Consider the following 144,179-nt stretch of genomic DNA (forward strand, 5'->3'; position numbering starts at 1 on the left):
ATTGTGTTTGTTGGTTAAAGAATTTAAATTTTAACAAACGATTGATTGATACTTTTCGCAAATCCTACGGGAACTATGTTATTTATTGTTTTTACCAGGATGAAATGTGCCCTTTTGTCTTTCTCCAGTATCTTAATTATATTTACGGACAATTTCAAGAAGATTGATTTAGTATATAACGCGTGAAAAGACAACAATCAAACAAATAAACTTACTTTCGCATTTTTAATATTAGTTGGGAAAAAGCCCAGTCAACCTCCGGCAGGAGAAGGCACATAAAAGGAATTGGAAGGTGATTACTTATGTTTTTTCTTTTCTTCTTCTCTCTTTCTCATTTTTAGGAGATCCCAGTTGCACTATCAGTCATAAATTTTTGAGCTAGTCTACTTCTTTATTCATCACTAATTATTATTTTTTTACCGTAATTATGGTTTAAACATTCCATTCCTTTTAGGGTAACTACAAATAACTGTAATTATCTTTGCAAACAATAATTTCTTAACCTTAATAAGACAGGCATCATCGTCGCTGGTTCTTCGCCGTCAATCACTTAAATAAGTAACAAATAAGTCGCAATGTATAATTGCAAGTAATTTGAACCGTCATAGAGTGACAGCCGAGCATGGTCTGTGGTCCCGGCCCGCCTCGATATGTTCCGACCTTTACTTTCAAGTGAAAAGTGACAAAGAAGGACGACACTCATGTTGGTGCCATACAGCCGTGTCTAGATTTGTATCTCGGCTGTATTGTTATGACAATAATATTAATACTTGTAGTAACTAAGATAAAAATTTATTAAGAACATCTACACGTGAACACGCCAGCTCTAACTACTCCCCAATTATAATATATGGATTCGTCAATACAATAAAAATGAAGTACCTACCTACCACAAAAAGTTCGTAACCTTGACATTCCACAGTGCCTGCTTCGAATAGTCTATAAAAATATTACCTACCATTAATGTTTATCGTAATGTCATATACATCATTCTACATACCATTAGGCATTGTAATCTCTTCCTTAACTCGCATCTAAACTTTGGGTATAATAAAACTATTATTGTATTAGCCTCGGGTTTGGTTTAAAAGTCAAGGGCGCAAATGGCAAGTGCGTATTGTTTACGGGCAGACGAAGGCGTGTCATTATTTAGGGTGTTGCATCGCATGATCGATCATTTTAAAAGTGCTAATTGGTATCTTCACAGATGTATGCATCACTAATGACTGATGCGTAGGTTTCACGTAGGCTCGAGTTCAAACGTTTATTCGAGGCCATAATTTACATCGTGATGCATAGGGCCCGGTTCTACACTTGTGAATCGTGCCTAACCTCGAGTGTACGTAAATGATGCGCAATTATATTCACGACTCAGCTAACCGGCCAATCAAATGCTATTATATTACAGATTGATAAAGTAAAACGATTTGTGGAATGTTCACAATTACGCGTCTGGCTAACGTGCATTTTGCGGAGGGCACTCGATTATGTGAAGATGGGAAGTTAAAAGTAATGGTTGTCTGTTGAAATAACAAAATTTTGTTGGTTATGAAAGTTAAACAACAACATAAATAGGTATTCAAAGAAAATTCAGCATTCAAAGTATATATGTATATGTAGGTATATTTACTTTCTTGGAAAACTAATTACAATCACAAAAATGATTTGGCGTCGAACAATAATCTCAATTATTTTAACCTTTTGTACAAAAGTTTTCTATTCTGTTATACATTTTTATCTAAGCGCCGAGGAATGAATATAAGACTTTTTCAAATTAACATTTACATAAAGATATTTCTATTATAACGGCGATTAGCCAACTGTGCCCATGGGGCAACCTGGCTCATTGTTATTCAAGCATACTGCAAAAGCTTCTTTTAAAACATGTTTTTTAACAAAAAGGTTTAATGCAAGAAACGTTTAGTCGGGGATCCTGGTAGCAATTTTATCAAATTGCGACTAGGGTGTCTAAAAAAATAGAGGTCTGGTCCAAGAAGAATAATTAAGCGGCTCAGCTTTTGTTTTATAATCAGCTATTAAACATCCTACTTGGCTTATCCAGTGACTTTTTATCGAAACTAAGAAATATTTTCTACACACGTTAAATTGTAGGAAAGCCATAAACGTTTTTTTTTTCAGTTGCAAATTATTCCTCTTCAAAATAAAAATGCATTAGATCCTTTTTGTTTCGTATCTACTTTGTTATGATTTTTCCATAAAAATAAGAATACTACCCAGTATAAGGCACTTTCACATATGACAGCTTTTTCACACATGCTATAACAGAGTGGGATCCCGGTCTTAGCAAGAGACAACTGAATGCTGAATGTTTATTTTCCTTCATTACTAGCAAAAGGAGCAGGTCCAGTACATTTCTAGATCGGAACATGTTTCTTACTGTATATTTTCCTTTGTTTGAAATTCCATTACAGTTTAAATAAAGATTTCTTGCTAAAGGAATACTTTTAAGAAAAGGATTTTAATTAAGGACAGATAGGTTGGCAGAGTAAATTAAATTCTAGATTTTTACCTAGCTACGAGAGGAAGAAACTTTGTCTTTGAACAATAAACTTAAACTAGGTAATGCTCTAAATACGAATTTTCGTGATATTATTTTATTATAATCGGTATTCAACATCATAACAGTCATAATCCTTCGCGTTTCAATTACGGTTATATAAACCGTAATTGAATCAGGATATCCTCACCTCTTCTTGAAAGGAGCTCGAGAGGCACGCCTATGACCATGATGTAGGATTAAGTCATCAGGTTTTTATAAGAAAATACTCCTGTCTGACCACCACTGCAATCTTTGTAAAGGAACGTAACTTATAAAGTGTGGAATATGTGCGAAAACTATAAATGTTTGCTGTAATTAAGGCTTCAGTGCAATCGTGGCGGTCAGATCGTTTTTCGTGACTCGTAATAGTCCAGAAATCATATAATATGAAGAACGTTACATCGACGGCTTCTGTGGCGCAGTCCTAATGTGCTTGCCTGTGACCCTGACATGACCTGTGAGTTTACGGTTTTAAATCTCGATCAGGAGATAATGAAAAACAAAATGCCCTTATTGATCTTGGATGTTAATCCATTTAAGTATTTATTACATAAATATAGTATCCCTGGGTTAGAATCGAGCTTACTTAGGGGGTTAGCTCAGTTTGTGTAAATTATCCTCTATGTGCTCAATGTGAGTTGAAATGTTATCATTAATGTTACAGTGCATTCGAGTCGGGCAGACCATCACGTTCTTGTGGCTCGTAATAGGCACCGCCATTATTCCGACGATGCGACGTTACATGAGAGCTAGGAAATTATCGCTCTTGCGGTCTGTTGCACAGGCATGAACATTTCCGACCACCCATCGCAGTTTTTGTATCCCATTTGTTAAATAGCTAAGCAAGTTTCAGTAAATCTATAGCGTAACCACAAATGATTCAATTTACGTGAAAAGTATGAAAGGCGGTAACTGATGTGCCCCAATTTGGTTACTTTTGAATGGTAACATGCGAGGATGGTTTGGACTTTACAATAATTTAATATAAGTGGTTTGATATTTCTCGGATACATATTTTTTGCATCACCTAATTAGGAGCTTATATACAGGTTTCTCATTAAATAAACAACTAGTGGAAGTTGGGAAAATAAACGTAATAAACAAATCAACAGTCGTGTTATCTGAAAGCCTGCAAACATTGCATAAAATATTACATATGTACATAATATTACTGCAACACTGTGCAGTAATATTGCCCGGTCATTAGTATCAATTTTACTAAATGAGTAAAATACATAACTGCTCGTAACACACTATTAGTAATTACATGCGAACAATAAATGCACTCGTATGTTACATCGACATTCCAGGAAACATTGTTGGTAAACTAAAATTTATTTATATGAATTAATATTTGCCATCCAAAAATATTAGCGATTTTCATTTTCTTTAATATCCATGGGATGTGTCGCCCAAATTGTTGGGTCTAGAGATTTGGGTATGTAAGTTCATGATGTGGTCTAACCTTTTTCATTTCGATTTCTACACCGTACATCTAAAATACACAATTGCATCAGTTGATATTAACAGCGGTAATTTAGGAGCATGTTCTGATCTAGACATTAGGCTGTGGATAATAATCTAGGCATTATTCGCGGACACGCGTGCATGCACGTCGTCATTATTCACGGGCACGCATGCCCGGGAGATCATGACTAGTCCTGCGGCCCTTCTCCTATCGTAATAATTTACTTTAACGACCATGTTTCTCATTATAATCAATTTAAGGTATAATAGATTAAGCTGTGTTAAATGTCGAATTTTATAATTTATGTAGGAAGATACAATAGTAACAGAGATTGTTGTGACCTCATAGTCGTAAAGGCGCATCCTAAGCTCCTCTTCAGAAAGGGGAGAATGAAATCAGGAATAAAGTCAGGAGGAACCGATAGAAATTTTTTTTGAATCCAGGTTTAGAGATGAGATAATATTTGAGTTAAAACTTGTGAAGCAAGATGTTAAGATAAAGATAAAGTTCAATATCAATGAAAATAATGCAATGAGAGTTTTAACTCGTGCCAAAAATATTCATTGCATCAATATTGGTAACAAAATCAATGAATGACTACAATCTTGTTAATTATCTCGATAATAAAAAAATCATTTTAATAATAAAATAGATAAATTGCCAAGTTCTATTTATGCAAAATGAATGGAATATAATAGCTGGTTGAAATTACCTATTAATTTTTGGCATTGCTTAGTATATGTAGTATCTTTTATGGACTATATCGATACGTGACTAAAATTAATAACAAATTGCAACTTTATTTTATAATATTACGTACTAGCGACCCTCCCCGGCTTCGCACAGGTAGCGTTTATACATACAAACCGTCCTCTTGAATCACTCTATCTATTTAAAAATTGCATCAAAATCTGTTGTGTAGTTTTAAAGATCTAAGCGTACATACGCAGACATATGGAAGGACGTAGGCAGCGAATTTGCTTCATATTATATTGTGATAGTCTCAGGACATTTATTTTAAGTGTGAAATAACAACTTTTCCACATCTAGCTGGACTGTCAAGATAGATCCTGGGCCCTTTTCAAGAAGAACACCAACGACGGAACTAACACAATGAGGCTGACATCCCATGCAGTTGTAAAGTCTATATGTATGTCTCGTAATGTTGAAGTCATCAACTAACTAATAACCAGTGGTAAGAGTTTTAAAATCTACAAGTTTTAAAATTAATTCAAATTGAACTGCCGTTATCGCATCAAAAACAACTTCTATATGACCACTGTCTTAGGTTAATAAGGTCAAAGTCTAAACCTTCTACATTTATTTCCATAACAGAAACGTGGTATATAAAAATGTTACGCTTAGGTATGGACCACATTTTATAACCAAAGCAAGGATAAGTACCTTCATAGCTTTATAAGTCTGCATGTACCATGCTTAAGGGCCCTTGTGCTTTGCAATTTGCATGCAAGCGCATCCCTCCACTTTTCCAGTGAGTTTATAAAATCTAAATCCATTTGCTTGTACGTTTATAAGAGATCGCAGGATTCAAATTTTTAAATTAATTTGTAGCAGTAAATTTAATGAACGTCTATCTCAGAGTTGGCTACCTTTCGAATATTTTTAAAAAGTTATTTTTCTGGTGTTATTTATTCGTTAAACTTTTGCATTACATTTTATTTCAATTAAAAAAACTGCTTTTTGAATTTCAAGTTTTTAATAAAAGATTCTCTGAATTTATGAACATTTACTATGAATTCAAATAGTTGGTTATAATAAGCGACATTTTGGGATCTCGGAGAAAAATCATAAAGAGTTTCGTTCTGCCATAATTTGTACAAAAAGTTTTGATTGTATTAAATAATCAAACATGAAGTAATCAGGAAACCACAGGTGATTACTTCATACATGGTGTCTGCAAGTGTAAAGTCTATTTACAACTAATTGCGTTGGGAGTTTGGGAGTCCCAGACGGCTTGCAGCATAAAGTCATGTTTACCCTGAAGACAACGTCTCGAAAATTAGCGATATGTTTTGATTGTATTTAAGTAGATTGTAGAAAATCCACAATTTGTGGTGATGGTGTGGTTCCAATATTTCTTCTTCTTCTACCTAAATTTTATAATAAGTTCAATGCTAAGTTCGTTTTTCAGGTGAGCTTTAGTTTTCTTAAGTATTTGAAATTAAGCATAAAAAAATGAGTTAGTAGAAGGATATCTGTTCTAAGCGTTAACTGGAAGTGTAAAGTCTTATGTTACAATAATTATTATAGATAGCTTTTTCAGATTAGAAACTTAAGTCCTGTTTTCACTGTGTGACTAAGATATATATAAACGCACTTTAATTAGCGAAAGGCTGTCCATATGCTACACAAAATATTAGTTTCGATGGTTTTCTAGATTCCAGATACAATTTTTCGAACGATCTCTTGTACTCGCAATAAACTGGTGACCATCTAAAGGCATAAATTGACTGTTAAAAATGTGACAATTTATACAGTACGTGCGCACAGATTTAGCATTATTGCTATTTGAATCGCTTTTATATTGTCTATTCGGACACAGACTAAAAGCAACATTCCACCAATCTAAGGAATTTTTAATGCTAGTAGTAGTTGTTAGTATTTTTGACCGCAAAACGAATTATATAGCTTTGAAACCGGTGCCTGTATTACGAGGTAAGTTAACCGCAATTTGGTTGTCTGACAATTTCAAAACACCCGCTTCCGCACCACCGTTTCCGATTGCCAACAGCCGCATTTTCATTATTTCTGACCAATTTCATGCAATATCGACTAATTGCTTGATCCTTAATCATATCATGTTACCAATTTATAAATACTTCAGTTTCTTTGTTTAATTTTTTTTGTCTAATATTATAGTCACGTATCGGACTTTTCCGAAAAGGAGATTTCCTCCAGTCTGCCAAGTATTTCATAGAACACAACAATTTTAGTCGATAAATTGAATTTTTAAACTACAGTAATTGTACGAACAACAATATTTACCAATTCAATCATTTAATTTTCACTCATCAATAATATCAATAACGTCAAAATAATAAAGTCTAAAGTTTTAAATTTCGAAATCGATCTAATTCATGGCAACAGCACAGTAGCAATGCCGATATGAGTCAGACGCAGTTCCGCAAGCTGTCAGTCATACCGACGGGCTGCCGCCGCTCCAGGCCGCAGTGATCGACGCCGATTAGCCACGTTCCGTACACCCTCACCTCACTCCGGCGCAAGGGCCACTCTGCATTAGGTATTACAAGTGATAGTTAGCGAATAAAGTGATGTTTTAGAGCATTTTCATGTTTAGAATAGAATAGATTTATTTTCAAAATTGGATACAAGGTATCACTGTCTTATTGACGTCATATAACTTAAATCTAATTATAAATACTACCGCTTCCAAATAGCGTGTGAAGAAGAAGCGGCGGAACAAACGACACTGCATTATTTTCACCGGACGTCAATTTACAAATATAGATCTCTTAAATCTAAATCGTGGAGGAGTGCACATTGTCTTCATTAAAAACATGAATGAATGTAAAACTAATTATTTCAATACGAATATTTCGTCAAATTTGAGTTTGACCAATCCACATAGGGTATTACGCACCGTAAGTGTCACATTACTTAAATTTTTATAGCAAGTTTAAGCTACAGTAAGTTTTTGTGACCTTTGCTAAATGTGTAGGTCCTCATTAATGGATGTAATTGGGAACTTGATTTAAATGACTGGAAACCACCGCTGCCTGCCTAACATTAGGTACATATAAATGAGACAAACACATGTCGTAGATAGAACTGCAAATATGTATAACATATGAATGTACAAGAATATGTTAGAACAAGAAATAATCCCGTGCTGGGAATTGATCCTAGTACCACGATGTCGACCGTTCCATTGACAAGAAACGCAACAATTTCGGTCAAAGAAGCCTTGCAAATAATAATGTGTGAAACGCGCACGACTGATATAGCCCAAATAGTCCTTTGTACCCTTTGTTGCATTCCATTGTCTCATACCGTATCGGATGCTAGTCGAACCAAGTCACTCACAGTGATTTCTGAAGAGGAATGTTCGAATTCAAAGACTGGATTTATTTCAATGAACGCACGATATGTGCTGCATTTTTGGCTTTGACTGGTACGTGCGTGCTCAAGCGGAAACAATATATCAAGTGTAGAAGGCATATCAGAATGCGTCATTTTATTTTTATGGTAGGTAATTAAGGTTTTTGAGAAAATAATTTAAATCAATTTTATTATATTTGTTTTATATTTCGTCTCCGGTGGATCTCTAAAATAAGGAACCCTTATTTGATACTCGTTCTTTTTCGTTGACAATCAAAAGATTGGTTCAGTCGTTCGTAAAAGGAGTATAAGTATATACAACCTAATCCTTGCTTGACGCTAAAACGCCGATTAGAAACTAATATATTCCACTTTAATTATTAATTCTCATATTCCATTCCTTTCATTGACTTACCTACTTACCTACGATGTGTGCGACAAAAAGCAACAGCAAATATTTTTTAACTTCATTTTAATAAGAGGAATCCTGATGCTTGTAAACTCCGCAATTTGTGAGACGAGCAGGTAATTATTAAAAACAGGAGAGTGCAATGTTGAGACGACTTTTAAAATAAAATCACGCAGGAATGCTATCTTTTTTCCTTGACATTTTTCAATCATGTTTATTTCTATCTTTATCTGTATGTTACTCGAGTATACAGCGCATATTTTTGCAGAAAATACAATGGACGACTTATCAAAGTAGTTCTTTTACAAGTAAAAAATATCTTATTCGTGTAATGTGTGGGCTGCTAAATTGCAGAGAATTTGTGCTGGTTGATGTGTTGATGAATGTACATTCTTACTTGAAATTAATTTTAATAGTGTTGTGTTTCATTCGTTTTTTTTCTCGCTTAGCGGTTGACGGGTAATAAAGATAAGCAGTATATTCTGTGGCGCATCGTTTGTACAACAAAAATATAAAAAAAAACAGAGTTTTTACTTGACGTTATCAATGAAGAAATCATTGAAGTACTTTATTACCAAATGAGCCACACACAGTTAACGATATGTAGTAAAAAAATATAAACGTATTGGAAAAACTTAAATTATCTGCTATGAAAATATTTAAATTGTAAAATAATGGATGAAGCGAAGTGCGCTAAGGTTAAACTTGATATTTCAAATAAGGATGTTGAATGAACGAGTAATACAACTCTCAATACACATGACCGACAATGATCTTGGCAAAATGACACTCGACGGATGATTTAATTTCTCTTGTCACTTTCGCTGTCATTATAACTTTCATTACGTATCAACAAATGAACACTTAACAATAATTAGCGAGTCAATTCGCGGATATGTTATTTAGTATCAATTATATCTAAGTCAGTCTGAATTACTTTACTTAATTTTGCTTTGACTTCCGTAACTCGAACTTTGAAAGTCACAATTGTCTACTGCTTAACCTAATGGTAGACTGTAAGATAATGCTCTTAGCATTAAGTTTGTCTATTTGTAGTATAATAATTGTACATGTTTCAATAAATAATAAATAAATAAAAAATAATAATTTAGAGATGACTATCGCAATATAACTAAAATAGCAACGTTATTTATGTAAGAATTGAAACAAAGGGTCGAACTCGAAGCGTGTCAGACTGTCATGTCGAGGATGATGAAAAATTGATTGATTTAGTTTCAAAGCGGCACAATGTTACCATTCGGGATACTTCGTGATGTCGCGATGAGTTCCGAGTGTTTTCCAATTGAGTTTTGATTGTGTTTCGATGGCGTATCGGAATGTAGGCCGTAGATCGTCCGTAGTGTTGTAATCATATCGATAGTATCTGTACCATCGATAGTTTTTATCTCATGATATTGATAATATCTGTCTCAATACATAAAGAACACTGGTTGCATGATTGACTTATAAATGCACAGTCGAAACCGATAGGGCCAGTTACTTGAAATTCCTTGTATAGTTTAGGGATGCACTAAGGAAGGATTTCTCTGAATTCTTGCGGGACGAGAAACTAATGATATTTTTCGCTACACCCGGGCGAAGCTGCAGGCGTACTGTAGTATCTTATGTTGAAGAACAATACTTTCTGATACGTATATTTTTGTACAATTGATAGTATCATTACTATGTGGCTTAATATTTATCGATAGTGGACTATCGGCAACACTAATCGTCGTTATTCATTCGACACACGCCATTGGCAGCCCTTTGCGTTCATCGTCACGTCAGAAATCATCCACTTACCCTTTACAAGGATTAGGATTCGATACGACGACCAAAAATACTTGCTTTTTTTGTAGAAGCCGCGTCGGAATATGGAAAAATTCTATTAGGTGTATTGTGAGCGAGTGTAATAGTTAAGCATATGGTAAAAATAGTTTACTTATAAAGGTTACCTTTATAACCACCGAATCAATGTATTTCAATATGGCGCTTGGTAATACGTGTGATATATTACATGTTCTATTTTAAGACATAATATGATACGCTGACTAAACAGTTCTGCTAAAATGATAGACTAAAATAAAAAATGTATTTTTCACCATTGCAAATACAAATTGTGACATTTCAATGTAAAAATATTAAATAAAGATTTGAGACCACTTAACAAATATAGGTTTATAAAACAACGCTGATAACTTAATTACTTACAGCATTTATAATTAATCGATATAATCGATTAATTTGCTGCAAAATCACTGTAAGAATTTCTTTGACATTACGCTACCGAACACCCGAATAAGCTGGGAAGTTTAACCAAATTTTAGCTAGTTTGACCATGTGCGCATTTGAAATATAACCACGCGGCGAATAAATTCCCATTAAAATCCTATTGCAAACTAGATATAATAGATAAATGATTACTAGGCGAGAGAATAATCACAATGTGGTGGCTCGGTACACTTACGGAAATTGAGGTAATAAACTAATGCAAACACGATTATCATTTCAGCGTGTGTCTGCTTCAAATAGGTCACATCATAGAATTAGGAATAGGTAATGTAAGATCATAGAAATGATTTTACCAAGGTCCAAAAAGGCATTAGACGACGCTGTAGATTGGATGAAGTGGAGAGGGTAAAGTCTGAAAGCCGACATTAGACGCTACTGGGAACACGCAGATAAGAGAGAGTGAGATGATTTTTGGCTCTGCTACTCTTAAGGAGGAAGACGTGATATGCATTCTGTGTTAGAGAGGGGATAAGTTCTGAAGAATGTATCATCGCACATATATATGAACACGTTTCTTGCGGGGTAGTCAGAGCCGACAGTCTTGAAAATATTGAAAGGTCGCATTCATGGCATAATGATGAGATTGAGACTCAAATCATACCAAGTGCCAGCCCATTGCCTACAAGAAGAATCTTAAGTGTATTAGCTTTTCCCTTAGTTGCCTTTTACAACATCCGCGGGAGTGTCTTGTTCTAAAGTGAACGGGAACCGCACGAAACTTATATACTTTTAAGTTTAAAACGGCATTTCTATCGTCTTATGTTATTCCGATTGCTATGGGTTGCATTGATGGGATGCGTTCTACGTGAACGTCATTTTGGGACGTGATTTTCGTTGACGCTTTATCGCGCGCTATTTTAATTGTTCGCCACTAGATTGAAACGTGATTAGAATATTCAAATAATTAAAAACCAGTGAAGTTTGTAGTGAGATTACCATCTCGATAACTACCGTAAGAAACATGTTTCTACCACGTTATTTTTTTTAGATTAGGAAAGACCTTTAACATTAAGTGTTGCATAGACTAAGGGTTGACATATGGGTTTTTGTAAGTTATTTTCAATAAGTCGTCTTAAAATTTTCGTTATTTTTATTATGTTTAATAAAATCTGAGGAACTTAGTACTTTAAATAATTACTTTAATATGCAACACATTGTGTATAAACAAATTATGTATAAACAATTAATTGCAGAATGTTATGACGTGTTTATTACCGCATTGAATTACAGATGATCATAATTGAAGGCGGGAAGTGGGCGCCCAATTCAATGTCAATTACTTATTCTGCATCACGAAGATACTGTATATTTTTTGTTTGTGTGCCAAGCTAAAGCGGTTTGTTTTGTTAATTAATTTTCAAAGTTTGGATTGCATTAATGAGTGAAAAGGCAGTATGCGATAAAAGATAAGATAAGATAAAAAATAAAATAAACTCTATGCAAAACTGACTACCTGACTAAAGGATTAAGGCAATCTATAATGTAAGAGAGTGAAGTCTTATAATGTGGACTAAAAACCTTGTTTGAGGACAAAAAAAAATTTTATATGATCGAAGATATGAAGTCCAAAGATAAGAGAAAGAGAAAAACCTGAGTCAATATAATGTTTATATAAAAGGAAGGAAAAGCTATTTGTTAATAATAATATTTCACCTGAGTTAATAATAATAATTCACCTGGGTAGGATGATTGTCTAAGTCTTTTATTGAAACTTAAGTTTTGTAGATTTAGTTGTGTATTCTTTTATATTAAAAATTCTGTGAAGAATTATTTGATTAAGCGGAAATGTACAAATAATTGGCATACCCGAAATCTTCAATTAATGTTTAACTGCCGCTGTAGGATTTGGGATATTGCTACACAATGCTCTGAGGATTAGTTTCTGGTTAGATTAAAGCACAGCGGATTATATCACTAAGATAATAATTGATGAATATTTATGAATTAATTTTAATTTGATTGTAGTGAAAATGGGTATGAAATTATTACATAAATCGAAAGCACGCTTTATTAAAAATGTGTTTACACATAGTCACGTCTTATCCTTCGCGAGGTAGAAAGAGCCAACAATCTTGAAAAGACAGACCACGTTTAGCTGTTTGACTTAATGATAGAATTGAGATTCACTATATACCCAGTAATGTGTTTTAATGAAGTTAATTTCTACGGTGGCATTCAGGATTAAATAACGGCCACGGTTTAGATTTTAAGAGAACTTATAAAATATTTAATCGATTTTTAGATTTCTAGAACTATTTATGAACATCGATGTAGACAAACACAACTGTGAGTTAGCGATATCGAATTACTGGGTATATAGTGATATTTGTTTAGATTTACAACACTGTAAACGAAGCCACCGAACTTTACCATCCCTGGCTATAGCCATTTTGGCCTCTACACTATTCGTATTGCCAGTTATAAATCCTACCACGCCCCGATCTCGGCCGATAATTGTAAAAACCCATAAAGATACGGTCTAAATACTCACTAAAGCTAGCAACTGCTTTATTTTGTAGTTCCATATACGTGACTCAATTTCGGTTGCGCATTTCCGAAACTGCTTTAGGGGTGCCATTTGAGTCATAGAAGATGTATGTACTAGCACTTATAAACGTTGGTTGGAAATACATGGCTTTTATTCATCATTCGTTTTAAGCGAGTTTATTGTTTACTTTGGCGGATCTTAACTTACATGTAAAATTACTAGAATACACCCACTTCTGCCCACTTATAGTATAAATTTGGTATTATTTCAGTAAATCCTCCCTAAGTTCAGACGTAGATTACATAAGGAATCTACATTAATGCCAAATCCAAATTACGGTTTGGGATGTGCGTTAATTTATATAAATATATTTATAACTTTTTACGTACATTCATATAGCCACGTCTATATCTCTTGTGGGGTAGACAGAGCCAACAGTCTTGAAAAGACTGAAATGCCATGTTCAGCTGTATGGCTTTATGATGGAATTTAGATTTAAATAGTGTCAGGTTGCTAGCCTATCGCCTACACGGGACTCCCATGTTTAAAGGTCTATTCCTTAGTTAGTTTTTTAACCTGCTTTATTTCTTGATAGGTTTAAAGAACACCAGATTGTGCCGTGTGGTTCTCGGTATACAAAAAAGAATAAGAGCACTCCATCTCTTTCCCATGGATGTCGTAAAAGGCGACTAAGGGATAGGCTTTCAAACTTGGGATTCTTCTTTAGGCGATGGGCTAGCAATCTGTCACTATTTGAATCTCCATTCTATCATTAAGCCAAATAGCTGAACGTGGCCATTCAGTCTTTTCAAGACTGTTGGCTCTGTCTTCCCCGCAAGGGGATATAGACGTGACCATATGTAGGTATGTAGATTGTACATATGTTTATTATATTCCCTTGTAGGTATTTTGAGTGCATTATGCAACAAAATAATAGATCTCCACGTCCTACTAGCCTCCAACCTTAGCAACAGGTAGCTAGCCCATTGTCTATAAGAAAAATGTTTATAAGCATATGCGTTAATCGCATTTTACGACATCCATGAGGAAGATATGAAGTGAAGTAGAATAGGACCTATTCTAAAGTGACGAAAACCACGCGGCATAAAAGTAAAGTTAGAATTCTCTAAAAAAGGCGTAAACAGCTTAGAATATACTGCATCTCTGCTAAACGAGCCGAGAGTCACTCAAAAGGCCGTGAAAGGTCATCGTAAGCGGCGGGCGAGCAGACGCCCTCTGCATTGTTATTTCATAAAGGGTAAGTACTTTATGGCTAGATGGAGTATGAAGGTACGATGCGTTTTGAAAGGATGGGTGGGAGCGAAAGGTCTTCATATTCTTAATGATACTTTCATTTTATTTTCTATGAATATTTTTTGTGTGTTAAGTATTGACTGTAAGAACGCTTAAAAGAGTTATCAAATTTCTATTTTGTATGAATGTGGAATATAAAATATAAGTGGTTTTGTCGGCATATTATCATCATCAACACAATTGATGGCTTGTTTAAATGCTGGTTTATTCACGTATTTAGAAAATCTTATACTCGGACGTGGTCCTAAATAGCCTTCCGCCTTAACGTAAACATTATCAACGTCAATTTGTCAAAAATATCCGAGCAAGACAATAGCAATACGCCAAACAATTGGAAATGCAAGGAAATCCAATAACTGATTATGGCATTCCGCAGTTTCACTGGATAATACTCGTTTTTGCCAGAATCTGGTTACACATGCAAATCAGTGGCTTTGAGGGACTCAAACTCGATTGTTAACCGCGTTAGTGCGCGCGCCGCTTAATTCGGTTTATTTTTTAAATTAAAATAAAGATACGTAGTTTTTTTAAAAAATTTAATGTTCTGTAGTAGAGGTGCAGGTTTTTTTACTTATTATATACTGGTAATAAATGATCTAGCTAAACGTTGCCTTTGGAATTTTGTGACTCTTGGCTCATGCAAATCAGTGGCTTTGAGGGACTCAAACTCGATTGTTAACCGCGTTAGTGCGCGCGCCGCTTAATTCGGTTTATTTTTAAAATTAAAATATAGATACGTAGTTTTTTTAAAAAATTTAATGTTCTGTAGTAGAGGTGCAGGTTTTTTACTTATTATATACTGGTAATAAATGATCTAGCTAAACGTTGCCTTTGGAATTTTGTGACTCTTGGCTCTGTCTACCCCTTCATCATAGTTTCTACAATTGGTTCATTACTTGGTGGTGTTTAAAAACAAGTAACTAATCTAGAGTCTCTTAAAATAAAGTTCCCGATTAAAAACAGCTTAATGCACAGGATCAAATCCTTTTCTGAGTTATGTAGGTATAGTTTAATAATTGCTAACCGGTTTCAGCGAGGAAAAATGTTCTAAGGAAATCTGGACAGTGAGGAAACTGATTGTGTTACTATAATCCAATATGGATTATGTTCCTTTGTAAAGACAGGTTCCTTTTTAGAGTTTAGGGCCAGGAGGATTATGGATAGTCTATTTGTAAAAACCTTTATAAAATATATATTAAACACTCGATATGTTGATCGCATAAGCTTTTATTCAATTAAAATCTATCATTAGAAGTCCAGTTAGGATAATAACTGCATACTTCAAGCTGTCAATCAGGCTAGTCATCGATCAATTAGCGTATAAATTAAGTGTAAATTTACGAATGTATAAATAAACATGTTTATTGAGGATTTCACAGACGTGATATGCAAATAACATGTCAATATTCTGTTTCATACAAATAGTCCATTACATAAACATGAATGACTTGAATATCCGATTCAGAATACCGTATGAGTAACAGTATGTTTAAGTATAATTAATATAATGAATTGCTTACATAATTAACATTATAAAACAACAGTAATGGGTCTACTTTTATTTTTGTGGAACAGTTTTAGAAAATGGACCGTTAGGTTGATTATGTAATTAGTGACAATAATCGAAAACTGACGTATGATTCGTATTAATAAACTTACGAAATGTAGCATGTTTTGGTCAATAATTGCCTAAGAAGAAAAAAGGAAAGACCAATACAAGTTAAACTTCTTCAAACTAATTGTAGCTTATGAATACTATATTATGTCATAAATATGAAAATATATTTGTGTGTTTGTTTGTCAGCCTTTCACGTCAAAACCACTTAACCGACATTCACGAAGTTTTGCATGCATATAGTGTGGAGTACAGAGAAAGACATAAGGTCTCTTCGACGAGGGCGGGGCCGCGGGGGAAAGCTAGTCTGTATATAAAATATATTTTCAATCGAACGACAGATCGTGGTAAGTGGAAATAAGTAGTCTTTGTCTACCCCTTCGGGAAATAACACAGAATTTGGAATAAAATTAAATCTTACTTACTTAAATTATATCGATTTTATACCTGATGTTTGTTTGAATAATTTTAAATACCTATGTGCATTTATCCATGTTCCGTCATGTCAATCAAAGAAATCAAGTCTTGTTGAATTTAATGAATCATGTCGTACACATATTCCAATTGAATTAATTCAGAATTCATCCGTGCGTTGTGACTGTCAGGGTCGAGGTTATTTGGTTAAATAATTTGAATTTTATTGTATTGAACACAATAGTTATAAATAAATAGTCGAAGATTAAGCGATAAAATTTGATTATTCGATAGCAGCATTTGTTGGCGGGTTTATTTAATTAAATTTAAACATGGAGTTTGAAAGATAGGAAAGACTAAAAAGAATAAATCATCGTATTCTAATTATACAAAAGTAAATTTTTTTATCATAACATCTAATAATACTGACGGCGAATCATTTGGAAGCGAATTGATCATCAGTCCACAAAAAAAACAGTTATCGGAGAAAGCTGGTAGATTTAATTTATAGGTACCTACAGTTGTTTGAATGGTTTTAAATAAGTGGAACTGACATTAATAAATTAAGGATAATATTTTAAATGCAACTAGGTAAATATAAATTTACTTACCAAAAGCAGGCGACCCTTATTTGTTGTTTGTTGTTAAACTGTGAATGAAATAAAAATTCACATTAGCAAATGATTTCTTTTATTAGTTCCGTCATATGAAAAGCGGAACTATGTGAAATTAACCAATCACAGAGGAATACTTATTGCGAATGTTGCCTGATTGGCCAATTTCCGCGTTAATACTAAACTACATACATATAATCGTCGTCGACGTCTATATCCCTTACGGAGAAGACAGAGCCAATAGTCTTCAAAAGACTGACAGGCCACGTTCAGCTGTTTGGGTTAATGATAGAATATAGATTCAAATAGTGATAGGTTTCTAGCCCATTGCCTATAAGAAAAATTGCACGTTTAGAAGCCTATAAGTATATTAATAAACAAATACCTCTAAAAAGCAAAACACACTCTATAGTTTGTTGTGCTATATTTGCATATAGCAAAGGGATAAGCTTTTTTTTAATTGTTTTTTTTTGTCTTTTTCACTAATTTTATTATTATGAAAGATGTTCCTATTCATGTTAGTGTGCATACAGCAGTACATATTAATACTTACAGACGTGCAAACAATACAAACACAATGGTAAGATAGAATTAATAACCAAGTTTATTGATCATCATATTTTTTGTTAATCATATACGATTAAAAACAGATGTTATTTAATTTAAAAAAACCGCAGACCTACAGGAAGTAGTTATAGCTACTATTTTTTAAATACTTGATTTTAATTAATTTCTTGATTTATAAAGATTAGTGTTTGGAACGCCTTAAAACAAAAGTTCACAGTAAAACTATATTACGCTTATATGTAACCATATCATTGAATCAATCGTATCGCACTAGATTACAGAGCAGATGAAGCCAAAGAATTTACTTTGCCAGTTAGCACCAGTTGATTGCTTTCGGAGCTAGCCCGGCTTCAAAGGACGTTGTTGGCCCACGATGCAGTTTCGTTGCGTCTCTCTGAACGTGACTGGATAAGCATGTTGCAAAATAAAGTGAGGACAGACAGATAGGTCGATAAAGTAAAAGATTTTGTACAATATTAGGTCTGGAACTTGCCATTAACTTTGTAGTCCCTTTTCAAGAATTATCATATTTCAATCCTGAACAGTCACAAATGTATGCGAAATTTTAAGTTTACATAAAGAAGATTAAGTGTGAAGATATACTCTTTTTGCATTTTAATTATAAGTTTGCATTGAATTTAAGCAGCTAAGCCATGACAATTGTAAACTTTGATATTAAAGTTGATAATTTTCACAGCGTCAAATACTCTGTCAAAGGTTTTTCGAATTACGATCATCTGAAACTGGTATCAAACGGTGAACGTATCATTCGTAATTAGGGAAATTAACAGAATTATCCGTGACAATAACATCGGGGAAAAACCAGGAATTAGAATAAAAAAGCAAGTATAAATGTTCCTAATATTTATGTCTGTAACTCTAAGTTTCAGCGTAGTTGGTCGGTAGTCTGAATTCCGCTTCATATTCTTCTTCCTGGCTTTAGTCTCGGTTGTATCCTCACCGCTTCGGAGAGGAGCCCGGGGTAAGCTCTTGACCATGGATCCTGGATTGGGTGAGTAAGGTGTTTACACGAAGCGACTCCCATCTGACCACCGTTGTTTTGAATTAGTGTCTGAATTCATAACTACCAAAAATAAAAAATGAAAGACCTGGAAACGCTCTGTAGCTGAAGCATCAAGTTTGCAGAGGATAGAATACCTTAATTTATTAAATAATTAGTTGATAATTATAATTTTATGTATGCCAACTTTAATTTGTGCTCAAATTTACCAAATTGTATGGAATTCTAGGTTTGGCACACAAGGTAAAATCATTGAAAGGTTTGGAATTTTCAACTGAATGAAATGAATAGAGAAGATAAATTACGCTTTAATAACTATATGGTCTGAAAAGGAAACTTCTTCTTAGCTGCAAAATCACGCGTCCAAAAAAGCGTAACCCGGCCTGTTCTTCAGGGAGGTCAGGAATCAACTGGGACTAAGGCCAGGAGAAACAAGGAGACAAATGGTACAAGTGTTTTTAAATAACGTTAATATTTTTTCTTACAAATTAGCACGAAATAATAATAAAAAAACAAAAGGAACAACAGTTTATTGAAAAAAGAAGCAAATTTTTCTTAATAAACACAGTACAATTTTTGCGAAGTATCTTAAAAATAATAATATGAGACTATAATTACAAGCTTTGTTGGACAGGATGGAACAAAACAACGACGTAATTAAAATTCATCAAAGCCCGTTTACGAGATAATTAGCTGTGGATTACAGAATAATCCATCTGGCAATCAGTGGCTGTTGTTGATGGATGCTGTTATTGTGTAAAGGTCAGTACACACTGTTTGCTGCGACAAACATGCGGCAAAAAGTAGTGTAGGCACAGATTGTGTAAAACTATGCAGTTCAAGTGAAGTAAAAGTTTTCTTCAAAGCATGTTTTTATTTTAACGTAGAAAATATATAGCTAAAATTTGATTTTTTTTTATTATTAAATAAATTAATAGCGATATAGTGTGATCGAGATATGTCAAGATAGTTTTTAAAGTTTGAGCTTTGCAAGAACAAGGCCGATGTCATATCAAGGCCAATAATGTCATCACTGAAAATGCAGGACTGCTCTTAGGGCTGTATTTGAAAAACTAATTGAAATAAATTTGGTAAAGATGGAAATTCGCCGTGTGCACAGACCTTTACTCTTTATCAGCGTTATCATTGTCCATAGCGCAGTGCAAATACGGAACTCGTATCAAAACGCACCAGTATTCAAATGTGATTAATTAAAACTAGCTTAGTACGTGCTATCCAATATCATACTAACGGAATTACGTAATCAACGGTTCATTCATAAACTTGAAATGTCAACAGCGAGACATGTTCGTGGGCAAAATGGGACGAATTTAATATGGAAAAATGCATCCCTGAACCTTTACAGCGCCCAATGGACACGTTCGGCTATAAAATAAACACTAAAACTACGCTAGGTTACAGATTCCGCTCATCCAGAGCACATACAGTCGCATTATACAGCACATTTTCTAAACAAATTGTTTTATCGCTACTTCTAAAGTGGATCCGCTCCGCAGCGCACGTAATTCTTCTCAGTCCGCATACAAACAGCCCCTAAGGAGGCGACAATCCTCACCGCAAACAATAAAAATATACATAAAAATAAATTTGATACTTCGAAAACGCGCCCGTAGAAATATGCGATATCTACTTCATTTGTTATGACACTTGTCGTAGATGTCCCTTTTCAGACAAAATTTTTTCTTCGTCGAAGAACGATTATATACTCGTACTAGAATACTCGTAGATTAGCTTGATAACAGTTTTGAAGATATTCTGACTAAAATTTATTCATGTTTATTCCTAAAAAGCTTTGAAGTTTAAAGAAACGTGTTCAACGGCATTCATATCATAGTTATTTGCACCAGTGTCGAAGATAATCCGTCAAACGCAATGAACATGATTGTAAACGGTACAATCCTCATACTGTGCGAGTTTCGCATCGCCTGCTTGTCAGTTGAAGACGAATACGTCAATTGTGCTGTCGATAGATGGTCGATAGTCATCCGATCATCGACAGATAGCGGCATTGTCGCGCGAAGATGAAAACGGGGTGGGGAAATACCCGTGTTGAAACGTCGAATAGCAAATTGCATTGTGTGCCGACGCAGGCCACGGTGAGATGAAAACATGAAATTGGATTGCGCACTATCTAATATTCTGATCGTGAGGTTTGGAGATGGTGTTCGTGACAGGTCGACGTGGTAATGACGAGCAATCGATGGATTATGTTTTGGTAATACAAAGTGCTGGTGTACAAAACTTATCCATGATTTGTTTAGAATGGTTTCGATTGTATATATTGAAGCTGTTAGTACGATCGAAGCCATGATTGACGAAAAATCTGTTAACGTCTATTTACCCTATTATTCTCTTATAATAATGGCTTCAGCTAAAAGCATACAACATGAGTGTAGCTCGACATTTTTTTTCCTTTTATCCTGATGTTCAAAACTTTCATAAAAGACATTGTTAGCAAGGTCGTATAATATCCTTGGAACAGACATGTTGCTTTATGTGGTTATGTGCAAGGAGATAAATATTTATAAGGATACCCAACCTCCTAAATGCACACCTCTGATTTGAATAAGATTAGCATTTGGTAAGCAGAACAATGAGCAATCATACCACGCACATGTTAGTTGTAACTGATAGGCGAATTGTTGACAAATTGAGACACAACTGTTGTAAGTGGATAACAAGTGAAGTCCGCTACGATTTATCGTCTTGCTGATATTTTGGAGCATTCTCTATAATGCATCAGCATTTATCTTCTACTTAGTGTATTATTTGACTTAACTTACGATTTTACATGTCCCTACAATAAAATTATATGAAATTCTTAAGATAGCAGGATTACCTGCTGTGACTAGTATAAAAAATAATCAGGACCAGTTAATTAATATTCTACATCATTATGGAAATAATTTTAGAAGCCAAGTTATGGGCAAAGACTAGAGTTTGGGAATGCAATTAATAAGAATATCTTGAAGAAGAGGGGAAATAAACGAAATGGCTTAGTAATTAAAAAACATTAGGGCTTTCAAATTGCGCAATAAAACTCTAGTCACGATTGTTTTAAACAATAATGTCGCAGGTCACAAACTGTTGGTTAACAACTAATTATTACACGTGGGAAGGGTCCCACGGCTGGCGCTGATGCTCGCTCTACTGCGCGATAACGCACTCACTCTTTATGCAACAGACAATGAAACGCATTGTTCCAACTCCTCCACTGTTACAATTCTACACTCCTCTTGATTAAACACTGCACAAACTGTAATGTACCTACATCAAACGCGGCTGGTGCTCGTTTGTTTTTGAATTACCACATATTGAGCAAACTCCTGCGAAAATAGAAATCTCAAGGCGATTTCGGTTACAGCTCTATGAGCACTGATTTTTAATCTGATTAATGTTACGATTAAACTCGATTATCTAGTTAATTTCTTGAGAGGTTGTTTTAAGATCTGAGTCATGGTTACAACGTAAAATTCAATTAAATCGGGGAAATATATAAATTTGACGATTGTTGCTGATTTCGAGGCGTGTTGTCTATTAATTTGTTACACGAGATATTTAATTAGTTGTACAATTTAGATCGCACCGTCAGGCGCAAATTGGCGCGTTTATAAAGTTGTTTCTGTTTCATGTTAATACAAAACATTTTCTAAATTCTATGCCTGTATTATGCAAACTTTCGATTTTCAAGGCTTAAATTTAAATATGAAGGCACAGTGTGAATAATTTAAAAACAAAGATTCACTACACGTACGGTAATGCATAGTGAATTGATAATAATTGTAAACGTTTTTATTGAGGTATAAAATAAACAAAGTAATAACCAATTTATGTCTTCACGTCATTTATATGTCAATGTTGTTTTAGTATTTATAAGAAAAATAAAAATTATATATTAAAATATTTTTGATAAAAAAATATGAATGTAAAGTCAAACAAGATTTTCAAATAAACCTGGAGGTCATGACAAGAGTAGCATGCAGAGATTGATAAGTGTGGATAAAGTGAAAGAGTATATAGGAATCGTAGCAAGTGGAAAGATATCTATGTATATTCCACCAAGAAAGAGGCGGGATTTAATGTAATTATTACAAATAAATTTAAAATTTGTTGTTAAATTAGTGGTTGGAGATTCAGACTTCAGGTAAATTTGGATTCTATCGGCTCTTCCCAATATGCGGTTAAGCATAACGAAGAATGCGAGAAAAAATAGCAGTTTCTAAAATCGGATATCGCCTTCTTGCGATCGCGATTACAATCAGCTGGTTAACTGGGATAAGGGTTTGTATGTTATATCTTTATGGCACAGAAAAATTAATTACAGGGCAGATTGGGGGGAAAAGTTTTCTCCATTTTGTTTTCCAATAGGTTTCTTTATTATACAAACAACAATAATAATTATAGGATAGAAATAGTTGGAATATCACTATAATTCATTTCAGTGCCCTAAATGATAGGACAAAGAAATTCAGGTCAGTGAACATTTTTCACTTGAATATTTATTCTGTGCGTTGATCAAGTTAGGCAGTCAGTTTCCTTTTTTGATACTAGTTTTTCGCCGGGAACGTAGATCTCGTGAACTTTTTAATTTTTTAAAAATTGTCAATAATACACACAAACAAATTACTTTTGCCTCAAGCGCTTATAAAGTACTTGATTTGTCTGTGAAGTGATTTGAAATTTAAGTTCCGTTTTGACATTGAGAATAGTTAACAAGACACATTTGCACATATCTGCTATTTATATTGTCACAGTCATGTTTCACACATTAAATGTACTTAGAATACGGATGCTTGCCTAGACACTTTGGATTGTTATCTTGGTGCGAATAATTGTGTTCACTTCCGAATTATACTTCCGTAAAGGTCTTTTTGGAGTATTCGGAAAGCGACTTCAATGAGCAAAAGGCTCTGGTCGTAAACTTTACAAATTTTTATTATTAAGTAAGAGAATATTACGGAAAAGATACGGAAGATATCTATAGTATGTGGTAAGTCTTCAAACGACAAACCTTATATTTTGAAAATCTATTTAATGAGAAATCCTCTATCGTACAGTATCGGAGATTAATTAATACATATTTTTTTTCTTGGTCTCATGTTATTGTTTGTTTCAACACCTAAGTAAAACACCAGCTTGTAGAATAATTTTGTCTACTACATATTTTTTTGCGAAATCTTAAACTTTACCTATTTTATTAAATAAAGTACGACTGTGATTCTACAATTGCCAATCGATATGTTAGCAATAAACAATGGAATTGTTACGAAGCTGCGATTTAGTTAAGTGCATTTAAATAACTTTCAACTGACTTTTCATTTAAGACATTGATTAATACACAAATTTCAACAATATAAAAGTTCAAACTTTTATTCATTATTATGGGACACTTCATATCACTTAATAATTGTCATATCTACATATACATAATGGACATTACGTAATTAAAAATATTTTAGTATCCACTTTAATCAGAATGACACAACATGATTGTTTTGATTTTCATTATTACTACATCCTACAAAAAGTTTGTGTTTGTTGATATTTTACGAATATAACATACATTCAATGGGTCCATTATATTCGTATATACCATCAACAAAGCCTCAAGTCAAATCTTTCATCCATAGGACAAGAGGAAATGAAAAAAAAATATTAAGGAAAGGTGAACTACAGTTAGCTCTTAAATTTAAGAAGAAGAAGAACTACTTGTAAAATGAAGTTTACTCGTTACAGTCTGTAAAATATAGCTGTATGTGACAGATATCAAATTCATACACTTACGTGGAAGACGGACATAAAACGCACAAACACACTTTTACATTTATAATATTAAGTATGAATTATTTCGCCCTGCTGTTACAGAGATCATGTTTTATTTAATAAACTACATTTCATACCTGTAGTAGTCAATAAATGAATTCTGCGTGCCATTTTAACTAACTGCCAACCAACCCTACTCTTATTTATGATATCTAAAACTCTGTTGTTGAATTTTCATAAAGCAATTTTGTTAATTTAAAACAAAGGAAGCATTCTAGTGTTAAATGCGTAAAGTTGTGCAACCGCTGCCGCCGTCGGATTAGAATCTTCGCAGTCAAGGCTGCAATTTGTTTAATTAACATTATAATACTTGGCACTATTATATTCTGGAATAGATGTTACGCACTTTTGTAACCTTAGTCAATTTCCGACTGTGAAGCTATTTCCCTTGTTGCTAAATCGTTTGTCGTATCAAGCATATATAATATACCAACGGCTATATATCATAAGGCCGTTTTTTTATGGGTCAACGATTTGCAAGTACATCGTGAGTATTAGTCGTAGCTACAGAAATTTGAATAATTTAGATTTCTGTGATAGTAAGTACCTACTGCTTGCTATTTCTGCGGCGCACGATTCTAGGTGGATCTTGCCAGTTAACCATTATTGCGAATTATATGGTTTCCTTACTTTTTTCAAGTTTTAATCCACGTATCCGCTTAACGTATTATTCTTTCATAATGCGGTTGCATTTTAAACACCTATGAAATCCGCCTAGAAAATAAAACAAAAGGATTAATTTTATTTTTACTATTCTTACGTACAGTGAGATCTGTACTAGTGATATGAGTTAGAATAATATGGACCGCTGTATTTCTTAGTTAAATAAAAAATTAAAACGAACTAGTGACCCCTAAATTATAGCAAAACCAAAAGTATAAAATCAATAAATTTGAAGTTTACATAATCCAAAATCACGCCGAGTCATCACACACATAATGAGCACTGCAGTGATTGTAACTCGTCTGTCCAGAGCATACCCATCTAATCAGCATACCCGCATGTACCAGACGGCTATACAAAGGTTCAGCAGACTATTGTTTGTGTATGGGAATGTAGGATCGATCCAATGAGCTTGTTTTATGTCAAAGTTTCCAAATTAATTATGTTTTACGAATAAGGACAAGATTTTTAGAATAGGTAGAAATTCATTAGAATTTCATGTTAGGAGATTGGTGGTAAAATTAAAATGTCATATAATTATTCATAGCTTGCCTTCAAACTGTAGCACTTCGTCTTCATTTTCGTTAGTTATATAAGTATGGCAAATTATTTTACACAGCATCTATGTATATACTTAGCTAAAACTATGCATCAGGTGTAAAAAGCTGATTTGTCACTTGTATTTTCATATTTATAAAAAAAACTATAAAGTCTTGGGCCCGAACTAGTATATTATGTAACACATGCTTAAGCATTTTGCAAAGAAAATCTGCCAACGGATTTAATAATACATTTCCAATTACGGATTACTCGGCATCGTATCGGTATTGCGCTCATGTTTAATTTATTGACTGCAGTGTCTTCGAAATTTTCTATTTGCATTCGATTGAGTGGGATTGACAGAGTGATTTGGATCGCTGGGAGACGGTTCATTTATTATTCGATTTTGGATCTTACATCTCGTATCTGTCGTTTGTTTACTCAATCGATTAATTTTACTTAATTTTGTTTTATTTGAAGTCAGGTTTAGGACCATCATTGCTATTCGTAAATATATAGTAAGTATTTAATTAATAGTTGGCTAAACAATAGGTAGTTAGTGGAAACTCAAATTGACAAACAAGTCATTGAGGAAGTATTGATCTCAAAATAGCTAAAATTTAATATTTGTTTGTTTTCCTCTATTTCTATTGTTAAATAAACAATAGAAATAGAGGAAAACAAACCGTGCCAATAGAAGAATAATGATTAAGGCGTCGTTATAAAGCTATTATATCTATGTTTAATTTTCTATAAAGTTCGGTTAGGAGGCATCTTCGACAGCCGTTACGAATATAATTAATGGGTTAGGTTCTGGAATCATGGATTTATACCTAGCGATTTCGAACTTTAAATTCCTTTGATATTTTTATGAGACTTTAGTGAATAGAAACTTTAAACATTACAACTATATAAATGCTATATTTTATTACGGCCTGATAATCATTGAGAATAATTGCAATATCTAAATACGCTTTAGTTTTCGTACTACTGTACTTTTAAGCTATGCTTTGCAGTGTTGATGAAATACAGGTAGGTATTTGTCACAAATTCGCAATTAATTGAGTTCAATTTCAAGTCTTTGGCAAGATTTCTTGAACATCTATACGTATTTAATCACGCTTCATGCCTGCTGGGGTAGGCAGAAACTACTTACATCTTTCCACTTGTTCTGGTCTCCAGTCACAGCCTTATTTTATTGCTTCATTCTCATTCATAACTTTTTTCATGCAAGCTCGTCATTAAAAGGTACTTTTAACCTGTTCTTTCGCCAATACGTCCCTCATTCAAGGTTCACTTATTCAGGCCCTTCCAACGTTCCCATTTTCACTCCTCTTGTATGTTTTTTACTTATTTTTAATTAATCCTCACCGCATGGCCACATAATCTACCAAAGCATTATCTTTTAAATTCGTGAAAACTATTAAGATATATTAATCGCACAGTATAAACGACCCTTGTCTATATCAGTGGCAGACGGCAACGATCGTGCGTGTCACGGCGAGCCTGAATAATGACGTTGGTGACATTTAATTTCGGATACAAAAGCCTCTTAATGCTGTTTACCCTAATCCATTTAGTCGGAACCTCTGAACCCGCCTCGCCCCGCGCAGCGTTGATATTGACAGTAGGTTCATAGTTAATCTTTAAACTTTAATTTAATTACGCTAGCTGTATAGTTTCGCTAGGATTTGGGTTCTGCATTGTGTCACTGTTAATTAGAAATAGTGTGCATATATAGGCAAATATTAAAATTTAATATCCATCCTTTGAACACAAAACGTTTACATTGAAAAATATCACTAGCTGAATAAGATCTAATCTGGTAAGGTTCCTTTGCTTACAATTTCACGGAGATCGGACGGCTTTCACGGATCGTGGTCAAAGATGAAGCCGGATCTTGTGTACTTAAAATCTTGCAGTTTCTGTGCATATTTATGTATTAAAAATCACGCCTCTTACCTAGAGGGGCAAGTAGAGAAAGACATCTTTCCACAAATCACGATCTTTGCATACTCCTTTTTATTCGTCCACATTTATAACTTTCTCCTTGCAAGCTCGTCGGCTACCGGTATACTATTGACCTTACCTTTCGCCAGCACATCCCTGATTTGAACAAGGTACGTTCGTCTAAGCCTTCCAACTTTTCACACGCACCTTATATATTTGCTTAGTGAACTTGCTTTCATTCGTCCTCTCGACATGCCCAACGATCTTTCACATCACAGCGTTCCATTATCACGTTGTTCTACTTTTTGATAAATCACAGTGAAAGAGCAATTCGTGTTCAGTTACATTATACAATAAAACTAGAAATCTTGACAGAACTATATTGATCACATAAACCATAACTTTATGAAGTTATCACTACATTTATAGAACAAAAACGTGTCGGATTTTACCAGCTTCATTTATTACCGTTGTTTGGTAACAGTTTACTATGATCCATGAGATAGATAAGTTTATTTCATTTTAGCAAGCCGCTCTCGAAACATTACATTATTACTGCGGCCTTTAATATAATGGTATTGTTATCTTAATAAGTCTGCAGATTTTAATGTTGTAGAAAGACTAAATTAATTAACTTTTTAGGGGTGAATGGCTCAAAATGTTAATCGCTTACGTCATTAAAACTCTCTACAACGTACAGAAGAAAAAGTACAGCTTATTCTCAATTGCATTCTCAGCTGTTTGCTTCTGTCTTGAGATCAGCCAAAGAATTTATATACCTATTCTATAAAAAATAAGTAGTGCCGTTGGCTTAAGAAGTTTGGCTAGTATGTAACCTATTATGTAGCTTTTGCAAACAATTCTTAGTGAGTATATTCTGAAATTCTAATGGGAAAGGGATAATATTTATTTTATTGTTATTTAATTATCTCACCTTTGAATAAAATGCTGTATGAGTGGTGAATCTGTACAACTGTCGAGATCTGGAAAAACAAAAATTTCATTTAATATTGACAATCAGCTTTTTATACTACCGGATCGTAAAGGCAAGTCAAGGAAACGATTGCGGATTCCTAGATCTAAAGCTATTCATCTCGTTCAACATGTGAACATGAGAGTCTTATCTACGTGGAATACAAATCTGAATACGTATGTACATACATTTGTAACTATTAATTAGCATATAATCATACCTTTGCCGCAAATATATCCGTTCCGGTTTTGTTTTAGTGTATCAATCAATATAATGGTTTTGTTTTATTTCCGATCTTTGTAACCGGAACAAATAACTTAGTGGCACCTAATATATGGAGCACTTGCTGTTGGCTGAACATATAAATCAAAACTATTTGCGATACTGAGTTTCACTACCGTCTGTTGCTATATTTAGCAATGTACATACATACATACATATAATTACGTCTATATCCCTTGCGGGGTATACAAAGCCAATAGTCTTGAAAATACTGATAGGCCACTATCAGCTGTTTGACTTACTGATAGAATTGAGATTCATATAGAGCGACAGGTTGCAAGCCCGTCGCCTTAAATGTAATAAATAAAAATTTGTTACAATAAACTAAAAAGTAAGAAATTTCTTTAAAAATAAGAAAAACTTTTTGTAGATAGTATATTCAGGAGACCGCAGAGGTTCTATGCGTGTCAGCCACGCTAAATCACGCTTATGATCTAAATATGTATTAACACAAATTATTAGGGAATAATGATATTACAAATACCATTAAACAATGAACATTTTATTCAAATCTTTCTAATTCGTTTTGTACTTTATACACTCCTTTTGACAAAAACTTTATAAATTGAAAATGATATTACATGCTGGATTGATGGAAATGTTCACAATCTCTTTGAAATTGTAAATGAAATACTTTAAGAATATTTAATTTAGATCTGCAGACAGCTGCTATATCGCAGGAAATTAATTTTATGATTGGATACGGTGAAGCGAGGATCGTACGATATGGGAGAAGAATATCCTTGATTGGGACGTTTTTACACAATTCACTTATGATTTATTTCAATAAAATTTGCATACGGAAAGAGGAAACGGTATGGCGTAGATTTGTTCATCGTATATGTATGTATTATGCTGATCAGAGAGCGAATAACGTTACACAATATATGTATGTTCAAACTGATAACTATGAATCATTGTATCAGCCATGAAGATTGGAACAAAATATTATTAAGATTTCTGTTTCTTAGCGAATAATTTAGATATCGTCGGTAACTAACAAAATAGGGAAGTTTAGAGTTTTGGTGAACATATCGGTAAGGTTGAAATCAGTGAAATAAAAAAAAATTAAATCGCGTTATTTTAGGAAATGTTTAAATAAATCTAAACACAATCCAGCAACAGGTGATTCATTTTATTTTAATAACATTTTGTTTTTGTTAAAAAAAAATACACTTCAAAACATAACCCTCTTTTTCGCCGTCGGCTAAAAAGGGAATACAAATGATAAACGGTTTTATTGTAACGTATCACGTGGCAATTGGCAGGGGCGGGTGTGGTGACACAACGCGGAATAATTCATGAGTTGGGGCGGAGACGGTGGTTCTTTCGTTTTGTAACTCCGATCCCGGACCATTGTGCCATTATTATGCAAAACATCGCCGAATGTTCGAACTAAAAGGTTATTAGAACGTCAGTCCGTGTAAACGATAAACGCGCCAAGGCTCTTTTTAAAATTGATCGCTCCTGTTCGAAAAGTTATTTTATGCCCGCGTCCTATTGGAAACAATGCGTTTCGGCTATAATCAGTCATTGTTCTTAAATGTTCTCATATCAAGGTTGGTTTTCAATCAATGTTTATATTTGAATCGGTATCGTTGTACGAGTAATATAATTTTCATACTCGCTTTAATAAATGTGTCCGTATACACCGCGTACAAAAGTCATGTAATAAATAAGACTTGTTCTATTCGTGAGCGATAACAGCCACACCCACATGCAATCTACACATATTTTTGTATCTTTTAATTTCCAGTAAAAAAGGAAATGTACATATATTATGCCTAAGAAAATATTTCAAAAGTACAATAACACACAGAAGTGGTAGACACAAAACACACGCAACCCGGCGGCGGTCGCGTACGGCAGCTGACAAAAGATGATCGATGGCGTCGTTCAAACTCGATTGCCAGCGACATCTACCGGGATTGATCAATTTGTCTGAAAAATCGACGCATTATTTTACATAGAAAAACCGGACTCGACCGCGATGAATAACTTGGAATTGATTGAAATCAATCTTTTTGCCGCTCATTTACCGCCTTTTATTAGATACGTTTCTCTTGTCTCGGTAATTGGAAATCGGGGACAAGTTAAATAAATGCATTGATGAAGATGGTGCACCTTTTAAATTTATTATAAAGGTAACATAGACTTGTTTTAAGTGCTTTTGTATTTTATCCTATTCAGTAATTATTAAGAAATAAATATTTAAGGTTAAAATTATTAACTGAATATAATAAAAGTTAGACTCCGTATTATATTAAGTATGTTACTTTAATGTCTTCGTTTCTTTTCAAACTAACCTCGCATAAAGCCATTTATATGTACAAGAAAGTATAATCGTGCACGAAAGCGATCATAAAATTGTTTAATTACCCTAACTAAGTTGCCCAATGTGACATTGAGACAATCCCATTACATATTTCACAAACCATGCGTAAAGCTGATTGTCTACTTATTGTCTCTTCTATAAGTAATACTCTATTTTGAATACCAGTGTCGTAATTAGTGAAATAATAAATTCAAAGAAGATTTAATTTTGTTCCCGAGAAATTACGATAAACTAGATTGTTCTTTTATTTCTTCAATATTTTAAAGGAGTTATGTCAACCCTGTGATGTCATACTAGATTATAAACTAATATTTATTTATAAAACCATTTGTACATACACACATATAGTTACGTTTATATCACTTGCGGGGTAGTCAGAGCCAACAGTCAGTCCGAAAGATTAATATACCACTTTCAGCTATTTGGCTTGATAATAGAATTGAGACTTAAATAGTGACAGGTCGCTAGTCCATCGCCTAAAAGAAGAATGCCAAGTTTAAAAGCACATCCCTTAGGCGCCTTTTACGACATCCATAGGCGAGAGAAGGTATGGGCCTATTCTTTTTTTTGCATAATAGTCGACGATTTAGGTACCTTAATTTTATTTGACAAATTGAAATAAATTATTGAACAGATCCTAGTTTAATATATACGAGTACATCCTAATTACGGCCCTGTGATATGAATTTAATAATTTCTAACCTAAGTCGCTCTATTTCAATGTATCATGACGTTGCGTGTTATTTGGTAGGTTGATTGATTAAATTACATGAATTATAATAATGTCAGGCGCCATGACAACTAATTCACATTTCTGTTACAATTATCTAAATGATCGCGGTCTTACTATACGGAGTTTGTGTGAATTAAGTCGGTTTAACCTTAGTGTATTAAGCAGTGTAATTTGTAGGAATAATATGATAAAAACTGTTCAAAAATAAATTCAAAATTTTTATACTTAATAATTGTCATAGAATAAAATAGAATAGAATAGATTTATTTTCAAAATTGGATACAAGGTATCACTTAGTTTGCAAATAAATTAATATGAATAATTTAAAGTTTTAACCGGTTTAAAGGATCAAAAGCAACTATTCAAAGAATTCCCGTGGTGACATTCAGATTAGTACAATTGTATTTTATTTTATTTTTTTTATAATTTTTTTCTTTTTTATAATTATTTATAATGTTGTGGCATTATAATTATAACAAACAATCGACTTTATCGCTGTGTAAACGAATATTTAGTAAGGTTTTAGCCCCATTTGTTTGGTAGTTCAAGATAAACTTAGAATGTCTATTGAAGTACGATTATTTAGTTAAGGATAATTGCAATTTGACAAGAAAGATAAGTCTGAAACGATTCAAGTTTGACAACCTACCTAATTGCTAACACTCAGTACATTTTATCCAATAGAGCGTCCGTTTCCTTAGAATTTTTAACAATAGGTCCCAACTTATAGAATAAAATTTACCACTAGATTAAAATACTTCACTGTCCTCTGAAGATAATGGGTAAAATACTATACCTTGATGAAGACACTCATGACTAAAAGCATGGCATTGACGTTTATACAATAATAATCAAGTATTATGTTTATGTGCCGTGTGGTTCCCGGGACAATAAAAAAAAGAATATTTTCCTTCCTTCCTTCCTTCCTTCTCTTTTCCATTAATGTCTTAATAGGCGACTACGGGATATGCTTATAAACTTAAGATTCCTCTTTTGGGCGATGGGCGAGCAACCTGTTACTATTCGAATCTCAATTCTTTCATCAAGCCAAAAAAGTTGAACGTGGTGTCTCAATCTTTTCAAGACTGTTGACTCTGTCTACCCCGCAAGGGATATATACGTGACTATATGTATGTATGTATTATGTGCAAACAGCAAGTTTGTCATAATCACATAAAAAAAAAACTAAATAAAAATTATGCGGGTATAATTTTATGGATGTTCAGCATAGTATAAATATAATGAACGCTGAAAATGGCAAACTTATAACAACTTACAAATGTCGTTCGGGTGAATGACCCTTGTCTCTCTAAATATCCAGGCTGTGATTAAGTTTCTATAGTAAATTCAAACTAGTCATTTGGTAAAGGCCCTGTCATTGAATGTATAGGCATATTGAAGATAAACACTTGGCATAATAACCACGCCCTGCTAATCACAAGCTGGCCAAACACTATATTATAAAGCTACCTCTACATCAAAAGCTGAGCTAAGCTACGCTTTCCAATTACTTTTTTCAAGGTTGAGTTAAAAAAAGTGAGGCAAAACTAAAGCAAAATTAATGTAGCAAAATTATTATGCGACTCAACATAATATGGAAACATTTTGCGACGTTTGACAACATTGGTATGTTATTTAAGACCCAACTAGCTTTTATCCGCGGCTCCGCCTGCGCGAGTTTAGCGCCATCTACAAAAGGGCTTTCGCAGATGCCGCATGAATAAGGGATAAAAGGTACGCTATGTCCTTCTCGAGACTCTTAATTAAATAAATGCAAAATTTCAGGAAGAACCAATCATTAGATAAACAATATTTCTTTTGCATTTACAATATTTAAGAACTTTTTTTTTTTTAGCTTTTAGAACTACTAGACTAGTTCTGTAGGATTCGAGACTCCTAAAGAGAGTAGTAAATTTTACTGCAACTTTATAAATATTAACATTTATAATATTTTGGCTCACGATTTATTTCACAATGAAGCTATAATATAAGCTATTAACGCTAGTACGTAGTGTGGTCAGCACTTAGGTATATCGATATAGGCGTAGATATTAGATACTGAAATGGCCACCCTGTATAATATTAGGGTCGATCCACATGACTGAATCAGCTCATTAACGATAATACGTTTCCCTAATTAGAAATCATAGTCGGATGGAATATAACCTTTACCTTTCATATTAATTTAATTACACGGGTGATTGAACGTGGTCTTAATTATAATATGTAATGTGTAAAGTGCCTTTTACACATGAAAAACACGAAAAGAATAATTTAGGGCTAGTTAACAGAAGGTCTAGACCGCACGTATGTTGTTGAATCACTCTAATATTTAACTTGTGGTCATAACAGACTAGCGTACAGCGGGGTTTCAATGTTGTTTTCAAAGGCTTTGTTACAGAGTCAACGGGCAAAAAAACAGATTACGAGAAGCATGTGCTAAAGACTTTATTATTTCAAAGTCTTTAATTTTTTTTTGTCTTTTTAATAACCCAATTCAGGAGAGAGGAGAGGACTCCACGCAGATACGGTCGTAACAGGAGCTAACGCCAGAAGATAATTGTTTAACATCCTTCGTGCCCTGTCCTGCCTGGAAAGAATAGTTACAGATACAGAAAAGAAGATACAAAAGTACGTAAATCACGTTATTTATCAACATGGAATTCTGTGACAGAATAATCTAAATCAGTATAGATCATGGTTCTTGCGCTAGATGAAAATGGTTTGTATATTCGTAGATATATCAAATTGGTTTTACGAGTATCCTTTAATTAATCTTTCTGTCTCATATTTGCATGTTCCCAGTTGTACCCTACGTTTAAGGCACGGGGCTCGTTTTCGAATATTTCTCTTTTCAGTTTCTGACATACTATTTATAAATAAATTATACATCTTATCTGTAATGCTCTGCAATGACGAATTATTAAATCAGCTTCGTTTGAAGTTTGATTTGTCAAGTCGCTACTAAAGTTATCTTCAAGTATGATTGATTCAATTTGATTGCAATTGTTATAAGTACGGCATGATTGATTCGATTCGGTTCTATTATTTCACAAATGAATTGTAACTATAATGGTTTTATCTAATCTGAGTCCATTTACAAATCTATGTATAGTAGCGATTTTGGTATACATATTTTTAATTTTAATTATGATGTATTAAAATTAAATTGTAAATAAAGTACCTATATAAATATATATACAATAAAGGTAAAAATCTATTTTTTTTTGTCGAATTATTTCGTCACATGCAGGTATTCTAGTAAGTATTTAAATTTGCAACGTTGTGTAATAGGTACATATATAAATGTACACTTTTAAAAGCTCTTTTATTTTAGCAAAAAATCAACAAAACCAAATCAACTCTTCACAAAATCGAATGTCAAAATTTAAATTTCCAACTCCTGCCTGCGTTCGAATTGTAAAAGACGAAAGTATAATTAAATCAAATCCACGCGAAGCCTGGCGGCTAAATATCGGGGACGGCGGGGCTCAGGGCGCCAATCATCCGTCCAGTTGATACTGATTGATGTGCCGGCGAACGTTGTAGGGCCTAGAGCTGTGTGTATACAGGGCGCGTGAAATGGTGAGTATTTAGGACAAGTTCAGCAGGGCTAGCGTGAAACGCGCGACGCCGTTTTTATCGCGCGATAAACTATGCTATCGCTATCCCGTTTCACGACATAATAAAGAGCGGAACAGCGATAGTTTATCGCGCGATAAAAACGGCGGCGCGTGTGTCACGCTAGCCCTACTGAACTAGGTAAAAATACCTATCAGTTTAAAAAGATAAATAATAAAATCTGTATTACACTTCATTATACTTTGTAAGGTAGGTATATATTATGTGATTGTTCTATAAAACTTGCAGGCAATAAAATAAATTTACTAAATATAAAAAGATTACTAACTTCGTATAAAATGCAGGTAAACTTTATCGATCCCTTGAAGACTGGTATGCTTATCCCATAGGATTAGATGTTAACTTTAAATTTCTCCTCCATAAAGCTTTTTATATAAATCATCGCGCAACATTGAAATTAGTGTTACATTTATAGGTACAGTTCTTTTTATACTATTGTTAATTATATTATTTACTGTATTTTATTATAATTTTAATTATTCTTTGCACATGCTATCGTATACATATACATATATACGGAACAAATTTTTATAGTTTTTACGATTGTGAGCGTCATCCTAATAAGCAATTGATAAATATACATATTATTATACAATCAAAGATAAATATGCAACCTCTATTAGCTGTCGAACAATGTGAACAAATGTGCCTGCTTTCCCATTTTTTAATTCATTCACTGCTGATTTATAACGCGTGTTTTCTGTCAATAAATTCGACTTTTAAATCGGGTTTGCAAATCAACATGTCGTTAACTGACCTTTCAATCGATTGGTAAAATTTGATATCATTTGCTTTCTTAGTATTTACCTTGATGCAATAACATATTAAATTGAATTAATTATTACATGATATTATGAATTTTGGTAATTCTTTTGTGACGTGAATCGTCAAAAATCTTGCATGGATTGTGTATGATGAACCCATATAGAATACTACCTTATACATTAGAAGAGTAAATTCTGTACTTTAACTGTAAATGTCCAATGTATATACAGTCAGTGACTCATTAATTACTAAAACAATAATATCTCTAAGCAATAAAAGCAATGTAATCGTGTGCTATAAATTTTGTCCAGTCCAATAAAAATAATCAAATTAATCTAAGAGACCCTTGAAATGGTAATTAAATGTTGAAATTGGACCGCCTCATTTCATTACGAAGAGTCATTGTGAACTAGTGCACTTAAAATATAATGGTCGATGTAATTAATTCTATTGCAATGGTAACAATACTAGCAATGGCGACCACTAACCAAACTTTGAAGCCTTCACAGTCAAGGTAATGTCAAATGTCACGACATGAATTCAATTGTTGTCGATGTTGTAGGTACAATTATACATAGAATACTATTATTAGTACATAATTTGTGTGTAGTAAATAAAATAAAGGCAAGAAACGAATCTTTCTATCATCTCAATTCTATCTTCAAGCCAAATTGCTTGACGTGGCCTATCAGTATTTTGGACTGACTGTTGGCTGGGTCTGTCCCGTAAAGGATACAAACGCGACTATATGTATGTATGTAACGAATTTTTCCAGATCTTAAAAACTATAATCTATCAAACGATTTCATTTTAAAATAGATCTAAGTATTGAAAACATAATATCTACAAGGTATTCAAGTTAAAGTTATTGGATCACAATTAACTTTTTTCTTAAAAATGAAAGAAAAGTTTCACATTTCAGGACGATAATATTTCAATAAAATGTATGGTTATTACTGACCTTAAAATAACTTACATAACATTTAATTTCCTTCATTAATTGAGCAATCAATTTCTTTCAAAAATTCATTTTTGACGAACAAAATCAAATGCGATCGAAACGGTTTCAAATATATATCAAAGTATTGGTCATAACTTTGCAACCTTTGCTTGAAATAAATCACTATGACGTTATCAGTCTTCCATCGCGAGAAGTTGTCGAGCCGAAACTATCTAGGCTATACCGAGGTGCTAATAGTCTGACTATTGTTGTTCTGATGTTGTTCGATCAGATACAATCTTAGTTTTTGTCCAACTACAAAAGTATTTTGACAGTTAATCTTTATCTGTATTCAATGTACTTAGTTAAGAAGATGAACTCTGAAGTCATAATAAAATAAATAAGTTTATAATTTATAGATAGCGCCCGCTGCTTCGCCGGCGTAATTCGATAACACCCGTTCACTTCTGTTCCCGTGAGAATTTCGGGAACCTCACTTAGGAACAATTCCACCAAATTTAAATTTTCTACTCTTAGTAGTTTCGGCTGTGCGTTGTCCATCAGTCACTCAAGTAAGGGAAGAGTTTTATATTACTGATTTAGGGTCTTCACTTTACATGAGGATAAAAATTACATTAGTATGATGACAAAGTGTCTGCGTCTAAGAAAAATTGAATATTTTCTGATTGGTCTGGGATGTTTATCTTTTTATATTTTGTATCGTCAGTTACCTTGTATCTTATAACAAGTGGCGGCTTGACTGTTTTATATAAACTTATTTATTAGTAGATAAACACACACATTTTTTACTTTTAGGGAGGAAACGCACATTTCAATTATCTCAAACATAGTAAAGCATGTTACGACCCTAACTACATTCACGAATCAATTATTGTCTCTCTGACAGGTCATTTGCTAATTTCTCGTGTTGTTTGTTTTACTCTTATCAATTGCATTAATAAACCTGACCCAAATACTTTCAAGCTCACTCACAAGGGTCAAGCATTGACAATGAACTCAAAACGTCTAATCATTCCTTGATTGAATTATATAGATTGTCATTCAGATACCAATTTAAATAAGGACTATTGTTTTGCGAACCATATCGAGATTGATAGTCTTTTGTGTCGATGAAAAGGCAATTTAGACAAAGGTTAGGAAAACAAGTCTTGGTATTTGCCCAAGGATGCGCCGTGATATTTGAGCACTACAAAATAAAGAGATCACGAAATTTATCGATAAGCCATCAGCGTCAAATCCGGAATGATTTTTAAATAAGTGCAAGTTTTATCTGAGAACGATGTGGTTTTCTTTGTTGATAGTATCTATAAAGACTACAGGTATTAAACGCGCACGTGACGTACCTTTATTTTATCGACGTTTTGAATCATGTTACAAAGCTCCGTGGTCACCGAGCGACTTGGCCGAGATAAAATAAGTAATGAAAGTACGAGTAGGAATTGATTGCAATAGATCAAGGAATATTAAATTTTTACGAGTACAGCTAAGAGAGTGCAGTTCGAACAAGTTTAGACAAAGAGCATTATTTTTGTACATCTTAAAATACTTACATAGTTTTCGCTTAGAAGTAGACAAAGTTAAAAGTAACAAGACATTCGAGTATATGTATGTTTTTCAAATAGTAACAATGGAATTCAGATTCAGAGATTTAGCACATCGCCAGGAAGACCAAATGCTCGTTAATATTTTTCCTTGATTGATAAATCTGCGAAAATTGAAGCAGCTATGGCACATTGAATGATTTTAGCAATTCATTGATGGATGCAAGAGATGATAAATCGTCACTATTGCGCATTACAGTAATGGATTGGCACCTTAATTCGGAATTCAGCTATAAACTACATGAGTCATAGTGGCGAAGTAGAGTGGACACAGTGTGATCGACATGACCAGTAGTTATGCGCTGCCATTAATTAGTAATGGATTTATTGCACAATTAATTCACAAATCATTTGTTTGACCGGTTGAAAATTAGCATGCCCGCATGTATCAATGACAGTATATTACAACATTGAGAATTTAAAATTTATTTTATTTGAGAATATTATTTATGCTGTATTGTAACTCTTTCATATTGACAAAATATACTAAATTTTTCCGTAATGCATTGATGTTATCAAAAACATAAAATACTCGTATATATAAAAATGAAGTAGATTCAAGTTGTCGAAACAACTTACTAATATTGTATTTCAAACAAAACTAGTTTCCTTCATTGATGGAGAAATTCTCGATTCAATGGACTCTTTTTATGACTGGTTCTTTATTGTGAGACTCACGCTATCGATCAAAAGTTGTCGAAAGAATCGAACAATGCGTGTGTATCGATTACTAGAGAAATATTGAAAGAGTTATGTAAGAAGAGACCTTGGCTCTTGACCCTAATCGTGAGTGTCAGATATTTGACCGCGAGCAGCGCAATGTATAAACTGAAGCGATTTTGGATACGCACAAACTAAAGTATGTAAGAAGCGTGCAGTCGTTAACCCTTTCACCGCCATGGACAGGACACCCATTCATTCTTATTATACATATATACATATGGTCACGTCTATATCCCTTGCGGGGTAGACAGAGCCAACAGTCTTGAAAAGACTAAATGGCCACGTTCAGCTATTTGGCTTAATGATAGAATTGAGATTCAAATATTGACAGGTTGCTAACCCGTCGCCTAAAAAAGAATCCCAAGTTTGTAAGCCTATCCCTTAGTCGCCTTTTACGACATCCATGACAAAGAGATGGAGTGGTCCTATTCTTTTTTGTATTGGTGTCGGGAACCACACGGCAGTCTTATTATAAACTGCCGTTTTATATACCTACTACTTTTTTCATGCATTATTATAATTACGTTTATATTCCTTGCGGGGTAGACAGAGCCAGCAGTCTTGAAAGTCTGATAGGCCACGTTCAGATGTTAGGCTTAGTGATAGAATTGTGATTCAAATAGTGACAGCCCATTTACTACCTATCATTCAATAAATTAAATTTCACTGTTCGCTTGGTATAAAGTTAGATTCGATTGTGAAAAATAACTACAAGCATGCGGATCAAGTCAGTTTATTTTTGTGAGCAGTAACGTTATTTCATATTTCGGCAGTCGTTATATTATATTTTAAGGATGGTACTCTTTGCATTTTGTATTATTGAAGATATCAACAGCTTCATTTTAACAGATAAGAATTTCAAATATTACAAAGAAAACACATGCAATAAATAGATACATATATATGGTCACGTCTATATCCCTTGCGGGGTAGACAGAGCCAACAGTCTTGAAAGACTGAATGGCCACGTTCAGCTATTTGGCTTAATGATAGAATTGAGATTCAACTAGTGACAGGTTGCTGGCCCATCGCCTAAAAAAGAATCCCAAGTTTGTAAGCCTATCCCTTATAATAATATATAATCATTTAATAATAAATTCAATTATATATCTACACTGCATATGTCTATTTATCTTAAGCATAATATATTATTCTCATTGCGGAAACTGTAACATATCGCCTTGAACTATTGTTGAGACTAACAGAGACAAATGGTCCAAAATTACTATGAATTAAAACATTGAATGTTTCAATAATTTGACACAGGATAATGGTTTTTGCTCGAAGTAATTATGCGTTTCCGTATGATTTAAAAGGATATGTAAATACTGTGAGCATTAATCAATAACAGTATAAAAGCTTCAGTAGCTAAACGTGGCCCTCGAGTGTAACTATTGTCTCTGTCTACCGCGTAAAGAATGTACATATGTGATATGTGTGTACGTGGCTAAGGTATCACATTTGCAGGCGAAATGTTCTAAGTTTGCTTCGAATTTTGCTGCCGATAGATAGATAAACTCTTTATTGCACTGAAAAAAAGAAAATCAGAAAAAAAAACACAGATTATGAGGTACCTATAAAGGCGGACTTATCGCTTAAGAAATCTCTTCCAGTCAACTTTAGATACGAATAATACCTTTTAGGATACGTAAGCACCAATTTCTATTTTAAGATTTACGCGAATCAGGTGAGAGTATGAATAAAAATCATCAAAAGAAAATCTGTACAAAAGGCAAAGAATGTATTATCTTGATTGGATCATGTTCGGAACAGCATAAGGTTCTAACGCGGTATCAGACTTATCGCTTTTCATTAAATTAACAAAACTAACAAAAAATGTAGTTACCGGAAATCCACTAATTCAATTATAACTAGCAAAAAATAAACATTTTACTAGGTATTTGAAATTCGATTACCGATACAAATTTCTATTAAATGTTAGATTAGTAAAAAGTATCAAGTAATGCACCTTTGTCATTTACCAATATCTGGCGGAAACTCAGTACCTACATTTTTACCATGCATTCGTAAGAAAATGCTGAAATATTTTTTTTTTGGTTATACAGTATAACTTATACTGGAAAATCGACTATTGTTAGTACGTCAATATCACAGTTTAAAATAATCATGACATAACATAACCGCGGCAGATTTGAAGGTCGTTTCCACGACCGATGCTCCTGATCATCTGATTCTTGAAAATAATGTTAACGAGACACTCGAAGAGATTGGTAGAGAATATCTGATTTATTTGTACACGGGCATTAATCATAATCTTGTAGAGTCAACATAATGGTACAAATTTACACGATTAGTGTAATTACAAGGTAGCGAGTTAAACCATATTAATTAATGTTGCAACTACTTTGTTTAACAAACGCATTTCACGGGCTGCCATTCGTGTGAACAATCGACATTGCGCTAAATAAATGGAGATTACTTTTTAAATCCTATTAATATATATACATTACATTATGCAGAGACTACATCTTACCACTTACCTCTTAAAGAAGGATCTTCTTAAAAATGAATATGAATATCACTTATGCGCGTAGATTTGGACTTAATCTAAGCGAACTTTCTTTTTCTTACTAAGGGCAGGGTAAAAATATTCATTTAGCTTCCCAAAAATAAGTATTTTCTGATATATTCGAATTAATAACACCCGGTAAAGCATTTCTAAGTACCTATATAAGATTAAATTAACGTTAAATATTAGTTGTGTTATACTTCCATGTTTGTTGCTCATGCACATTGCACCCGATGCGACCGCAACAAGATTGCAGTTAAGACTTATGACCCACAATGCGCGATGCAGCGAAACGCATCAGCTTGTAAATTAATAACAGTACAATTATAATTAGGTTAACATTACAATCCTTATTTTGTTTGTAATAATATTTTAATTACAGTCAAAGTAAGTTTACACATTTCATTTGTTGTTATTTCATTATTCTTACTCTAATAGTATACTTCTTTCTCTTTCAACCTTTCTTTTTACTTTTTGTAAGTACTTTAATAATTCCGTGTGAATTGTAATAAACAACTACTACCTACTTTATGTGAGCGAAGTCGCGTGATGGAGTTACGAACTATATTTATCTTTCTTTAATCATAAATGGTAACGATGACTAACATACAACCAAAAATATCATGCAGTAATTATTAAAACATAAATTATGTAAAATATAGATCTAAAAATATTAGACAAAGAGCCCAAAAGCCTAGCGGCGATTCCGCTATGAATAGATCAACGAATAGCAATTTTATATGTTAATAAATGAAAAAAAAAATAGGTGTTGCCCAATGCAAAACTAATCCGATGTACTCGACTTCCGAAGTATTTGAAACGTGTAATTATTATTGAATGTGGGTATATTATACAACAATGAATGCAAGGGCGTTCTGTCTGTACTCGATTGTCGTACGGATATTAGAATAATCATTCCTGCATACCCTTTTACTGATATATTTGAATTTCTATTACCTACGTCTCTAATTTTAATTAAAGGTGATCGTTATCAAGTTGTCCCATGAATCTCTAAATTTGAGGATCCCAAATATCTAACAAAGCGGGAAGAGAATGGCACGCAAGTGTGAAAGAAAGGAAACTAGATGATGTTAGCCTAAAAAGATGAGATGGGATCTCCAAGTTGACCTAGACAATAGTCTAATATTAAGGCAATAGCAATATTAAGGTAATATCGAACAGCAAGGCAGCCTTTATTCTTCTGTGCTCTGTGATGTTAAGGTACATAACATCTGGAGACTCTTTATTAGCACGTATCCGCAATCGCTGGAGAAAGCGTATTGCTGTATTCAATTTTAGTTTTCTAATTCAAAATGAGCAATGAACATAGCAATTTGAATAGAATTAACATCTGTATAATGATCGTAAATATAGGCCTCTAAGATATGGCGAAGAAAGTGCTTGGACCATTTAATATACTTTTGTTTCTATATTGTTTGTTTACATATGTGTTCTAAGCGGATCTAAATCGTGTTCTTTTACTACTAACATTTAATAATTCAGGCGTTTTCTGCTATTGGAAAGGGGCCTCAAACTTTGTTTTTAGGTATGGTCTGTAGGTATACCTAAAATCTTAGTTTCTAGGTTCAGATAAATATATTGGAGTGACCACCATCTAACGACTCAGTTCTCAGGATACCAGAACAGATAGAATTCCGAATAAACATTTTGTATTTTGCTTGAATGTGCATGTTTTACGTTTACTTACCTTACGATGTTTTTCCTCACCAAATGCACCTTGATAGATATATAAAGAACTTATGAACGTAGAGAGCGGAAGAACTAATAATATGCCCATTTCGACCATGGCGACCTCCACCGCATTAAATTATATCGTAAAACCAAACAAGTGCATATTTAATTTCTTTTCCATACATTAAACATTAAAAAAAAACAAGCAATAGACATCAATGCAATAATGACATTGGCCTTAGAAGTTTATCACACAGAGCGAGTCATAGTCAAGTACAATTTCGTAACACAATTCACAATGTATACCAGGGTCGCCTTAAAAGGAAATAAATATTAAAATAGCATAAAATTACCCGCCAAAACTCAACAATGATCCTCTATTATTTCGTTTACACCTTAAGCGTGTTTAAATTGCAAGTGATTATACTGATTATAGCTCGAATAATCGTCGGATCTGAATAAAACAACAACAATTAATTCGTTACCGGATTTACGTATACGAAATTAAGCTTAAATGATGGCATTCAGTAACTACAGAATCTTCTTCATAAGAATTTTCTTTTTTGAAGGAGATAAATAGGAAAGTATGTTGTACAGTACCTATTTGTTTATGAACTACTCAAAGATGATATGTGAAATTTCCATTTATTTACTTATTTATATATTTATCTCTTGATAATGTCCAGTCCAGAGGTCCAGCTAAAAAGTTAATATAGTGATTAATAAAATAACAAAATATTTGCTCCACTAATCTGAAGTTCAGTTTCATTTGCTTGAAACTTATTCGTAACTCATAACATAACCCATTTTACTTAATTTAAAAAAAACAGAACAGAGTCACATGGATGATATAATGCAAAACAACACAAGATAAAGGTATAAACCTATCTCTTACCAATCTAAAGTTAGCGCACCACTTTAAAAACAGTTTTAGCGAAAGTTGTTTTACCAAAGATTTGAAGAAAGCGAAATTTCTTATCTAGATCGCAAGAATCGCGTTTTTATTATCAATTAACATGTTACGTTTTACGTTCGTTGATCTCGGTATTGGCCATGACTTGGAATGCATCGGAAAGTTATTGACTTTTGATAATGAAACCAGTTTGCGGCGAACTGACCGAGAGCCCGCGGCCTCGTTCAATACCAGCTATCTCCACCAAGATATAGTTTCCAAAAACTACAATTTATATAAATTAATTATCCATTGCCGATTCACTTAAGCGCTGTCTCATAATTTTAGTTGTAAACCAGCAGTGTATAATGTATTATGCGTTATTGAAGTGCTCTCTTTTTGTTATGGCGTATAAATTGGTAGGGGATCAGCTTATAGCCCCGACAGCTCTTAAGTTTACCGGCTTTATCTCACCTTTTTGCGGCATCTTAAAATTGATAAAAAATGAAAATTGAGTTTGCCAAGCGATAGTCTTTCGGTGTAATTATAGACTTGAGAAAAAATTTATGACCTTCTCTACTTTAGTTATTCGAAGATTTTATGGAAATATTTATTGTTAAGTGACTTAGTTTGTTTTAATTTATTTAAAATCAACTCTTTTATGTATAAAATATTGGGAGCAAAGAAAAGAAAATCAGTCAAGTTAAAGTTCTCAACAAGTACAATTTCAAAGATTCTCAATGACCATATCGTTTTCATCTCGGGTTAAGCATCGCGTACCAATGTACCTAGCATATAAAGGCATATTTGAAGTAGCAGATAAGTGTAATATTACGGTAAATCAGCTCACGAATGGTTTCGCAAAATAGCTCAGTTCTTAGTTGTGAAACTAAAACGTTTACCAAATGTTTTATTTTAGATAATTTCTCTTGTCCTCGACCAGCAGGTCATAGTCATAGACTTAAGTAATTTAGCCGCTCCTATGCCATTGAGTCTAGTCATTATATTTATTACCCACAGCTATGGCTGCACAAACAAAATATTAAGAGAATATTGTTTGTGGTTATACCCGTAAACATGTATTTTTTGTTTCTTAGAAATTGTTTTGTAACGGTTTCGTATCTTAAACAGGTTTTGTATACATACAGCATTAGGTAGTTATTTAGGTAGGTACGTGTCGGGCCAATTAGTTTTATGAAATTGAATGACATGTTTTGAAAACCTTTCCTCATTCGATATCGACCTTATTCATATTGCATTTTAACCATTGGTTTCATGGCTCTGTGTGAACTCAGATACTTTGAAATACTTAATCATTCATAAAGTAGACAGAGCCAGCAGGCTTCAAAAACCTATATAAGTTTTTGATCATATGATGAAAGGCGACGTTTAGCTGTTAGGCTTAAGGATAGAATTGAGATTCAAAATAGTGACAACTTGATTGCCCATCGCCTAAAAGAAGAATCTTAAGTTTATAAGCCTATCTCTTATTCGCCTTTTATGACATCTATGGAAAAGAGATGGCCCTATTCTGTTTTAAATTGATGCCGGGGACCACACGGCAAATATTTTTGCGTTTTTAATATTGCTTTATTAGTTGGTTTGTAGATAGACTTTTTTACGGACATGCCACAAATATTGAGGTAACTTCGAAATACTCCACAATGCTGGATTGTTAGAATTTAATCAGAATTCGAGTAATCAGAATCAATCTGTAATATCTAACTATTACTTTTTTATCTAACCACACAGCCATAGGAATCAATACACTTTGCAGGAAATCACATTAACTTGCCTTAATTCAATTACCTACTTATACGAATTTAGTTTCTTGTCATGCCTATATAATTAAAATCCGTAACGTTGCACGTGCGTAGCGAATTATTTCTTAAATCTAAGTTTATCTGGCTATAGTGATAGCAAAGCAGCTCCATTTTTTTTTAAATCCAAGAATCAAACTAATAAAAAGAGTCTTAGACTTATTTCCGCGAGACATAGTTACCTATCAAGGAAAGCTTGAAAACAACAAACAATTTTAAAGTAATTTCACCAAATCAAAATTTTATGTTGAACCTAAAGAACCTAAAACCGTAGAGGGCGAACATAGTTCACTTATTCTAATATTGCATGAAATAAGATGTATCTGTTTTTTTTGAGAAATGAATTCTTCAAATTTGACTGAAACTGAGAATTAAAGATATAATTTATTTCCAAAGTAAGGTAGCATTTTTTTACAAAGCATCGATCACATTCATAAGAGGCATTAGTTAGATGATGTTCCGAGATAGTATTATTTATGTTTGACGGAAAGATGGACAACGCCTCTCCCCACGTTTCAGGAAGAGCCATTGTTCTGTCTACGCCGGTTACTGTTGCCAACTGTCTTTGACTAGACGGCGCTAAAATAATTCCAAAAACCGTCAAAGTGGCATAAAAAGGCGCGTAAGATCTTTCGAACAATTCTAATGAGAAAAAAAATCGTCTTTCTACTTTTGTATCAAAATATAGTTATATTAAAGAGTTAAGCTATCTTTGAACGTTTTTTTGTTGATTTCGCTCATTTAGACTATTATTAGATCTAATATTTGAAAAACTGCGTGAAATATATATATTTGAATACTTAAAAAGTAGCGCCAGAGAATTAAGAAAGGGTAATAGGCGCTAAGACCTGAACTTTGGGCACAGGCATTGTCAAAAAGCGCCAGATTTAGCGCCTAATGCGCTATGTTGGTAAGATTGACGACAGTCCTCCGCCGGACTTAGCCATACATCGTCACACAAAACATCATTTACATACACAATTTTCGTTAACGATCATCGTAAATCTCACTACTTATTCTAATTTATGTCGCCTTAGTACGATAAACTATGGCGGTGGTACGGTGAGGTCTACTTAATTTAACAACAAAACATACCTGGTTAGTTGTCAGTTGAAGAGGTTTTGTAAGTTTGATAATAATAATCAATTTATTATATTAATTATATTATATTATTAATTATTAATAATAATTTATTATTATTAGTTGAACCAAACACTAATCCATTTTTTAGGTTAATGCGTAATCGTGCATATTCATATAGGGAAAGTTCTTGTGATAAAAAAGTGAATTTAAAATTGGTCATTCGACCTTTGTCGAGACGTTAATTGCATGTAAAATGTTCTAGTATCTCATTTCCGAAGTAGAACAAAATTATGATGGTACGCAGACCACATAATCTCCACGCAGTAACGATGCAACAACCGTCAGAAATTCCCTAGTAAAATGCTCGAATATAGTCGCCTAGTTAAAGTCGAGTACAGTCATATATACGAGACCCTGAAACCGTATTTTGTAAATGACAGTTCGCGATCTCCCTTGCAATTTACTCGGAAATAAGTAGAAAGAGAATTTTCTCTCAGGATTTTCCGGCTAGCAATAAACAGTTACTTGTTTAACGCGAAGGAAATGAGAGTAGATACTGAAAGCGGCGAAAGACTGGAGTTTTCTTAAAGTTAGTTAGGTTTCAGGAGTGCATTAATGAACCCAGGGTCCCGGCAATATAGACGTGCCCCGAGGCGCCCCTAATGCTTCCCGGGGATCTAAATTGCATACGCGGCTCCTTCATTATAACTCCTGAGTTGGCGTGAGAATTAAAAATATTTCAGAAATACGTATGCTGGCCATTACATATAATCACGTCTATATCTCTTGTGAGATAGACAGAGGCAACAGTCGTGAAAAGACTGGAAGGCCACGTTTAGCTGTATGACTTAATGATGGATTTGAAATGAATTGTTGCTAGACCATATAAAGATTCATACGTCTATTCAGTGATTCACACTAATTTTACCTTGACCTGAAATTCAACGTTTTTGTTATTCAGAAAAAAGATACTTTGTCTATTTAAATGCGTCGCCAGTATTGCAAAGTTTGCGGTCGTTACATTGTAGATATGGTTTGCAACAAAAGGTGCAGTGCAGTGCAGTTAAGTACTCTGGAGCCAATGTTGCCTGGGCAGACTTAACGAGTGTTCATGACACCATTGCAACTGCACTCACAAACTTGGTCAAAATGGATTCTGTACTTGAACAAATGTCTGTGTTTGTACTAGTTTTTCCATGGATGCTTTTCAGCGAAGATATGCTGTTTCTACATATTGAGTGTAAGTGTTAAATAATTATCACACTAATCCACATAAAGAGGAAAATCTTCATTTTTCTCTGTGTGTTGTGCTTAAACAAAATTGAGATGATAATAGACAATGAAATCGTGCAAGGCTCTGATAAGGCAGAGCCGTCAAAGGTAAGTTAAGGAGAATAAAATCTACGCAATCACAAAATTTCCCATGAATCATATTGACGTAAGAATTAGCCGTATCTTACTTTATTCACTAGTCATTCATTCTTTAGTTTATGTTAATTTAACCGTCCGTACTTACTACTGTTATAACTAAAAACGGCGTAACAAAAGTTAATTGGTGTATCTGCGTAAAGCAAGTGCAAAGTTTTGCAAGCGCGCTATGCTCGATGACTATCGATACAATGTGTTGCAATGTGTTAGGAAAACCACCATGATTATGTATGTACCTATTAGTAACGATATAAAGTGCCCCATTTTTTATTAGAATTTGTCTAGTGTCGCTTGTATGGCTATACCTTCGATTTCAATGCAATTTTTCCAACTTGTTTGCACATAAGTGAAGGTTTTGCGTTGATAACTATATTAACGATTCACAATAGTGAAATAATAGAGGGTCTGTATAAATTAAAAAAGCGTACAATAATTTTAAATCAGATTGCTAAGCGAATGAAGTATAGCGTCACTTGCTAATACTCATTTTGGAAATGTTACATTCATTTATTCATTTTACATATTTCTATTTTTGTATGTTGTAGTATATTGGAAATTAGATAAAATTTTAATATAAGTGCTATATAAGAAATTTTGCGTTAAAAGCGTCATTACAAAAATTTACGTGACAAAAATTCATATAAAAGTGACAGTCCCTTTGTTTGATCCATTATGAAGCTAAGGCAATTTCTCTCAAACGGCGACCTCTGAAATCCCAATCATGAACTCACCTGTTAAACGAACTTCATCTTGCGATAGATATTGACTTTCCATAAAAAATTTGGAGCTCCAGTCAGCCGTGAAAGACCATTTTTAATATTCACCTCGTCTTCGATTAAAAGTGCCTTCATTTCAGTCCATAATATATTTTTGAAGTCCCTGATTGGAGAGGCGGAAGAAAATGCTTTACTTCCTGAATGGATCCAGGCTAAAAGGAAATTGAACGGTCGTTATGTACCAGCCTTTGATGGCCTAATAAATGTACGAGTGGGTATATGATTGGTATTTATACAAAGCGTTGGATCCTCGGACACAGATTCAGACAGTTCTAGGAGTTCTTTTCGTCGTCTCAATTAGTGCAGTAAAATGACGGAAATTGGAAAGTCCGTGAAAATCGGAATAATATTTTTATTGAAGAGACGTATATAATAAATTGGATGGGACATCTCTCCAATTGATTTTATAAGAATTACAAAGAAACGAAACGACCTAAATATCATTATGGTACCACCAAATACCTTAAACGATATTATTTAGAAAGCATAAGCATTTTTTGACTTTATTGTGATTTATGAGAAATTTTAGTTTGAATAATATACCCGTGCGTAACTTGAGCGGGGTATAAGTTGAAATAAAACACACCTTATTCCAACGAAAGCAATATCTAAGACATGACATTGCTAAATTCCGAAAAAGAAAACTAGTGTAGTGTGGAAACAGTTTGTGAAACACTTGAATAGGTGTCGATTGGCTTTCCCATTGGGTGGCATTGAATTTTCGTTATCTTTTGCAACTTTATAGCTCAATTTAAGGTGGGCAATTTAATCGGGGCAGTCACGGAAGCATGAAAATATATGGGGGCGCGTGCTCAGGTAACAATGTCGAAACATTCGATAGTTGTGTGATAAAACAACACTGGCTCACCTAAGTTCATATTTTAAGAGAAACGGCGACACTAATTGCTTACATTTAAAAACATATTCACGGCATTACCTTTTCCAGTCAAGCTTATTTGATACCGGAGAATGAATGATTGAATGACCGGAGAATGGTACGAGTAGACTTAGCGCTACTTTTAAGAAAGAAGAAGTTATGTAAATTTTAACAAATTTTTAGGCAAATATAATAAAAAATTGGTATTGGTTTTTAGTGGTAATTCAGTAACATACATCTGCTTTACATAACTAAAAAAAAGAATCAACTGGGAATAGGAACAAAGATGACACGCAAGTCCTGGGTCCACAATTTTCACCAAGTATGCGTTCATTTGGGTCTAGTAAAAATGATATAAGAGTAGGTCCTGAGGCTTTACTTTTTCATAAAAAATATTCGTATTGTATATTCCTTTTTAAGAAGTCTTAATAAATAATCCTTCTTAATGATAAGATTATTAAGTACATGATTGTGACTTTATCTGATTCTGAACTATATATCTCATGACAAAAACAGTTTGTCTAATTAGTGTGGATAACTAACTCAAAGTTTTTCTACGTGATATCATATTAAGATAAAATATTTCATTCACTCATAGAATTGGTATTTAACACAATTTTATGTATGTTGGAATGCTCGCGCAATGCTGATAATTGGCAAAATATGTACGAGTAGTTCAATTAAAACAACAGAATTTTGCCACCTTGAGTGCACTAGATTTGGCTACTTCCCCTATATAATTACATAATTAGTAAGGTAATAATGAGATTAATGCGCATTCATAATGTATAAACAATCAGATAATGAAGATACGAATAGGATTTTATCTATGTATATTTTCGTAATAATTCTTTTTAACTCGATGGCGCCAACACAGAGTGAAACTATTTTTCATGCTTTGGATAATAAGTTGATCTCAAAGTGTTATCTAATATTTCGGACAGTCTTGGCTAGACATAATCACATAATTCTGTATTCTGTGATTATGTCTATAGCCAACGTCATGATCATCACATTGGTATGCCTAGACTAGATATGCCAGGTATAGACGACGTATCAAACTAAGACAATAGAAATGGCGAAGGTCGAATGAGAGAAATTTCCTGAGAATTGTTGAACCCTAAATATTCACGATAAAAATAAACAGGCATATTTTCTGTGTTAAGCTTCTTACCTGAAACAAACAAAAAATAACTTTTGTAAATAAAATCGGTTACAAACAATATGATCGTGTTAAAAATATCATAAAAAGATTATAGGTACTTCAGATTAGTAACGTTAGGTAAGAAAGAAAAAAGCTTCTCTTATAAGTACCTAATATATGTATACTGTTCTACATTTGCTGACTTTTCTAGTTTCGTGTCTAAAATTATTCCCACGTTCGACATTTCCATTTACTTTTGAGGGCTCAATGCCATCTGTCCAATTTTTCATCCATGTTCTTTGTCCAAGATTTTATCAAGTTTTGACAGGTACCAATGTCACTGCGTCAAAAGTATAGGTACATACTTACGTTTGCTTTGGGGAATATTAAGAGTTATTTGAGAAATTTTAATAGCTGATCGTGGCGTTTTATGACTACTTGCTCTGTGTACCGCGTAAGGGAAAAAATTGTTATAATGTGTGGGTGTGCGTGTGTCAAATCAAACATTTGATGGAGAAACCTTTTATCAAACTACAAATATCTAATAACTACTTATCATGATTGAATTTTAGCGATTCTCCATAAAAGTGGGCCCAGTCAAAACTGATAATGTTCTTAAAGGTACCTTATAAAGAGTAACGACAGTGATGTGCGCGCATCATGAGCATTGACCCAGTACTCTCTTTGAATATTAATGAGTTTTGCAAGGAAAGGGCCGGCCTATCAAAGTAACTAGAGTGCAAAGAACAAACGTGCGTAGTTTATACCTAGTCTCTTCTAAAATACTCGTACTGTTTAGAAGAGATTAAGCGAAATGGACAATAACACATAGTAGTATTCTCATATCCCCCCAGCTTACTTGTTTTAGACATGATGCAAAAAGTGGAATACTACCATAGATAGGTAGGTCTAATAAGATTTTTCTCAAAAGTTCGTAAGTATAAATTCCCCCTTTTTTTTCAGTCTTTATGTAAGCGCTAATCTGTTGTGGATGGATTTTGTTTCTGTTTGAAATGTTGGAGAAGTTTTATATCTTTAATTTATTATAAATGCTACCCGTGCTAAGCCGGGTTGGGTCGCTAGAAAAATATATAAAAAAAAGTAAATTATTGTGTTAAGTTAATTACTTCAATTGAACTACTTTATGATATGCAATAAAGAATTTGAAATTGAAATTAAAATAAAACTTAATTCTACCTACTGCAAGTTTTTAAGTTTGGACACGCCTCACTTCTATCTTTTCGTTATTTGATATAAGTCGGGTCTGACAAAATTAATCTTTTATACGCAATTATGATTAATGGACGCGGTGATAGCAACTAATTAAAAGATTGGGTGGCATTAGTTAATGTAGTCCGTGATAACGTGACATGATTTGACATTTCGTCAAGAAGTTCATGAAATCATATTACTGTCCGGGGTAGATAGGGTCAACAGCGTTAAGAAGACTGGAAATCCACAGAGATGAGATTCAGACGTGTTTATTTATGATAGGATCTAGCACATCGCTCCAAAGGAACAGTCAGCACACACTATGTTACTTCTACGATTCCAGACCAGCATGAACACTAATGTTAATACTCATAAGATGCTTTCTAGTGTAATTCATTGTAACATGATTCGAAATGATAAAATAAAGGTACGTTACGTGCGCATTTCATGTGTAATATTTTTTAATACTAAAAACAATTCTCCATCTGCTTCTGTTAAGAGCAAAGTACAAAAGTCAGGGGAGAAATATCCTTTTTAACTTTCTTCTATTACACCATGGATTTACAACCTGTCTCTTTCTTTTTAAAAGAAATCTGATCGGGATCTTGTTGGTCAGGAGTTCTAAAGGTAATGAAGGTAATAAAACAAATAAAACTATCTAATAACGCAAGTCATAATGATTCTCACAGAAATATATTTAATTCATTCATGATCTTACTAATGATCTTAGACAAAAACGGCGTTTGTTTCATAATAACTTTTACTTTTTATGCCCGCTTCGAATGTCCGCAGTGAAAGTGGCGTTTTGTCTCGTCACATTTCACTAAGCGTTGGTGACAATTTAGATAATAATTGCTTACACTGTTACAATTTTACTATTTAAATTTGAACTACTACTAACCACACATGTACCTACATGTCTCACACGCAAGGTAGACAAGGTGTTACAAACCTTTATAATGAGTGAATTGAGATCCAGAGAGTGACAGGTTGCTAGCCCTCCGCTTAAAAGAATCCCAAGTTCATTAGCCTTTCCCTTTAATGACATTTACAATTTGTTTGTATGAATTTACAACAAATATTTGTATTTTTTAACAGACATACCAACACACATCATTAAAACCTGTGTTTCTTTTGCAGGTGGCGCTAAATTCGACAATTGTTTGTAATATCTTTATTGCATAGAAATTTACACAGTAACAAGAAAATAGTACAATTTTTGAAGGTGGCGTTCAATTCGTTGGCTTTTTTAGATGCCGCTAAATTCACGTGGACGAAGCTGCGGCTAAAAGCTAGTCATGTTATAATTACCTCCGCGAGCTCGTCTACTTTGCTCTGTGCTAACACACTAACCTCGATAGCATTGTGCGAATATTTCTTCGTGCCTCAAAAGAATGTATTGTCAAAGTGTGCAGAATTGCACTCAATTGAGCAATTTTTTCAAAGAACTTCCATAAATGGATTAAAGATTAATAGCGGTTAGGGTACGACCACATATTGGAGAGCATTAGTGTCTTAAGTGACAAAAGTTGGTAGGTTTGAACAAAACATAGGTTAAAAATGCGGCCGGTGCTAAGCCAATGATACAATGAGTCACTAGGCGTTTCCATTTCGTAAGCATACCAGGCAATCAAGATCAAATTTATTTACGTATAATTTTTTTTTATTTAGTTTATGATTATGATTTTATTCACTATCAATTAATAACAAAATTATTTCTTTAGGTATTATAAAATATTTTAATATGGGTTTGGTATCTATACAGATTAAATGTAAGTACGAGTATAATAATTAAAATTGTATATGCGGCAATTTTTTTTATTTTTTAACTAAAGTGTGTTACTTGTACTTAATTATGATCAAGTTAGTCTGGGAGTAAATAATAATGAAAGGATACATAAAAGTAGGTCAACGAAGCTAATTATACAGAAAGAGGGTGAATATAAACCTTGGGAAGGTGGCATTATCTTATGCCAATACAATTTGACCATGTGAATATATCCTTACGTTTTCCAAATTGAAGCGTGCTGGTGAAATAAGGTAACATATGGTATAAAAAATAGGTAAAAAATAAATCTTATGCCCCATTGCCTTGGGGCATTGATTTATACGGCGGCGATCCGGTGTAATAGTTTGGAATGGTAAATATATGAGTTGACCTGTAACTGAATTAGGCGATCATATATATTTTAAGATTTTTGGAACTCTTTATTGGTACGAAAAATAAATCTATCAATATTTATATTGCATGAAACAATCCATTATAAGTATAATAGAATAGAATAGATTTTTCAAAATCTTCAGCATATTAATTATACCATAAGAATCCTAAGTTAAGTCTATCCCTTAGTCGCCTTTTACGAAATCCATCGGAAAGAGATGAAGTGGTACTATTCTTTTTACAATTGGTGCCGGGAACCACACGGCATTCAACTTGACGGAGAAAAATAGATAAAACAATAGTTTTATCAAAGTTCGTGAATAAATAGTACCGTGGTATTTATAAAGCTGCATGGCGTTAATTCGTTAATATTGTTTTGCTCTAAATAGACAGTAGTATTTTTATATTTATCTTTTTAGATGTGAACACACGATTTTTAACCACAAACGATATAAGAGAACTAATTTACGTGTCAGTATTATAACATACGTGACCACATACATAGATCTAGGTAGATACTGCTAGTTCACCCAACGGTGTGAAATTTAATTGACATTTTTTTTTCTACTTACCGTAAAATCCGCTGAACTAAATAAGAGAAGAATTTCTATATTAAGGGTTTCTTTTTTGGTAAATTTTACTGATACAGCTTAATAAGGGTACCCCGATATTAGATTTTCATTCTTTGACGGTCGCAACAAATATTAGTAAGCTTAACGTGTCATGCGAGTCTTGTGACGATAAGCCTTGTTAATAATATACGTATATGCAATAGATATGGCGATGGGCTAGGAAGCTGTCACAATTTAAATCTCAGTTTCATCACTAAGCCATTTCATTGAATGTGACCTTTTAGGTTTTTTGAGACCGAATACTCCGTCTTCCTGCAAGGGATAAATATATAATTTTATGTCATATGCAACAAATATGATATGAAACAGTTTGGAAGAGAGATTTATTAGACGAGATTAAATTTCCACTCGCTAAGCGCTCGCGAGGTCTAGTGATCACTATGTCTATGTACGGAACTGTCGATGCTAACATGCGCTTTTGAGGGCCTTGATTTTGCTGATAGATAGCTGTCGGTGTTTTTAATTGAAACGTAATTAAACGTCGATAATTTGACAGCTTCGATGTACTGTTACAAATGTTCTATATGCGATTTTTTTAAGTACATGTTACCGTTGTAATTTTATGTACGTAAGAGTAAAATAGGTTTTTAGTAAATTATTAGATACTAGCGGTTTCCTGCAGCTTTGCTTTTTCCGTTACCGCGGGAATTTCCAGGAAAAAGATAGACATGTAATTTTGAAACACTACGTTAAATTCGATGCTGTTGTTGTTAACAAGATTTGTAATACAAATCTTTCCTCTTATTACTAGCATCGTTTCGGTTTAAGAGCAATCGAGTAATAGTTACAATCTATAATTAAGTATTACATGAGAGAATCCGATAGTATGAATAATCGTTTTTCACTTAGTCACAGTCTAGTTGTGTAGGAAAATGCGGCAGATTGCACTTTTCGCATAATTGGCCGTTGAATGACCACCCGTTACAGATTAATTCAATATGAAACGCTATTTCTCTGATAAACTTACATACGTACAAACACATGATCACGTCTATATCCCTTGCGGGGGAGACAGAGCCAACACTACGGAATTGAAATTCAAATATTTGGTTGCTAGCACGTCTATAAGAAGAATCTAAAGTTTATTAGTCTTTCCCTTAGTTGCCATTTACGACCGTCCAAGATATGGAGTGGTTCTATTCTAAAGTGCTGGGAACCACCATCACAAACTTAGGATTTTTCTTTTCTGCGATGAGTTAGGAACTTATTTTCTATCAAATTAATCTTAAAGTCATACAGCTGAACGTGGCCTTTTCGTATTTTTAAGACTGTTATCTCTGTCTTAGCCTTTGATTATATAATATGTATGTAATCCATAAAACTCTAAATTATAAAGGTAAATATCGTACAATCATTTTTATTTGCGGCCCTGTTCCGTATTATTCTAGGAAAAACATTAAATAAATGTACCAAGAAACTGAGATTTTCAGCGAAACATCAGTTTTGAGCGTTACAAAAGCGCTTGACTAAAAAAGGAACAAAAAGCTTTGGCTTCAAGCACAACTTTGGTCGCAACGTTGAAAAAGTTGCAGCAACAACCATAAAAGCTGGACCATTATGATGACGTGCCGCAAAGAGGCCTTAAGCCATAGGGACGTTGGTAAACTCTGTTTGGTGTGGCTGCCGTTGCAAAAATAGTTTTATTATTGGCATTTTCATTTTTAGTTATCGCCCGCGGATCCACCCGCGTGAAAAGTACCCTAATATCTTTCTCAGTGCTCCACACTACATGTATACATTCAGTGATTCATTGACATGAATGACGGACAAACAAACACACTATTATATTTATTATAATATTAGTATGGATTTGTTATATGTCAAACGTATGTCTTAAATTTATTCAAATAATGATCTTTTTTATTATTGGACTGTTAAAAAAAACTTAAAATGTTTTTCTGTCTGAATAAAATACGATTGGTGAAAGAACCTTAATCGTTTCAGAGATAAAGATATTACAGACAAACGAATAATAATAGATTTTTTGTTTTCCATTATTCTTTTTGATTGTTCCTGCAGTCACCCGAGCTAATACTCGTATCCCTTGGTCCTTTTCCAGACATCCATAATTAAAAATTATATATTCGCAAAATTTCAAGAAGATCGGTTCAGTATATTGTAGATCTGTTGCGTGATATAAAAGAAATCTTAGAAACAGAAAGAGGCGAATTTGTGTTGTATATCATGTAGTGATTCTAATCTATTCTAGATTAAAAGAGTATAAAAATATTTTCACTCTTCCACCTTATAATAATATATTCCATTGGTAATAACGTGTCCCGTAAGTTTATTTGTAAGTTGTTTGTAAGAGCAAGATATGAAATACCTACTTGCGTTTTCCTTTCATCATTTTCCTTATTACGAACTTAATTCAGAGGACGATTGTAAGTGACTATGAGTGATTGCAACATAATAACGATGATTACTTTTTGTGATTCAGACATGTCGTCTCACATTATGTTTCTTCGGCATTTTCGTAATTAATTGTAGATGTAATTAATAGCGGATGTCAGTTTAGTAGGCTGTGTGATTTCGGGAAGGGTGACCTTGAAAAAAAAATCATTTTTTTTCCTCTAGAAAGAGACCCAAGGTGCATCAATAACCATGATTTTCCTTTCCGATTTCTTTTGAGGTACGAAACTTTAAAAAAGGATTACGTTCATGGACTATACCAGTTGAAGTGACAAAGTCATCTACATAATTGAATATTTCAATTCAACCTCAGCATAGGGTGGCCAAATTCTACGCGTAGAAAAATAAAAATTGCTTCCAATTGTGAATAAAAAGAAATAAAATGGTCGAGTATTAGATGAACATTGTTTGAAATTAAAAATATTTATTTATTTTGGCATATCAAGCTAGAGTGACATTTTGAACTACAGAGTATTTTTTTCTTATAGCAAGCACATTTAAAATTATGGCATTGATTTTTTGACGGCTTACACAAGCATTTGTTAAATGCTTCATCACCAAATAACGTTTGCTTAGTTACAGCTTCTTTTAATGTTAATAAATTTTGTGGTACATCCTCTTTAAATTCAACAGATGATGCTAACTGCAACCGATCACGTGGGAACCAGTTCTTAATTATTCCTGATTTGGTGCCCACTTGATACACTCCATTATTGATATCAGTAATTATTCCGAAAATACACTTCGTGTTTAAAGGTCCACGATCGGTCTTGGGAACGCTAACATTAACTGTATCTCCAACTACTATTGCTGAGGTCTTTTTTTTTATTATTTCATCATTCGTTTTCTCAGCAGCTCGTTTTAATCTATTGTTTGTTCCTTCATTTTCTTCCTCATTTTTTATGTCAAGTTCAACAGATTTTTTTTCAGTTATACACGGATTGTATCCAAATACTGCATTATATGGCGACTTTTCTTCACTTGAATGCGTTGATGTATTAATTTTATATTGAATAAAATGACAGCCAAGAGACCAGTTAGTTGAATTGTTATTAATCCATGTTTGAAGCATACTTGTTATATCTGTATTGTTTATCTCCAGATTATCTAGATCTCGGCATGAATGTATGGGATTCTCATGCTTTATGTTACAATCGGGCCATATTATTTTTACTTCATTTAGAATTTGCTCGTTTGTACTTATTAATATACCAGGCGAGCCAGAAGTTAAAAATATTTTTACCAATTCTGAAGCAATTTCAGTTATTTCATTTGTTCGCAGCGGACGTAGATAAAGAAATTTTGTAGTACAATCTTGGTATTTTAATAACCAGTGGTATTCTCCATCAGGCATAGACTGCAAATCAATAAGCTCGAGTTGACCACTATTGTTGAAACTAGCTGCTCTTAATTTTGCATTGTTTTTCTGATTGCTTCGTTTCAGTTCACAAACCGGGCATAAAGCAATATAAATTTCAATTGCCTTTTTCTGTACATAATATTTATTCTTAATAACCTGGCAAATTTTATCTCGGCCACAATGATTAAGTTCAATGTGAAATTGATTTATCAAATCAAAATACTGTTCAATTGGTATCACTCGAACTATAGGATCATCAGAATCTTTTTTCTTCATTATTAAGTATTCAGCGTCGTCACTATTAGAAACATCATATTTTGAACCCCAATAATACTGCATCGATGTCCGCCGCTTACCCAACTGAATGGCTGCCTTATTATCTTTGACATGTTGAATAACCTCTAATATACGTTCCATAGTCCACGGCTTTTTCGGTGTCACAGTTTGAGATTCATAAAAACTAATTAATTGTTCATTAAACTTCGCTTTAAATTCACTATCTTTGCACTCAATTTCTTCATTTTCAGTTTTTATCCAGTATATATTGTCACTAAGTTGCGTCGACTCTGTCGCTGTGCCGGCCGCCATCTTGGTACTACGGCGCCACAGCGGTGACGGCGGAACTAGGTACTAACGACAACAAAGCGCCGAGGGGCGCTGCGCGGGCCTGCTGTCGCGTTATCAAATGGCAGCGCGTGAATCAGCCGAATCAGAGAATGTTAAAAATAATACGAGATTCGCCGACTTGTTTTTGTTTGGTTAGGATACTAACTGTATTGAAAATTCGAAATGCATGTAAAAATGTTATGTAGATAAAGACTAACTTTTATCAATGAGGTAGTGTCATCTAACATGTTGTTTAAATAAAAATACATAAACATTGGTGTATTGTAAAGAGTTCTTATACGAAACTATGTTCGGTAACAAGTCATTCGTCAACAACACATTTAATGAAATAAAAAGGTTACCTACTTAAAACAGTATAAGTATACTTCAAGTTGTTTTAAATGTTATTTCTAAAAGGCTAATATCAGCACAGTGTAGTGAAATCCACACGTGAGCGAATTTTCAGACAAAAATTTACCTTTAAATATTTTGATGGTTCATTTGCCGATTAATACGGGTACATAATGGTTTAAGTAGTTAGTCAGTATCGTTAATGGAGCGCGTTTAAAATGCAGTGCATAATGCATATCCCGATGGATTGCATGCATGACAGCCATTTAGCTGGCTTAATATCAATTAAAATCAAGCCTTTATTAACTACTCTTGTTCGAGGTGGATTTTAAAACAGCGCTTAAAATTGTTTACTCGGTAGATTAAAGCGCATATTACACTTAATAGGGATGATAGGATACTTTTCTACTAAAATTGCCACGGGGGCGAATCACTGCGTAAAAGCTACTCTTTATGCATAAAATGGGATGATTAACTATGACCACTTGTGCGAGATATTTCAAATTAGGCATGAAGATTTTCCTTAATTCACGCGGAAACGGAAATAGTGAAATTTTTCATTTCCGTTTATAATACTCTCTCAAACTTATAATACTAACCTTTTTTTGGTGGGGCGTAATTAAAATTACAACTTTTATAAGGAACATTACAAGAGTCTTGAAACATCCCCCTCTCACCTCAGCTTTTGCAATTAACAAAGATTAAAATTGTTATTTTTTCATCAGGGATTCGTTTATAACCTCAAATTGCGTTGGAGTGCTCTATTTGCGTTTGTCATTTTACGCTTCAAAGGATTTAATATTCGTGATCATTTGGATGAGGTAAATTAAACAGAAAAATCCTCTGGGAGTAAGTCGGAATTCTGAAGCCAAAACAGATGACTGATTTTCATTCGACGACATGTTGGTCTATTTATGAACGTCGACAAGGTTTTCTTCTCTCTCTTTTTAATATTTTTGGTTACTATTATATCCGTGTGGTTTCGTGTACAACCACTAGTTCGTGGCACTAATTAAAAAAATAATAGAACCACTCCATCTCCTTTCCATGGATTTCCCATCTACTATTATTACTTCATTGTAGCCTCTTTAAGTCTCTGGAGAAGAGTCGACGATTCTTGATTGTATACCTAAGTTTTATTTACTATATTTTTGTCAAATAAATTAAAAATAAGTAGGAAATAGTAGGAGGAAATGGGAAGTACAAAATTTTTTCTTACTCATAAATAATAATTTGCCATAACTCCAAGACAAATCAACGAGACGTATAAATCATAAGGGACTAAGATTCAATTCCTGACCGTCGAGTAGGCTCATGTAATGTTCTGAAATAGATTTCAACACATGGAACAATCTGTGATGATAAGGCCGCAACTACATTGCTTTGGAAGATGTATGCCAATATCCGTCCTTATTAATGTAATAAATATATAATATTAATGTAGTAAATACTTTTTTCTAGGTATAATAATAATATAGGTATGCATTGATGCATATCATAAAGATAAGCAGGCAGTATGCTTTGCTTGCGACTTATTAACGTCAATGGACGTAAATATGGCTCTAACAATTGAATTTTGCCATGTTGACATTAATCGGGCTGATTATGTGAGCGTCTATGAAATTTCCTTATACAAGTTAAACCGATTCCTCTTTCTTTATATTCCTACTCTGAGACAATTTTTACAACATACATTAAAGTTATAATTATGCTTTTCGCATGTTTGAAGACAAATATTTGAGTTTTAATAATTGTTTATTTTTACAATAATGAACTCGCCCGATTGATCAAATTTAACTTTTAATAATATTTCTTAAAACTATTATGGAAGACACGACCAACATTCTATACACTTAAAATATACTCGCTTAGTAAATTTTTGCGTTGCAATGGATGAGATGCCTTATGTCAAGTCGCGACGTGGTCAGTGGTCCCTTTTTCAGTAATTTCCCGAGGGTAGGCGACCGGCGGCAAATCGAACCACACATGTCATATACCCGGCCATGCTTGGGTTCGTGTGTAAACAACATCATAGTTGGATACCGCGACTATTGTTATATATTTTTTTTGTATGCCAGTGTTTTAATTTAATAATTTTATAAACATTACTTTACCTCACCTATATATATGGGCAGAATGTTCGACTTGTATTTGTAATCACAAGAACCGAATCGAGTCGTCACACAATGTGGAGTTCGGATCACAGTGCTTTATTTCGTGTTACAAAGAAAAGGTTGACAGGTAACAGCTGCTTTTGTAACGACAAAAACATTTATATTACTTCATGACCTCTTCTTTTTCTTCCTGGCGTTAGTCCCGGTTACATCCTCACCACTCTGGAGAGGAAACCGGGGTGCATATTTTGACAATGGTCCTGGATTGGGTGAGTCTAACTTACGATAAAAACAAGAATCTTGAACAAGTCATAATATTATTGAAAACATCACATGATGTGGTCATACCACATTGCGAAATAATTTTACAGCGAGTGTGAAAAAACTCAATTTGCATCAAGAATTTTACCTTACGCCAGTATTCTTTGAACATGAAAGCGAAATATTTCTTTATAGTGGAAGAAATTTCTTTGTAATGTTATACTTTAGGGTTCACTGGAGCTTAACCCTATTAGCGTAACTGTTTGAGTCTGCGCAATTTCAGTTTCAAACGCAAGCGCTAAAATAACTTTAAGAACGTCCAGTTTTTGCCTATGTTCAAACCCATGTTTGATTTTCGTAAGATTTTGATGACAAAGTTTCGAAAATAGACAGTTATATCTAAATGAGAACATTAATTGGTCTTTACTAGAGTTCTCACAAATTGCTTTTCAGTGCATAAGCTTATAACAAAATTACAGTTTCATCCTTTATCGTCTTTTTTTTAATAAACATGTAACGTCAGAAAGGTAAGTAAAGAGAAAACTTGTAAACGTAATGAATTTTGAGGAGCCTGTTCTTATTCTTTATTATTTTTAACATCCTTATTTAGATGAAAATGTTTCAGAAAGTTTGACATTTAGAATTGTTAACAGCGCGCGCCAAGGGATTTTGCTCCGGGCTACGTAAATAAGTATCATATTTTGTTTTATATTACATGTTTATCTTGAGGTTCTAAAAATAAAAGTAAGTATAAAAAAATACGGATGTATTGTGCACTTGTATAGAAAAACAATGTTTTTTTCTAATACTATCTTTGTTAGTGTATTTTCAATTGAGTTTGCAACAAGGCGATTGATTTCGGTGATCTTGGGATTCTTCCTTTGACAACAACGTGTCAGTACTTGAATCTCAATTGGATCACTTGGTCAACGTGGCCTACGTCCGCACTGCGAGCCTAACGCGGTTGCAGTGAGGTGAAAAATCTAAATTAGGTACCCAATCCAGGATCGTAATCATATACGGGTCCCGGGCTCCACGCCCGTACAGAACCAATGAACCGATATCTATGAAATTTTGCATATATATGTATAGTATGGAAGTAAAGAAAAAGGACATACGGTACATTTCACGAGGACGGAGCCGCAGGCGAATGCTATTGATAAAATAAACGTGAAAGTATCGTTGGGAACAGAGAGCAAGGTGTAATTTATTCCCATCTCATCCTCTTAGACGAGGTTGTAAATTAATACGAAGCCGCGGCCTCGGGCGGGATTCAATCTCGTTGCATCTGTGAGAGTTTACCATTTTCACAGACATCTTACAAATATTGAGATGGAGATTTTAATTTGAATTAATTTGTATTAATTTCGCGAAGGTAGGCGGCGCGCTTCTTCGTGGTGTGAATTTTTAATATTTTGATTTCACGACGGCAAAAATATTTTTTAATAATCAAATAATCATGACATACAAACAGGTAAACTACTAAAAAGTGAGCAATAAATTTACTAAGCATGAAATACCTTTTCGAGAATGAATATTTTAGAAGTTGGCGTCAAATTAATATGGTTTAACAAGTCATTGAAACATGATAGGATTTGAATCATCATTGCTCTTTATTTATCGGGCACTTTGCCTCTTCGACTACCCTTGAAAAAAAATCATTGTAATTTTTAATAGTGGGATAAAGTATAAAATTGTTTGTTGTCTGCAATATACAAAACAAAGTCTCATTAAATCCCTTTCGTCCTGAAATTCGGAAATTATCGACCCGTTGCCGCCGGCTGACGAAAATCAAGCTGTGTAACATATACGTATGTAGTTGTCACCGCAAAGTCATTGATACGTGGTCACGGTAAGAATTGAATCTGTGCATCCCTCTTTCTTCATCGGGCCATGGAATAGAGTCGGATTAACTAGCATGTCTTATTAAATCCGTTTCGTCCCGAAAATCGGAAACTATCGACCCGCCGCCGCCGGCCGCCGGAAATCAAACTAATCGATTTTCATTTCGCCGACAGGAAATTAAATCCTTTGAGAATCGTTCCGATAACGGATTTGAGCTAAGCACGACACGTGTTATGTCGCTTAAGCTTCGGATTATGGCGTGAAAATTGTTAATGTCTTCGTTTTAATCAAATAAAGATTGGTTGAAATAGAATGTTAAAAACTTGGTAATGATTTAAACACAGTTTATCAATTGGAATTAATCTATTACATTTTTAATTTCAATTTTGATGGGGAGAAAAAAGGAAATTGTTTATTCCGGTTTTAAATCTAATATTGAAGAAGTTACAGATTGATTGAAATATCATCCTAAACCGATGGTATGCCTTATATAATATCCATTTGATTCTTATAAAAAACGGGATTTATCGATTTACGCGGAGGGAGCTGCGAGCGTATTCTGGTTAGTCAATAATAGAGTGTTATAAGAGAACAACCAAATGCAAGAGCTAGTATTACATTTGCTTACTTACCGAAAAAGTAACAGCTCCTTTCTGAAACAAACAAACGGGTAACTTTTAATTAAAATCCTTCATTTCAAACTTTATGATTGTTCTTAATAATGAATTAGAATGGACGAATTCACCCTCATTCCCAGATTGTGGTTTTCGGGGCGTTAAGTTTGGGCGAAGTTATTTTGTAATACATATTTTAGTACGTGCGTGTTGTGCGTTATTGTTTAGAAGATTTAATAAGTATAGAACAAGTAAGTATGCTGTGGTAGAGTGGTTAACGCGATTATTTCGGAGCTTTTGGGCTCAAACTTGTGGTCATAATGTTTTGATTAAGAAACTCTGACATTAGGTTACGCAGTATCTGTTTATCTCGATACTGGATAAAAGAAATAATATTTTCATAACTTAATGGGTTAAATACTCAAAAAGAGACCTGTCTCTATTAATACAAAATAATAATGAATATTTATCGATATGAATAAATTATAACCATCCACTCTTCGCTTTTCGAATATAAGGAAGTCTCTTTAATCTTAAAAAGCTGCTAAAAGTCCGATTTGATCATTTATAAAACCCTTTAATCTCCCAGAACCCAAACCGTTATTATTGATTTATCAAGTAATCACGGAAAAACCGATTTATTTTGGCGATTATAAAAGATGGAGAAAATTAACAAGGGATTTTTTGATTAGAGCTTTTTCTGATCGCAAATTCTTAAGTAAGTTGTAGTTAAGTATGTGTATGTAGGTAACGCTGATACCTTTAGTTAATCGCCGTGTGGTTCCAGACACTTGGAAATCCTCACATTTAAGAGATGAAATCGTCTGATTACCATATCTTCTTAAATTTGTGGAAGCGACTAAGAGCATAAGGTCTTTTTCTACGATCTAGGCAAGGTTTAGCTTCTCTCTAGTTAGGCTATTTTTTTTTTTACGAAAATTGATATGAAAGTGAGCGAAATTGATTGTATACCTATATTTATACATATATTCACGTTTATGTTCCTTGCAGGGTAGATAGAGTCAATAATCTTAAAAAGACTGAAACGCCATGTTCCGCTGTATGCCTAAATGATGGAATTGACATTCAAAAAATGAAAATTAGCTAGCCCATCGCTTTCAAGAAGAAGTATAAAAGCCTTCCCTTCAGTCGCCTTTCTGACATCTATGGAAAAGATATGGAGTGTTCCCATCTAAACAGCTGAGAACTACACGGCTAGACGTTTATTTCAAAACATATTCGACGCAGGTCACACAGATTAACTGTGTCATTTTTAGTAATACTAAACTCAGATTTCCTTTCGCATAGCTGAAACTATTAAGCTGTCGCCTACAAGCATAGTTACTCTCAATTTTGCAGTAAAGCAATTTAAGGTTTCAATAAGATATTCTGACGTCTAGTTAACGTGTCAGGGAAATCATTTTCCTTTACAATATCTATGATAAAGACATCTAATCTTGGCTTGTTAAGTTAATAGTAAGTTATTTGGCACTAATATACCTGTCGCCGGCGGGAGAGCGTGTCCAACACTAACACTTTATATTTATGTGTTGCGAACCGATTATATATGATTATTTTATATATGTTTGCTAATATTTTTAATGTCAGTTTTGTCGATAATTCTGGCTGTCGCGTGAAACATATTGAGAAAGTAAAATAGGTAAGTAGGTAGATATGTATTTTTTATTATAGTTTTTCATTACAAGTTTCTATTATTAAAACTCGATATAAATAATATCTAAACTATACGTATTAGCTTTATCAAAATTGTTAAATTATTATATTAGGTAGTTGGAATGGGATAGTAAAACTGATTGAATAAAATAAAAAATAAAACCACAGTTAATGTGCAAATAATGTTATACACATTCAACATAGTAATGAATATATTCCTTTGAATCAATTAAACGAATAATTTCCGCCAAGTTTATGCAGACCACGTAATACACATAACCGTTACACAACATAGACTACGGGTGTTAAAGGTCGCGGAGAGAGTGAGGCCTAACATCGCGATTATACCGTGTACAGCCGGCAGGACAAGTGATAAGATAAAAAAAAATATACGATTCTTTGTAGCATCGCAATAAATAACAGAGAATTTACATGTATGTAAAAATATTGCACCAAAAGTCTACCTTAAAACGATCTAAATATTTTAACGATATGACAAATAAATATTGGGAAAGGAAAATGTACTCCAGTGGATGTAGATATGTTATGAAGAATTTCAAATTAATGCTCGTTTGTTACATATTTTTACATAACTTTCTCTAGAAAAAAAATTACTATGCAGAGTATAGTTGTAAATATTTTATTGTTGATATATTGCAGTGTAGCAGCATTTCTCTTGTTATATGGAAAAGGCTTTAATTTAAACTATAATGTTAAATTTTTATTAAAAATACTTTCTTATTATAGCCTGATCTTCGCATAATTGACTAAAATCATAGTAACAGCACCTATGAGATTAAATTTTTACGTCGTCTGTACTCGTTCGAGATACGCGACAAAGATGCTTTGTCATCTAATACAGATCGTAAGCACAATTGTATATTTAGAAGTGGGTGAAAGTATCTTTTGAATGGACTTAAATTCGTTATGACTATTTAGTTGAGTGTATTTAAGACGTCTAGATTGTTGCAAAAACCATAAATAAAAAAAAACCGGAATCTATTTCTAAAATCTGATATATCTTTAATAGCCGATATTATGAACGAAAAATATTGGCATTTAAGTTCCTTGGAGGAAGTAGGGTTGGGAAGTTATGTGATCAAGAAATGCGTGATTTTGGACGTACGAAGACTCTAGATAAATCTATGTAGTGATCGTCCAAGAATATTTAGTTCGTACATTTATATTGTTATTAGTTACAGTTATATTAAGGTCGTAGTTACATAGGTAGGTTTCTTCCTTGCAACGAACCGTTTCAATTTTCCGACCCGAATGTTTATTATTTTCTGATTTATTTGCCGTATGAAAAAGTTAATGAATCTGAACGAAACATACAGGCAAGTGAAAATGTACTGTCTCTGCCTACCGACTTTTACGACATCCATGTAAACGAGATGAAATGGTCCATTTAAAGTTCCGGGAACCACACGGCACAACGGGAAAGATAGATACATAACCTATTATAACTATAAATATCTATGTATTTATAGAAATGCAAATAATTCACTTTTTGCCCTCGGTCATCAGTTATCACAAATACGGTACGATGTTCTATAATTGTAACCAGTTGAACTTGGATGAAGAACTTAAAGAATTATGCCAGTAGGTGGCTACTAGATAATTCCTTTAAATGGATTGACGTATTCTAGATCAACGCAATTACATCTCAATAAATTAGTTTCTTATTACAATTATTGTGTAATGAGAGAGTTAAATAACATGCGCAGTGATTTGATTTGTAATTGATAAATTAATTGTAAGTTTATTGAATTTCATTCTAGTACCTATGCGTTTAGAGGTCTTTTGTTTACAATGAAGCGCTGTATGCCATGCATTGTTTCAAAATGAAGGTTATTTTTCACTCTCTGTTAAAATTATGTGATTGTATGGTCAACTAGAGAAAAATTACCCCTTATTCATACAAACAATCGTATCCATTATCGTATGAAGATAAAGTCTGAAACATTTGGGCACTATGTGAAGGCATATAACATTTTGTGTCAAACAATAATCAAACTGTTTTACAATATAATATCAAGTTTTAACAAAATTCGTAAAATACCAGCACGAATCTGAGCCCCATTTAAATTTCGATGTCTCATTTCAGAGAACTTAATAATTAAACTTGTTTCATTCTATGTAACTGAGAATGAGTTACAAAATTAATCAGCAAGTACCTTTTTGAATAAGTCAAGAAAAAGAAAGTTCCAAACGAGGGATTGAAGGAGAAATTTAAATTTGTTTCACTTGAAATAGATGTGTATTAGAATAATACGTTTGGAAACTGGAGTAAAAGATTCACCTGATAAATATTATCCATATCCATTAAATTTAACTGCTTATTACATGTAATCTAATTTTTATCTCTTATATCCGTTGCATACAAATATTTTTTACAGTTTTAAAAGAATAGGTTCTCAAACAATATCATGATCTCTTTATTATATTGTTAATTTTATCTCACTTTTCACTTAGAAAACTTCTACGAAGTTTGATTCATACCTTTTAATTGAAAGCGACTTTGAACTTCTACACTTAATTCTACCTTATTGTGAAAGTAATTCGTGAAAACTTGTGATTTAGTTCAAAAGGCGGAATTGAATGGAGAACCGGGATTCCGACTTCCACTCTAGAAATTTTAATGAGAATTTCGTATCTTGCTTCAGAAACAGTGAGCGGACGATCCTCTGTCAATTTATTCTGTCGCACCCAAACTTTGAGTTCAAATGATATTTTGTTTATATGGAATCATAGATGAAGTAGAGCACACTTTGTTATTAAAGAGTTATTAACGTTTTATTTTGTACATGAGAGCCTTGGAGTGCTTATATTCATGTGCACAAAATTAACTATTCTCACTTTCTTCTCACTTCAATAATTAATTTTGTGCGTAGGTCACCTTTGGACTTTTTTATGGAAAAAAGTGTTTTGAAAAAGACCAGGACCTGTTCGTTTGCTTCGAATCGCATTGTATATAAAAAAAACTATTTTAAAGAAAGCCTCGGACTGCGGGAGCAGGTCCCCAGCCAGACTAGTACTACTAGACTAGTAGTATTAAACTAGTAACGGGAAAAGGCGAGGACCAAGAAAAATAAAAAAAAATACACAAAATTAATTTAAAATAATCAAGGTTGATGTGCTTGATTTTCTAAAAAGCGTTTTCTATTTCTGAACGTAAATTCCCAAATAGTTTTTAATTGTCAAAAAGTGAGGAAGTTTAGACATTACAGAGTTTGAAGGCACAGGCACCTGGCCATTAGAGGCAGGCTGGACCAGCTAATGTTGAAACTCCGCGATTTATACCCACGGCCAGATGTAACAATTACTCTGACAAATTACTTTCTGCGTCAATATAAAATTTTAATACTTTTTATGCGCTGATCTGTGTGGGTCTGGTCACTCACAAGTAAGAATCACTCAATCTCTTTCCCGTGGATATCTTCTATATTATACCACTAAGGAAATAAGAACTTTCAACTAGGTTGATTGGCAGAGATAGCTTTATCGATAAGTCCGCCTTTGTACGTCATAATCTGTGTCTTTTTTCAGATTTTCTTTTAAAGAGTTTATCTATCTAATTTTTTATCTTATGCTACAATAATGATCCAAGATGGTTCGGTTCTCCTGTTGCCAAGATATAGATGTGAGTTGCTTCGTGTTACTACGTAGTAAGTACCTGACTTACCCTCTACTGGATCGTGGTCAATAGCGGTCCTTGGCCTCAGAAAGTAGGCAACAATAATAAGTTCGTGACATTAAGCACGTATTTTTAAAATCATAATCTGAGGCTCCCACAACCTGATGTAATGTGAGTGAATTAATTTGATTAACATTTTTTTATAGGTTTATTGTACCCCAGTTCGAAGAAGTGCAATTATTGATTTTGAAATATTCCAGATCTTAAGGTTTTGTTTGAAAACGAGGGAACGAACACAAAGTTTTATCGTTATTAAATTAAACGGGCCTGTTCAAAACAAATATTTTTGTTCAAACAAATAATATTGCTCATATTGGAAATTGAAACACAAGCCAACATTTTAATTTTTAATTAATGTTCATTTGTTTATTTATTTGGAAACGACTGTGTATTATGATATTTTAAAGCAATGGAATAAATATTTTTATTTTGCATTCGATAAATTTCATACATACATATGATCACGTCTATACCCCTAGCGGGGTAGACAGAGCCACCAGTCTTGGAAAGACTGATAGACCACGCTCAGCTGTTTGGCTTAGTGATAGAATTGAGATTCAAATAGTGTCGGGTTGCTAGCCCATCGCCTAAAAGAGGAATTCCAAGTTTATAAGCATATCCCTTAGTCGCCTTTTACGACATCCGTGTGAAACAGATGAAGTGGTCTTATTCTTTTTTCTAATGGTGCCGGGAACCACAGGGCACACATAAATTTCACTTGAATTATAAATAAATATAAATATATATGGGACAAACACAGATTGAGTTACCCTCGAAGTAAGTTCGAAACTTGTGTTACGAAATACTAACTCAACGATACCATATTTTATAAAAAATACTTATATAGAGCAACATCCAAGACCCAGACCAATCAGAGAAAGTGAGACCGGGATTCGAACCCGGGACCTCCGGTGTCACAGACAACCGTATTTACCGCTGCGCCACAGAAGCCGTCAATTATTTGCAGTGTAGTATGTAGTTAATCAATGCATCCAAGATTTTTAGATGAGTTTAAAAGCTTCAAAGATTACTAGAGTAAAACAAAATATAAAGCGTCATTATTCATTAACATCACTAAGCGGATATTGTGACCATGTATTCCTTGTGTCTGTTTCCTAATAACAACATGAGAGGTGTCATGCATTATTCTCGTCAAAACTAAAATTAAAAAAAAAAAACAACCATGACGTCATGTTTACTAATTGGTAGTATAGGAAGCAAGCTAAAACAAAACCACTATCCAACGTTAGCGCGTGACGTGATCGCACGCATACCTCAAAAATTGTTTTCCTACCTGTACCTGAACTAGACACGAATTGTCTAATGCACATATTATTATGAACATTCCTCTATAATATAAGTTACTTGCAAAAGTTCCGTATCTTTATGTCTCACAAATTATATTAAAATGTCAAAATGGCCCGCTTTTTGTCACCTTTTCTATTGGAAAAAGAACTATCGCTGTCCCTTTTCACTTTATAATAAAAAGCGAAACAGCGATAGTTTATCGCGCGATAAAAACGGCGTCGCTGGTGATATGCTAGCCCCGCAGGTCCCGTGTGATTTGTAATAAACGAGCGGAACCACGGAGAGAACCGAGTATGTATCATTAATTTAAGTTAAGAGTTAAGAGAAGCTTTAGCAGCTAATTATTGAACTTTTTTGGCTGATATTTTGCATAAATGGATATTCTTATACCCTGAAGATGGACATATTTGTATATGGCCCTTATTTACATCGATTCAACTTACCGGTTAAAAACTAGACTCCAATATCTTAAGTGGCATTAAAATGGTTCAGTCAGAAAGTCGTAGAAAGCTATAATTAAAATGAAGGTAATTATAGGTGATGCAGACTTTGGCTCAATATAAATTGACATACCTTAAAAATGATTTTAATTATTTGCTTAGTGCTTTTATTTATTCAAACGAAACTTTCATATAAACGTTTACATGCATTTTGACATATCATTAATATGCATGACATTATATCTATCAGCAAATCAATTAATATCATTTATCACACAGTCGGTACGGGTAATAACGTAATATGTTGCAGGCCTATATCATGTGTGAGATTTCCTGCTTCACAAGTCAATAAATTCTATAATGAGTCCCAATAGTTCATATTAGTTTAGTCGACTATACCAAAAGTAGGTATAATAAATAAATGATTTTGAAACAAAAATAAGATGTTTCCAGAAAGGGCCCAACTTAATTCAATCTGTTAAGAGACGTCGCTGATTTTCCGTCCAACCTATACCTACGAAGCCACCCAATTTTGTTACGAAAATAATTCGTTAGGATAATAAACTTTAATAATCTTCTTGCAAATCTTTTAAATGCTCGATCTTTATTTCTAGTTTTTCGTTAAACTTAAAAAAAGAACTCTTCGTTTTTTCAGGCTTTATTGCACATATACATATGATCTGTATAAATCAAGTGCGTAAGTATGTCTCTTAAAATAAGTACTTAACTAAAGTATAATTATGCGTCTTATCGGTAGTCCATCTTACTCGTCCAATGTGAACCTTATCGGTAATGATAGAAGAAAGTACCGGAATCGTGGGCTTGTAGTGGTTGTGAGAGCGACTCGACTACAGACCAGTGATGTAAGAATTACACTTGAGGATGATAGTTTATATAGTATAGTTTATATAGCAGATTGGTCATGGTAATCTAAACAAAAAATATATTATATTATACAATAGACAATTCCAGAGTTGAATGACTAGTCATTTGACCGTATGGTTTGTGTAATTATTGGTACTTAATACTTTAAAACCTTTTTGTTTTACAACAAAACACATATCGTGTTAAAAATAGAAGAATTTGCATCATTCCAATTATTTTTTAGCACCAAATAATTTGATTTTAAAATTTGTAATTAAACATACATATAATATATATGGCTAAATGTCTATTAGAAAATAGGGCTATCTTCAATTTACATTTATCGAAATACTTGTCTAGACATAAAAGCGACAAAAACTCAATCTTTTTTTCATAGAAGATGTAAAAATTTTCAGATCTGTTGGAAGTAGCGTCCGTGCGTATCAAGATCAATAGAGCGAGAGGTTTGGACTGATTTCCACCGATTAAACAAATAGTCACAGTATAAAAAAGTATTGCAGTGATGCAAGTGACATTGCCGTAGCCGCTATTTGCATCACTAAATAATTATCAGTGTTATATAACTCTAGAAGTTTTAAGTTTCCGTTCGGTTTTTTTTTTATATGATTTTAATGGTAATTATAGTTAAGTATATTTTTGGAATTAATTAAATTATTTTCTTTCTATTAATTCGGTTTGTTCATGTGTATGTGATATTGGTGATTGGTTGCCATAAGTTTGTATCATTTATTGATTGTGAAATTGAACTGAGACCAACTTTAATCAATGTTTTTATAACATTTATGGAAGAGGAACTTGAAATAAAAATAATGGAAAATTAATTAAGTTTTCCTGATAATATGGTTTAGTTTAATTGACTGTAGTACACCACGGTCAAATTGACCTACAATTCATATTCGTTTTCACGTGTTTTTCTTCAAAAATATGAAGGAACTTATTCGGTGGGCTTTTGTTTAGCATTATTGAGGTCTTTAGCCTTCATAGTTCAACTTTTAACGACACCATTTATATTAAAATGCAATAGCATTGTCAATAATGAGCCTAATTATCATTAAAAATAATAACCATACATAGTCATTAACAGTGTCAAACACTGTTTGGTTCGAGAGGTATAAAGCCGAAATGTTTATGGTTTAGGTCAAGGAGCATTTAAGAATAGTTATTTATAATAATTGGCAGCAAAATCATTGAATAATTAAATTTAATGTGCGAAAATTGAGTAGTATCTTCGTGATCATAAATTAACATAGTATGTAGGTGTTAAGTTTATGTTTATTACTTAATTAGCAGGGAGATCCTACTTTTAAAGTAACATTAAAAAATAATTTGTTTTTTTTTTAAACCGTTTCTATAAAACTCTGTTGTTTACAGAACAAGCAACTTGTGCACTCAATATGGCTGAACGGTTAATACCGTAAATTTGATTAATATAAACTTTTAACTAAATGAAACAGGTTGTTTTTATCTATAATTATCTCTTTATTCTACTCCCACATACTCATATCACATTTTTCCCTTTCGAGGTAGACCGAACCAACAGTCTCGAAAAGACTGAAAAACCACGTTAGTTTGAAAGGAACGTGCTGGCGAGGGGCCAGATCAAGTACCCCAAGTTCCTTTTGGTACCGGGAACCACAAGGCACCAAAAGAAAAAAGGAAAGATAACTTATCATTATTTTTTATTGCACTAGATGAAAGTTCTATTACCTAAGTCGTCTCTTACGGTGAAAGAGTTGAAGTGGTTTAGCACGGACTAAAAGTCACTTAACTAGAGGGACACATTTAGTTTGACAGTTTAATAATTATTTCCGTATAATAATATAAATTATACATATCATTTAAAGTGCCCGGAATCAAAGAGCAATATTCGCAAATATTTTGACTAGATAAATACACCGATAGATTTAATTCATTGCCGCTCAACAAATTCCCCTTGAGTCTACATTATATTGTTATTGCATCAATAATCGTTTCGGAAACTATTACCCAGTGAAAACGATCTAGTCTCTATTACACCTAGGGCTGACAGTTATGGGATTTCATTTGAAAGACGATGTCATTTTTATAGAGAATGTATAAACTAAACAACAAAGGTGTTCGTAATTTAGTATATCTGTGTTCGTTCAACAAATACAAAATGTCTTTCTTCGTGATGTGACGTACGTGTTATGATTTGAATCTTATTTTTAGATAGGATATTGTTATTTTCTATATTCGAGTAAGGATTTGATGATTGAAACTTGATGAAAGCAAGGGAAATCTTTAAAAATACATGACTATTTTTATACTATACTTATGTGTATTATATATATACACATAGTTTTTTCAAGGCTGTCTTCCCCTCAGTTGATATAAACGTGATGTATGTATGTATTTTTTTAAAGTCCCGGAGACAGTTAAGCTTCCCTATTTTATGTAATTAGCGGTAATTTGGAAGTAACTGAACAAAAGTGAAACGGGACAGAGATAGTTCATCATGCTAGCTCCGCTGAGGTGAGAATATCAGGAAACGCTATGTTGAGAGAAGGAGACAGCACAATTCACAAGAAAAGAAGTTCTTATATATATTCATTAAAGTTCTAAGAAATCTGTCCTTGCCAACCCTAAGTCACAGAGTAGCAAGACGATAGTAATTACCCTGCTTGCTGACCAACTGGCACCAACTAACGCGGGATTCAACTTGAGTAATTATAAACCTTTGGGACTCCCACGACGCTTTCAACCGAAATGTATTGGCGCTCAGAAAGCTATAGCAATCTAAGCTACAGATACAAAATGTCAGAACAACCAAATTGTTTTGTTGGATGAAATTAAATGCAATGTTGTCTTTTTTGTTAACAGTAAAAAAATATTTCATGCATAAAAATTTTTTTTTGTCTATTATCATATACATAACATAAATATACTATAATTATATCTCACAGATGATATAGAAACGTAGATTTCCACATGCTCTACCTGGTCCTTATTCCTTGGTTTGTTAATTACCTATTTAACATAATAAACAATCTTATTTATATACTAAAGTATATACAATAAATTGTAAAAGAGAGTAATAATAATTCAAATCACATAGTTTATTCCCAACAAATGACTCCGCTAATTACATAAACATTATTTATTTCTGCATTATCACAAATTGGTAATGTAACATCACTAGTAAGTAGGTTAACGAAATTCCCTTACAACTGCCAAGCAAGGCCGTTCTGCGCAGGCGCTTTCATTGGAAAGTGAGCAAGAGCCGCTGGCCGTGCGTCCACGCCGGATCTGTCGCATCATGTAGATAAACGTTTTGTGTGTCTGTATATCCAGTGAGATAAGGTCGGTAGTGTAAATTTTTGTTTTATTTCAGAATTTTTTTTTGCAACGTCCGCGTGATGCCAACATTTCGTTGCTTTCCTTTTCCGCGGATATTCGGAAAATCCTTCCAAATTCCATCCCATATTTATAAATTAGAGTGAAAAATTAAGAAAACTAACAATTAGAAGTAGAAACAAAGACTGCCAGTGATAAACTCCTCATCTGTTTTGAAAAAACAAAATTCATAATTTCTTTGAAAAGGGTGATGTGTCCTGTTTATTAATTTCGAATTATCGAGGATGCCGTTCTCAGTTATTGTCTACATCGTAATAAAATTTGCCAAGGAGTCTATCATCGCAAGGATTTGAACAATAATAGTAGTCGCTCTTTATTACCAGTTAAATGTCTATTTATGTCGCCTATAATTTCTTTAGAAACTCCTTATAAGATGCACGATCTTGGCTTGAATTGTAAATTAATGCCATATTGAAAACGGAGAGCTAATCATTTTAATCTCGTAAAACCATATTTTTCTTATCATCATATGATTATCATTTCCATGATAGTATATAGAGCCAATGGTGTTGGAAATACTCGAAGGTAACAGTCAGTTGTATGATGGCTTAATGAAAGAATGAAGACTGGGATAGTGATACCCATGACGTACGACATACGTGATAGTGATACGGATACAGCTGAACGTGGCCTTCTAGTCATTTCAAGACTGTTGGCTCTGTCTATCCCGTAAAGGATAAAGACGCGATCATGTATGTATAGTGATAGGTAAATGACTCATGGCCTAAAAGAGGATTTTGTTTACAACCATCTCCCTTATAATATTAAAACCTTTTTACATTAACAATGTTTGAAGTTTTATTAATATGAAACCATCAAATGTATTATTGAACACATATTTTCATCGACCTTTTAGAAGTAATTGAACAAAAATAAAATCCAACAAAAGAAGGAATAAAACAATCGAGTATTTACATGTAATACCATTCAGAGAATTTACCTCGAAATCCAATTTGGAATGGAGTAAAAGCAATGCGAGTATAAGTTGTAATACTCAGAATTATGAGAATAATATTTTGCTTTTCACAGTATTCTGAGAAAATAATAGAAGCCTTTCTCAAATATATACATATAATCACGTCTTTGCCCCTTACGAGGTAGACAAGGCTAACAGCCGCGAAAAGACTGAAAGATCACGTTCATAAATTTCAATGTTGCATCGGATCGTTAACTTAGTTGTAGATTGTGGATGGAGTCTAAGATTTCTCTGAAATTTATGTGGAGATCTTAACTACGTACGATTGCATCTGGCTGCGTCATAAAATTGGACATTTCGCACATGCACGTAAAAAATGTGAGTCGTCAAAACGTTTAGAACAGAATCGAATAGATTTATTTTTAAATTGGATACTTCTTTGAATTTGAAGGTATCAATTATTGGCGTCACATCACTTAAATATAATTATAAGTACTACCGCTCCCAAAGCGCATGTGAAGAAGAAGCGGCGGAACAAACTACACTGCAGCAGTTTGTAGATATAGATCGCTGTTTAAATTTTCATTCAGGGGTTCGGTCTTTAAAAGAAACCTTTTTTTCTGTTAACATAAGTCATACGTTACTTAAATTCAAAATATACCAAATTGATTGTGATGAAAATTTACATAACTATATACAATAATAACGTCTTTAACCCTTACGGGGTTGTATTAAGGGGGGTAAAATAAGAGGACTTAACAATATGTAGTGTACGTAAATTGTAGTAATTACATTCATTATACATATATACATATGGTCACGTCTATATCCCTTGCGGGGTAGACAGAGCCAACAGTCTTGAAAAGACTGAATGGCCACGTTCAGCTATTTGGCTTAATGATAGAATTGAGATTCAACTAGTGACAGGTTGCTAGCCCATCGCCTAAAAAAGAATCCCAACTTTGTCAGCCTATCCCTTAGTCGCCTTTTACGACATCCATGGGAAAGAGATGGAGTGATCCTATTCTTTTTTGTATTGGTGCCGGGAACCACACGGCACTACATTCATTATGATGCATCGAATAGTCAGGTCATGGAAACCAGATGGTAAATTAACTGCACCGAACCAACTGTTGGTCGGAACTCTGACTAGACTAATGAAACGAGACGAAGTAAAGACTAGAGTCATTCCAACTAGGATTAAGCCTCAAACTTTGTCATGGGGTCCAAACATTAGCCGGAGATTTCATAGCCGCGTAGGATGTTATACTCTACATACATATAGTCACGTAATTATCTCTTACGGGGAAGACGCAGCCAAAAGTCATGTAAAGACATTCAGTTTTATGGAATGGAATTGATTTTGCTTCCCATCGCCTAAAAGAAGAATCCCCAACCTTTTCCTTAACTCGCTTAATTATATTATATCTTTAACATTTCCGAATTCCTTTTAACAATATCAAGGTATTTATGTGTATTTATTATATTGGCTAGCGAATGTACTTTGAAGAAAATATAATCTTTGGTGTCTGTAGCAGCCGTAAAATACATTATTCTGGTCAGGTTCATTGTAGACAAGAACCCAATCGTAAAGATTTGAAAAATCATTTCATAGCATAAATGTATTCACAGCCTCTCGAGTTATTTAAGCCTTTCTCTAGCGGTCTTTAAAAAATAAACGGTAATACGCAACGACAAGAGTGATAAAAATAGTCCCTGGCTCACCAGTTCGCAGCAATGAAGCTGCACCTTAATGTTGTGCTCCGTACTACGAGCTAACTTTAAAGTTATTTTCGTATTAGCAAAAGAAAGCGGAGATTTAGAAAATTCCGTTATTGTTACGGTTTTCCGAAGTTTAGATGAGCTTGCAAAGATAATTTTAGCTGTTTTTGTTTGTGTCAGTGTTCTAAGGAGTTTCAATCGAATTTCTTCTTAAGCTCTGCAAATAGGCTTATGTACGGACGAACATGTTGCGAACTAAAGTAAATAAATGTTAAGTGGATTCTATTTACGAGGAATCGATTTTATTTAAAACAATTTTAAGGAATATATTGCAAAAATTAAGAGATATTATAACAAAGCTCACGCAAAATTATGGGGAGTTGCAAGGTGAAATTTGACATATATAAAAAAAAAATCCAAAATAAGAGAACAGTAAAATAGAAATACACGAGAAATCTTGACCAATTTTTATATATTTTACAAAGAATAGAAGTAAACTTATAATTAAAATGTATTTAAATATTACGAAAAGCAATGCGGCTTTTTGTTAACAGTCTGCGTTAAATACAAAAATCTGTATTAGACACAAAAAGTAGGTATTAACAAATTTAAGCTGGCGGAAACTACTAAAACATAGTTGACTAACAAAATCTGCTCATCTTTGTATAGTTACGTAATTTATGACTGGTTTTAACTGCGCAAAACATACTTATTATGAACCACAAAAAGCTATATTTTTTCGTCGTTGAGATGATGAGATAGAAGTTGAGGTCATGTAATACTTGGCAACAGATGAATTCTCTTCTTACTTATGGTTTTGTTATATTGTAATAATATCTTTGGTAATGTAGCTTCAGCCCGCGACATCGCTTAAGAAAATTTACTTCTTAATCAAATTTCTTCTTAATTGTTCAAATCGCAAGGGATGTACTTTTCTCCTAGATAATACTTGGTCTATTTTCGTTTATAATTAAATACTTTACTGCAAAATTGGTAATGTGATACGACGCATCAGAAAGTAAGGACTAATTCATTTTTGCATTTCGGTTTAATTCACTACTGTACACAAACAGTTACATAATATTTTATTACCTGCTTACAAAAAAGAATAACTGAGTACTTGACACTTGCTGGAATGACTAACAAACGTGTTAGGCTCCTTGATCATGACACAGATACCGCCGAGTTAATCCCTCAGTACAAACCAGTTGGCGCACAACCTATCTATAAATCGGTTTACACTATAGAAATCTGAATAATTTAAGACAATAGAAATGCCATATTACGGCGAGTGAAAACATCGTGAGGAAACCTGCATAATCAGGTAACGATATGTGTAGCTATAATCCAGTGTAGGTAAAATGGGAGTCGTTTTGTGTAAAAACCTTTATTGTCTAATCCAGGATCATGCTCAAAAGACCCCAAGCTATCCTTCCGAGTTGTCAAGATTTAACGACTTAATACTATAGTAATGATTTGTCGTCATCTTGCAACGCACGTAGTTTTCTGTTGCAAAACTATAGTCACCAGTAGGTATTTGCCGCTTCTACAATCTTATATTATTCCGATTTCTGTGTTTTAAACAGATGCTAACGACATCTTTCATTATGCATATTTTATGCGAGCCTTTTTAGAAAACATATGTTTTCTCGGAGGATTTCTATAGGCTTTCGTATTTTAATCTACTTCGGGGAGGCCTTCGACAAAATACGACCCCTTTATCTCTTGTGGATCTCGTAGAAGGTGACTAGGATATGAACACTTAAAACTTATTCTTCCTCCAGGCTTATAAGGCTTATAGATCTGGTTACATCCTTATCACTATGGAGAGGAGCCCGAGGTTAGCCTTAGGCCATGGTTCCTGGATTGGATGAGTCAGGTTTTTGCGACTCCCATCTGACCTCCGCAACCTCAGCAGGGGAACCAAACCCATCAATTCCCTGAATTCCTCACGGTGTTTTCCCTCACCGTAAGAGCGAAGGTTAGTATTCAAACTAATGTTTACTAATAATTACCTTGTGCCTTTATGTGCATCATGCATTTTACGCGGGCGGCGGGCACCTTACCGATCCGAACACCGACGCTAAACATTAAGAACTTCTGCATGTGAAATTCAAATAAAATAACTATAATGCAGGATAATATTCCCCTGTTAGGATGCAGAGTTCAGACGGGAGTCGTTCGTGTGTTTGTGTTAGTTTGACTTACCAAATATAGAATCCTTCTCACAGGCAGCCCCGGCTTACTCTGTGACAACTTAATCCAGAAGGAATATAACTCACGCATAATTTTTTTCAAGAATTGGCAAAACCAACTTAAAATAGATACATACAACTTAAAATAGATGACAGAGTTGAGAGGAATGAATTGTGGTCAGCACTTTCTATGCATGGGGTGAGCAGTCTCTTAATACGAGCACTGAAATCCTTATATGAGGATTCGAGTGCTTGTGTCAGGATAAACGGAGCGCACACTGAGTGGTTTAAGATTGAGAAAGGCGTTAGGCAAGGATGTGTTGCGTCACCGTGGCTGTTCAACCTATTTATGGATAGCTGTTTGACAGATTTGAAAGAGTCTAAAAGTGGATTAAGGATGAATGAGTTACTCGTCAAATGTCTGCTCTATGCCGACGATCAGGTTATACTGGCGTCATCAGCGGAGGAGTTACAGGAGATGGTAAACTGTATGCATGAAGCTTTAAAAGAGAAAGGAATGAAAGTGAACGTAAGTAAAACTAAAACACTGGTTTTTGAAATGGAGAAAGAAATGACAGCATGTAATATTTTGATTGGAGGAGAAAAAGTGGAGCAAGTGAAAGAGTTTGTATATCTAGGATCAAAGTTTACATCAGATGGCAAGTATGATAGTGATATTGAAAGGAGAGTGAACGCGGGGAACATGGTGAATGGAGCTTTGCATGCCTTTATGAGCAGTCAGAAACTATCCAAAAAGGCTCGACTGGCTGTGCACAGGGGCGTGTTGGTCCCGACATTAATGTATGGGAGTGAAAGTTGGGTATGGCAAAAGAAGCATGAAAGCAGAATAAATGCAGTGGAAATGAGAGCGTTAAGGAGTATGATGGGTGTGAAATTGAGTGACAGGATAAGGAACAGCGTGATAAGGGAATGTTGTGATGTGAAAGAAGATGTAGTTACAGGAATAGAAAAGGGTATGTTAAGATGGTTCGGTCATGTGGAGAGGATGAATGAAGGCAGGTTGACTAAGCAGATATACAAGGAGAGTGTGGAGGGAAAGGTCGGAGTGGGAAGACCTAGACGAACGTATCTTGATCAAATTAAGGACGTCCTGGTAAAGGGTCAGGTCAAAAGTACCCGAAACCGCCGAGCTTGTATGAAGAGAGTTATGAATGTGGACGAAGCGAAAGAAGTATGCAGAGATCGTGGCAAGTGGAAAGAGGTAGTCTCTGCCTACCCCTCCGGGAAAGAGGCGTGATTTTATGTATGTATGTATGTATGTAAATAGATACGCTCTGCTGATGATCCGAGTACGCAGTCATATTTTCTTACAGTATTAGTATTATTATGATCTCAATACGACAGGTTTATGTTATCACTTCTTTAAAGACAAATTAATTACTTTGCAACATGTAGCATGACATTTTAATAACTTAATCTTACCTTGATCAGATTAAAGCTGTATATACACAAATAAGAACCCTTATTGTAATCTTTGGTCAAGTATATTAAAAAAATACCTATTTTCATAAAACCTTTTTACACATAATATGTCTTTATCCTCTACGGGGTAGACAGTCGGTAGTTTTTAGCCGGAGGAGCTAGTGAAGGAATTGATCACCTAAAAGAGTAATATTCGTTTTTAACATAAAATGTTTATTGTATGACAAACACAAATGACGTCAAAATATATGTATAATTAAATCTACTACAGCTTTCTAACCTTCCAAATCTGCACGGAAAGAGAACCAACTGGCACAAGCTTAGTTTTTTTTTCTTCATTATCAGACCTGTTTGAAATCATATTTACAAAAATAATATAAAAAGGTGCGATGTTTCCTTTGTGCTAACTCCAGGGACCACTCGAATTCAGTCGAACTTTGAACGATGATGTCATAAAATTCTTCGCATGAAACGGTTGAATGCATTTCTTTAAATTTATCAGACCCGGTTTTAAAGGGTTTGGTAACTGGAATAATCGTGTTAGGTATATATATTTATGTATATAGATATAGGTATTGGAAAAAACATACAGCTACATTGTAAACTAGTTTCATTTTAAAGCTATCTATCTTCTATGTTTTCGAAATAAATATGAAAATTAGAAAAGCTTTGTTACAAGTTTTTTTTTATCGGTTGAAAATTCAAGTTGGTTCAAAAGTTTAAACAGAAGATAAAGTCTTCTGTTTAAACTCTTAAACAAACTTTAACTTGTAGATTTCCAAAAAAATTGAATTAAGTTTAAAAATAGTATTTAACTAATGTATATTTAATTCGGTATAGTGAGTTGTTGCTAGCCTAAAAGAAGAATAGGTACGAAGTTAGTGAGCCTTTTTCTTCATGCATAATTAATCCCTTTTTTTCGTAGGAGACATCATTTGGAATCATCTACACATTACACAGCAGTCTTTGAAAGATTCTAAATCTGCGGGAAAAAGTACTATGTTTAGAAAAACATAGTCGAAAACCGCATGCCACATAGAAATGTGACGTGCGGTTTTTGGCACTTTAAAATAGAATTACTCCCTATCATTCCTAAAGATGTCGTAAAAGGCGACTAAGTGATATGCTTATAAACTTGTAATTGGATGGGCTAGCAACCCGCCATTTTTTTAATTTAAATATTTCATCATATCATACAGCTGAACGTGGCCTTCCAGATTTTTCGCGAATTTTGGCTCTTTCTACCCCGCAAGGGTAGAAAGACAATATATGACTATTTATATTCCTTGTTTACGGCCTCTGTGGCGCAGCGGCAGTACGCTTGTCTGTGACATTGGAGGTCCCGGGTTCGAATCCTGGCCAGGGAATGATGATGGGAAAATAACTTTTTCTGATTGGCCTGGGTCTTGGATGTTTATCTATACATGTAAGTATTTATTATAAAATAAAGTTGAGTTAGTATCTCGTAACACAAGTCTCGAACTTACTTCGAGGCTAACTTAATCAGGTAATTTGTGCCGTATATATTTATTTATTTTTTATTTATTTTTCATAAATACTAGAACAGCATGAAATTTGTTAAATACCCAGTTTAATAGCTTTGGATTACTAAGAGTGTGCCCCTGGATTCGTTTCACTTAATCGTTTCGAAGAATGGAAAATTACTGCAATTGAAATAACATGAGCTTAACGAGGAATGTCAAGAGCAAAACAAATGCATCCGCTGCTGTAGCCGACTTCGTGGCTAGTTTCTTCTACGCATGTACCTACTGACTTATTATGTTGTGCTATTTGTAAGAGTCATAACTTAGACGATGTTGTGTAGGTCAAGATTGCAGAGACTATTTATGATGCTAATTTAAGATAAAACAATAATATGAAGACGTTTTGTCGAGCGTTGGTGATCAAGATTAGGCGTAAAAAAGTGTGATCGTGAGGGACAACAGATGCACATATAATGCCGAATATTATATGAGATTAACCCTAAAAGTTTATGGTTGTAAAAAACCGTGATTTCCAACATACACATTCGACATTGGATGGACGAGGAAGGATTATCGCAGTTTTTCAAGATATGTAAATGTAGACAATTTTGTCACTTTAATATTTCTTCTACTAACCGTGGCTTTTATAAGTAATGTATTTGAGAATAGCAACTAAGCGGACGATCTTGAGAACAACAATTACCTACATTTACGGAGCCACTTCGTCTAGAAGACTTGTTATGGTTTCTCAGATGACGTACATAAAATCATAACATGAATATTACTCGTGAAGAAAAATTTCTTTGAAAATACGCTTTTTTTTTAAATAATTCTAATTATATTAAATGAATAAATGTGCAGAAGTTTGAGTACAATTTACTCATGAATTGAGTAAATCTATGAAGCTCATAAATATGAAAGGAAAATAAAGTAAAAAGGATTTATTCGAAAAACACCACCCGCAATAAAATAAAACAGGAATACAAGTTAACAAGAATAAAAATTTAAAGAACAAGAAATTAAAGGACACACAATTACAAAACGAATTGACCTTTATCAAATTCGTCGTGAAAAATTTCTCCGTCGTCATTAACAGCAACTTTCATATTTTTGCACATCATTGGAATATGAAATCCGTAAAAGAATGCTTTTCGTAAGAATTTCCGATTCTATACCATTCCGGAGATGTACCGTAAAACCTCACTGTCACATACATTTATCCGATATGTAAGTACCGGGCACGTGTGTTGAATGTCTCACAAGATCACTGAACTTGGTGGGTGCAACGCCCCTAACTCCGGGGACATTATACAATTTATATCAACGATAAAGAACCCGACGGAACCTTCGTACTTTCATGCGATGTGAGACTTGAATTTTTTTACATACGTACATAATCATCCCGTGCGGGGTAGACAGAGCCAACAGTATTGAAAAGACTGAAAGGTCACGTTTAGCTGTTTGTGCCGTGTGGTTCCCGGCACCAATAGGAAAAAGAATATGATCACTCCATCACTTTCTCATGGTCGTCGTAAAGGACGACTCAGGGTTTGTAAACTTGGGATGCTTCTTTAAGGCGAATCTCAGAACTTCAGATACAGTTATGCCACCGAATACAGAGTAAAAAAAATACTTATACGCCGGCCCCCGCAGATCTTGTTTATTTACATAACAAGAATGCATTGCATGTTGATCCAAAACTGAACCAAGATTTAAATTGAAACGACAGATTTGATTTACAAACCCTTCAAATGAATAATAATTATGTAGATAAGTAATTGAACTGCATTAGATAGGTTTCGATTCATTTCTGGGAACGGCATCTGACTATGTAATGCGTCGTTACATAAATAACATTATAAGTTATGGGTTCGGTTATATTTCAAATCACTATATATTTGAACTAATGTGTATTGTAATGTTATGTATTTTTGAGGATTTGTTCTCGAATGTTGAATTTATAATTCAATTTTCATAAATTGTTTGGATCTTTAAATGAAATCAGAAGTGCTTATTGCCATATCACTACTTTACTCGGGCTATAGTAAAGATAACATATAATAATTAATTCCTTAAAGCTGCAAAATGTGTGAACTTAGAAAAAAATAATATTTGTGTTAAACTATTCGTTTATACAGTAATATATAAAACCTTCCATATCAAAATGTAGAAATGGTATATAAATATTCGAGTTACAAGTACGCCTAAGATGTCATAAGGTGACACTTTCATCACTTACGGTGAACTCAAATCCGCCTAACCTATGATCCGCAACCGTTGATTTATCTCATTCATAAATTACACTCTTAAAAATAGTGCAGCCTTTAGGCGTTTCGTTACGTCTTACTTTCGCTTGCTCTTCGTCGACCTGTTGATTCGTCTATTGAACGTTATGTATAATTAGTTGCGTCAGAATACCGCTACGTGTGCCGTGTGCCGTGTGCCGTGTGCCTTACCGCGCTCCATAGATTCAGTCGCGTGTGTTGAATACGTTATGTCGACCAGCCACTTTCACAAGCGCGACGCAAATCTTCAAATATTTAACATTTCGATCCAGTTTTGCCACTATCATTTTGTAAACATCTAGTTTATGCTCAAATGTCTATTGAAAAATTTGAAAAGATATTATTACATGCCCCATCAGATACAGCAAAAAATAATTAAAACTGACGAGAACTATATTTACCACTCATTCTGTGGTGTTTTTCCGAGGTCAATTGAGTGAGCTATATTAGTTTTCTATTCATGATATCCTTACAACTTAGAGCAAACATTTTGATTAAATTTGATGTAATTATCTAGAACAATAATATTTAATTTAATTAAATATTTAACATCGAAACATAAACTACTCGTTTCAAGTAAAAAACAAGCACGGTTTTGTTTAGAATAGAAGTATAAAAAATGTTCCCAAGCAAATTGTGAATCATCATCTACTCTAAGTTACAAAAAAAAAATTATAACCTTGAGGATAATGTTATAGGAAAATTCTGATCATAATAAATTCAGAAGTCAGTTAAAAGGTTTGATACAAAAAAATATCCATAGCTTCAAAATATCGTAACGCAATCTGTTAAGTGACATTCTATGTGGTTTTATTACATAAAAAATTTAATACAATTTTTAATATTTGATCACAGAATACCATTTGTGTATATTAATAAAAAGACTTTCAATGGAAAGATGTCAAACCCGAAATACATATTTTTGCACTTAACCAAGAAAAGCTGTCTTTAGTGATTTTACGCCACGCTGCACTTAGAGTATTTCTCATTTTGCTTCTCTTGAGTATATTATTACATTAAATTTAATGCAATGTTGCAATAAAATTTTACTATCATATAGTAAGTGCGTGTGAAAAATGGTACTACAATTGGGCCAATACGCTTCACTTTAATGTTTTAGAATTCAATAAAAGTTTCAAATAATTACAATTTTTACCTTCATGGTTGGCCTTTGTAGTAACTCACGCATGAAATATTCATACAAAGTAATAAAATAATTTGCGATGCTATTCTTATTGTAAAAATGTTGGTTTATTAAATTTGCTTTTTAGTTTTACCTATCCATAAGCTCAGTAAATTGAACCTTTATTTTTCTACTTCCAGCATTTATTTCGAAAAAGTTGAATACAACCTACAAGCAATAAGCTTGTGGTACTTAGTTGGAAAAAATCTTATAATCCGTCTTTAAACAGGAGTCGTACTGTGTAAAAACCTAACTGGCGAATCAGGATCGTCATCGTCGCTGATCATGACCAGGAGGATGACGAAGTGTAAATAAAAGTAAATAAAATATTTGAACAGAAATATTTCAAAAAAGCTTTAGGACTTCAGTTATACTATTAAATAACTAACAACGAATATTTTTGAGCGCTTCATTTTTATATAATAAAAAATGTGAAGAAAGCCCGTTGCCAATGGGAAGTCACCGCCATGGAGAATAGAATTCGGCAAAGATATTTGTTAGTTAAATTTGGTAATTGGTCACACTTGCATAACGCCATCCTCGTTTTGCGTCCAGTGACAGTGAGAGTACCCGTCAGTAGGTCGCGATGATCGCACCTTTACAAGGTATTTGCGCCAAGAGAAAACTGAGAAATGTATTTTTAATGTTGTGGAATTTAGTACTATAAATGCGATGTTTAACGTTACTACAATAATGATTTCGTTTTGTATGTTATTTGCTATCTTGCGCTGTTATTTTGTCATTACAATTAAACATGATATTATGTATGCAAGTAAAAATTTTTATAATATATTCATAAACCAAATGTCAAAATATTTTAGCAGATATTTTTATTAAATTTATTAATTTATTTATATACACAAAATTATACATATAAAGGAGCATTTATTACAGTAATTGCAGTAGGTACAAACGTGCAAATTGTAATGGCTCATTAAAATGTCTAACAAAATACAAACGTAAATAAATACATCACTATTCACGTAAGTGTTTTTGTAAAATTTTACGCTGTTTAATATTAACCGTTATGAAAAACTGTACCAAAAAATTGAGAAATAGTAGCACTTCTTTCCTAGCTTAAACAATCTACAAATATTTTGAATATATTTGAAAACTTTAGTAAGTTTTTCTTAAAAAAAAATAATTTTGAACTCAAACGTCACTCAAATTTATGCGCAATGATTCGAACTTTATTGCATTAGGTACTAGGCGTACATATGTAGGTACGTATATTTTATTATTTTGTAAGTAAATATTAAATCATCGATTTTTGAATCGATTTTCGCCGGTTATGGCTCAACAATGTTACACATTTCGCACTGACCGTATCGATGTTACAAAACGATAGAAAAAACCGCTGATCGTTACAGGTACATGCTAATTTTAATCGTAGTCTGTTACAACAGATAATTACCATTTCCCAGAAATTTTCATAACCCCTCAGCAGTTATTTTTGATTCCTAACGCCTATTTTTTTTTTAAATTAGGCGAAGTTACGAAACTTAAGAACTTTTCAAGATATGTTTTTTGTATGTACAATCTTTTTATAATTTCAATTTAAATTGTATTATTGTATTGATCAGGATGGAAAATTATACAAAATTAAAAAAAGATCATACTTATAATCGAAATATTTTATCTCTGCAATTTAGACATTTTTAAGTTTCTATAGTAATAAGCTTTCAATTAACAATTAGATGTAAATAATTGTATTAAATATTTATTGATTACTTGTTAACTTTAACGTTATTTTATTTTGTTCTTTAATTTATACCAAATGTTTTATTCACTTAATTTTATTCACTGGAAGCACAAAAAGTTAATTTTATTACTCATTTAATTTTTGTAAAAGTTAATTTTAGTTAAAAAATTTATATTTAACTAAGCATTGGATTTTGTAAAGTTGATGCACAAAAATCAATTATTTTTCTTATAAATCTAAAACAATAAAAATAGCTAAATTGACCAGTTTTAAACGCGTATATGATTAAATTTTATAATAATTATATATTTTTGAGGAAAGTAATTTTTTTGCACATTAAATGTTTTCCTTTATTAAAAGGTTAAAACTTCGATTTGAAGGCTATAATATCCATGACTTTAACGCATCATTACAATGATCGAGCTTTCTAATATAACAACCTATTGAGGAGTCGAAACAACATCTAGTAGATTTTGACAGCCTATTTAATTTCTTTTGTCCATCCATTAATCATTTTAAACATTTCATTCATAAAATTAAACGGTTTAAAATAATAAACAAACCATCCATCATAGTAACAAGAATGACTTTCTTCGATTAAAGAGTGAAAATTTTACATTACTTTATGACGTACTTACCGAAAATATATATTTAAAGAAAACACAATCACAGATTACTATGCACAGAGTTCGTAAGTTCACAGTTCACTGTCGGAGTCGCGGATCCGCGAGGTCTCGAGTTCGTTCTCTGCTAGTGCCGCTGTTGCACTGAGCGATTGGGAAGAAAAGTGCGTCGCTGACTGCGCCGGCGCACGCTCACCTGGTATCCAGCGACGGCCGCTTAATTCAAAAACACCACAACGTATGCTAAAAATTAAGGTTAAGGATAAAAAAACAGTAACGGTAGCCATAGATTTAAATTAATTGCTTTAATATGTTGCGTGATCTAAAGAACAATTAGAGCGGCTTTTTATAGTCGAAGATGATTTAATTTCTATCAGATGATTGCGTCTTGAAAACTTCATTCGGTTTTAATTAATTTAATCTTTTAGTATAGTTATAATAGTGGCCAGTGCTTCCAATTAGCCAGTTATTGAAAATTGTAATGATGACGGAAACCTTCCCACTCTTTAATTAAATATAGATAATATCTGGGAAGTAATAGTTGTCTACCTTCCGTGTTAACATTCTAAGTTAGGTTAAATACCTTGACGTTAGAACCATCATATTTACGTTACTTACCTTTATCAGACAGTATTACATAGGAACCTACATTATTCTTTTCGCTAATGTTGAAAATTTTAAAGCATATTTCAAACGTTCGAAATGAACATGTTCCTTGAAGTGTTTTTCACAAAATCAAAAATTCGTTGTTTTTTTTCTTAAAATTTAAAACAATCATTCAAGAACACTTATTTTTGAATTTGAATTTTAAAATACGTTTATGGCTCTAAAATAACGTGTAATTTAGGATCACATAATGACGATCTTCTAGCACAGAACCTGGATTGAGAGTGCGCGAGATCGATATACGCTTGCATGTTGGTTGTCGTTACGATAGACTGAGCATAGTGCTAGAAATCACTTGCTGTGTTTGTGTATAGTTAAAGACATCTTCTAGCTTTGTTTAGCATAGTCACGACGTTTTTCTGAATTATTTACTAACGGGTCGTGAGTTCAGCTATGTCAATGTTACGTTATGTCGTATTGTATACGTGACTTTACATATTGTAGTAAGTTTTATTAAATCCTTTTTTGTTATTTGTGTCAATCATGGGAAAGGCTAATAAACTTGGTATTCTTTTTTTAGATAGTGGACTCTTGAGTCCTATTTAAATTATTACCTAAGATATCCAATTTATTCTGATTGTTTTATTTAATGGTTCAGTTTATTTCGTTATAAACAAATGTGTTAAAAATACTCGTAAATAAATAAATAAATGTTTTACGAGACTTCCATTTCCTGAACCAGTGACTGCGACAATAAATCAATCATTATGATAAATCGGTCAAATTTTATTGAGCAAAATACTATTGTCACGATAGCAATTTCGATGAACAAATGGTATATATTTTGCAACCTAAACGTTTCTTACAAGTATATTTAATCGAAAACATTAAGTGTTATGAACATTACCTATTGTAATTCACGCGAAAGTCTTTGCCAATCGGGGCAAATACTTTTATCAATTTTTGTCTCTTTTGTTACTTATATGCTTAAAATACAAGAACAAAATTTGTCTTTTTAGTAAAGAGAAGTTTAGTAAAATAATAAATGATTTATTTGAAACACGTTAAAAGCTGAAATTGAGCTACCCTTCGTTGACGTCAATTTATCTTTGTTTAACTGTTATTTTTTGAACTTCAAATTTATTTTAATTTTTGAAATTGGCTACAAATGTCAGATTTCAATGACAAAATATTAACATCTGCGTGTGAATACATTATATAATTCACAGTTATTTGTGCATTATAATGTTCATTAGGTATTAACTATTAAATCTCCATTATGGATTTACGAGGTAAAGACTTTTTTTCTACACCAATGTGATCATTACTTACCTTGAATTATTGAACTTCGTTGAATACCTCAATTCCTGGTAGCTTAACTCAATATAAGGCGTTTTTTTTCAAACCAACAGGTGTCACATATTGAATTGTTTAAGTTTGTTGTTTAATATAAAATTAAATATTAAATTCTGCAAGAATTGCACTGATAAGTATATTGTGGTTATCGGTAGAGAAAATATTTTTTTTACAATTTATTTAGTAAATTTGTAATTTAGTAAAAAAAAACGCAGTTAACCAGCATTCATCTTCTAACCGTTCTATAAAGAAAATAGATATAATGACAGTATTGGCCAGTGATCATTGCAAGTTGCATTTTGTATGCACGGCACGATCGGCGCCCTCTAGCGGCTACGCTTTTGTAACTGACGAATCATGCCGTGACTGACAATTCAGACGGCATTTAAGGTGACCTCTGTTGAAGATCCTGATTGATAGTATTGTGATAAGATTATGTAGAAGCATCAAGGAGGTATAATAATTTTGCCATATGTTATAACTTTTCCTTAAATTTACTCCCATGAGAGAAGTTTTATTTGATTATTTTATATACAAAATTACAATATTTATATTGTTTGTAGTATGCATGGGATAAGGATAAAATTTTTGCTCAAACCACATAAAGGACCATGATATTAATTTTACTATGACTAACTTACTAAAATTTAAAAGAAACGATGACATCTTAATGACATCATAACATTATTTAGATATTCTGCCATTTCTTTACACATTTTAAAATTCCACAGTTAGGTACATAAATAAATTCAGTTATTGATGAAACTACACCAAAATTATTTTCACACAATAATCAATGTAATACATTGAATACAAAACGTTAATAAAACAAAAGTCAACGTCAAATTATTAATGTGACTCGTAACTGATAAAATACTTCCAACACGAAACTCAAAAGAGACTAGACTAGCGTGCATCTAACAATAATCTCTTATCTTTCGAGGGCTCCATTTAACACTGAAAGTGCTAATTGCCAAATTTGACATTTCCCAAGGCGTTGACAGCACGCACAAACGGTCACGAATGGCAACGCAATCCCATAACTTCATTTGTTGAGGCAAGGAAAAGTTTTGAAACCACTGTCGAGGTTTGTCTAGTAAAGAATAATGAGTTATGAATAATGTAATATTTTGTTGCTGTTGAACTCTTTTCGTAAATAATTAGATGATGCTTCCCACAGACAAGCGACCCACAGTATCCAATAATGCCGATTAAAGGAGATCAGTAATCTATAATTTAAATAATTTGTACTTACATAGGTTATCAAAAGATTACTAATTAATTGGCGCAGGTAGCAGGTATTAAAAAAATTATAATTATAACTTTGTTTTATTATATTTTGTGTTTTTTTTAAAGCTATATTGAGATTCTTCGATTTATAAAAAAACGATTTATAATGCATATTCTAGTATTTCCTCCTCTTTTCATCTGACTCTCAAGTATAAGAATTCATAATAAATGAAATTTTATATAAACTGTTGCTGAAAATTTATCGTCTGTCTTCAATAATTATAGTCGTCTTTTGAAATAGAACATTTTGATTAAAATAATAAATGTGAATGCAAATTTTCCCATGGTTGTTTAATCATGGTGTTAAAGTATATAATTATTTCAATAGCCGAGTACCCATTTACCCATTTTGTGTGAAAAAGTTGCCATTGTCATAATTTCTCATTATGTAAAGAATAATTAAAAAGTATACAACTATTACACACCTACGAGTTGATTAATGACTAGAAGTTAGTATTAAAAAGAAAATTTTTAAAAGAATTAAAGGCAATTTTTTTTTCTATTAGCTTCACCTCGTTATCCTGCGGTTTCAACACAATAATTAATTATATTTTCCAGCCACTGAAATCAAAAGTTTGACGTGCAGTTACGATAATATCACCAATACGAACACTGAATAAGAGCGCTGGGACAGTGCCGCTTACTCTAGATGAATACGACAGCAACGCAAAAAAAAGTAAAGCAATTTTTGTACAGTTTAGCAAAGAGAAGTCACTATGCACTCTTTCAGGACGACATTAGTTGACATCCCCCTTGCCAATTAAAACAATTCGGTACAATAGACACAGTTCTATTTCCGTGTATGTGATAGTTGGAGTCTGTTTGACTAGGGATTCTCAAAGTGTGTTCAATGATTTATCTCAAGTTCATGTAACTGTGTTAATTTCTGTGCAAATAGAGATTAAACAAAAAAACTAACGAACTTGAGATAAATCATTGAACATCCTTTGAGAATCCCTAGTCAAAAGGACTCCAACTGTAACATACACGGAAAGTTACAAAAGAAACAAATCCCTTGCAATGGCGGACTTATCCCATTACTGTTACTGAAGATTTAATTTCTAATATTTTGCCATGTAAAATTATGTTTTATTATTCACATTGTTTTCATTCAGTGTTACTAATTTAAAGTTGGTTATATTTAACTTTCCGTCACCGTTATGAAATATAACGGAAAATATGTCTCATCAGATTTTTTTAGTTCCTAGTATAAATGTTAAGTTTGAATGTGCTCAAGTATATTCTGAAATGTATAAATATATATATATATATCTATATGTCCCCTTTATCCCCTACGAGGTTGATAGAGCCAACGGTCTCGAAAATACCTGGAGACCCCGTTACGGTAATATATTAACTAGCTATGCCCGCAAGTTTGCTCATTGCACATTGCTATATATTTATTGAATTTTAATAATTCTTCCAATAATTAATCAGTCTTTGTACTTTGTCTATTTTAAAATTTTCTTTTAATCTGAGTAAATCTGAGTTGTTGATCTTCTTATTTTTGAAATTGAAACAGGAAAAGTTTGGGATTCTTTGTTCTAAATGATCACGTACTTGATACGGTGTTTATTTTCGACTTTGATGTTCTACTTGCTATTTCTATTTCAGACTTTTCGTTGTTCCTTTTTGTTACACTTTAAAAATCTATTCCAAATTGAATTAACAAATTTTATTTTTAACAAACAAGGGAACTTGGTAAAGGTTAATATTTAAAAAAATGCTCTTATGACAGACATTGAAACGAGTATCGGAAAGTGAAGTTTGAGTGACATTTAACTGAATATGTGACGTTTCCATTCTTTACATCTTTATACGCAATTCAAAGGTTTATTCCACTAGGTTCTAGGTGCATATGAAGGAATAAATGTGGATGAAAAATACAACTAGCTGATTAAAAAATGTTTTCTCTGTTCACCGGTGAACTCATTCAAAGTTTAGTGAAGTCCTTCATTTATGTATCTAGCTTTCACGGATATTTTTAAACAAAATAATATTATTCTGACTTACTGAAGGAGTTCTATTAGTCGGTCAAGTGTTTTTTGAGTTTATTCATTACAAACAAAAATACAAATAATTTATTTTTATGATAATTATTAGCATGGATAATTAATTGTACCTGAGAGATATATAATCCATGTGCTTCTCGGTACTCGGTACGGAAGAATAATACCAGTCCATTTCTTTCCCATGGATGCCGTAAAAGGCTATTAAGAGATATGCTAATAAACTTGGGATTCTTCTTGTAGGCGCTGGGCTAGGAATCCTGTTGGTCTATTTGAATCTCAATTCCTTTATAAAGCAAACGTCGCCTGTCCGTCTTTTCTACTCTGCAAAGAATATGGACGTAATAATATGCATGTTTGTACTTTGTTCACCCTAGTGGTATCACCTGAATGTACATAGTGGAATAAATCCTCTATACGCACTTTCAATTCCAATTTATTCTTAGGAACCACCTTTTCCTTGTCTTGCTCAAATCACAATCCTTTATCCCTTTCAAAATTTCCGTCTAATATACGCGGAGGTCGCTCAAAACTAAGTTAACCCTTTATTGAGATTCACTCTGAGGCCAATTTCGTCGCGTCTCCTTTATTACTTTTTTACTATAGGAAATTGTTCATCGACTTTGAAGTTGCGAGTAGTAAAAACGACAAAGGATTCGACTTTAACTTCTTCTCAGTTCATGAGGCATTCAAACGTTTGAATTGACGCATTATTGTATAAATTGTTTTCAGGGTTCTTTTTTTTGGTTTAGTTTATTTTCTTTTTCTTTAATGAGATACGAAATTAAATTTGTAGAGTTGCAACATACCTCGAAATTAACGTGGATCACCAAAATGGACATAAAATGTCATGATAGGAAAATTGGTTATGAAATAACTTTTTTTTAAATCAACCGAGCGCAGCTGCCCCAGCAGATAGTGCTATAATAAAGTTTGAAAATAAAGAGATCAAACAAATATTTGCGGGGAGGTTACTTTGATTTCATAATGTACTTTTATAGATGATAGTTTCCTTACAAATAAGTAAATTAAAAACATCATATAAAAAGACCTTTGACCCACCATAGACGTAAAATATTCGAAAATATTCGAAAATATTTTACGTCTATGGTGTGTGTGTATGGGCCTGGGCCAATAAACACCTAACATACAATTTTCTCATAGCACCCGGTACCGACTACCTACCTATTATACAGTCGAACCAGTGATCAAGTAGGTAGTGATTTGTTTGAACCATACATTATTTGAATAACAAAAATATTCTAATCAAAAGAGCGGTTGCTAACAACGACCACTGATTATCGTTTGTGAAACTACTGTTACAGAGAAATAAGCCTGTACAGAATATAATGTCATCTTATCTAGGAAAATCCAATAATATAAAATCATGGAGGTCAGATGAAACTCTAATGAATTATCTAAACCATGACAAAATTTGTGCAAATTTTGAATTTTAATTCAATAGAAATAATGAAAAACAAAAGTTTTCTGTTTCAAAAACATACTTTATTGCCAAAATGTACTTTACCAAATGTAAAGAAGTCATCTTTGATGTAATCTTTATGGTGACTGAGGCTTCTGACAGTGACCACGTACGTTATATGAATTCAAATCGGCTTTTAAGAATTGTGTTAGCAAATAAGATATTAGAAACGTTAATTTTAAAACGAAGCATTTAATACTAATTGTTTTGCTCCTTGCAATCTCTTACAACTGATAGTCTTATATGTGACTATTGGCACAGTCTATACCACAAGTTATACAAATATGGTATATTGATATGTGTCTGAAATATTAAAATCTCTCAAAATCTGTGTCGTTAGAAGTTTATCGTGAAATTCACGTTTTACTGAACAAAACAAGTTTCCTTGCTCTGTGACTTAACAATGTAGTTTTATAAAGCCACATACACACTACACGTATAATCCCCAGGTTTCACATGACGTCGTCGAACTTGTTTTAAAGTTATATTATTTTCTGGCGCAACTCAAGTTGTTTATTCCAAGTTTTGAGTGCTAAGATAACACAGGTAGGGACCAGCCGTTTTGAATAATGCAAATAGTTTGTATGGATAGTGTCAAAGGTGAAGTTAGCGGAGCTCTTGTATTCATAGCTTTATGATAATTTTCGAGAATGAATATCACATTCTTCATATAATGACATCTATAGCCTTTGTGGGGTAGGCAGAGGCAGTCTTGAAAGAATGATAGGCCAAGTTCAGCAGGCTCAATGATCGAATTGAGATTTAAATAGTGCCAGGTTGCTAGCCCATCGCCTAAAAGAAGAATCCCAATTAATTAGCCTAACCCTTGTTAAATAACATGTTACTTGTAATCGATTGTATCCATATTTACGAATAACTCAATTCGTGATTGTATTAAACCTTAGTCTTGGAATAAAATATCTACATACACGAAATTATTAAGGCAGACTTTGAAGGCACTAATTGGAAGTTACTTCATGCGAGCACAGAAGTTTCGGGGAAAATTGGGACATATTTCATAGCTAACAAGGGAATATCGATAACCCGACCAATCTTGTTATACGGCGAATGAAAAAATCCGTGTTATATTTTCATTGTAGGAAAACCAATTAATTCGCCAAAGGCAAGGCTAAACAAAGAACCAGCTTTTAGTTTCCGGGACTTCGGTAAATTCAAAAATAAAAGAAACTAATTGTTAGTATTGAAGTAACTCGACTGCTTAGGTTACCTAGTGACATCCATCCTTTAAAGACTTTGATACTTCCGGTATTGGTGCGTTACTCGCCTCCTACAACAACCATAGGAAGAAAGGGTCCTATTTTATCTTAACAGAAAGTACACGTCATGTACGTACATACCTGTTTGATAACTTTATACTCGTAGTAAGACAAAATACTACGAACTTGGTAAGTAACAAATTAACTTAATAATAGATTCTTGGAAGGGCCTATCCTTCCATCCATCCGGCACCTTTTCCAAGAAGGTTATGGACATGAAATAGAAACTGGGCTTTTTAAATAATGATAGGATCGATTTCAAGGTAACCCATCAATATAATTGTTGTAAATTGATAGTTGAAGGCGTACTCTTAGTTGACCGATTCCAATGGATTTTTCATGGTTAAAATGCCTAATGCCGACAAGTATTAATTTGAAAATGAAATACATGACTGATTACGATACAGTCAATTTAGCAGGTAGGTATACTGATAATTTCGTAAGTTACTAAGCAAAATACTAGATATTCAGAATTTACAACATAAAAAGCAATGGTAGAATCATTCATAAAAGTTCGCCATACCTGTGCCGTAAGTATATAAAATACTAAATACTAATATGTGGACTAATGGGCCAAGAAAGAGGATACAAATTATTAAATCGGGGTGATTTGATAATTTGTATGCGTTTGCGCTTCGCATCTTACTTCACGACACAACAAATATAGCTTATGGGTTTATCATAGAAAGGATGTAAGAACAAGCCAAATTCCATACGAAAGAGGTGTGTTTTAATTACAACATCAAATACTCAAACCCTTCAATAAATTTAATACGGATATCGGATGTAACATGAAATTGAAAAAGACTAAGACGTTAATAGCCGTAATGAAAAAGTTCTGCAGTGGTTTCAAATTGTATTTGATTGCCACAGGTGCAGATTCCCGCCATTCGCGAACTTAATTTGTGCAAACTTCGGTTTCGATTGTACAAAACGCAATCAATTTTAATATGCGTCCGCCAACGCTGTGACACACTGACGCCTAGTTTCTTTAACATCTATGTATGTATTATAATAGTGAATCAAATGGTGCTTAGTGCATTATGGTCTTGTCCCAATCCCTCACGAACTGATTTGTTCATCTTTGTGTGTATTTGCAGTATACCCTGCGTCTGTGCTTGCATCGGCTTTCCGACATTCATCTCTCTACTTATCCGGTATTTAGCATACTCAGTTTTGAAAAAAATCGGAGGTGGTTTGAGATCCAATTCTAGGAAGCACCACAAATAAAGATTTTATGGTATGGTATTTTACTCCATGAATAGATAGGAAATAAGGGTCGAAAAACCAACCTTACAAAATTTGATTTGTTTTTTTTTGAATTATTGAGGTTCAAATCCCCAGCATGAAAATATGACAATGAATTATTGCAAGATAAATGTTTGAGGTTTAAATGTTTTCACCAATATTCAAAAGTTATACTACATGACGGGATTACTAAAATAGCAAACTCGGAGATACATACATACATAAAATCACGCCTCTTTCCCGGAGGGGTAGGCAGAGACTACCTCTTTCCACTCGGAGATACATAACGGATTTTTTTAATTATAAATTATTTACCGTGCCGTGTGGTTCCCGGCACCAATACAAAAAAGAATAGGACCACTCGATCTCTTTCCCATGGATGTCGTAAAAGGCGACCAAGGGACTATTGAATTGACGATTATTATGGTCATTTGACAATAATAATTGTCAATAATAATTGTGAACAATACTGATTGCCGATTCATTCAGTACGTGTGTCTCCCCACGCTACAAATAGCGGATATTGGTAAGAGTAAAGTTTTAATGCGAGGAATGGCTCCATGTAAGCCAGGGCATTATTCCGATTGTTATATCCGCTGGATATCGATGTTTATTGCACCAATACAGCCGAGTCCGCACTGAACTCAAATTTAGTAGACTACATTTTTCTCTTTTATCGATTCGCATTCTAACAATCAGTGGATTAAAGTTTGTCGTTCAGTTTTTATGGAGTTGTTTAATTTTTTTTGCCACGCTGCAATTATTTCAAATCAAGTAATAAAATAAGTATTATAAATATTGAGGATATTAATTCTCAAACCATAAATGAAAATGTGATCGGGAAAGTTAAAGAATTACTTTACGGGTTGCCAGAGTATGGTCCTATTTCATTCAAAAGTGGGCTGTCTATTTTGATCTGAGCTTGTTGAGGGTTCACTTAGAAAATATTTTAAATTCAAGGGATTTCAACAATATTCAAGCGAGTAAAGTACGTCGTTAGAAAATATATAAAAAAACGCACAATAAGTTCCGTAAATCAAGTTGAAAATAATCAATACTAAGACAATGAGTAAAGTTTCAATAGCAATTTCTTACTCAATACGTGTTTTTTTTCGTTCTCACCTTCGTTTTCATTGTTATGTGAGAAGTAACTTATCTATGTGTTATATGTTACTTAACCTTCGGTAAGTAACGAAAAGTGTCAAATTTCAGTGAGGTAAATTATCTTAGAATATAAAAGTGCCTTCTTAATGGATTTAATGATATTCATAACAGTTTTTTGTATCAATTACGAGGTAAGTTGTTCAAGACAGATTCTCTTGCGGAGGGAGAAAACTTGGGATATTTTTTTATCATCGCAAGAGATATAGTGAGTAAGACAAAGACAGAGTAAGAAAAGTTAGGTAAATTGCATGTTCCCTTGAAGGGTCGCTGAGTTCACGCAGACAGACAGAAGTGTAATTTACTTTATTTACCCTTCCGGGGTAAGTGAGGCCAAGTCTTCAAACGTTCAATACCTGGTTTCTGACTCCAGAGTCGAAATCCCAGGATTTTGAACTTGGGATAGTGGTAAAATCACCCTGATTGCTTCCCAAAACGGGGCGCAACTAGGTCAAACTATTTTAGGTTTTGTAATTACGCATCTCCGAAGCAAAAGTACAGGAGATACAACATCATATGCTTCACGACTCCTACATGACAATCGCAAGAAAAACTTTATTGGAATAGGTCGTTCGTTTACTTGACTACGAAATTGAATACAAATACCAGTGGTGACAATAGCCACCTGCTCCATTTGAGTGACCTTATCATTTGATTGATGGTGACGGCCCGACCCTGCGGGGAACGTTTTTTCACTAGAAGATCAGAATTTAGATAAACATAATTAATTACATAACGTGTAGTGAAATAAATTACCAGTTTATTGCTAGCGTATAGGAAATTAAAGCGATTATAATTAGTTTTTTGTTAATGTTTAGCAAAAAAACGGTGTTTTTCCTTCCCTTTTTCTTTTCAGATCATGTTTCCAATTGCACTGATTCTATAAATGATATGTTAATAAAGTTGACACTGTTTTAAATATGTATTATAAGATAAATAAAAGTATGATGCTGATAATGAGTTGACATTTATCTATTATTTGAAATATCCTCGTCGTTTTAATTAACGTATTAACGTATGAAATTTAATCACTCTGTAAACGGTAAAAAAAAAAAAACTTAGAAGAGTACCAAAGAAAGTCTATCAATGAGTGCAATTTTTTTTTAAATGCTTCTACTAAAATATCAGTCGAACACTTCAGAAAAGTCTATTTTTACTTAAAGTTTGTTAATCACGATGTACATTTTAATGCGGCTTTCAGCGTTTTTAATTTACCTACTCGTCGAATTTATTGAACCGAAATATTAAACATCATGAAATTCATGCATTATGTTAATTTATTAAAGTAGTTGAAGTAATAATATTGATATTGGTTGTTAAATGTTTACATGGGTTATACTCTGTATTTGTATTCCATTGCCAAATATTTTCAGCTAGCATTTTTTTCAATTGATTATATTTTATGGTTTTTGTGTGATATGTTGTTTATCTATGAAGTTCAATTTTATGGTTTAAATCCATTCATACTTGCGACTCCCTAAAATTTAATATAAGTAGTTAAGATTTATTTGCCTGTTTAGCAGTAAGTTAAAAGCCGATTTGAAAATCCAAATCCATCCAAATATTGTTAGGCTTTTTGTACCTGGGTTGAGTTTATTTTTCTCATATATGGTCTCATGTATGTATATCTGCCTCAGGCAGAGAGATTTTGTTGAATCTTGTTTTGTCTGAATTGATCAAAAACCAATCAATAGGCATAGTACATTCATACATATAGTCACGTCAATATTATTTGCGCAGTAGACAGAGCCTTGAAAAGATTAATAGGCCACGTTCAGCTGTTTGGCTTAATAAAGAATTGAGATTCAAACAGTGGAAAGATGTTATCCCATCGCCTAAAAAATTTCTTAATGTGCGCTGAAAATTTTTTTGAGAACGATACACAACAAACCGTGTAACTAGACGAGCGAAATTAAATCTTCCAACGAGTCGGTGCTAAACGAAGTTAATGAATGACATTGTGAATGTCTGCACGTATGAAGTTCTGTGAAACTTGACGAGTCTGACTTAATCTCATTGTCTGACTTGAAAAATGTTTTGTGTCAATTAAGTATGTTGTTATTGAGATAATTTAACTGTTTTTATTCTTATAACCTATTTTAAAGGCGGAGTCTTATAGTTTCATTGGCTGTTTATGCTGGCCAGGAACCAAACCGTATGTGTGAAATTATGAAAATCAATAGTGTATGAAACAAACATACTAGAAGAATGTATTACTGTCAATCACTTACACATGCCGTAGTATAATATAATATTTAAATACATAAATTAATATCTTACTTATACTTAAGATTTTAAGTCAGTTATTATAATTTTGTATTTGTGGTTTAGGTTCTAAAAAAGACAGCAAAAAAGAGACCATTTTGTTTGGTCTTACTTCGAGTGGTGAAATTAGCGTTAATTGATGAAACGCATATCATTTTGTTTGTCACCATCTCCAGATTCCAGTGATATTATTTGCAAATTTTCTCAATAGTCGCTATACCAACCACGGTCAGCGGCAAAAAGTTCTCTTTTCTAAAAAACTACAATTCCATAATCTGTACTTACGCTAACAAAAAGTTATAACACATTGATCATATAACTTTTCCCTGCCACTGTTACTCTAAAGATAGGTACTAATAGAGCGGGGTGATTCCCGGGACAAAGTTCCTCGTAAGTCGGAATTATCTGAGTATTCGCTTGGTTATCAGAACTTCGGAAAATATCACACGCCGAAGTTCAACCTCCTCTCTGCTCCTTTGTTGCGAGTCCTGGGTCTTCAGGTGACGTTTGCTACAAGGCATAAGATAAAATAACTTAAGTTATTCAAAGACTAGACTTTTCTCCGGGAACTCTTTATAGGTGCGCTACTCTGAAGCTTTTAAGAAATAAAAGCCAACTTTAGATATTCGGATCCATTTTCATCAAAATCGTTTAAGTCTTTTTGTAATTATTAACAAGTAAAAAACAAAAAAAAAAAACAATATTTTTGTCATATTAAATATGGAAGCAAAATTAAACAATATACATTGAATTGAATAAGTTAAGAAAATTTAAATATATTTTTTAAATAGAACGTCAAATTTAAATCAATTGAAGTACAGAGTGTAGTACCAAACGTTAACGTGAGGATCTCACTTCTAAGATCCCAATAGAAGTCAACCTTTTTGCCAATTTAACAACGATTTTGTTTAAGAAACTTGGAAAATAAATATTGTGGTTTAATATTAATTTATACAATAATAAACACATACATAGTTTATAAGCCGTTTATGTTGTTTATTTAAAAAAATTCAAACAAAACCACTTTAATAAGATTTTATGTTTTTTTTTCTTTTAATGTATTTTCTCTCTCATGCCTTAGACCACCGCCACAGATACAAAGGTCTGATAGCAGATGTACCCTTTGAACTTTATCCCACGGCTGTACAGGGAATGCAGTCGTGACGCGCCAACAATTACACTTTTCGAATGTTGCACGTACTGGCTAAATCGCCGCCTATTATAGTAAAACGAAAAGCAACTATATTTGCAAAGGTTTATTATGTTTTTGAATAACATGGAAAATGATTGCTGAGAATTTCATCATGTTGTTTATAAACTTGTAGGATATATGATGATAAAGGCACTTTTGGTAATGAAAGCTAGAAAATGTGAATGCGTTACCTTTTTTGTGTGTATAGGCTCAATGGTATATTTATTAATTTGATATTGAAAAAAAAAACATTAATTGAGGATCGTAAATCATCATAAATCTGACATAACGCTCTTTAATTTTATAAGTATTTTAATTATTATAAAGGAATTAAAGAATATAATTTTAGAAGATTTTAAATTTAAGGTAGCACGATCCATACTAACTCTACACAGAAAATCTAATCGGCGAGTTAGTTCAACGGCGACTTTTGCATACAAACTTTGTCTTTGGTTGTTCGTGTGATGTCAAACTGATTCAAACAATTGAACCAATTAATCGGCTCCGGCGTTCTAGTTTGTGGCCGAAGTATTATATGATAGAGGCATTAAAAGAAACTGTATGATCACAAAATTTAGATTTTGACTTTTGGCGGAAATTTTCAATTTCAATTATGACACAGGAACTAATTTGTTATTTGAATTTCCAATTCTCGACTGGATTTTTTTTATTACTTTCAGGTTACGAACCACGTTAAAATGACGCGCATTATTTATGATCAGGTCATGTCACTTTTCCAGAGGCGTGGTCAGAGAGCCTAACACTAGTCATGACGCCGCATACTTTTTTTTATCTTCTATTTATAGGTAAATCTTTTCATATGCTCATCAATATACTTAATATTTTAACAAAACGTCCCCAACTTGGTCGAAAAACTCGGACCTTCCCTCGTAAGACGCCATTAACATTATATTCGAATATATATATATACTTACTACAATATACTTGTATATTCGCCTTTATAATGCTAACATCGATGCTCCTGACACGACTAAACTCCATAATAAAAAAAAATAAGATAGTTATTACATAATATATGGTCATAATTATATAATGTGAGACTACGTAAACCGATGTAAATGAAATGGTAACACGTGTTAGAGTCCTGTCGTCAAACAGAAAGTCAACATTTATTTAGTACCGGTTTTACTAATTCTATCTGTTTTTTGCTCTCAAAGGGCCCACTACACATTAGTCCCTCGCAGGATGAACAAACAGGTTGAATAAATATTACTAGATACCCAAGCACTTAATGTTTTAATGTAAAGTCAAATTAAATTATTGCGTTGTTTATTTACTGCGAAGAATAAATATGTACGTCTTTCCCACATAAAGTTACACTTTAGACTTAGTGAAGTGTGAGTTAGTACCGATATTAATACCTTAAGAAATACCGGTATTAATTGTGAGACACGTATGGTATCGGAGCTTTGTGAAATTGAATATCAGTATAATTTTAATGAACTTAACAGGTATTATCAGTACAGGTACTGGTATCATACTAAGGCAAATATATATATAATACATGTTATCGTGTCTATATCCCTTGCGGGGTGGACAGAGCCAATAGTCATGAAAGACTTAAAGGGCATATTCAAGTAGGGACGGTTGTTAGCCCATCGCCTACACAAGAAGGGAAATACATTATTATTTTTATTTAAATACCGTATATAAATCTAAGGTACCAATTTATTAAACCTGTTTATTTATCATCCGTGATAAACATATTTATATGACTATTATACATATGTATGTTACAACAACTAAAATTTAATATCTTGTTATTTACCGTATTTTAATTCAAATATGAGTAACTGCTTATTTTCTGTAAGCATTTGATAATTTATTAGTAAGTAATTTATTAATGGAATAATTGGTCAGAGTTCAAGATTAATTTGAATAATATTTCAATTAATATCAGTTATTTACTATTTTTAGACCGAGTTTCATGTAAAATTAAGCTATTTTTACCGTTGCACAAATTTTTATCAAAATTCGTTTAGTAGCTTTACGCAAAGAGAGGAAAGAGAAAGAAGTTACAAACGCACACACATGTATGGTGAAAACAATTTGAATTTAATACCAGTGCAGCTGCTAAAGCTAGTTTTAATATAATGAAAACCAGTGTTGTATAATTATGACACTGTTACAAAACCTTACTAATTATTTTGTTTCTGCGATGATATATTCTTTAAATATACCTACCTAGTATCATAAGCGACTTTTCCTCAGAAAACTTTACGTTAATAGCAAAATAAAAAAAACAAGTTTATACTGTTCATACAAAAACATTATAATATCTATTTCTCAAGATTATCTAAATACATGTCGTCGAGGAAACAGCAAGTAATACCAGTTTTCAAGCTACGGGCTTGCACATTGAGTAAAACCTTACTGGAGAATGAAAATTGTTGTTTTTTTTAATGTAATAAATGTGCATTCGTCCACGATTTAAAAAGATCTATATTTGTAAATTGACGTCCGGTGATAATGCTGCAGGCTGCAGTGTAGTTTGTTCCACCGCTTCTTCTACACATGCGCTTTGGAAGCGGTAGTGGATATAGTTAGATTTTAGTGATGTGACATCAATAAGTGATACCCCGTATCAAATTTTGAAAATAAATGTATTCTATTCTTATGCATAGCATTTTACTCGACTACGAGCGAAGGAGGGTTTTTTTTTTTTTAAATAAAAACTAAGTACTTTTAATTCCGACTAATATTATAAATGCGAAAGTAAATGATGATAGTATTAGAGAATTATATCATTACACAAATCTCAAACTCATTTTGGAGCTAGCTCAATCTGTGTATACATACATACATATAGTCACGTCTATATCCCTTACGGGGCAGAAAGAGCAAATAGTCCCGAAAAGAAATCTGTGTCATTTGTACCGTATATCTATTTTCAGAGTATATTTATGAACATTTGCTCTCCAATGTGTTATTTCTCCGTGTTCTTGAACGACTTGATATCTTGAGGTTTACGGTCGTGCTTGCAATGACTTTGTCGCGAACCGCTCTAGCTTTTGAAATTGCTGTAATTTTACTGTTAGATTTCTATGCCAAAGCCAGCGTTGCATTACCTGATTTCTGTCATTCAAGTAATTCGAGCAAAGTGAATTCTGCTTAAGTGAACTATCCTATACGAGTTAACGTATAGGATAGTTCACTTAAGCAGAAATCAGCATGTTAATGCATTGCATGAATAAAAGAATCTAAAATTTTGTGTACAAACATTATAAATAGACCCATTATAGAAGAAAAGAAGTGATCTATAAGAGTGATAAAATTAATCACGAAATCGTTAACAGTAAAAAAATATTTTGACTCTTTCAATAACTTAGGTAAATTTCTGTGATATGAAGTATAGTATTTAAAAAATAAAAGAGAACCTTTAAATAGTTCTCAATCTAGTTCAGTAAGTTATTAATTAGGTTGTTCTAGTTTTGATTGAAGCTAAGAAGATAAGCTGTGTTAGGCACGTTAAGTCGTCTGTCACGCTTATTGTCTAAGGTGGTCAACGAAATTAGAATCACTTAGTCGTGGTCACCTTGTTTCACCATAGTTGATCAACAGTCGATTTTATCGAACTTGCAAAGCTTGGTATTATTCATAGAAGACGAATTCTATTTCTCTTCTTAGTATTTAAGTTGCTAGATACGCACCTAAACATAATGTCCCGTATCCTTACCTGCACTTAAGAATAAAGGAAAGGATAATAAACTGGTGATTCTTCTTGTAGACGACTATTTCTATAATCGGAACTTGGTCATTCAGTCCTTTCAAAACTGTTGGCTCTGTCTCCTTGCAAGGGATATATATGTGAAAATACCTATAAAATTATAAACTACCGGCACATGCATTATTTTTCTTTTTCGAGAGAGAGGTTTGAAAAGTATGTCATACTAGCGAAAGTAGGCCAAATTTTCATAACACATTCGCAAAATACAAAAACCCGGACAAAGTGAGGGGTCGCGCAAAACGTCAAGTGCACTCGCAAGTTAACACGCATGTATTGATTGATGAGGACTGGTTCGGAGATACCGGGACACTTCGCCGTAATGGATCGACACGTCCTTTTGTTTGCAAACATATATATTGTGTAGCTAATTATACATAAATACATACATATCATCACGTCTATCTCCCTTGCGGGGTAAGACAAAAGACTGAAAGGTCTTATTCAGATTTGTGGCTCAATGATGAAATTGAGATTCAAATAGTGTCAGGTTTCTAGCCCATGGCCCAAAAGAAGAAGCCTAAATTTATAAGCCTATCCTTTAGTCGCCTTTTACGACATCCATAAGAAAGAGATGGATTAATTACATTCTATTTTATATTGGTGCCGGGAATCACATTGCATGTACGTAAATTAATATAATAAAAACTACAAAAATCCCAATTGTAGTTTCTACTGTATATAGTGATATTACTCGTAAAATGTATATCAAACAAAGCGGTCTTTTAAAAATGCTTAAAATATAAAGAACAGAAACAGTAAAAATTTTGCGATTTCTTAGAAATAATAATTGCTCATAGGCGAATAAAATATTTGGCATAAAACAGACCATTAATCTTGATTTATCTTCTAAAATACTTAGTCAAACGCAACAGCCACTTTTTACAGAATGATCTGTTTTATACCAAGAAAACGAACAATCATATTCTTGGTCGAAATTTTATAAAATAAATCTATTTAAATTGACATTACAGTTACTCTTCGTTTCTTTCAGTTTAACATGGACCTTGGAAAATGCAATAAAAATAAATAAATAAACTACTTATATACCCCGGACCCATTTGCTTCAAAGCTCAGGCTTGTCATTCCATTCTTTTTCCTAATCGGCTCACGATATACCAAAACTAAATTTGTTAAGACATTTTGCTGCATAATATAACCATAAATTCAAGGCCATTGAGTTCCCATTTACTACAAGACATTTGTGCATCACGATGTCAAATGATGTCATCAAATTTAATATCTCCAGCGCATCTGTGCACTGTAACCGAAGCAATCTAAACTGTATTTAGTCCTATCCCGCAGACTTGGCTCACTTTGATTGTGTTGAGGCAAATTACCTGCGCTGACGAAGATTGCCACGAGTTTGCTGGTGCTGACGTAAGTTATTATATTACTAGCTACCTCAACCTATTACTAGATACCTACAAAAGACCCAAACCGAAGACCAGTGCAAGATGTATTTGTTGAGATTGTAAGAGTGAGACTAGATTGAGGATAGTCGTGATAGAAGAGATGGATTCATTATTATCAAGTATAAATAGCTACAGAGTTATATACTCAATTCTATAATTAAGTCCCACAGCTGAACGTGGCCTATCAGTCTTTCAAGACTGCTGGCTCTGTCTATCTCGGAAAAGATATATACGTGATAATATGAAAACGCAAAAAAATATACTCACAATTAAATATACTATGAAAGGTTTTTTTATAAGTATAAACTTTTTAGTATAGACGGACCTTATGGAAATAGTCTTATCGAATAGATAAGTTTTATGCAAACAACTATGTGGGTAGAATACACAATGGACAATTACCATTAAATATTACATCCTATCCTTCAAACCTATTGTTTGTCTCAGTTAAGAACTTTTTCCAGTCATCAGCTAATAATTGAGATGATCGCATGTAAACCGACGAGGTTGCATGAAGAGAGTTATGAATGTGGATGAAGCGAAAGAATTATGCAGGGATAAGCGTAATGCGTGGTAAGTGGAAAGATGTGGTAGTTTGATGTGGTTTCCCCTCAGGGAAAGAGGCATGATTTATGTATGTATTTATCGCATTTAAAGGTAGACAAATTGTGTATATGAAGCTTTTCGGAAGTACGTAGCATCATTGTAATAAATTACGTTTATCTATCCAATTTTAAACAATAATTTTGCCTTTAAACGCCAAAGAAAAATACCTAACATCAAGCAGGGTAATTAATTAATTCCCGTATGAGCGATTATGGCTCACGCTCGGAAAATTAAACTCCTAACAAAAACAAAACTGTGAAGCATCGGATACTAGATTAATATTAAAGAAAACATTTGCCTGCAGCTTGTAAAAGCTGCCAAGTAAACAACGGATTTATTAACAGTTTTAATGAAAGTTAATATTTTAATAACTCTTGCGCCCAGAGTAAACTACAAAAATATAAATGTTTTTACTGTATTTTTAATTAAAAAAAATTATTCTGCCCTTCTTTTATCTACCATTGAAGTGAACTGAAAATTTTGTAAGCTTCACTTACATTTTACATATAACATTTTTTTTATGGTAAAGCCTTAAAGTACATACAAGAAACAAGAGAAATAAGTTAAAATATAAAATAGGAACATAGTTCCATATGAGACCTGCTAGGCACCTAATTTCAACAAGACACACTAAAAACAGCCTTATCGGGAACAAGACCACGACAGTTTAATATTTAACAGTTTGAAATTCGAACTAAACAGTATCGAGTGTCAATTTTTTGCCAAACTATTAATTTTATTAGCGCTGTGAACGAATCTAACTTTAATTTATGACGAACACCGTATAACTGTTTATAAATAAAACTGCAAAATATGTTTTTGGTCTAACGTTGACATAAAATGAATTATTTATTCGGGTTTATTCTATTTGGAGACCATATCAAGTACTTGTTTTGTATAAGACCTGTAATACAGCTGCTATTGTGATAAACGTTGAATATACAACGTTACAGTTAAATGATTTATGTTGATAAATTGTGATTAGAATGTTCTTAAGTTGATAAATGTTCTTAGGTTTTTATTAAAGAGGAAGGAGCTTCATGGAGATTAAAAAAAAATGTAATATTTAAAAATAAATACCTACATATATGTAGTCACTTCTACATTCCTTGCGGGGAAGGCAGAGCCAAAAGTCTTGAAAATACTGAAAGGCTACATTTAGCTGTATGGTTACGTGATCGAATTGAGATTCAACTAGTAACAAGTTCCTAGCCTATCTACAAGAGGAATCTCATGTTTATAAGCCTATCACATAGTTACTTATTACGATATCCATAGGGAGGGATTCTATTCTGAAGTGCCAGAAAAAGTTTCGATTATATTATCGATTATCAATCAATACAAATTACACTTTAAAAACGCCCTTTAGACTTTTGACATCATATCAACAAAATAACGAGCAAGCGGAGTTTCAAAAACCATTCAATATTACTCTCACGCCTCGCATTAAAACTTGCATACTCGCTGTAGTAGTATGAGATTTGACTGTAACTTTGTTACAAACCAGGTATAACAACTCTCCAAGTTACCTAGGCAATCTAAACAAGCACAATCTCCAGCTGACTTAGATTGTGTTCTCGCAAATTGCCGACTATCACTGATTAACTAATGTTTACATGTATTGTTTTTGAATTTGAATAGCTGAAATTATATGTGTAGAATAGAAACGTTATCCATTCATACTTATACCTATATTATTAATGCGAAATTCTGTTTGTCTATATCTCTGTCTGGAAATTTTAATGGAATATAAATAAACTTCGCTCCAACAAGCTCCGTGAAATCATTGTTTGCGCGATTTAGATTCTTCGCTGCTATTGGCTGAGTGCGTCATTTTCTTCGCTTTGACAGTTGGTGTGTGACATTAGTGATGTCGCCACAGGATTAAGAGTAAAATACACATAAAATTGTCTTAACGTTGAATCACTAAAAAGTTGTAATGAGGTCAAATAATTTTGATTTATGAGTCAGAATGTTAGAATATTTATGAATCTACGAATGGGTACACTACATATTTGTTTAAAAAAACAAAATATTTCAGTATGAAACATACAATATATAAAGCAATTTTCCTTTTAATGTTTATTTTGTTGAAGTCATCATGTTGAAAGTGACATTAAGTTACGCCTTAGTTATAAGCGTAGCTGTAATAAGTAATGCTTTTTGTTATGTACTATTTTTTTGTTAACAGAGAACTTGTAGTGAAAGTGAATATTGGGTTGTACCATGGTGGGATAAGTGAGAGGATTAGCTTCCGTTTCCGGAAGTCAGACGGGAGTCATTTTGTGTAAAACCTGACCTCATAAATAGTGTATGACTGATGACAATCATAAATTATACTGAGTTTACGAATTACACAAGTGACTTTGAATGTGAATAAAACGAAAGATGTAGGGCCCGTGTCTTAATGTATGTTTGTATTTCGCTTTACATGAAGTTTTCTTATGTCAACTTTCACTTACAGAAACTATTGGATATAGACTCGAAAATCATCTTAATATTACATCTTTGGATTGGCAAGATTATCTCGGTGATGCAAATGAAATTGTGGGAGGAGACGTAGTAGATATAAAACAATATCCATACCTAGTCAGCGTTTATCATATATATATGAAGGGGTTAATTTGTGGTGGATCTATTTTGAGTGAAAGATATGTGTTGTCTGCCGGCCATTGTCATATGTTTTGGTGAGTATAGCCTGCAAACCGACAGAGCCTCAATGTATCAGAATTTACAGAATAACTAATTTTAACAATACATCCTGCATTTTTTTCAATTTTTATACTCGTTTAAATAAATAAATAAATGATCCTATATGAGTATAACTTTATTGTATAACTTTAGTGCTGACGAATATTATTAAATTAGTTTTGTTAATTAAATAAGTTTAATAAGATCTCATTAATATTATTTGAATCTCAATTCTAATTAATTAAGCTTAACAGCTGATCTAAATATGACTGACCGTTTTCCACTTTCAGTATTGGTTGCTATCAATTAAGAGTAGGCAGTTCTTACTATGCAGAAGAAGGTTACACGTATTCAGTTTCAAATGTAACCATGCATCCTCAATTTAACAAAAATACTCTAGATTATGATATTTCTATTTGGACACCGACAGAAAAAATTGCATTGAATGGAGTTACAATAAAAACTGTAAAGTTGCCAGATATAGGAAGTGTCTTACATTCTGGAGCAAATATTATTGTTATTGGATGGGGAAGAACATCAGTAAGTATAATTATTCACAAGAATATTGCGCTCGCGGCTCCGGTAGAAAGAAAAGTCCCGTTAATTTTCGTTCCCGCGGGAATTTCGGGATATTCTCTCAGTGCACCCTCAGATCACAAAATGCAAAATTTCTAATATCTAGCCAGTGTTTGGGTTGTGCATTGATGTCAGTCAGTCAGGATCTTTTATAACTAATTCTAGCTTTCAAATTAATTGACACGTTAGTTAATGACCAGATTCTTTTAAAAAATCTACAGGGTTAGGGAAAGACCCGACCGAGATCGAAGCGCCATCAAATCATAATTTTAAGAGGACTTATTCATTATGTTAAAGAATGTATCTCTCTTATATTGACGTGTTCCCAGTTGCACTCTCTGCCATTAAGCTTCGGGACCGGGGTCAGGTGATTCATTAAATATATTTAGGTATTTATATTGTAAAAAAGTGGGCACAATAAAAAAAGAAAACAAACGCTTCATCTCGTTCCCATGGATGTCGTAAAAGGCGACTAAAGGATAGGCTTTTAAACTTTGGATTCTTCTTTCAGGCGATGGGCTAGTAAGCTGTCACTATTTGAATCTCAATTTTATCATTAAGCCGAACAGCTGAACGTGACCTATCAGTCTTTACAAGCCTGTTCGATATGTCTACCCCGCAAGGGCTATACACGTGATTATGTCGTATTTCAGGAGAGCGGGAATGTTTCCGAAGTTCTCAGAGCTGTTACAGTGCCGGTGACCACAGAGGAGTATTGTAGTAGTGCGTTCAACGATACTATTACGGAACGTATGTTCTGTGCCGGATTTGTTGAAGGTGGCAAGGACGCCTGTTATGTGGGTGAAATTTTATATATTATTTATAATTTATAATCACATCTTCATCCCTTAAGGGGTAGACTGATGCAGCATCTTACATAACAAAAATCGTTCAGCCAGGCGAACGAAATTGTGGCCATCAGCTATTAAAAAATGTTTAATTTTTATTTTGCGAGATGAATTTGCTTTCGGAAAGAACATTACAATGGGAAAAAATATTTTTTTTGGGTTTCTTAATTTTCTACTAAATATTAACAAAATATTTGAGGTACAACAAGGATTAAATGAATTGCAAGCAACTATCCAAAATAAACCTCATGTATCAATTTGCAGGGATATTCGGGCAGTCCAGCTGTTTCTGCGAAAAATTTGGTACAATATGGAATCGTATCTTTTGGTAATGGTTGTGCAAGACCAGGCAAACCAGGGGGCTATACTAATATAACTGTATTAAGGGACTGGATACAAAATATCACAGGAATTTAAGTATAAAATAAACTACTATTGTATATAGAAGCTTTGCATTATATGCGTTGTTAAAAAACTAAACTTTCAGTTTTTCGAGATGTTGGCTTTTATCTCCATCGCTTACAGGCTCATGTGGCTATAGAACTTTTAAAATAATCTTATAATAACCACACCAACTGATTTATTAAATGTTTTCAATGTACTTACAGAATTTTTCATTTCCATCAAATTATTAAACAAATGAAAGGATGTCGATTATATAAAGTACTAGAGGTATTTTTGAAAGTATGTACAGGGGCAATAATGTTTGTAATAAGTATGTAAATGATAACATACCTTTAATTATTTGCGATCCCAAATAACTTTACATACTTACAATAACAAAATATTTCAGTAACTTGTTGAGTTATGAATATAAAGCAGTATTTCATGAATTTACAACTATTCAGTGTAAAAATGTTGCAACAAACATTTTTTGTTACAGTGTTAATTATAGTTATACATGGTAATTTTAATATTTCTAATTTGTCCGACTTAGACCAGATATATTTAAATCGCAATTACTTGGACCACGAACATAATATAATTTTTTATGAACTGAAATTACCTTAGCAAGTTTTTTTTACATATACAGCAAGGTTGATTACAAAAAGGATTCCAGAGCTTCCTATTTTCGTTATTTTTCAGCTACAATTGCTCCGTTTTCTTAATTTTTCAATAGTGTCTTTTTTTGGTCGGCTTGGTGGGATTTTTTTATGTATTTAAATGAGACTCGCAGATCCGAATTATTGATACTTTTTAAATTTTACTAAATAAGTTATTTCGTAAATTACATCCTTTTGTTGTCCCACGAACTGAAAAAATCTTTTGATAGATCCCACCTATAAATTTCCTCAAAATCAGACCAACAGTTCAAATGCTACCGCGTTACATGCAAAATTTACAGTAAGATTAAAGTAAAAGTAAAGATTTTGTACATTTCATTACTTGTTTGTTAGAACATTTATTTATCTCTCTAATTATTGCTTTGTTATCTACAGGAGCTATTGGTAAAACGTTGGGTTTTAACAGAGCAGATTCTTTTGACCAAGAACTTGAATTTAAAGATAGCGATGAAATCGTGGGTGGTGAAGTGGTTGATATAACACAGTTTCCATTTCAAGCGAGTTTGACATTGATAGACATGCCCTGGTGTGGAGGGTCAATTATCAGTGAAGACTATATATTGACTGCTGCACATTGCTGCCTAAATAAAAAGTATTACTTACATACATATATTCACGTCTTTATCCCTTACGGGGTAGACAGAGCCAACAATCTCAATGAGATCAGAAGACCACGCTGAGCTGAATGGATCATAGAATTGAGATTTAAAAATTGTGATAGGTTGCTAGCCTTAAAAAAGAATTCCATAAGAATGAAACTTCAATAATTGAGATTCTTAAAATTAGTTAACATAAGATATATATTAAAAAATCTCGTCAATTGCCGTTCTCGTGGACATTCGAGAAATCCTCTCTTAGTGCATGCACCCTTAAACCACTTAAGGAACTTCGCATCCACGTAAGGATGCCAAATTTCAAATTCCCAGACAAAGCGGTTTGGGCTGTAGCAGCAGAGTTTTAATATAGATTGATGTTTTTTAAGTAACGACATGGTTTTGAAAAAAAAAAAACCAGTATTAATTGTAACCGATTCTTTAAAGTACATTTTCATATTCTTTTTGTTAATTTTCAGGACCACATTGTATAAAGTGAGAGTTGGTAGTTCAAATCAGTCCAAAGGTGGACAAGTTCATAATATCGCAAAAATTATACGTCATCCGCATTATAATGTATCACAATTTGATAATGACGTAGCAATATTGAAATTGACTGAAAAAATTGCACTCAATGGTGTTACAGCAAAACCTGTGCAGTTGGCGAGTTCTGACAGTGTATTAAAACCGGGCGATAATATAATAGTCACTGGATGGGGAACTACTGTAAGAGAATAATTTTCTATATACGTGATAGTATGCCATTCAATCTTTAATGTTCTTATTTAAATCGCGGCTGCAAATTCCGTTTATATAGGGTGTAAACACACACATGAGATAGAAGGATAACGTCATAAAGGTGGCGGGCAGCAAATGGAACTGTCTAAAATAGCACAGTTGAAGGAGGTCTACATTAAATATTTAATTAATGAGGGCTAGAAGAAGATGGAGTATAAAAATAATTACAGCACATTGTCTACAATAATTACGAAAACCTTGTCCGACGTTCAAATTGGGAACTGTTATATTTATTGATTTCTTTACAGATAGAAAGTATTAAAATTAAAAAAATGTAATATTACGAGGAAATACTCCAAATATGGATATATAGTTCTATTTCAGTGGAAACGACACGACTCAAATTAAAACTGAGAGTAAAATAAGAAGATGGCCATTGACGATTGACAGTAGTTTCGTTTATCTTTAATAATGTACTATGTTTCGTTGAAACTGATACATGATTTAAATATTAAAATGAAACATATTTCTTTAGGAAAATAACACGTCGTCGGAGTTGCTTAGAGCGGTCACCGTGCCAGTAACTACAAGAGAATCTTGTGCAAAAGCATATAGAGATACAACACCTATTACTGATCGTATGGTATGCGCAGGACTAAATCAAGGTGGCAAGGATGCCTGTCAAGTACGAAATTGTTTTAAATCGTTAGATTAAACATTCGTTATATGTATATCGTTTAGAGCTTAGGTGGTTGAATGAATAAGGTACCCGACAAAAAATTACTTCACTGATTTATGTACATTGGTTTGAGTGCTAACCGATGCTGTTCTACGGTGAGGGAAATCATTGCAAAAAAAAAACTACATTTAAGCAACTGAATGTGTAACCATGGTAGGTTGCGGAGATACTGAGTGCGTTTGACCTCAATCTGCTTGAAATACATAAGCTCAAATGTCTATTCACTATTGCCTAAGCTAAGATAAGTAACAAGAATCATAAACGGGAAACATAGTGGGAGACATAGTGAAACAAAAATTAACCAAATTACTTTGCAGGGCGATTCAGGTGGGCCAGCTGTAGATGAAAAGAGTCTAACACAATATGGTATTGTCTCATTTGGCGAAGGATGTGCGTTGCCAGACTACCCAGGAGTATACGCTTACATTCCTCCTCTGAGAGACTGGATTAAAGAAGTTACTGGAATTTAACAATTGTTTAAATGAATTAGATCCTTTATTCAAATATAATTTGTATGAAATAAATATATTGAATTTGAATATTTTGATTTGTTTTGTTCTTCGGAGCTATTTGAAAAATGTTCGAAATTTTCTGTTGAGTAAATATCAATTTATGAATCCCTTTTCTATTGCCTTTAGGATTGAAAATGTTTTACTTCACGCCAAATGGATATTATACATAAAACTTTGGCATCATTGCACCAAGTATTTAGTTTAAAATAAAGAAAAACACTGGGAATAGATTTTGTTAATTTTTAACCGACTTCGAAAACGAGTAGATAGGTTATCCATTCGTCTGAATCTTTTTGAATATTACATTTGGTTATTTATTGATCTAAAAAACCAATAGGGGGTCTCATTCCCACCATGTCAAGATTAAACCTAAAGTCGTTTAGTTTAGGAAAGTAATGGTCGATGTGGTCCTAAAATTAATCAATTGAAAACAAAAAAATGGATCTTCTACAGATTTTCATATCTTTATGTATGTACCGAACTTGTTTTCAAAAAATCACCAAAATCAGTTGAGTAATGCGTCCTCGAGAGTGTGAAAATGATTGATTCATTTTAGATTTACGTTAGAATCACTCAACGACCTAAATTAAGATTCAGCTTATGTTAAGTATCCATCACAGGAAAAAAACAAGAACTATAAGTTTTAATGTTGCTCCTGTTTTGAAATTAGTTAAGCCCATAATGAGCGACAAAGAAACTACCACTGTCAAAATCGACCAATCCGAGAGCTGTGTGTGTGTATTTTAAAGAAGCTTAAAATTATAAGCTCATCTGTAATTGATCGAACTGTTTAGAATCTTACGAATGGATATCCGAAAGTTTATAAATTTACCACGTCATATCGCTAATTGATAAATAAGTGAAAATCTGGACGTAAGATTCACGCGTGAAGATGGCGTTTAATTCTTTGATTTTTGAAGATGACGCTCAATTCGTCGCTTATTGTAAGGTGGCACTTAACTTGCGCGGGCGCAGCTGCGGCTAAAAGCTAGTAGGTACATTAATATCACATCCAGTTACACGTTTCCTTACCTACTGGGTAGACAGAGCCGTTCCACCAGGGCCACGTTCCGCTGGTTCGAATTAGAGCTCATCACCTTAAATAAGAATTCCAGTTTTATTAGCCCCTTCATTTGACATTTATAATCTTCGAAATTGCGAAGAGAGTCAACGCGTATTCGCCGTTTTTATTGCCGTTGCGCTTTTTATTATGACGTAAAACGGGACAGCGACAGATTTTCGCGCGTGCCATGCTACGGCACACGCATTTTCTTGTTATTCTATCAAGACCAGCATAAAAGTTTACACTAGATGAATGTACCCAGCCCGTTAGTTCCCTTAGCTTCAGGTAGCTTCAAAAATTCGCACATCGGTAGCATAAGATTCGGATCGGCTTCGAGAGAGGCAACGAAAGAAATCTTTTAAACCAGATGGTGTTTAGTATTTTTATTTTTAAACAAGAAAATTCGGTCTTCAGTTTAACAGATCATTCGACGATGGCATGGCTACGCGAGGCGTAACGTGTATCATCAATCCCCCTAGATAAGGGAGTGAGTAAGACACAACTAAATCACACTTTTAAGATTTGGTAGGGAGTCAAGAAAGGGAGCGCTGTTAGAGACGCGAGGGCAGCGCACTCCTGCGCTCGCTCGTATAACCGGAATGTTGTTGAGCCATGGGTGGTGATGGGACAGTTCCCTTAATGTAATCCATGGATAGAGATAAAGGGTGGCCGTTTTCTAAAGTGTCGTACTATTGAAACCACATTACACTGCCTATTCAATGTTATTTTATTTATAAGATACTATTTAATTTGGACTTTTCTTTTTGACAATTCTATCATTAAGCAAAGAGCTGAACGTGGCCTATCAGTCTTTTCAAAACTGTTATGTCTTTGTCTACCCCGCAATTGATATTGACGTGATTATACATATGTACGTATGTTAATTTGGACTTTTAGTGGAAGCCCAAAGTCATGTTGTTTGTGCTGCAATATTTATCCAAAATGAATGTTGGAGAGTATAAAAATAACGGATTTAGTGTCTTTGTTTTCTCAATAAGTCCCGACAAAGGGCGAAGTAATGCATTCACAGCTATTACTTTACTATAATGGAAATATTTTCTTACAAGGACTGACAGTATAAAACAACACTGGTAAAAATAAGCTCATGAAGAAGCTTGTTTGTCACCTTGGGTCACAAAGAAGAATAGACAAAGTACCTATTTATCGCGAAAGTATATCCATCCATATTTTATATATATGTAAGTTGGTATGTAAATGTTGAGATTCCATCATTATTGGTATTTCAAGAAAATGTTCTAATAAATTTGTTAGTATATAAAGGCACGCAGGCATGGCATATTCACGTGAAGTTTCCAAGTTTACATTGTGACAATGGTTCAAGTAACATTTTGTTTTGTCGTCGTGCTGGGTTTATTGTTCGATGGTGAGTCTATGTTATCTGTTTTCAATTTTCATATTGTAAATTATTTTAATGTTTATATTATACTAGCGACCCGCCCCGGCTTCGCACGGATGCACAGCCGATCCTAAATATATCTCTATTAGAATTAACTAAAGGACCGCCCGCAAAGCGGCTAACTAAGTCTTGCTCCTGGCAAAAGTGTCACTTCTGCCTGCAGTCCCGGGCCGTGCAGCAGAAATCGTAATATTTTTATTTCACCACAACTTCAAAACCAAACGTCCAATTTTAATCATTTAAAGACCAAATATTATCTACATAAACTGTACTTATTGATGAAATTATTTATTTTGATAAGGATTAATAGCATGAGTAATAAAAACGCGTTTAAATGTAGACCAAAAAAAATCAAGATTTTTACAGTAGTTTAGAAGTGAACGTTTACAGATAGATACATTTTTCTGCTTATAGTATTAGTATGTAAAATATTATTAATTTATTAAAAACTTTATAATTGCATCGACAGTTAGTAATGGCTTCTTTAATAGAGGAAGAAACACATTACCTTGGATACCTCTGATGCATGAAACTGAGGACAGCGCTGAAATAATTGGAGGCGATGAGGTCGACATAAAGCAGTATCCATTTCAGGCGGGTGTATTTTATTCAGATGATTTCTATTGTGGAGGATCCATCATCAGCGAAGAATATATCATCACCTGCGGTTATTGTGTAGCATCGAATGAGTATGATTTCATTTTGCAATTTCTAATTTGTAGTTTTCTTTTTGCAATTTCTAATAGTATTGATTGAAACAAGTAGATCTGAAACTTGTAAAGCATATACGAACTAAGATAAAAAAAGAACATGCCAAAGTAGTGATTCGTAAACAATTTACAATTTGAACGGAGCCTGGGCTCAGAAGCATAGCAGGGTGCAATTGGGAACACGCAAGGATGAGAGAGAACGAGAAGTAGATAATACACAATTTAAGTTTGAATATAAAGAAGAAATTTACAAAGTGAAGAGAGAAAAGTTTATAGTAAATTGTGTATGAAAATTTAATTGAGTATAAACATAAGGCTCTTTGTGTAAATCACGTGCATGCAGTCAGCAGTTACACTCTTTCTCTTGTCACTACTAAGAGTAATGTTCTGTATCGAGAGCATCAGTCAAAAAATTTTACATAATTATTGTCTGCAATAGAGAATAACCTATAGACATAGTACAGAATAGTAATAAAATAAAAATTCTTGGTAGATAACACAATGATCTGCAAACAAATAAATAGGTTCGATAGGTATTTTTCGTTAACGCTGTCTTTATCTCAATGTGTTTAAATTGTATCCCTTATTTTACTGTGATTAAATATACTTTTTAAACGGTTTTATTTAGCTCACCCCGTTTGTTTTATTACTTATATTATTCTTTTTAGTACCAAAGATTATCAAATAAAAGTCGGCACTACACATTTGTCAGAAGGTGGAACAGTTTACAATGTCTCAGCACTTATTTATCATCCCTATTTTGTTTTGGAAGAACTTGACTATAATGTAGCACTCGTTAGAACGACTGGAAAAATGAAAATTGACGGTACGACAGTAAAACCTGTGCAACTGGCGAATTCCGACAGCGTGCTGAAACCCGGTGACAACATTGTAGTGACTGGATGGGGAGCAATGGTAAAAAAAAACATTGACACATACAATCAACTGCATATCAAGTTAACCTGCATGGAACTCTATAATGCAGTAATAGAGCAGAATTTGTAGTAAATTCGTTTTGATATGCTGTTGACCGTATACGTTTGTCACTTATTTTGATACCGATCATGCTCCGAGCTTTTATTTAGGTATGATAGGTATATACGTAATTATCGTTAATATTATTTTACATGTGGCAAAATCAGTAATGTTCATGTCAGATTACCGACGAGTTTGTGTGAAAAGATCGATGAAGGTTGATAAAGTTAATTAGCCTGTTGCCCGAAACAGGCGATGCTCCGGCAGGTATTTTGCAACCAATTGAACAGACCCTAACTAACTATATTGCCCAGATTTGAGTTGTTTATTATGACCAACGAGATTCATCAAACTCCGTCCAGTAGTTCCAGGAGACCGGGAGTCCGTCCAAGAGCTGCGCAAGCGCTTGAGATAATATCTTTACTCATCATGCGTTTGACGTAAGGTTTCCCTTACATCTTTCAGGTTATTGTAAATTATCCTTGAATTCTGGGCTAAGTAAGTTAATATTTTTCCTACTCAGTTGACGACCGAAATAGGTGAAATTGAAAAACGCTAACTTGAGAGCAAATACAATATTGCCCGCACCAGGTGACAATACAACACTGACAAATCTTAATTTTACACGTATTTTTTAGCAAAATGGATCTTTGTCGAACTCGCTAAGAGCATTAGCAATGCCTGTTACTACACAAGAATATTGCACTGAATCATATAAACATCTAGTGAATATTACGGATCGCATGTTTTGCGCTGGATTCGAGAAAGGTGGCAAAGGTGTCTGTGCCGTAAGTAGGAGTCTTTTGTATTGACTTAAATCGAAATCATTGTCAAAATCTCTTCAGAATGTATGTTTTCGTGAGATTTTTAACAGCAAACTGTAATATACAAATTTCTACACAGGGTGATGGGGGCGGTCCAGCTGTAGAAGAAAAAAGTAATGTACAATATGGGCTCATTACATTTAGCAATGGTTGTGCAGAAGCAGGCTTTCCTGGAGGATTCATTAACATTTCTGCATTAAGAGACTGGATAAAAGAAGTTGCCGGCGTTTAAAAATACAGTTTCTAGTTAAATATTTTGATTCCAGATCATCGTTATGGCACTAGTAACGAGGACCTGTAAATTACATTTTGCTTTCTTCTGGATTTAATTTACTTGTTGTTGGTCTTCCGTATAACTAAATAAATAATAATATAATTCAATATAAACCATTCTTTCGATTTGAAAACAATGTTTTATTGATTTTTTGCTCTTATAGATATAGTTAACATATTTGAAGATTTTTATATTCATAATAACGGTTGCCGGTGCCGTGTGGTTCCCGGCACCAATACAAAAAAGAATAGGACCACTCCATCTTTTTCCCATAGATGTCGTAAAAGACGACTAAGGGATAGGCTTACAAACTTGGGATTCTTTTCTAGGCGATGGGCTAGCAACCTGTCACTATTTGAAACTCAATTCTATCATTAAGCCAAATAGCTGAACGTGGCCATTCAGCCTTTTTTTAAGACTGTTGGCTTTGTCTACCCTGCACGGGATATAGACGTGACCATATGTATGTATGTATGTATAACGGTTGCCAGGCACTGCGTCCACTACTACTTAAATCTTAATAAAATTATTAGGATTTATAAAAAGGTTTCTTCTAGTTTGACGTTTACGATACACGATTTGTTTGTAATTTCATCCATAAGTTGCATTTAAACAAATTCAGTGGAAGATATAAAACACAGAACAATTTTGCACACAGAAATTTAGTATACGCGTAGTAAGGACGGGCACATAGAAATAGAAAGAATATAAGCCAAAAGAAATGCCATACCGGTGGCGTGTGGTTCCCAAAACTTTAGAAAAGGACCACTCCATATCTTTTCCATGGATGACGTAATAGGCGACTAAGGAAAATGCTAATAAATGGCGATAGGCTAATAACTATTTGAATCTCAATATAGTGTAATGCCATATTGTACTTAAAACTATAGCAAATGATGTGTCTTCGTCTTAAATTCTACCCGGTTATCGGAATTGAGACGCAATATTGAAATGTTATGGACTTATGACATAACATACATATATATTGATATACATCGTGGTTTACCACTTCTCCTGTATTATTTTATCCGATTTCTATGGGCGGACGGATGTTATTATTATTTGACATTGATAATTACCCTGAAGAGTGTCAACTATAATTGCTATAAGGATTATTTATAATAAGAGTGTTATCGCCCCTATTTCCAGTAATTACGAATAATGAGAGAAAAAGCATAAATACTTAGATATATATGTTGCTATTTAAAGTTATTTTTGCGGAAAAAAGAAATACTTTGTTCTCGATTTTTGAAGTAATATGTTCAAAATATTGTGTTTGTTAGTGCTTCTTGGAGGGGCTGTAAACGGTATGTAATTATTTTTATTTTAATAAACTACACAGATTTTATAGAATATGGAAAATAGGATTTGATTTTTATGAAAAAAAAAAAAACTTATATTACATCATATATTGATAAAAACTGTTTATAAAAACACACAAGAAACATTTACTGGCACCAAGAACCTAACCTAGGGCCGCCCAGTGGCTTGGTATAGAAAGTAACCGAAAATAAATTTAATACGTTCAAATTCAATTTTAGAATACTAAAAAACATTTGCATGGTTAAAATCAGAAGCAATTAGATAAATCATAAATTATGTTCCTTTGTTTTTTAGGTAGAAGTCGTGGTCGGCACGTCAAGTCTCACGATGATGGAAAAATAGTGGGAGGTCAAGAAGTGACCATAAACGAATATCCTTATCAAGTGTACTTATTGATACAGATTGGTATTAATTACTATGCATGTGGAGGCTCAATTATAAGTGCTAATTATGTCCTCACTGCAGCCCATTGTCTTGTTGGGTAAGTTTGTCTTATTTTCAAACTGGTGTAAAACATTTGATATAATTGTATTTGTATACCTATACACAAAGGTGTCTGATTTACTTATTTCCAAAATAGAATTTACATAAACCCTAAGAGTTTTTAACTTTCAAAAACATGGTTGACAAAAATATCTTAAAAGTTAAGATATCTGCAAAAGTGACTATTCCTTATAGAAAAGACCGGACGAAATGTCATCTTTTAATAATGTGTAATGATAGCTAAAAGTTTTCCTTAACATGTATCCATATACTTACAGAGCAACGAGAGTACATGTTCGAGCAGGTAGCACGGACTCCGACAGTGGTGGGAAAATGTACAGCTCATCCATATATACCATCCATCCGAAATACAACCGCCAGACCAGCGATTATGACATTGGTGTGATAAAATTACTGCGGAAGATGACGCTAGATGGCACCACAACCAAAGCGGTGCAATTGCCAAGTTCCGATACGATGGTGGTGCCGGGAGATAATGTTATCGTCACCGGATGGGGTGCCACTTCTGTAAGACATACATACATACATATAATCACGTCTATATCCCTTGCGGGGTAGACAGAGCCAACAGTCTTGTATAGACTGATAGGCCACGTTCAGCTATTTGGTTTTTAGATAGAATTGAGATTCAAATAGTGACAGGTTGCTAGCCCATCGCCTAAAAGAGGAATCCCAAGTTTATAAGCCTATCTCTTAGTCGCCTTTAACGACATCCGTGGAAAAGAGATGGAGTGGTCCTATTCTTTTTTGTAATGGTGCCGGGAACCACACGGCACAACTTCTGTAAGACACTTTTAGATAATTGTGACATTCAAAAAATCCCGCCTATTTAGAAGGTGATAAGTAACACATCATTTAACCGGTGTTAGTTTTGACAGTGCTCTCCATGGAATTAATTGTAATTATCATCCAAACCAAAAATGGTAAGATCAGTTAATAGATAAATTAATGTCTGCAATCGATTAAACTATTAGCAAAAAATAGAATTAATAAATACATAGATTTGAAATAACAGATGACTGAATAAAATATGTTACATAATTTTCAGGAAGGTGGTGATACAACAAATATTCTGAATGCAGTAACGGTTCCAATAACGACTCCAGAGTTCTGCAATCAGTCATATTCAGGAGGCATTACTGATCGGATGATCTGCGCAGGAACAGAAGAAGGAGGGAAAGATTCGTGCCAGGTGAGAGTTGTATAGTAAAATTTTATTAAAGTTCCAAGAGCAATTTACAGATTTTAAGTCTAATAGAGCAGTATTATAAAGAAATTTTTCACTTTTTCACAGGATTAATGTACAGAGTATGATGTATTGAAATTTGTAGGCTTCACCTATAATTGCAAAGGTTATATTATATGAAATACCATGCTGGAAAGTGGTTACTGGCCAGTCAGGGTAGATATTACAATTATATGTCGTGTGCTGACTGGAAATTGAACACCGATTCAAAGAAGTTGCCTAAAAATTAGTTACTGTGATGACGTAGCTATAATAAATCTTAGAGTATTATGGTAGTTATTAACAATATAGTTTACTTTAAATTTTACTTTTTGACAGGGAGACTCAGGTGGTCCAGCAGTAAACGAAACTAGTTTGGTACAATACGGAGTGGTATCTTTCGGGATAGGTTGTGCCAGACCCAACGTTCCCGGAGTATACACCAGCGTCCCTGCCCTAAGGGACTGGATAAAGAAAACTACCGGAGTCTAAAGTCAATAATGCCAATGATGACGTGATTATTGTCTCCTAAATGCGAAAAAATTTGTGTTAAACTGGTTACTGTATATTATTTATTTAATCTGATGACACTGGACCTGTTATTGTTATTAAATATTTGTACACTTTAGTGATCAAGGTTTTAATTGATATTCTTACCTAAAAGACAAATTTTAAAGAGATAGATCATCAAACAGGTGGAGTATATCCAAGTTTAGAGTGTAGATGAAAAACACAACTTCTTTTAATCAAAATTTTAATTAAAGAATCCAAAGTCGAATGGATCACAAAGTGACTATAAATGACGAAACTCACAATGAATCCAAAAGTAGAATCCCTTATCATTTAAATGAACGAGACCTGCAAACTTCTCGTGTTACGAAACTTTTTTAATTTCGTTGAAAAGCCAGCCAGGTGCTCCACTCACGTCACTGCCAATTCGACAGACAATCCCTCCTCGGATTCTAAGATAAGGTACACTTCTTGAGATATAACTTTCGGAGACTGAACTTCTTTAAAAAATTGTGAGTGAAGCTTGACGTTGACAAAACTGATGAAATGCTATGTTATTTAGTTCAGATGAAGGGGACATGAAAACAATAGTTACCTACTTAATACAACATTGTGTGGTTACAGGAACTACGTAGGTATTAGAATTACTTTGTGTCTCAACTTTAGTTATTGTAAGAGGCTTATAAATATCGCATAATGCAATAACAAAGCTGAGTTTCCGTTTAGATAAAACGATGATCACCTAGGAGTCTCTTCATCAAATTACCTGGTTGCTCAAAGACCATATTCATTCAAAGGAGCTTCCAGCTCTTCTAATAGAGAAGAAAAAACTGGGCAAATGTGAGGAAATTGACGAAAAAATAATTATTCGCCAACGGGCTTCTGCTTTAGTAGTAGAAAGAGTTCACATTTAAGAGTTTATTTAAACACTCGTGTTGAATTTCGTATTAACCAGCAAAGTGTTAAAAAACTTCTAAAATATATGATAAAGTTACAAAATTATTTTGCGAAAACTGTACTTGAAGTAGAAATGAAATCCTTGTTTTTAATTGAGATCGCACTGATTACCAGCGCCCGTGTTTTGTAGAATACAGTTTAAGAAGTTATTTTATGATCACTTCGGAGTTTAGTCTGGAAAAGGTTTTAGTTTTATTTCTTTTCACATGTTTATGCATGATATTTTTTTTTTGGTTCAAGAAGATTTATTACTGATATCTTATTAACTATGATTTTCCTACACATCTCTCTACTTAATTCTAAATCAACTTATTTCCAAAAAAGTATTGTAGGTGTCTTTTTTTAATTGCAAATAAAAATTCAAAAACTACCGCGACAATTACGTTTTTATTTGGCGCGACTATTACGAACAATACCTGATTTTTTTAATTTTCTCAGCCCGGCCATAATCTAGTAGGCAACGCGCATCTTCCTTTTCACTATTTGTAATCAATTATAATCAAATATATCAATTAAATAAAATTTAAAATATAATACTTTTGTCATTTTTGATGATTTATTTTATTTAACAGATAACAATTAAGAATACAATAGGAGTTTGTTATGCGTATTCCCCGAATTGCTACAATTAAAGCAGACAGGACGGCTGAACGAAAAGATAAATGAAAACGTAATTAAGCACAAGGAAAAGTTTAAAAAGAGCGTTAAAAAGTTTCTTAGCTCCAACATTATTTATTTCTTTTTAGGGTAATCTTGTTATTTCTTTGTTTTATTTTTGTAATTTGAATCATAACGTGCAGACGGTGGAACGGAACAATTGTTGTAACTTTTGGTTTCTGAAGCTGAATATTATAATGACGTTTTTACGATTTCTTGGGGATTTCATATTTTTTTGAGATTGTTCGTCTTTTGGAACTGAAATTTGTTTTGAAAATATATTTCACAGGGTATGGTCTCTCCCATTGTATTCTCTCATAGATCTCACAAAAATATTTTATCTCAGAGTGCGCCAAAAACCCTTACATACTCGTACATACATATAGTCTCGTCTATAACCCTTGCAGGGTAGACAGGGCCAACAGTCCTAAAGAGACTGACAGGCCACGTTCAGCTGTTTGCCAAATTAAAAAAAAACCCATCTCTGAAACTATTTAGCAAAATCAAAGCAGCAACTTCAACACACCAAACCGTTTACATTTTTATACACTTATTGTATGTAAATAATACTAGTGTTTTTATTTTTCAATGATATCGATACGAAAATAACAAGTGGCCTCTAATCTTTTAGAAGGCTAAAGATTGAGATATTTTAGCAACCCTAGTCTGAATTACATGATTTCTAAGTAACAAAATGACAATTTGAAAGTAGATCACAGATAATATCTGAGAAAGCAAGAGTACAAGAAAAAGGTGGGACTAAACTGCAAATTTTAATGTTAGTTGACGGCAACATAATATTGAAGACAATCTTTGCGCAATAACTGTTAAAGATAAATTTAAATATACACGGTAAAATCACACGGATTGCGCTAGTCCAAAGTAAAATGCTATGTTTTGGGTACTATATTCCCTACTATATTTCAAATGGTGATTTGGGTACTATATGTTTGGTTTGGTAGCCAAAAACAAAAAAATAAAATTTGCGCCAGCTGCTCTCTTCCCGCGCAAATTGAGAAATTTGGCTTATAAACTTAAAATTATTAGGCGATGGGTAAGCAGTCCCATCACTATCTTTGAAACTTAATGCCATCTGACTTATCGTGGTCCAAAAACCAGTAGTTACTCCGTACGGTATATAGAAGTGATATTGGTATGGGTGTGTGTAAAAAGATTTTTTATAAGAAGAACAACAATCATTGTATTAACATGAAACCAAGTTGAATAGCTAGTGAGTGGTTAATTATGAAACATCTCGAAATCCTACTTTAAATACCGCTATAAAAATGGTGATGGACTTTTTTATCTTGAAGATTTAATTTCCTCTCCAACGAAATGGACGACGCATAAAATGACTGGCGTCTTATCAAATGATATGGATGAACACCTTTTGTCGATTATTATGTTGAAGGTAGAGAAATATACATGATTTTTATATACTTAAGTACGTATCATCACATCTTTATCACTTACAGGATAAGCAAAGCAACAAAATTTTAAAACTGCAAGGTCATGTTTAGCGTTAAATTGAGATTCAAATAGTGACATGCTGCTTTACACCACCTAAAGATAATTACAACTTTATAAACAATTCAATTAGGCAAGGATGTGTTGCGTCACCGTGGCTGTTCAACCTATTTATGGATAGCTGTTTGACAGATTTGAAAGAGTCTAAAAGTGGATTAAGGATGAATGAGTTACTCGTCAAATGTCTGCTCTATGCCGACGATCAGGTTATACTGGCGTCATCAGCGGAGGAGTTACAGGAGATGGTAAACTGTATGCATGAAGCTTTAAAAGAGAAAGGAATGAAAGTGAACGTAAGTAAAACTAAAACACTGGTTTTTGAAATGGAGAAAGAAATGACAGCATGTAATATTTTGATTGGAGGAGAAAAAGTGGAGCAAGTGAAAGAGTTTGTATATCTAGGATCAAAGTTTACATCAGATGGCAAGTATGATAGTGATATTGAAAGGAGAGTGAACGCGGGGAACATGGTGAATGGAGCTTTGCATGCCTTTATGAGCAGTCAGAAACTATCCAAAAAGGCTCGACTGGCTGTGCACAGGGGCGTGTTGGTCCCGACATTAATGTATGGGAGTGAAAGTTGGGTATGGCAAAAGAAGCATGAAAGCAGAATAAATGCAGTGGAAATGAGAGCGTTAAGGAGTATGATGGGTGTGAAATTGAGTGACAGGATAAGGAACAGCGTGATAAGGGAATGTTGTGATGTGAAAGAAGATGTAGTTACAGGAATAGAAAAGGGTATGTTAAGATGGTTCGGTCATGTGGAGAGGATGAATGAAAGCAGGTTGACTAAGCAGATATACAAGGAGAGTGTGGAGGGAAAGGTCGGAGTGGGAAGACCTAGACGAACGTATCTTGATCAAATTAAGGACGTCCTGGTAAAGGGTCAGGTCAAAAGTACCCGAAACCGCCGAGCTTGTATGAAGAGAGTTATGAATGTGGACGAAGCGAAAGAAGTATGCAGAGATCGTGGCAAGTGGAAAGAGGTAGTCTCTGCCTACCCCTCCGGGAAAGAGGCGTGATTTTATGTATGTATGTATGTATGTAAACAATTCCCTCTTGACTGACTTTTACAATCTGCACGGGAAGAACAGCAGCTCGTATGTTTTTGATATATGTTTTATTAATTTAATAGAAAATATGTTAATCCATACAAAAAAGAATAGGACCGCTCTATTTCTTTCCCATGGATGTCGTAAAAGGCGACTAAGGGATAGGCTTACAAACTTGGGATTCTTTTTTAGGCGATGGGCTAGCAACATGTCACTATTTGAATCTCAATTCTATCATTAGGCCAAATAGCTGAACGTGGTCATTCAGTCTTTTCAAGACTTTTGGCTCTGTCTACCCCGCAAGGGACATAGACGTGACCATATGTATGTATGTATGTATGTTAAACCATAAATAGTAACAAATATATAGTAATAACAATAATAAATTCGCAAAGTGCATTGAAAGCAATCTTCTCAAAACTGTCGATTCGTGCGCAGAACATATAATATCTAGATAGATCTATAAAGCGGCTGAAAGGATTCGTGAATAAGTAGAGACCATACTCTTTCACGAAGAGATGCAATTTGCATTACAATAAATTTTTATTGAAAGCCTCGGAGCTTCGCGATCGGCTTGAAAGGCATGATTTTGAATGGAGGAGGAATTTTTGCATTGAAAGTATTCGATTCATATGAACTTGGTCATATGATTGTTAGGTTGAGGAATTGGTAACTGGTTGGGTTTGTATGTATGTATATGGAAATGAAAACCATTATTAAACATTTAACTGACCATGAAATTGCCATTTTAAATAGGTAGTTGTTAGTATGAACGGTAGCGAAAAAATTTTACTTCGAACATTAAAAAAAATGTTTAATAGTAAAAACTAATACAGACATCAGTTTAAGTTAAGAAAAAAACTGTTATCGCTTTACTTTTAAAGCATTTTGGAAGTAAAAGCTAATAAATGAAATTAAATAATTTTTCTGTACGTATTAAAACAATTGCCATAGTAAAAATTTTATTCGCATTATATATTTTTTATATGGCTACGTATTACAGAAAACAGTATTGTTTTGAAAAATAAAATAATTACTGAGTAATAATTAAAAATAAATATGACAAAAACATTAAATAAAATAAATTAATACTTTTGATAGGTATATAACGTAACATATAACTAAATTATATATAAAACAAAGTTTATAGGTACTACGATGTTTGAAAAAAAAAGGCGGCCGTGATTATTTTTTCGTTTTATTACTGTACTTAGTTAAAACGAATATTTAAATACAAAATTTCCCATAACAGTTGAGTTTTTCTTCAATTGGCATATCTAAAAATTATTGATCTATGTTCTGGCAGATATGAATGACCAACTCGAAGCGTAGCCTAAAAGTCACATTACGAATGAAAAACCGCAGGATTGCCGTAATTGAAAATTCCCTGTGTAATATACGGCTTGCAATTTCAGAGGAGAGCGCCTCGGCCGGTCCTACAGGGCACCATTTTTCTTTGCGTTTAACGATATTATTTAGCGCCACAAATTTCGCCATTTTTCTTATGGGCGCCTGAACTGCGTGCAATTTCATTATGATAATCAGGTATAACCCGGTTTTATGGTTCCCGTTGAGGTTGTATTCCGCATGGGGAACTTAATTAAAGGGGAGTTATATGGTAAGAAATATAAGTTGCTTATACCCATTGTTAATGTAAATTTCTCTTTGATATCTGCATATGTCTGGCCCCGTGGCGGTACATCTCATTTGAATTTTTTTTTCTTTATTTAAATATAACCCGTTTGTCTATTAGGGATGGACAAAGCTGCAGCCTTTAAGCGATTCAAAGATATTAGTCAGCTGAGAAGCTCAATGATATTTTTTTTTTCAGAAGAATAATAACAAATGGAAAAAAAGCAATGAGCGTTCCTGTAAATAATTAAATTAATATCACAGTAAATCTACAAAACTCTTTTACGTGTAGGAATTCCTAATTAAAATGGTGTCTTGAAAAATATGTGTCTTTGATGATAAAATAAAGAGCCACATCTGGGTAATGAATTAAAGAAAATTACCATTCCTTCTCATCACGACATTTCATGGGGTTAATAAAGTTAATTTAAGACCGTTTTTTTTCAAAATAGAAAAAAATAATTAAATTCCATGGATAAGAACCATATAGTTTTTTTTAAAGACTAAAAATATATTGGTACCTATGATTAATAACTTTCTTTCTTTTTTATTTTTCGTCATCTTTCTTTTTACAAACTAGTTATTGATTTTCTTTCCGTTGTGAATTCATAATCAGGTGAATTAGCAAGTTACAATTTAATACACAAGTAGCGGTCGTAAATATAACAAAACGCGCCCGTGGTATGTCGCTACTAATTGATTTATGCTTGTATGTTATGACCAATAAACTTTACTACAATCGTTAAGGCGACTGCGAGCGTGTTGGTTACTTAATATTATGCACCTGTTTCAACATGTTTTTATCTATATAAAAGAACAAGGGTGGTTGACACCTCAATGTCCAACTTAAACTTAGAAATTAAAAACTTAAAATTAGGACATCAGCTATATGTTATACCAAGTGGTGCTGAGATAAATATATAGAACTCTTCCGTAACTAACTGATATGATAGAGAGCGCGCATCACAAACCGATGGTTCCAAAAATTTTAAATTTAGCATATGTGTAACTTAGTTATGTAGTCTACAGTTACACTAAGAGAGGTATTACCGAAATTCCCAAGGGAATGAAAATTACAGGGAATATCTGTTTTACGCCATTTAATAATTTAAATAAGTATCACGTTTTTACCACCGGTAGACAGATGCCAGCTGTCTTAGAAAGACTCCAAGACTCCGATACATATAGACAATCTAAAACAAGAATCCCCATTGGTTAGCCTTGATTGAATTTACAATATACCGAACATATACATATTTTGATAGACAGATAAACCGAACCAATACATAATAATAATTAATAATTTTCCATAATTTTTAGTGACTTGTTAGTAAATTTATTGTAAGGTTTTCTAAAATATAAATAAATCAATGTAATACAAATATACAGTTTATTTATAGTAGCATATGATACATTTAAAATTTTATATAATAAATTCGTAAAGTTCTTGAAATAAACTATCAAGACTATCAATAAAATATCATTTAAATATTTTGACAGGTCATTATAAAACATGTTGTTAAATTAAATGAAAACTCGAATGTAATGTGTCATAAGTGTATAATGCACGTAATTTTATCTGAAAAGGTCGTATAAAATTATATGTATAGTCGATAGTCGGATTATTTCCTATCGGAAATACGGAGGCTGCGTGGGCGCAATCGTGCCTCTATAGAGATTAAGTGGGTGTTTGTTTTTATGAGAAAGCGCTTTAAGAGTTTAAATTGTTCACTTGAAATTAAATCTTATTGTTTTCTTTCACTTCGGTGTTTTCTTATATAGAAATAATTCTGGAAATAAATTAATTGTTTGATTAGGAAAGAGCATTAAAGAACACAACAAGAACAACAACAACACAAGACACGTCTATACCCCTTGCGGGGTAGACAAAGTCAACAGTCTTGAAAATACTGATAGGACACGTTCACCTGTTTGGCTTAATGATAGAATTGAAATATAAATAGTGACAGGTTGCTAGCCCGTCGCCTACAGGATAGGATTAAAAACTAAGTAGAAAATAAAAAAAAAATTGACCGTTTTTGCGTAATGTTTAGATTTTAGAAATGTTCAATTTGTATCTAGTTACCCTAATTTTAAGTAGTTATGTTATTGTGTCAAACGGAAACTACATGTTAATCAACCAAAATAAAATACATAAGTAAAAATGTATTAATTATTATAAATAATTTAATTTATTTAATTTAATAATTTACAATTTGTCTGTATAATTTTATATAAAAAGTGCTGAATATGATAACTACTCGTAACAATATTTTCATTTGAAATCAGACAAAAATCTAAATGGCAAAATTACTTAGCTTGTTGCATTATCAGCTATGCAATACAAAATTATTCAATCACGTGGGTCGATTCGGCTAATTTTCTCGTATAACAGGCCCGTGGCTTGATATTGGAATCGACAATATACACTAGACTTGAAATTTGGGCGCGGGCCTGCGTTCCCATTTAGATATTAACCTCGAATGCTTTGAGAAACTCCCACAGTTAGCGGTTAGCTTTGTCATATAAATGGGTAAGTATTTTTAATTAAGGCAACAAATCAAATACAATGACTAGGTACTTAAGGCTTTCATGTGGATAAGTTGCATCCATATATTACAATAATCCAAGGACACACGTTACGCGCACACATATTATGTATTTATCTTTAAACATTCACAATAATGTATTTAGGGCTACTTAAACTTGATGGTTGAATGATGGAATTGATATCTTTAATATAGTTACAGGTAACTTCAATATCTAGTTTGTAACATATTATGATGAGTTACGTTATAAAGATTAGCTTTGAAATTGAACGATTGACAAAAGATTGAAAGGACAATTCACGAAATACTAACTCGTTTCTTCTTTAAAGCTTCCTAATTGTGGAGTGCTGTTTGATGAGGGTTTATGAAACATTTGTAACCAAGTTGATTTTTGTCTTAATATTAGCATTAATTTTACCCATGATAGAAAGGTACGGCCTGTTTGACTTATAACTTCGATTTATTATAGTCTACAATTTAAAATTATCATTTAATTTTCTTAAGATTTTTATATGTCATGTTGAAAAGTAAAAACTCGGCCTTATAAGTTTCGCAACAGAATTATCATTTTACTTTGGAACTGTACCCGATAGGGATATCCTATTATGCTATTATCCATCTAGATAAATCGGAAATGTTCAAAAACACGTCGAGTTTGATATTGACAATTATTTCGTATAATAAATGGCCCGTGTCGAAAGTGGCCGTGTACCTGGGATTTAAATCTGAACCGTGATTGCTAAGTAGAGAGTACTGGTCAAATCGTGGCAAATCTAAATGTTTGCGTGCCAAAAGATATTAAGCTTTTAAAGGTAGTCTATTCAATTGTAATTGAACACAAAATGTCAAAAACTATTAAACTAAAATCTTTATAGACATACACTTTATAAGTTTATTTATAAAAACTTGCATGCATGCATCTCGATTGCATCAGCTATGGCGCAGCGATAGTGCGCTTTTCTTTGACGCAGTAGTTCGGGTTAGAATCCCGGTCAGAGCATAATTAAACGAACTTTCTTCTGGTTTGCCAGGCCAATGATCATCTTCATTATCATCAACCTTGGATGTTTATCTATATATGTAAGTATTTATTATAAAATATAGTATCTTTTCATATGGAAATTACAACAAAATTCTCGAATTTAATTCGAGGCTAACTACAATCTGTATAATTGTCCCGTAGGTATATTTATTTCTTTATTTGTTACAGAATTTACCCCGTGGTGTATTCTAAGGTCTAGTTCGTGCAGGTTTCGCGGCATTCCGCTAATTCCCGCGGGCACCTGCCTTCTTGCGCAAACGCAGTCAACGACGGAACACGTGCGATTCAAATCGAAACTTCAATTTAGAACTTCAAATTTGAATTTAGTTCTGACTGAATGACAGACAGTGATTCACTGACGACAGTTTATAGTTTTTGTAATGCCGCATGGTAGTCACGATGTAGTATACTTGAATCGATAAATACTTCACTTTCATTCAAAGTAGGTAATTAAAATGGAGGTTATGTGTACTAAAAGACAATCTAAATAATTACTATATTTAAACGATCCAAAAATATGTTTTGTGTTCCGCTCTTATTAGGGATGTTTGTTCGTTCGCAAAGTTGCTTTGCATTTTGTTGTTATTTTTCATTTTTGAGTATACGAGAGAGACTGACAAAGGGGCATGGCTGAAACTAAAAACAAAAAGTAACCAATTTACCTTCATAACACGAATAATGTCGTAGAGCAAATTGGATGCCTTTGGACAACTCGAAAAATTTGACACCAATATGGACAGCGAAAACGGGCCTTATAATTTATAATAGTCCGTTTTTATTGCTAAGATTAAGGCCTTAAATCAACTAAATTCACATTATCTAAGGACTGCGAAGTTAAGTTACAAGTATAATTGGTAATTTGGAATAATAAAACGCTAAAAACTGTTATTAGTTGTATCTGTTCACTTTAAGAGATTGTTGCACCCGGCAGGGTCACTAAAGGTACGTACGCACATACACACATATAGTCATATCTAAATCCCTTGCGAGGTAGACAGAGCCAACAGTCTCAGAAAGACTGAAAGGTCGCGTTCAGCTATATGAGTAAATGATGAAATTGAGATTCAAATATTGATAGGTTGCTAACCCATCCCCTATAAGAAGAATCCCAAGTTTGTAAGGCTATCCCTTAGTCCCTTTTACGACATCCATGGGAAAGACATGGAGTGGTTATATAAAGTTCACGTCATTGGTGGAAGGATTAATGATTTACTGGATATTATTAAACCAGTCCCATTTTGCTTCGCCGTAGTAGAGTAAATAAAGCTAGATGTACATGAACGATGAGTACATGTTCAATAATATTTTTGTCTCTGTATATATCAATGCATACCTCGCAAAAACCTTACTTAAACGTATTATATAAGGAAATGATAGAGAAATGATGATGCTATTTAAATAAAATAACACTATGATGTTTGCTTCCCTTCATGCCGTTTGGCCAATCCTTAACTGCGTAGGTATCATTTAAGTATATTTTATATTTTTTCCTAACTCCTCCTAGATATTGATGAACGTGGATGAAACAAAGAGGCAAGCAGGGATCGTGGCAAGTAAAAAAAGTCTCTCTCTGGGCGGCTTGATTATAATGTATGTAGTAATGTTTCAGAAAACAATGACCATGGTGCATGACACTGTAAATAGCTTATCATACTATAGGCCACTAGTTCAGGGCAAAATACCTCGGCAATTGGTATTACCAGCTCAACATTATGACAGAGACTGACACACCAGTCCTAAATAATTTGTACTATGACTTTAGGCTTTGGAAACTGGAACAACTGAGTTTCGCAACCACAGCTATTAGGGTATCCACTAAACCCGCACTAGCCTTGGCTGAGTGCCTGTTACTTAATTATTATGCCAGCCAAATTTAATACAGATAATATTTTTGTCGACTATTGGGCTTTAAGGAGTGGGGACCGTTGATACAAGCGCAAATATTAATAAATTCAAAATATGTCGAATGAAATATTCATAACCGTTGGTTAGTTTTTGATTGAAGACTTAACTGTTGATAACTTTATTGGAATTCTGAATTTGCTACAAGCCACAAAATAAAAATGAAAGTTTGAACAACTAATAATACCGATACGATCTCCGACTCGGCATCGTCTGAACCGCGGTTTCCCAGACGACTTGACAGTGAGACGAGTCTCACCGAGCTGAGTGAAGCCGAGGCTTCACTCCCGTTACAAAATTCATTCATAGTACTCGGCTATCACTAACCCTTTAGTTATAAAGAGGAGGAACACAGGTTCATATGCATCCCAACCCCAACTACTATTATACATACGTAAGTAAGTTTATGTATATATACACATATAGTACAGATTGTAACTGACTTGTAACATTTACAAGTAAGATATTAAAGCTCATTTAGATACAGTTAATTTAAAAGACCATTTTTGTATTTGGTTATATTTTTATATGCTATGCAGCCAATTAGAATTCTTTGACTCCATTAGTATGAATAATAAATTTACGGTGATACGCCAATGTGGGACATTTTTGGTGCGATATCTCAATTAATAGTAAAATATTCGTTTTAAGTGTCAAATGTGATATAACTTCTTATACTTCTTACTATGTAAGGAGTTTCATTGATGGTAGGTGCGTATATTGTATAATTACAATACATTATGTAGTACAGGGGCTACCATAGAAAGTATACCACGTTTGCGTATAGTAGATACATAAGTGATTATTCTGTGTGGCCTTTTGGCATTATATATAAATATCCAAGACCTAGGTCAACTAGAAAAAGTTCGTTTCTCATCATGCCCTAGCCGGAATTCGAACCCCGGTCCTCCGGTGTTACAGACAAGCATGTTACCGCTGCGCCACAGAGGCCAACATACATACATATGTATATAATAAAGAGTCTTAAAAACCAACCCAGAAATCTAAAGTTCCTAACCTGTATTCTTTTGTAGGTGCCGCTAATTTTTTTATAACTTTGGACATTCAGTATCTCACCAATTAACAAAAGTCTAAACTTTCGTATATGAAAAGTGGAAACTGTCAATAAAAGATATTCGGGATTAGACAAAACAATACAAAATGGAACTATTTCCGGATTCCCTGGTTCCCGTCAGCTGTCAAAATTTGAAATAACAAAACCCCGTATTAGAAACTGTTTATAGCGGTTTTGATAAGCTATTAGTGCATTCTATTCAAAAAATAAATGATTGAATTTTAAAATAACGCAATATATACAAGTGAATATCTATTCGTTATATTCACTTGTATATACACAGTATATTTGGACGGGGAAACTAAGTAGGATTAGCACAATTTTTTTAAAACTCAATCATAAAACTATTTATCCGCTGATCGAGCTTGATAAGTATGGCAAAGTGAATTTTTTCGCTTTTTCTCTAATTATGCTTTTTTGGTGTTTCCCATTCATGTTTCCTGGTGTTGATATTAACAAAAAAAACCCTAAACCAATAAAAATTGAACCTGTATAAAACACCGAGCTCCAGTTAAAATTAGTAAGAACTTAACGATCCTACTTTGAGTTCGCGAATAAATTATTTTATTTGCAAACAATTGGTTAATCAAATAAAGTCTATCAAAATTAGTTACTCTATGCGATAGAGCCAAATGCACTATTCGTGTCATAGTCCCATGAGGAGAGACACCATTCCACAATGGATCGTTGTTACATCAATGTGGACAGTGAACCGAACTGTCTCCAAAGTTATGGATCTGATTTTGCACTCTCTTTTGTTATGATGACTAGGTCCTGAATCACTAGAAGCATTTTGTGTATTTATAAACTTAGGTTTTCGGAATCACTGAGAAAGTTTTGTTTCCAGAGTTATAGATTCGATTTTGCAACTTTCGTTATGATGACTAGGTACTGATTTACCAGAAGCATGTTTAAAAAATTAACTCTTTCAGTTGTCAGTGTACAAGTACCACTTCCAGTTGCAATCGATGCTACCGTAAATATTTGTTGATATACTTAAAACTCTCCTGATTTTGTAACATTATTTTATAAACCCTTATATGAGCACGTTTAAGCAAACGCTAAATCTATACATATAATAAATCTGTAGAAGGGTCAATTCTGTACATTGAAAATATTGAAAAAATAAATAGCAGGGGGTGTTACTGGATCGATACTAAACCCAATTATGTGATTCAAAATTTTTTTTTCTGTTTGTCTGTCTGTATGTTCAGGCATCATGTGGAAACTAACGGTTCGATACCTTATTATCCTGGGCATAAAATGGGATACCTTTTATCCTGGAAAAATACGTAGAAAAAAATCTTAATTTTTCAGTTTAATCGATCTTCTCTTACTTAAACATCGAAACATGCTACGCGAAGCCTAGCCATATTTGGGTCCAATAGATATTTATAAGATGTCATTGTCAGAGTTACTCAAAATGGAGAAATAAACCATCCACGCGAAGACCGACATCCGCGCGGACGGAGTCGTGGGTGGAAGCTAGTCTAAAATAAATTAATAATACCAATGATAGAAGACTTAAATATTTCTTCGTGAATATGCACCTGCTTCATTTTGCGATTAATCTAAAATCGGCAATAACTAATATTTATTATTCATAGCCGTTTATACTGGATTTACTTCCTAAATTAAGTCAATCAAAACTTCCATATTCATAATAGCAACGTGAAATAACATGACGATATGAACTGAAGCTACCACGTTTGATCAGCGACACCCGTCACTTTGTAATGCCATACAATAACTAAGTTCAGAAGGTTAAAAATAAAAATAAAGCTTCTAAAATTTCATGGGGATAGGCTTATAAACTTGGAATTCTTCTTTAAGGCGATGGATGAGGAAACTATCACTATTTAAATCTTAATTCTATCATACATACATATAATCACGTCTATATTCCTTGCAGGGAAGAGAGAATCAATAGACTTGAAAAGACTGATAGGTGACGCACAGCTAATTGGCTAATTAATAAAATTGAGATTCAAATAGTGACACGTTGTTAACCCATTGCCTAAAAGAATAATCCCGTTTATAAGCAGACAGCCAGTCTTGGTTTACTTATGCATTTTTAAATGAAACATAATATCCTTGATTGAATTATCCTAGCTTTCTTTCGTATTAACCTTCTGTAATTCACAGTACTGTGGCACTGCACTAGGCAGCCGATCTAAGCGTGTGGCTCATGAATATTTAAACGCTCATCAATGTTCCGTTCAAGATATCGGATTTTCCGCCCGAACAGCTATATTAAACTTACAACGTAACTTGCAAAATGTGTGGCTGTACTCTGACGGCTGACGGCTTCATTTGTTGCCATCTATTTTAGACATACAACACAAGTTTTAGATTTTGCTGCTCTTTCATTTATCAATGATAATTTCAATTTAAACCTTTGTGATATTGGTATTACAAGTTTAGATTAAATTTTTACCTTTAAATTAGCAGAAAATATTTTATTGTTTCATCAATAGATTGCAGGAGAGTCATTTGAAAATATGTGTGTGTGTATTCCTTCATTTTTTGCCATCTATATTAGATATAGTACAAGATTTTTTAAGGATTCTGTTATTCCTTCTAATTCCTAAGTTGATTTTGGTATTATATCGATGATAAGTAAAAATTGAACCTTTTTGTTTAGCCAGAGATTTGATTTGATCTTTGTATATATGTACAACATATATACAAAGATAGTTGGAAAAAATCAAACAATGTAGTTAACTTAGCTATATATTTTTTTGTAAGAAAAATTTGCGATCAAACGATTTGATTAAGTTAGCATCTAAACAATGCATGCATTCTGTTTTAAGGCTAAGAATTCTGTGTCCTTGTGTTCTCTATGTCAAAGAGTCAAGAATAACCCAGAAAAAATCAGAAACCTCAGAGTAATACTAAATAGAGCCGGTAAAATGGCTTCTTTAAACTTAAGCAGCTCATTTTTAATAGCACTACCCAGTAAATTGACGACTTAGCCACCGCAGCGCATTACAGCAATTTCAAAGTTTCAGACCATACAAAAAATAAAGAGGTAGAAAGTTTGACTGCTCTTAATTATTGTCGGTTGAGTATCTTGTTCGTTTCTCCGTCTCTAGTTTATTGCGAATTTCTTAAGAGATTTTACGGAAGTTTGTCTGGTAAGTTCGTTGTAAGATAGTGCAGTTTTGCATAATTATGCCTTTTTGTTACAACTTTGTTAAGTTGGGATGAGAAATATTTTGGTTAGACGCGTTTTGATCTACTATTATGCTCATAGTTATGTCACAGGATTACGAGTTAGCGTTTAGGTATGCAATTGTAGAGGCGTAGAATATTATGTAGGTGGTTGTAAAAGAGTAATTGGTAATGCAGAGAGAAAGAGATAATTCAAAACTAATAACAAATTCATGTACATATAAAACACAAAGATTTATAAAAAATATTTTGTATTAAAATTTGAATGATAAACACAGAAACTGTCGTATAAAGCTTTAAATGCTACACTCGTGAGGAATGAGAAATTGTGAGGTGTAAAACCTTACAACTTTTCAATATTCATCACAACGATATATCAACCACTTGCTTTTAACCGAAGCATCGTCCGCGCAAATTTAGCGCCAACAACATGTCCGAAATTAGCCGCCACTTACAAAGAGTATTTCTTTGTAAGTGTTCAAAAATATTTGTTCGGTAAATAACGCGTAAAGAAACAAGAAATAGTGGGCATAGGAACACCACTCAACAAATGTTATTTGAATTGAATATAGACGTTGAAAACGAAATTTGACTAAATTGAAACAATAATTGTAACTAATTCTACTAATCACCTCTTGCCCACATTCGTAGGCAGAAATCACACATATCGACTTGCACGATCCTTGCATGCTTTGACTTATACAACTACTATAAAAATGGGCAATCCGACGTCAAAATTCTTCATTAAAATATTATTCCAGTGGTGTATATCAAAAACACAATGCAGTTTGTATCTAATAATTTTCCAGCATTAACATAGCTTACTGTACAAGTAATTGCCTGGATAATAGTTTCAAAGGTCATATGGCGAGGAGCCAAGATAACCAGTGCATTTCTTACTTCGCTTCGCCATACCGCATTGTACATTAAAATATTCAATGATAAACTTTCTTTATAGCGATGGCAAAAGTTGTTTATATGAATTTAAGAGTTAGTTTAATAATTTATGAAAAGTCGCCCCTGTTTTGTCTATTTTTAGTTGTCTTCCTCATACAACTTGTGTTCTTTTTATAAACGACAAATAAGCCTAAGAAGCTCATAGTTATTTCAACTTTAATTCAGTTTCAAGTCTAAATAAGTGAAAATATTCTATCAGATATGTAATCTTTCTCTACCTCGTAAGGGACAATAAGAAGATATGTAAGTAGCTATATATTTTCTATAATATTTACAAATATGTGAAAACTGTATAAACTTAATCACTGTTTTTTTTTTAAAGGATACATAAATACCAAAAACAAACAAAATACAACATGGTTTGCAACACAATCGCGATGATAATTTCGTGTGCGGTGAAAAGTCAATCAGCACAAAAGCGATTGCCATTTCATCGGTCCATAGCTAAAATTTATTTATAAATGAAAATTTGTACAAAATTTATTTAAAAGTTTAATTGAATAGACAAAAAAAAATAATGAAAAATAGAAATGTATTGTTAAAAGGGATGTAAATGTGTGATTTTTTTTTTAACAAATCAAGTTTTTTTTATTAAAACCTAAGTTCGAATAGAAACCTGAGATGAGGAATGCGTAAGGAAAGTGTATAAAACACTAAAAAATATATTTTGAAATGCCCCCGTGATCTCGAAATATTTATATTATATTAAGAATATACCTACATTATTTTTCCTTTTTTTGCGTGCGGAGCTTCGAGCAAAAGCTAGTTCGGCATAAATGATGTAATTATTCAAAATAATGCAATTAAGTCAGTAAATTTC

General features: G+C 33.4%; 5 protein-coding genes and 1 long non-coding RNA gene across 6 annotated transcripts; 4 read left to right on the forward strand and 2 right to left on the reverse strand.

Annotated features, from left to right (window-relative positions):
- Positions 1-17,247: 17,247 nt before the first annotated feature.
- Positions 17,248-91,511, reverse strand: LOC106131264 (uncharacterized). Its single transcript, XR_001228514.2, has 5 exons — positions 91,215-91,511; positions 90,612-90,839; positions 65,683-65,703; positions 28,774-28,822; positions 17,248-17,289 (listed from the first exon to the last, which is right to left on the reverse strand). It is a non-coding gene; the product is annotated as an uncharacterized LOC106131264 (long non-coding RNA).
- LOC132901841 (KRAB-A domain-containing protein 2-like) lies at positions 58,938-60,461 on the reverse strand. Its single transcript, XM_060944697.1, has one exon. It carries the CDS (start codon positions 60,459-60,461, stop codon positions 58,938-58,940), a length of 1,524 nt encoding a protein of 507 aa, XP_060800680.1.
- An 18,698-nt stretch (positions 91,512-110,209) lies between the features above and the next one.
- Positions 110,210-114,781, forward strand: LOC106131096 (trypsin-7-like). Its single transcript, XM_060944757.1, has 5 exons — positions 110,210-110,216; positions 112,714-112,936; positions 113,231-113,480; positions 114,170-114,313; positions 114,629-114,781. The coding sequence occupies exons 1-5, from the start codon at positions 110,210-110,212 to the stop codon at positions 114,779-114,781; spliced, it is 777 nt and encodes a 258-aa protein (XP_060800740.1).
- A 285-nt stretch (positions 114,782-115,066) lies between these two features.
- LOC106131097 (trypsin 5G1-like) lies at positions 115,067-117,968 on the forward strand. The gene is made up of 5 exons (XM_060944758.1): positions 115,067-115,079; positions 115,804-115,954; positions 116,501-116,747; positions 117,295-117,444; positions 117,816-117,968. The coding sequence occupies exons 1-5, from the start codon at positions 115,067-115,069 to the stop codon at positions 117,966-117,968; spliced, it is 714 nt and encodes a 237-aa protein (XP_060800741.1).
- Positions 117,969-120,405: 2,437 nt separating this feature from the next.
- On the forward strand, positions 120,406-123,231 carry LOC132901857 (trypsin-1-like). The gene is made up of 5 exons (XM_060944759.1): positions 120,406-120,457; positions 120,960-121,179; positions 121,869-122,115; positions 122,814-122,963; positions 123,079-123,231. Exons 1-5 carry the CDS (start codon positions 120,406-120,408, stop codon positions 123,229-123,231), a joined length of 822 nt encoding a protein of 273 aa, XP_060800742.1.
- Positions 123,232-124,531: 1,300 nt separating this feature from the next.
- Positions 124,532-126,817, forward strand: LOC132901858 (trypsin 5G1-like). Its single transcript, XM_060944760.1, has 5 exons — positions 124,532-124,580; positions 124,891-125,077; positions 125,358-125,607; positions 126,149-126,292; positions 126,665-126,817. Exons 1-5 carry the CDS (start codon positions 124,532-124,534, stop codon positions 126,815-126,817), a joined length of 783 nt encoding a protein of 260 aa, XP_060800743.1.
- Positions 126,818-144,179: the final 17,362 nt, after the last annotated feature.

This window comes from Amyelois transitella, chromosome 6 (genome assembly GCF_032362555.1).
Source record: "Amyelois transitella isolate CPQ chromosome 6, ilAmyTran1.1, whole genome shotgun sequence".
NCBI classification, from domain to species: domain Eukaryota; kingdom Metazoa; phylum Arthropoda; class Insecta; order Lepidoptera; family Pyralidae; genus Amyelois; species Amyelois transitella.

Coding starts and splice junctions, on each gene's coding strand:
- LOC132901841 (XM_060944697.1), bottom strand. CDS start 60,461: ATGGCGGCCGGCACAGCGACAGAGTCGACGCAACTTAGTGACAATATA.
- LOC106131096 (XM_060944757.1), top strand. Junction 112,937..113,230: donor GGCCATTGTCATATGTTTTG/GTGAGTATAGCC, acceptor TTCCACTTTCAG/TATTGGTTGCTATCAATTAA. Junction 114,314..114,628: donor GTGGCAAGGACGCCTGTTAT/GTGGGTGAAATT, acceptor ATCAATTTGCAG/GGATATTCGGGCAGTCCAGC.
- LOC106131097 (XM_060944758.1), top strand. Junction 115,955..116,500: donor ACATTGATAGACATGCCCTG/GTGTGGAGGGTC, acceptor GTTAATTTTCAG/GACCACATTGTATAAAGTGA. Junction 117,445..117,815: donor GTGGCAAGGATGCCTGTCAA/GTACGAAATTGT, acceptor ATTACTTTGCAG/GGCGATTCAGGTGGGCCAGC.
- LOC132901857 (XM_060944759.1), top strand. CDS start 120,406: ATGGTTCAAGTAACATTTTGTTTTGTCGTCGTGCTGGGTTTATTGTTC. Junction 120,458..120,959: donor GCTGGGTTTATTGTTCGATG/GTGAGTCTATGT, acceptor TTGCATCGACAG/TTAGTAATGGCTTCTTTAAT. Junction 122,116..122,813: donor TGACTGGATGGGGAGCAATG/GTAAAAAAAAAC, acceptor CGTATTTTTTAG/CAAAATGGATCTTTGTCGAA.
- LOC132901858 (XM_060944760.1), top strand. CDS start 124,532: ATGTTCAAAATATTGTGTTTGTTAGTGCTTCTTGGAGGGGCTGTAAAC. Junction 125,608..126,148: donor CCGGATGGGGTGCCACTTCT/GTAAGACATACA, acceptor CATAATTTTCAG/GAAGGTGGTGATACAACAAA. Junction 126,293..126,664: donor GAGGGAAAGATTCGTGCCAG/GTGAGAGTTGTA, acceptor ACTTTTTGACAG/GGAGACTCAGGTGGTCCAGC.